Source organism: Perca fluviatilis, chromosome 2 (genome assembly GCF_010015445.1).
Source record: "Perca fluviatilis chromosome 2, GENO_Pfluv_1.0, whole genome shotgun sequence".
NCBI classification, from domain to species: Eukaryota; Metazoa; Chordata; class Actinopteri; order Perciformes; family Percidae; genus Perca; species Perca fluviatilis.
The window spans coordinates 5,685,024-5,821,813 of NC_053113.1; the positions used below are offsets into that span (position 1 = coordinate 5,685,024).

A 136,790-nucleotide genomic window follows, 5' to 3' on the forward strand; every position below is an offset into this window, starting at 1 on the left:
AAGTCTCTTTTATATAGGCCTTAGTGGTCCCCTAATACTGTATCTGAAGTCTCTTTTATATAGGCCTTAGTGGTCCCCTAATACTGGATCTGAAGTCCCTTTTATATAGGCCTTAGTGGTCCCCTAATACTGTATCTGAAGTCTCTTTTATATAGACTTTAGTGGTCCCCTAATACTGTATCTGACGTCTCTTTTATATAGACCTTAGTGGTCCCTAATACTGTATCTGAAGTCTCTTTTATATAGACTTTAGTGGTCCCCTAATACTGTATCTGAAGTCTCTTTTATATAGACCTTAGTGGTCCCCTAATACTGTATCTGAAGTCTCTTTTATATAGACCTTAGTGGTCCCCTAATACTGTATCTGAAGTCTCTTTTATATAGAGCCCCCGTGGGGCCCCCTAATACTGTATCTGAAGTCTCTTTTATATAGACCTTAGTGGTCCCCTAATACTGTATCTGAAGTCTCTTTTATATAGACTTTAGTGGTCCCCTAATACTGTATCTGAAGTCTCTTTTATATAGACCTTAGTGGTCCCTAATACTGTATCTGAAGTCTCTTTTATATAGACCTTAGTGGTCCCCTAATACTGTATCTGAAGTCTCTTTGATATAGACCTTAGTGGTCCCCTAATACTGTATCTGAAGTCTCTTTGATATAGACCTTAGTGGTCCCCTAATACTGTATCTGAAGTCTCTTTGATATAGACCTTAGTGGTCCCCTAATACTGTATCTGAAGTCTCTTTCCCGAAATTCAGCCTTGGTGCAGAATTACAGCCACTAGAGCCAGTCCCACAATGAGCTTTCCTTAGTATGTGCCATTTCTGTGTATGTAGCTATTGAGGGGGAGAGAGGGGGGTGGGGGGGGCAAGGTGGAGGGTGGGGGTGTGGTCTTGACCAACTGCCACTTTGCTCGTTTGAAAGCCATGATGTCTCTCTCTCATGGGTGAGCCAAATTCTCTGGGTGGGCAAAGCAGAGAAAGGGGAGGTAGCCTTGCTCCTTATGACCTCATAAGGAGAAGATTCCAGATCGTCCCATCTGAGCTTTCATTTTCTCAAAGGCAGAGCAGGATACCCAGGGCTCGGTTTACACCTATCACCATTTATAGCCACTGGGGGACCATAGGCAGGCTGGGGGAACGCATATTAATGTTAAAAAACCTCATAAAGTGACATTTTCATGCCATGGGACCTTTTAAGATTTTTCACAAGCTTTGGGTATTCCAATTTCAGCAAACAGTAGCTTCATTCAGCTCATGTGTATTATGTAAATAAATGTAAGCAATGGGCGGCAAGTAGCTCTCGGCCACTTTCGTTATTTTAAAGTAGCCCTTAGATGAAGAAAGGTTGGAGACCCCTGATTTAAAGGATGATCCATAACCATTGTGATGGATTCTGATGGAAGATTTATAACTGTGGTACCTTATTACTGTGTCTCTGTCTCTGTTGTCCTGAATTTAGGGCCCATTTGGTATCCCCGGCCTCGCGGGGGCCCCCGGACTTGTTGGTGACCCTGGGATCATGCAGAGGGTTGGGCAGAAGGGTGAGGAAGGGGAACAGGGGGAGTCGGGACCGCCCGGTTTCGAGGGGACGGATGGATCTCCAGGATTTACAGGACCAAAAGGTTTTCTGGGACAGAAAGGAAACCCTGTGAGTAACAGATGCATTTTACAGACATAATAATATTAGAAATGAAATAATGAAATAATTAATCAGGAAATGTTTAAAATGATATGGAATCTCTTCACGTTTATATTGCTTCTTAAAAGGTCCAGTGTGTAACGTATTTAGTTGTTCATTATCTAAATCTGTGTTGCCCGTTCACAAACTTGTCCTTTTTCATGAATATTTACCTCCACCATCAACTCCAAGTATTCCTTTTGGCTTGAAATTTTACATTTGCATTTGCATGAACTGGGGTAGACGCTCCATATTCATGCTCCATCTTGAAATACGTTAGCCGGTAAGGGACATACAGGACGTACTGCTCTGCCTTTCGCGTTTTCGCTGTTACATGATAAACTCACTGGTGCTGCTAACGCTGCTAACGGGTATCGTAGCTTCCCGGCCCCCGGCAAATTTGAAGAAGGAAACATGGAGGACCACACGTTATGTTAATTGTTATACAGGGTTATTTGTATTATTACGCATCGTTCGAAGACTGGGTTAGGGTTATATGTTGTATGATGCCTTTAATGTTAATTTTCTGTACCCTAATCATCATCAAATCAACATTTGATGCCATAACTCTGTTTGGCATTTGCCTGCCTTAGATTACATTTAGCTTATGAGCTAATTCTGGGACAGTCAATGAGCCCATTCTCCCTGTTAAATAAACATATGAATCAAATGAATGTCTCTTGATGTTCGGTATGAACAGGAGAAATGATTGCAGCAAGAAAAACTTGACTCCTGACTGTTGTTTAAACTTCCTGTACCTTTAAAGTGACTGTGAGTTAACATTTTGAGTTTCATATTCATTTCACCAGCAGATGGAGCCAAAGTAAATGATTTTATGATCCATTACATGGTGACTTTGAGAGCAGAGACAAAAGAGAATCATTTCGTCGTTTAATAACACAGTTGTTCCCAAACTCTCACAGTCCTGTCACATTAACTAACGTACCCCTTCATCAATTCACAATGGATGTTACAAATTATTCATTATATCAAAGTGGATATTGTTAAACATTTCATGCAATTAAACTGTCAGTTTAAAGGTTGGTTTGGTCAGCAATCAGGGGTTAGCCCTATGTTCCCTTAGCCAAATGGTCCCACAGCTCTATGTTCCCACATTTCTAAGAATTTTTTTTTCCACTGAAAATTAGGCCCTATGTTCCCACATTTCTAGGACATTTTCAAAATTAGGTCATGTGTTCCTACATTTCCCTTCAATTTAAGCCCTATCCTCCCACAACATTGTTTAGGGTTAGGGGTTAGGCTTAGGGTTAGGGGGATAAAATGTAATACAAATTAATTAAAAACAAATAGGGAAAATAGGGCCTATTTTTGAAAAAAAAAAATGTAAATGTAGGAACATAGGGCTGTGGGAACATAGGGCTGTGGGACCATAGGGCAGTGGGAACATAGGGCTGTAGGTACATAGGGCTGTGGGAACATAGGGCTGTAGGAACATAGGGATGTGGGAACATAGGGCTGTAGGAACATAGGGCTGTAGGTACATAGGGCTGTAGGTACATAGGGATGTGGGAACATAGGGATGTGGGAACATAGGGATGTGGGAACATAGGGATGTGGGAACATAGGGCTGTGGGAACATAGGCACGTTCCCAGCAGTCATACCACTACAAGCCTTCTAGGCTGTTACTACTTGGACTGAAGCTGAATGTTTCAACCATTTATCTATTACCATTACTATAAACCATTACTTTTAGCTAACTATTTCAACAGTTAGCTTACTACTATAACCTTTAGCGAACTATTTCAACCATTAGCTCTTTTAACCATTAGCTATTTAACCATTTGTCCTTTACTTTTAGCTAACCATTCATGCTGTTCAGTCATTACTTTCATCTAGTTATTTCAACCATGTGTTTAATACTTTTAGCTAAACCTCTGTGCTTGCTTGCTAGGTTAGTTTTAAGATAATGATTAAGATGTACTTTATTTATCCCGCAAGGGGAAATTACATTTTTCTTCCACACACTTTATGTCTATTTTATTTGACAGGGACACTGCATATAAATAAACATTTTTGTAAATATGCCAGATTTAGCCAAAAGGCTAGTTTCCATCTGCAATCCCTGGCCAGATGTTATAATATGCTCCCTAAAAAGCAAGTAAGAAAAGGCAACTTTTTGTGATTAAATATGAATAAAATAATAAACATATAGAAAAGTCAGTAGTCCAAGGCATGAAGTACATGAAGCTCTTGCATATCTGCAACAACATGTAATGTTCAGGTGTTCCAGTTGACTTCATGAAATCATAATTTCTAGTTTTTCATATTAGTTGCACTGCTCTACAATCTTTCCCCATACCCCGTGGCACCAGCAGAGTTAGTTACCCCTGGATGGCAATCGCTGTGATGACAGTCGTGATATGTTGACAATGGTTTGCTGTTTCTCTCTGATCCTGCTCTCAGGGGCCTCTGGGGCCTAAAGGTGACAGGGGACTTTTCGGGGAGACTGGTCTCAGAGGACTAGTAGGACAGATAGGACCTCCAGGACCACCTGGAATTGGGCTTCCAGGACCTCCGGGATCTAAAGGCAATGTGGGAGTCCTGGGAAAGCGAGGAGATCCTGGAAATCCAGGTGAGCGGGTCCTGGGTTAATCAAGCGTCTCAAGAAGTCACGCCTAATCGTAGAAACCCATCGGCTATCGAACTAACAACGATTTAGCGTCAGGGGGCAAAGCCCAATACTTCTTCACCGCATTCTCATGAACAGGTTCGTCTGATATCGTACGAAAAGTTATGCACATTAAAGCACATGATATCATACAAAAGTAGGAGACCGACAGCTGGTCATGTGATATCGTCTACAGAGATCCATGAGAGGCAGTTGCTAGATGTTTAAGCCGCTACAGAGCTTCCTGCCGCCAGCTACATCCCTCTGTCACAGCTCAGTCGTATCAGCGACATTTATGAGATGGGTTTAGCCGGCTATAGAGCTCTGTGACGCCGGCTACGGTGCTCTGCGTGGTGTGCTGTCAGGTCAGCGGTAGTTGGTGGTTCAGTTACCCGAGAATAGGTGACTGTCAGCCAGGTACAGAGCCCCGCGAGCTGCTGCTCGTTCCGGTGGAGATTACGATTAAGTTTAGACAAGAATAAGTGAGCGTTAAATTAAGGCTACGACACGACTAGTTTAGTTTAGGAAAAAGATTGTGGTTTGGATTAAAACACTCCCAAGGAACACGCATTTCCTGAGGGAAAGTGGAAGTGAACTCTGCTCCCTGGCTTGACAGTCCCGTGCTTTAAAGGGGAACTATGCAGTTTTTAGCTTAATTTACCTTAACTGAACAGCTTGGGAGTCATTGGAATGGTTATATGACTTTTTTCGAGTTGAATGGTGGTCGTCTCGCTCCCCCCTAGCGTCAGCGTCAGGAAGTATGGCGTGATATCAGGTCTCGCCATGTAACGAATTGCTTCACGGCACTTCACATATACACCCATTCAGGAACTGGCTAGCTATAAGAACAAGGTAGCGGTGGAGTTTTTCACACTATCGTCATGGCTGAGCCGGCAAAAAAGAAGCAGAAAGCTAGGAAAGCATTGTCGAAGGAACAGAGAAAGAGGAAACGGCAGACTGCCCAAAACAGGGGTCAGACACGAGTAAACATAGGAGCTGCCAAATATCTATTCCGAAGCTGTAGGTGGGGCTCTATAGAGAAACCTGTAGGTGGGGCTCTATAGAGAAACCTGTAGGTGGGGCTCTACAGAGAAACCTGTAGGTGGTGCTCTATAGAGAAACCTGTAGGTGGGGCTCTATAGAGAAACCTGTAGGGGGAGCTCTATAGAGAAACCTGTAGGTGGGGCTCTATAGAGAAACCTGTAGGGGGAGCTCTACAGAGCAACCTGTAGGGGGGCTCTATAGAGAAACCTGTAGGGGGGCTCTATAGAGAAACCCGCTAGCAAAAAGCCAGAAAACAGCTAAGAAATGTCCAAAACTGCATAGCGCCCCTTTAACAGGTAGTCCTTCATTAACTTTCAGACCCAGAAGACACACTAACAACCACTCTGTCTGTCTGTCTGTCTGTCCGTCTGTCTGTTTGTTCACTCAGGTGAAAAAGGTTCTCCAGGTGAAATCAAAACTTATCCAGGAGATCCGGGACAGAAAGGAGAGAAAGGTTTACCCGGAAACCCCGGACCTGAAGGTGAGACAGGTCCATCTACTGTAGCGCTGTGTGTCATCCTTATTTTTGAGAGTTATTTTAATATTTAAAAAGAAATCTGATCATTTCAAGAACAGGTGAAAACCCAAACTGCAAAATCTGTGTTTACCTCTTGACTCACCTGTTGTCTGTGCTGGTCTGTCTCAGGTGGGGTAGGACTTCCAGGTGGTCCAGGATTTGTTGGTCCGAGGGGTGAAAGAGGAGAAAAAGGATTCTCAGTCCAGGGGCCTCCAGGCTTCCCAGGGGTCAAAGGTCAGGTTTATGTACAGTGTTGAACAAAACCGTCCACTGAGGCTTTAAAGAAGATGATAAATGACAGTAACACATTGTTTTTGTCTGGCTCAGGAATCAAGGGCCCTCCAGGAGCTCCGGGTTCACCAAGTTTTGGTATCAAGGGACGGGCCGGCCCGTCAGGCCCCCCAGGGATGCCGGGCCCCAAGGTAACGTGGACTCGTACTGACAGGAAGTCCTCAACAGAAAGTAAAGGGTTGAAAAGAACACAGAGAACAGAGGATCTCATATGTCTGGATTCACATGTGTAGATCAAATCAAGAATGCACTGAAAACACCTTGTTTTCAGTGCATTCTTGATTTGATCGCAAATTGATTGCACATTTGTCTTCTGTTCTAAATGTACTTTAAAAGGGAAATTTGTTTTAAGATTTTAATGCTCAAGTGGTGTTTGGTGGTAACTCAGTTCACATCGACAGTACAGCCATATCACTTTAGTCTTGTGGCAGACTGATCTCATGAAGTGGCATATGTATGACACGCCAATTCGTATGCCGTTTTTGGTGTGTCATCAAGACGCATACTCGCTTTTTAGCGTGTTTATCAACGCCGTTGACTTAAATTACCTTGCGATTGCGTGTGAATGGGTGAAAATCCGCGAAGGGAGGTTGGTCGGGGTGGAGGATGGGTCAAACACAGGACTTTCACCCAGGAGACCGGGGATTGTGTCCCACGTGTCACATTTCCTAAACCCAACTGGTTCTTCTTTCCTAAACCCAACCCGTCCGCTGTATACGGCGCTCAAAATGTGTACAGATTACACGGCACTTGGCTTTAGAAAGTGGCGTGTATGTTTACGCGACAACACGCCAAGTGGTGGGTATGTATATGTCCGCTGTATACAGCGTAGACATACACGAGGATAGCTCAATATGCATACAGATAACACGCCACTTGGATTAAGAAAGTGGGCGTGTATGATGTCGAAGTCATGATGTCATGTTGCTTGTGGAAAGAACCATCTGGAAGGGCTTTGAAACTCAACTTGCCATTCAAAAGACCCTTTTCTTGACAGAACACGATCATAGAAAGATGTGATTAGACGTGAATTCCTCCAGAGCCGCACCAGCTGACGCGAAGTCGAAGGCTTAAACCGTTGACATGTTCATATGACATGAATGTGGCGCACAACAACATCACACTACTTCCTGTTTTGCTGCTGGATGTAAACAAAAGTCATGTTGGTCTGTGTGGTCACAGGGGGGCAGCGGTATTGGTTTCCCAGGCCAGCAGGGTCAGTCAGGCCCCCAGGGAGAAGATGGCTCTGTGGGGCCCAAAGGAAACCTCGGACCCCAAGGAACAGAAGGAGCTCCAGGACCTCCAGGGCAAGACGGACCTCCCGGACCTAAAGGTACCTCACATAAGATCTGGTGAACCTGATGTTTGAAAACACCTAAAATGAACTTTAGTGAACTGAAGTGTCTCTCAGGTCGGAGTGGTCTGGATGGGTTACCGGGTGCTGTTGGTTTTGTTGGGCCATGTTTACCTGGATCTCCTGGACCTGAAGGAGAGCCTGGACCGATGGGCTTTGTCGGATTTCCAGGTAAAATCTCTCCAAGCTGATGGCAGCAGAGTTTGTGTCCCTATACAGAATATTTTTCAACACTGTCATTTTACCCAAAAAACAGCAACAAATATTCTTATTCTATTTTTTTTTTAAGTGCCTTAAAGGATAACTTTTACTTTTCTTGCTCAATACTGGACCAATTCCAAAGATTTTAGTCACTTAGACACCAATGCATGGGAAAATAGGGCCCAGTTTCAAAAATAACAAAATTACCCTTTAATTTTCTGAGCAGAGAGTTTGCAGGGTTAGTAAAAAAACCACAATGAGAAAACTCACCAACTCTTGCAGGGATACGGGGCCAAAAGGGTTTGCAGGGTGACCCTGGGTGGCAGGGTGTGGGAGACCCAGGGCCTCAGGGGCCTTACGGGGCCCCAGGATTTGATGGACCACCAGGACGAGTAGGAGAAGTTGGATTGAAGGGCCTGAGAGGGAAGAATGGGGAAACAGGAAGCACAGGTAAGGAGGCTCCTCCAGCTCTATATAAACCTGAAACACACTTTAAACCACTTTAGTTTAGGCAGAAACATCTCAACAACTATTGGATGGATTGTGATGCAATGTGGTTCACCATTCAAAATTACTTGACATAACTTTGTGTTTACTGATAATATGCAAATGTTAGCATGCTAACGTGCTAAACGGAGATGATGAACATGGTAAACCTGCTAAACATTTGCATGTTAGCATTTAGCTCAAGTTCTGCCCCACAAAACTGCTAGCACAGCTATAGACTTGTGAAAATCAAAACAACTTGTGAATATAAATCAATGCGGAATACTTACAAGTATAGTAACATCCACATATTTGTGTGTGTTAGGTATTAGAGGAGATGTGGGTCCTCTAGGAGCCCTTGGGAGTCCAGGAGATGACGGGAAACCAGGAGAGACTGGACCACCAGGACCCAAAGGTTTCATATGTCAAACAATCAATCAGTCAGTGAAACAAATAATCAATCAACCAGTTTTTTTTATTTTTTTTTTACTGTAACTGTCTGTGACTTGTCTCCTCTGTCAGGTGAGATGGGTGTAGATGGGATCAGTAGATCTCAGGGGCCTCCTGGGCCTCAGGGGAACCGAGGAGAAACCGGACCAAAAGGATTCAAGACCACTGTGGATATATATGGAGATCCTGGAGACCTTGGAGCCCCTGGTACTCTACTTTAGTTTTACTTCAGTTCTATATGAAATCACTAAAACTAGTGAAAAACTGGGTCAGGCATCATTTTTTAGTTAACAGTCGTTGTAAACCTTCAGTCCCAAACAGATGTTCCTCGGTATTCCTCAGGGTTCTATTCTGGGTCCCATTTTATTGCCCATTTATACTTCTTAACCTTGAGTTTGTCCGTTACTAGAGCAAGTAGCTAGTTGGCTTAGCTTAGCATCAAGATTGAGAAAAGGGGGAAACAGCTAGCCTGGCTCTATCCAAAGGAAATGAAATACACTTATTAACCATAAACTGTTAAAAAAATAAACGTAGCAGCAGTGACGTCACCCTTTTCTTTGGATTTTTTCATTTTAAAGGGACAACGCACATTAATCAACATATACACAGAGTCCAATGTGTAAATGTGCCAGATTTAGCCATGCAGGCACATTTTCATATGCAGACCCTAGCAGGTTGATGGCTTAAAAAAAAAAAAATGAGATGAGCTACAAAAATACGACACACTTTGGTTTGTGGACTGCAGTTGTAAATCCTCAAGTTTGGCAGGATGTTTAGAGCTGCGCAAGTGTAAAATGTTGTAGTTGTAAAGGTATGTCAGAGGGGCTGCTGCTACAAGTCATTTGAGAATATACTCCAGATGTCTGTAACTTGTCTGTCTGCTTCCTATCTCACCCTCAGGGCCCCCAGGTCTCACTGGTAGTAAAGGAGAGACAGGCTTCCTGGGGCCACAGGGCCTCGACGGCAGCAATGGTAGACCTGGAAATTGCGGCCCGCAAGGTGAACACAACTTACTGAAAATACTGTTGGTTTGTTGGTTTGTTAGGACCCTTTTAAGCAGGGCCACACAAATTCTGTGGACGAAGTATTCCACCGAATTTTCCGCAAAGTAATCGAGAAAAACAAACAAGCCCTTCCCCAAGCAGAAAAACAGTCTGCTAAATTTGGCAGATTTTGAGTCTGGATCACTGCTGAAAAAAACATCTGGAGATTTTGTTTGGGTCTGCTTAATAGCTAACGGCACTGTAGTATCTGCACTTCCTGAGCTCCTCTGGAAACCTAAAAGTGACACTTACATGACGTGAAACTACATTGTGTAAGAATTTCTCCCATCTAGCGGTGAAATTGTATATGACAACCAACTGAATATCACTTTCTAGCCCCTCCCATTCCGAGCGCGTTTTAACAACTACGGTGGCCGTATTGTTCCAAGAAGTACAACTTTGTCCGTGGGTGTTCCTTCCACTCTAATAATAGTTTTACGTTTTCGTTATTTTGGTACCATTTCATTGCTAACATCAGCTATCAGGTTCCCAAATGAATATACAAGCTAATGTTAGCAAAGTATCAGCGTGATCCTCCATCTTCAACGGGCTTTCAAATCTGCCGGAAGATGGAGTAATCTCCCCCTGGCATTCATCACGGTGCCACTAAGTGTAAAAATGCAAAACGCTGAGGTATGTCCCTTTTTGGCTAATGTATTTTAAAGATGGAGGCGCAACATGGCAGAATATATACGAGTGACTCGCTCGTATGTATTCTGAATCATTATGAATGGCAGATTCTACGCTATGATTACCCTGAATACTTTGATTAGTTGGTGGAAGTAATTACACATGAATGAGCACATATTTGTGAAAGAACAAAAGGGTTTTTTGCTAAGAATCAACTGATAACATTACACAATGGAGCAGAAAGTAAAAGTCAAAATCCTGGATGATGAATTCTTACTTGCGTCATGTTTTCATGATTTCTCATGACAATCAAATCATAATTTGACAGTTGATGAATGTGTCTTCCAGGACCTTCTGGAGACCCGGGCAGAGATGGCCAGAATGGTCCTCCTGGTCCTTGGGGACCCAACGGGATCCAAGGAGAGATGGGGAGGCCAGGTAACGGTCCACCAACACAAACTGTGTCACTGCAAACATTTGAAAAAAAGGCAAATATCAGAGGAGTTTACTCACAAATATGATCTGTATCTGCAGGGATTGATTGTAAGTTACTGACCCACCTGCTTGATTCTTACCTTTTGAAATAATAATAATGTAATAATTTATACTTTATTAATCCCGCAAGGGGAAATTACAATGTTTTCACTCTGTTGTTATTACACACATTACACACAGGCCTGAATTACACACACATGCGCAGTACCTATACATGCACTAATGGAGAGCTGTCAGAGTGAGGGGGGTGCCCATGTAAAGGTTCCCCGACCAGATGGGAGTTCGGTGCCTTGCTCTAGAGCACCTTGGTGGTGCCCAGGAGGTGAACTGGCACCTCTCCAGCTACCAGTCCACAGCCATACTTTGGTCCATATGGGGACTTGAACCTGCAACCCTCTGGTTCCCAACCCAACTCCCTACTAACTGAGTTACTGCCACCCCAATTAACTGGATTTTACATTGATAAAACATTACCTTTAAATGTCTGGAAAAAATGCACATGCTCTGCAGCAATATTAAAGCAACAATTTTAGCTGTATAAAACCAAGGGGGTAAGCCTCTCTCCACAATGCGTAGCTCCTATGGCGCCATTTTGATGCTAACAAACCATCATCTCCCGTTAGCATCCCATTGACTGCCATTGATTTTGACGTCACTTTGACAGTGAATAACTTTACATCTGAAGCGTTTAAAGACTCTATTTTTCCATTGTTTATTTCTAAAGAAACATGACAATGTATAAAAGGCTCCATTACCTCGTACCTCACGTTATGGCTCCTATTTGTAAAAATAGGCTAACGATTGTGTCATAACCACGCGACTTACTGTCGCACAGTAGAGGAATTACCGTATAGTACAGGTGTAGGATTCTCGTAGGGTACAGATTTGATCATTGGCAAATTATCAAAGATGTTTTATCAATATTAATAAAGTTATGAATATGGTTATTAATAACTTAATCAAATCGACAAACAATCAAAACGGGGCACCACCCTGCTTGTCAGGGACCAATAATCAAACTGTGGAACAGTCTCATTTCTGTAAAAATCCTTTAAAAGGAATTAAAGGAAGGGGTGATTTCGAGCGCGACCCGTTCGACCAGCAGTTATCACAACAAATACACAAATAATCACCAGCAACTGATAATTAAGTATAATCAAATTTATTAACGTCACAATTATCAATAGCCAATCAATAATCCTTCAATAATAAAACGTATATACATTTTACAATATCACAACCAAACAAAGCAAAAACAAAAGCAGCATGTCTTGTAGACACGTCAGTGTCTGTGTGTGTGTGTGTGTGTGTATGTGTGTGTGCGCGTGTGTGTGAGAGAGAGTGAGTAAAAGGGAGGGGCGGTGTCGAAATGTAACTCCAAAACAAACTCCAAAAATAGCTACCCCGGGGGGCGCAACACAACCTTTTCCCCTCAAGAGGCCGGCCGGCCGGGCCAAAAACCCATAAAAAGAAATGTAAAAAGTGGTGCTGAGTGCCGCGGAGGGAAGAAGCCGAGGTGGGGTTGCTAGGCAACGCGCACCTTTATACCATATGCTAAATCACCTATAAGCTCTATACAAAACCCACGTGGTTAAATTAGCAGCGTTAGCTCGGGAGCTACGTGGCTAGCTTATATGTCCGTGTGTATGTTAGTAAAAGGAACAGAATAAAGGAGGAAAAGAAAAGAAACACTCTGATCTTAGTTATCGATGATGGCCAGCTCCCTCAGCCACCCAGGTCTGGGCTAACGTGTAGTTAGGACAGACTGAGACTTTTGATTTACCGAGGGAAACGGCCACTATAACCACTCTAGTGGCTAACAGCTGATTCACCGCGATTATCTCGCGGACAGTAACTAAACTCCGTGAAAGGAGTGGTTTAGCAGATAGCGTTTACGGTTTTAACCCAGCTACTTAACACAACAGAATCAAACGGTATAATGATCGGTTATACAATTCACAGCAACAGATTAATAACCAGATATGGCCAATACATGATTACAATCAGATCACATTAATGGCACAAGCGGTAGCGAACCCTTTGCTCATTAATAACAAACCAAAACGCACTAGTTCTAATATCTGCCCAGAACTGTGTACAGCCTTACTGTGCGTTGTTTGTCAGTTAATCTCCTGCCAGAGTTTAACGATCCGTTTCGTTCCAGAGCAGTGGACGAGCCGTAATCCATGTCGACAAGCAAGAAACCGAACGTAGTCCTTTTCTTGAATCCAGGCTGATTAAACCCGCTGCAGATAGAGGGAATACCCGGCCGGTATTTCCTCGGATCCCCTTTGTATATCAGACCGATATACAATTGTCCCAGCTCAAACTCGACCAGCGAGGTGATGCTGGTTAGCTAGTCCGGACTAGAGTGCTTCCTGTAGTGAACTGGGTCACCGTGGAAAAAGCGAAGAAAACACAGTGCCGACAGCTTTTATCCTACCTCCGCCTCCTAGTGGCGGGGTGGTGCATTCAAAGACCCGACAGCCAATGGGAAAGCGCAACCTTCTCACAGGTGTGAAGCAGTTCTTTGTCTCACCACCAGTCTGCCGTGCCCTCCATGTGTTGAATGTAGAATCTCCATCTTAGGGACTCTGCTTCCAAATAGCAGCCTGTAGGAGTTTGGTGAAACTGGCTTTGGGGTTCACATGTAGGCCAAGATCCTTTGTCTGTGCAGTCAACTCAATCTGAGCCAAATCACTGTTTAACCAGCTTCTTGGTCCCCAACACAGGAGAAGCTCACAGGCAGTTTGGACTACATTAGCTGTTGTTTAGCTTGTTGTTTTGTTTAGCTGTGTAAGTTTAATTGTGCTTGTGTTTTCTGTCTAGGTTTTAAAGGTGAGAAAGGTAGTGCAGGGCCTTCTGGGGAACCTGGATCAGAAGGAGATCCAGGACCAGGAGGACTTAAAGGTACTAAAGGGGAACCAAGCCCACCTGGACCAGGATCTAAAGGATTTCCAGGAGAGAAGGTATTACACACAAACAGAGTCACACAAGCTTGGCTAACCCTAACGTTTTTTACAACATATTCTCACTCTCAACCCTTAAATACTGACGCTTGGTCAGTGGTTCTCAGGGTCAAAAACCAATAGAAAAATCACTCTTTGGTGTCTGTATGGAAGGCACCAGGGGCTGTAAATTGATGTAGTATTAAAGCAACACTAAATAAATTGCATAGTGCGGTTATAGCCGGTAGAGGGCCACAAAGCGAATCCAGAAGTGCCGTTCACCCTGTTACAAGTTGATGAACCACTGAAACGATTTATTTTGGTGCAAGTTTGCCAGATCGGGTAGCAGATCTGTAGTTTGAATGAGACATAAGAATAATGGTAATGGTAGCGGTAATGGACAATTCTGCTTCCAACCTGCAGGGGGACCGAAGAGGAAAAGTTCTCTAGTGTTGCTTTAAGAGCGACCATGGTAGTACGAAAAACAGAAAATCTGCATAAGGAGGTTGGTTTGTGTCACTGTGTTCCCACAACCTAACCGCTCCGTTCTTGTGGCGCATGTCAGTTAAAGGTACGTCCTGACCCAGAGCGTCAAAAAGTGACGCCAAGAGTCTAAATATGACGCCAAAGGGTTGGACCCTAAAGGAGACAAATTTCAATTGAAACAACAGACTGATGTCATGAAGTGGCGTATGTATGACACGCCAATTCGTATGCCATTATTGGCGTGTTATCAAGACGCATACTTGCTTTTTAGCGTGTTTATCAACGCCGTTTGACCTCCATTGAGTTACATTACCTTGCGATTCCGTGTGAATTGACGCCGTAGGGAGTAGTATAAAAGGGCGAATCACTGCACAGGGAGGGTTGCCGAGTTGGCAGATGGGTAAAACACAGGACTTTCACCCAGGAGAGTGGGATTCGTGTCCCGCGTGTGGTGTTTTTTTCCTAAACTCAACCGTCGCGAAGTCATGATACCACGTTGGAAACAACAATAAAGTATCTTCTCTTCCTCCTCGGTTCTTCTCTCAGGGGAATCGGGGATTTTCAGGATCTCCAGGTATGAAGGGGACTCCAGGGGACAGGGGAAACTTTGGTCCTCCAGGATCCTGTGGCTCCTGTGGCCCTAAAGGAAATTCTGGATCCCCGGGATGCAGAGGTTTGATTCATTTATACATCATATACTGTATGAGAAACTGTGTCAGTTATCATTGTTTAGTTTTCAGTCGTTGTGAGCCTTCAATCCTAAACCTAGACAGATGTTGTATTCGGTATTCCTCAGGGTTTGGCTTTTTCTGCATATGAAACTACTGACCTTAACTCTCAGTTGGCCAGGCTAGGTAAAAGTGGAATGGCCTACCTCTCGTCCTTGGCCCGGCGTTGCTTCACTCCATCTTTCCGACCATCTCTCTCCGTGTTATTTTGGCTCCTCTGACAGTTCATTTATAGACATTTAAGACACGAACAACAAAACATTGACAACTTGAATGTTCATCATGACATTCAGAAGCACATCTTTCTCTTCCAAACTCTGACTCTCCTCTCAGTCTCCTTAACTTTTGCTTAGTAAGCTGTGTGACGCAGGTAGGCCACGCCCACCTCAACCCAGCAGCCTATAGACCTTTTTCACGTCGTAGTAGGAAAAGCACAGGTGTGTTCAAAACCATTAATGATGGTTGCATTCCACTTAGGAGAGGTCCTGGTATTGTGCATGCTGACTCACTGAAATATCTTACTGGGACACTTGATGGAACTGAGCCATCGTTAAGGTTATCAATGTCAGCTGTGCTTTTCCTACTCAGTTAAAATGTCTGCTGTGAAAAAGGTCCATAGGAAAGATTGTGCCGTGACACTCTATTAACCTGTCTGTCTCTTTGTCTGTTTCTCTGCCTGACGGCCTGTCTGTCTCAGGTCCTCCTGGGTCTCCTGGTGACAAGGGTTGTGATGGTTCTCCGGGGGAAAACGGCCCTGTAGGACCCACCGGCCTCACAGGTACAGACAGCAGAGTTACAGTAGTTAAAACACCATCAGTACTGCTTCCACACTGCTTCCACACTGCTGCTGATTAACATGAAGTTGATATCTGTCCTCTCAGTGGGTTCATTATGTCTTTATTTTCAGGTAACAAGGGGGCTCCTGGAGATCCTGGTCCAGCTGGTCCCAGAGGAACCCAGGGGCAGGACGGGATACCTGGACCTCCAGGAGAGAAAGGAGCCATGGGAGGTAGGAGACCAGACTGGATGATCAGCCACCATCTTTATTCTGAGTGGATATAGAACGTGTTTCATGGCTCTTGCAGTCAGTGCGGCCGGGGCGGTGTGGATATTAGGGCGAGGACTGGCGAAGGGTCTGAGCCATGTACCTCCAAGATTTTGTAACAACGTGGACTCAGTTTCACAGACCTCATTGCGATGATTAGCTACTGAAGTGAAGAAATCCGTTCTTGGAGCTGCTCTGACCGCTAGGGATGTAACGATACACTCAACTGTGGATTTAATCCGATTTAGGATTTCAAGTTAAGGATTTTTTTAACAGAATGAGCTGCAGACAAATTACTGAATAATATTCCTTTATTTCCATAAACAAAAGTGCAAAAGTGACAAACATTAGATGTTTGAAACTAATCCAACATCAAAATAACTAAACAAATAGAAACAAATTTCTTCAAATAAATAAACTAAGAAGACGTAGTGACGTTTGAAGTCAAACAAGGGAAATCTAAAGTAGATTACGCCCTAAAATGTTTAGAAATTGCATTGCGATTAATTTTTTTTATCTCAACCGGTTGTGATCTTTACACATTATATCCATTTTTAACACATTCACGATGCATTGTTACATCCCTACTGACTGTTCCTCTAACCACAGACTGTCCGTAAGATGCATCAAAACCTTTCAATTTTCTGTTTGGTTTTATTCGAGCAATTTAGGTTTCATATTCAGCTCATAACCCATTCTGGTGATGGTCCGGATCTCTGATTGGTTGGTTTTCTTTCCCCAGCTCCTGGAATCGGACCCCGGGGCGCAGATGGGAAGACAGGTCCACCTGGTGAGTCCTCAACTGTGATCATGAGATAAGTTCCCAGTCAGGGTTGAAAGAAGTGGAAATAAAACCCACTCTGTACCTCCTCTGGTGTCCACAGGATGTGTTGGGGAGAAGGGTCCTCCTAGTGCCTGTGGTCCACCTGGTCCTCCTGGTCCTGCGGGAAACCAAGGGTGTCATGGTGCTCCTGGCCCCCCTGGTCCTCCTGGTGCGCCTGGCACGGAGGGAGCTTGCACTGAAGGAGCCAAAGGAGAAAGTGGAGTCGCCGGACAACGAGGACCCAAAGGTGACGAGACACGTTGAGTTTATAGACGAAAACAAAGAAATGTCTGACAAAACATCAACACATTAGAAGCTGCTCTGGAGCTTCTGGTCTTGATGTTCAAATGTTTATTCCCCTGAATACTCTGAGCTCTTGAGGAGTTCTTAAACATGATCCAACAGACATTCCTGGTGTCTGTAAAGGTTCTCAATCACCCAGGTCATAGTATCCAAGGAAGGGTTAATCCCCTGGACTCGGTTAAAGGTTCTTGAAGACGTTTCGTCACTCATCCAAGATCTAGACGCACCCTAGCGGCAGCAAATGTAATTTGCAGCCAGGGTCGAGCTGGAAAAACCAAACACTGGTCAGGCCAATCACATCGTGTATAGATTCGGTGGGCGGGGCTTAACATAATGACGGCAGAGTTGCGACGGTTCCGCGCGTGAATTCCCTGCTACTTGAAAACAAAGGACAAGCCAGACCTACATCAAGATGGTGGCTCTGGGATCTCACCATTGGCAGGGCTCAATCCAAGGGGCGGGATAAATGGTTGTCCCTCTGCACGCAATAGGATAGCGCTACAACCAACCAGAGCAACGCTAGTTGACAGATTAAACTTTACACTCCGAACACATCTTCCTTTTTAAGAATGACTTCAGTGCCGTTCTTTGTTCTTTTCTCAAAGAAAAGCTTAACTCCAAGTCTCCCAGAGTCGCGGCCAAAGCCAATTCCAAAGACCGATATTCGCCAGCAGCAGCAGCCATAAGCCCCGCCCACCAACTCTATACACGACGTGATTGGCCTGACTAGAGTTTGGTTTTTCCAGCTCACAAGCCAACGGAGCGTTGCTAGACTGGCCCTGGTTGCATATTACATTTGCTGCCGCTAGGGTGCGTCTAGATTTCTACGCTACGTGTAGGGAGGAGGTGGATGGATGGGTAAAACAAACACAGGACTTTCACAAAGGAGACAGCTGTTGAGTTTGAGTTTAGTTTATTTATGAAAGGGGACGGCGCAAATTAATAAAACACATGATTTCCCATGGGTTAAAAAAGCCAGAATTAGTCAAAAGGCTATTTTTCATCTGTAGTACCCTGCCTTTGATGTTAAAAAAGGCTTCTTTTTAAATACAAAGAAACAAAAAGACAACACAAGCAAAACAAAACTTCTATTTAATCTAACTGTTGTGTCTCTCTCTGTAGGTCCACAGGGCTTTCGGGGTCCTCCTGGTCCTCCAGGTCCTGGTTTTAAAGGAGAGAAGGGATCTAAAGGAGCTACAGGTTGCCAAGGACCATCTGGTTCCCGTGGTGACTCTGGCCCTCAAGGCAGGCAGGTCAGTACATCTCATAGTTCAAATCGACTACACAAATGCAACTGAATCTGGACATAGTCTAAAGGCGCTGACACACCAACTCGATTATCTGGCGAGGTCGGTGACTCGAGTCTGTTCGGTGTGTTCTGTGCCGTTGTCCGTCAGAGGAGCCGTCAGCCTTCATTTTAGCCGACCTGACTTGTTGAATCGGCCAATGGGCAGTCGGACCCAATGACCAATCTGATTGGTGGAGTGCTAGCCCTTGACTAGCGAATCAGTGCTTCTTCCACAAGAAGAAGCCCGAGAGCTGACAACGCCAGTATCTTGTTATTATTATCCGTATCGTATATTTATCCGTTCAGTGAGTGATGACAACGATCCTTCTTGACTACTATCAACACTCTCTGATGAAAACAATGACTGACGACAGCGTGTGTCACTGCCCGATGTGAGTCGAGCGCAGATTTGAGTCGTGCGTGCGTCACTTTGCGACAAGTAGCCTACAAGATGCTAACGGCTTTTTGAGCCAACGTTAGCAATCAAACAATCATAGACAGCTAAAATGTTTTTGAAATGACTGCTGGTGCTGCTGGCTACAAGTTAGCCATCAAACACAACAAAGGCTGTCAATTGAATGGCGTTTTGAGCTAACGTTAGCAATCAAACAATCATAGATAGCTACAACGCTTTTGAAATGATTCCATTTTCTGTTATTGTATGTAAAGAAAAACATTTATTATTTTATGAATTTCACAATATGCCGTAAACCCGTTTAAATCTGAGCATGCACGACTCACATCGGGCAGTGACAGCGTCTCGAGAGATGTTCCGTCATTTCTGGTTTTAATTTTTTGGGGCGACAATACAGATAAGTGCTGCTGTTATGGAGACGTATTACGTCTCGCGCACATGCAGAACGTACGCTCAAGTCGGTGTCTCTTCGTTGTGTTCTGAGGCCCTTTTTGGACCTCGAGGAGCCGACTGATCAGTCAGACTGACTTTTCCGCCAACGGTCGGCCGTCGGGTTGGTGTGTCAGGGCCTTAAGGTCTAGTCAATAAAATAAATCATCTTTGACTGGAAGATTGGAAGTATCAGTAAAAAAACAGGATCACATGTGTGTTTGCTTAAATCCTTAGTGAATGTGTTTAATACAGTTGTTGTTGTTGACGACAGGGTCAAGAAGGACCACCAGGTCCACGTGGACAAAAAGGCCGGATGGGAGACACTGGTGTCACAGGACCTGTTGGTAAGAACTCAAGTCAGATGACCCGTATACTGAGCATTACAACTGCAAACTAAGAGCACTCTCTGCCAAACACATCTACTGTAGGGTAGGGCTGTCAAAACTGGCCAAAAATGGTGTTTAAATATCTATTTTTGTGCTTTATGTCCATAAAAGGGCAAACAAAAACAAGGGACATAACGTATTGTGTAGGTACAGTATATTTAGTTCAATATCAACATTTCTTTTAAAAGATCTACATCCCAGAACATAAAATAAACTAATAAAATAATGTCCTATAACATAAAACTAATTTAAACACCTAAGACCTCTCTCTCTCTCTCTCTCTCTCTCTCTCTCTCTCTCTCTCTCCACAAGCACGTATCAGATTTTGTAATTTGGTCATAAACAACCAAGTCTCTTACCGTTTATCTGGCGGTTTTCAGCGTTGGTCCTTTACGACACAAGTTACCTTTGTCTCTGCGTTGGCTTCTTTGCGGCGTCTTCTTCCTCACCCTTGTAGGTTGTTTATTTTCGGTAGCGACAGCCACATGACAGAAACGTCACCAACACGTCTCTTAGCTTGCTATGAAATCCTTCCCTGAGCAACTATGGAAGATAAACTTTGGTCTCAGAATGTAAATCTAATATTTGTTGCTGCAATATTATTTTTCTGAAGATAAGATTTTTTTGGAGAGTTTAACAACGGGCTGCTTTGTACACTCAGGTGTGAAGGGGGAGGAAGGACCATTGGGGAACGAGGGCTTACAAGGACCTCCAGGACCACCTGGGAGGAGAGGTACCACAGTGACTCACACAATGGAAAGCTGCGACACAGTTGGACTGAATACTAATACTATAATGTACTGTCCTGTACTGAATACTGCAGGCCAGAGAGGGGAGGACCAATACATGGACGTGGTGATGGTGCCTGGAGACCAAGGCTCACCCGGAGAAAAGGGAAACCCAGGACTGAAAGGACAACCAGGGGCCCAAGGAACACCTGGAGGTCCAGGTGAGTTTGAAATAATATTTCTTGGATACCGCTGCTCCACTGCCCGATCACTACTGCACAGACTCTGGCTGCAAAATTACAAGATGTCAGCACCGGTATCAGTGAGATTTTGGCTTCACTTTGTACAGCTGGAGGACGTGGAGACGTCTTTACATACTGTCTGTGATCTCCAAGCTTTTGGTGTGACCTGTGTAATGCACTTTTTGATATAAACACACAAGCAGTATATACGTTGTTTTAGGTAGGAGTGAATGGAGTTTTTGAAGCAGTGCTGTGTGTTGTGGCCGCAGGTTTAAAGGGCTTCATAGGAAGTGTTGGTCAAAGAGGACGAGATGGTCTTCCTGGATTTAAAGGGAATCGGGGAGAGCCAGGATTCCATGGAGCAAAAGGTAAGAAACCTGATCTTCTGTCAGCTTTTAAAGGTTCCATGACATGGTGCTCTTTGGATGCTTTTATATAGACTTTAGTGGTCCCCTAATACTGTATCTGAAGTCTCTTTTATATAGACCTTAGTGGTCCCCCACCGGGTTGGCTCGGTTTACACCTATCACCATTTCTAGCCACTGGGGGACCATAGGCAGGCTGGGGGAACTCATATATTATGTTAAAAAAACCTCATAAAGTGACATTTTCATGCCATGGACCTTTAAACAGTCTTGTCTTGTCTGGATGGATGCTTTTGCAGAATCCAAAGGTCTGCATAATAAGCAGAGAACCCGTTTTTCATCCAGAACTGACTCTATGTTGACAGGTATCGCAGGTTCACGAGGTCCGGTGGGTGCTAAAGGTGCTAAAGGTGTTAAAGGTTCATTGGGTCAGTGCACAGATGGAAAGGAGGCCGACGGCTTTCTGTTCACCAAACACAGCCAGACAATCTTAATCCCAGACTGCCCTGCAGGTTCAACTCAGATGTATAGTGGCTACTCGCTGCTGTTCATCAATGGTAACAACCGCGCTCACGGACAAGACCTGGGTAAGTACATTTGCTATGCTTTACATTCCTTTGTCCAGTTACTTAAACCGCTTCTTGTTTAAGTCTAAGATGGACTAACAAACAGACTCTTCGCAACTTTTACGTCCGTTACATATAAAGAGCAACCTTACGTAACAAAAACACTTAATTCACTCTGTCGTTAAAGTAAAACTAGTCTCACATTGCCAGTCCTTTCTCCACGAGTAAGATGCATTCTGGGATAGGATTAAAAAACGCTCTAGGTTGTTTGCATTTCTTTAAACCAATCCACATCCAATATTAAATGAAGTGAACTGTTGACACAATCCAGTAACGTGAGCTATTTATATGAGCTGATACATGGTTAAACCTCATTGGCTCTTACCAGTGTATCTCCGTGTGTACTTGGTCCACAGCAATCCCACCAATCAGTCCCAAAACCTCCCAGTTAGAGAGGAAATGACCTAAACATATTCTTTGTAAATCTTTACAATCATTCCCTGAAAGAACCAAGCAGGCCTGTCTCTTTGCATCATCCAAATTTTATTCAGAACTTTACATTTTCAGCATGTAGCTTGCTAGCTCGAAGTTTGTTGGTGTTTCCCAAAGAGAACGGAGATAGACAACGGAAACACACAGAGCGGAAGGCTTTGTCCTGTACATGTAATTCAGTTGATCCAGACTAAAATACATCTTTCTTTCTCTCTCTCTCTCTCTTCAGGGACACTAGGTAGTTGTTTACCTCGCTTTACCACCATGCCCTTCCTGTTCTGTAACACTGACAACACCTGTCGCTACGCCTCACGCAACGACTACTCCTATTGGCTGTCCACCCCTGAACAGCTGCCGGCCAGCATGCCGCTGATCTCTGGGGATTCACTGAGGAGTTACATAAGCCGGTAAAACACACACACACACACACACACACACACACACACACACACACACACACACACACACACACACACACACACACACAGACAAGCTCATGCTTCCAAAACAAAGTGTGTGTGTAAGCGTGTGTTTCCCGTGTTGAAGGTGTTCTGTATGCGAGGCCAGAGCCAACGTGATCGCTGTCCACAGTCAGACCAGCATCATTCCAGACTGTCCCTCGGGCTGGGACTCTCTCTGGTTCGGATACTCCTTCGTCATGGTGAGCTAATATTGTAGAGTCTCATTAAAAATGTACTTTAGAAGAACTGTTTATTGTGTTTGTAGTCTGTTTTAATCAATCGGTTTACTAAATGACCACCAATCTTGTAAAGTTGAAACAAAAGCCCTATTCGCCTGAGACTAGTATTACCAGGGCACATCATCCATCCATCCATCTTTGTCCGCTTATCTGGGGTCGGGTTGCGGGGGCAGCAGCTCCAGCAGGGGACCCCAAACTTCCCTTTCCCGAGCCACATTAACCAGCTCCGACTGGGGGATCCCGAGGTGTTCCCACACCAGGTTGGAGATATAATCCCTCCACCTAGTCCTGGGTCTTTCCTGAGGCCTCCTCCCAGCTGGACGTGCCTCCACCTAGTCCTGGGTCTTCCCCGAGGCCTCCTCCCAGCTGGTCCTCCCTCCACCTAGTCCTGGGTCTTCCCCGAGACCTCCTCCCAGCTGGACGTCCCTCTACCTAGTACTGGGTCTTCCCCGAGGCCTCCTCCCAGCTGGACGTGCTTCCACCTAGTCCTGGGTCTTCCCCGAGGCCTCCTCCCAGCTGGTCCTCCCTCCACCTAGTCCTGGGTCTTCCCCGAGGCCTCCTCCCAGCTGGTCCTCCCTCCACCTAGTCCTGGGTCTTCCCCGAGGCCTCCTCCCAGCTGGTCCTCCCTCCACCTAGTCCTGGGTCTTCCCCGAGGCCTCCTCCCAGCTGGTCCTCCCTCCACCTAGTCCTGGGTCTTCCCCGAGGCCTCCTCCCAGCTGGACGTGCCTGGAACACCTCCCTACGGAGGTGCCCAGGGGGCATCCTTACCAGATGCCCGAACCACCTCAACTGGCTCCTCCATGTGATTTAGAAATTATCCCCCCCACGTCTGTTCGTGCGGCACACAAGCGTGATACATTTGTATTTTTACTCGAATTTCAACGAATGTCATAACTTTAATTCATTATTGCCATAGACCACAGAAACGAGGTTGTGTGATAATTGTAGTCCCATGCAAATCTGCATCTCTGCGTCCATGGTTGTATTGGCTGCGTTGGCAATTATAAGTCATAGTTTTTACATTATATGTGGGGGATAATGTCAGTAAGTCGAAGTAAAATACAGACTTTTCTATACATGTGCGAAATGCCCCACACGAAACAGAGACTTTCTAAATCATGTGAGGTCCTCTGTTAGTTCTAGTCCTGTACGAATAGGACTTGGGAACAGAATAGGGATGTAGTATAAGTTTAGCACCTGACAGCCAATGATGTAACAAACGGTACACACCGGAAGATGTTTCTTGTCTCACTGACTTGTTTCTGAGTTCAGGACCTTGATCAGAGAGAGTCAGATCGGATGTCATGTGCTCTAATATCCCCTCAGAGAAACATCAGCATGTGTGAGTTGTTGCTTTGACCTTTGACCCCTTGCTGTTGATGCTGTTGGTGTCCAGGAAACTGGAGTGGGGGCGGAGGGGTCAGGTCAGCCGCTGGCCTCTCCCGGATCCTGTCTGGAAAACTTCCGGAAGATTCCCTTCATCGAGTGTCACGGCAGAGGAACCTGCAACTACTACACCGACTCGTACAGCTACTGGCTGGCTGCTCTCAACCCCCGCGACATGTTCAGGTACCACACACCTGGAAGCACACGTTCAAGTACACAACAACGTTTTCACCACGCTCAGGTACACACAGCTCAGTTACACAAAGTGATAAGGTTTCCCAAAACGCTCAGGAACGCAACATGTTTAGGATTGCAGCATCCCCAGGAAGAATAGCTTTTAGCTCATGCTGAAGCCAATGGGGATCCAAATTAAACAAAAACAAAGGTACGCAACATGTTTAGATAATTTCAAAGAGTGCAGGTTCACGAAACGCTCAGCTATGCAAAATGCTCAGTTTAGCCAAATGTTCAAGTATGCAACATGTTTAGGTAATGTCAAAACATTCAGGTTCGCTAAACGCTCAGGTACGCAACATGTTTAGGTACGCAAAACGCTCAAGTACGCAACACATTTAGGTAATGTCAGAATGCTCAGGTGGTGATGGCGCAGTGGATATGTCACATGCCTTTGGTGTGGGAGATCTGGGTTCAATTCCCACTGCGATACATCAACCAGTGTGTCCCTTAGCAAGACCCTTAACCCCTAGTTGCCCCCGAGGCGTTTGACCTCTGACATATATAGCAATTGTAAGTCGCTTTGGATAAAAGCATCAGCTAAATGACATGTAATGTAATGTAATGGTACGCAACATGTTTAGGTCATGTCAGAATGCTCAGGTACTAAAAAAGTTCAGGTTGACAAAATGCTCAATTTCGCAAAACGTTCAGGCCCCTTTTCAAAAAAGGTTCAGGTACAACCCTCCTGCGTCAACATGTTAAGGTTCACAAAACGTTCAGATATGCAAACTTAAGTTATCGTTTCTTCCAAGCTCTATCAAGCTGCTGAACTCCAATAGTAACAGAGCAAAGTGCAAGAAATACACCATAACTTTTTGCACATAGCACTTTAATTCTTACAGTCACTTTTAAAGAAAAGTTTTTTCTGTACAGCCATGTGTCCTTCCTTCATGTCCTATGATGTCTTATGTTGGTATTATGTTGATTTTACGTTCGATGTTGATTGAGGCATAATTTCTCTGTGACATGTTTGTGTTGTGAAGCAACAGATTGTAGCACTATGCCAAAGACAAATTTCCCCTCTGGGACAATAAAGTGTATTCAAGGGCTGCACAATTAATCGCAATTTTATCGAAATCGCATTATGGACTAGTTCAATATCCACATTGCAAGGGGAATGAAGTACTGTGGTTCTGAAGAGACGTCCCGGCCTACAAATGGTCTCCTACTGACTAAAGAAAAAAATCTTTGTTTGGTACAGATCCTCGCATGAATCACACTATAATCATTTCAATTTCTTTAATATTTTTCAATAAAATGAGAATAATGATACAAAACTTTCCTGTAATTTCGTGAATCATATCGCAATTGCAATATCAGTCAAAATAATCACAATTAGATATTTTCCTCATATCGTGCAGCCCTAGTGTGTTCTATTCTAGTCTTTCCCTGATGTCTCTCTCTCTCTGTCCTGTAACAACTTGTGTGTGTGTGTGTGTGTGTGTGTGTGTGCGTGTGTATGTGTCTGTGTGTGCATGTGCGTGTCTCTGTTCTGCAGCAAACCGAAGCCTCAGACTGAAAAAGGAGAGTTCCCCGGCGATCTGATCAGCCGCTGTCGAGTCTGTATGAAGCAACTGTGAACACCCACGCCTGACAAAACTGATACTTCTGCTGTATATGCTACTGCTGCTAACACTACGTATACTACTACTCGTACTACTACTGATAATAAATACTACTATTACGACCTGAGCTGCAGCACGCAGAGCTGAAAGAGGCTCGATGGTGTTTCAAGCCCCCACCGTCGACTTCAAGGCAGCGCTGCGACCGTTGACTTCAAGGCACCTAACCCTAACCCTAACCCTTGCCTAACCCAAGTGCCTTCCACGCAGCGCTGCCTGGAAGACGACATTGGGGGCTTAAAACTCCAAACACCCTGAAAGAGCACAGAAAAGTTCCTCCAACAGCCAGTAGACAGAGCTCCAAGTAAACTTGAAGTGAATCATGAACTCATTATCGTACGATAACGTACGAAAACGTACGCACAACAATTCCTATATCCTGTCTTTATGTCTTAATTAGATTCAACTGAGAAAAAGTGAGCGTCATGCGGCGACGACAGTTATGATTTTGAAGAAAAACCAACGCCTCCTCCAAATCCTCCGAGGATATGGGTGATTTGTCACCCCCTCTCTTCTGACCCACAGGAGCGTTTCAGAAATGAGCGCCCCCTAGTGGTGGCAGGAAATATGTCCTCATATCTAAACGTTGTGAAACGGTCCCAGTTTGGTTAGATTTAGACACCAAAACTACTGAGTTGAGTTGATAAAAAGATGGAGGTTTGGGTTCAAATCAGACGTGACTTCGCTTCCTGAAGGTTACCATGTGACTCAGTTTGTTCCCTAAAGTTAAAAAATACTCTGTTTCCTGCACCTGAACACACCTCGCTGTGAGACCAGCATGCCCAGAATGCACCTGAACACACCTCCCTGTAAGACCAGCACGCCCATGGGCGCACAGATGGGCGCAGGTGCATTTGCTGTTTAAACGACGCGGGCGCTGGACGGGAAATTAACAACTGGGTCGATCTTAAACTAGCAAAGAGACTTGGGTCGGGCTTTGCGCTGCGCCGGGTGCGAGATAGGACCATAAATTAAAAAAAATAAATCAGTATGAGTGTTTTTTCTTAAGTTAATCACTTTACAGCATCCATACATCACTCGGTTGTATCATAAGATAACACCATGGACGTATTAATAGAACACATGGTGAATTACAACCATTAGCTGTATCCATTATAACAGCTACAGGACCTCGGTCGGGAGACATTCATGTGAGCGGGCGGGCGCAGTCCGGAACAAACCACCTATGGGGGCGTTTTTCAGGGGACACAGTCTCATTTAAAGACTCCCTGAATGAATGCGAACAGAAGACAACGTGAACCCATTTTTATTTCCCCGCATGGCGATGCAGTCTGGAGCTCTTTGTCGTTCTGGCCTCAGGAACACGTTCTTTATGAATTCTTTTATTAAACGGTTGATTTAAAAGCAATATAGCAAGACTTTGGTTGACCATCTGTAGAGGCTTTCCTGTTGTACATACTCTTCTCCTGTGTTACATAAATATCACCGATATGGTGTCATAACATCTTGATTTGTTTTGTGAATATGATTCTTGTTGAGTTTTAATAAAACATGTTTTACAGAAGTCACTTCCTGTCGTATCCTGTTTATTAAAAGAGTTGAAATCTGCCACAAAATACATCCATGTTCAGAGTAATATGTAAACACACAGGTAAGTGTATGTGTGTGTGTGTGTGTCTATGTGTGTGTATGTCTCTGTGTGTGTATGTGTGTGTGTGTTTGTGTCTGTATGTGTGTGTCTGTATGTGTGTGTGTGTTAGTGTGTGTATATGTGTGTGTGTGTGTGTGTGTGTATGTCTGTATGTGTGTGTCTGTATGTGTGTGTGTATGTGTGTGTGTTAGTGTGTGTGTGTGTTTGTGTCTCTGTATGTGTGTGTGTGTCTGTGTGTGTGTGTGTGTGTTAGTGTATGTATGTGTGTGTGTGTGTGTGTGTTTGTGGCTCTGTATGTGTGTGTGTGTGTGTGTGTTAGTATGTGTGTGTATGTGTGTTAGTGTATGTGTGTGTGTGTTTGTGTCTGTATGTGTGTGTGTGTGTGTGTGTGTGTCTGTATGTGTGTGTTAGTGTGTATGTGTGTGTGTGTCTGTATGTGTGTGTGTGTGTCTGTATGTATGTGTGTGTGTGTCTGTATGTGTGTGTGTGTGTATGTGTGTGTGTGTGTGTGGGTTTTTTGACCGCAGGACTATAACTTGTAACAGAGTATTTTTACAGTGTGGTATTAGTATTATTTCACTGCAGTAAAGGATCTGAATACTTGTTCCAGCGCTGCCGTATTAGATACATGTTTAAATAAAGTTTTCCAGTAAGCATTTCATTTGCTCCAGATAAATACGGTTCAGTCCAAATGAACTCAGAGTTTTTTCCTGTAATCTCCACGTTGGTGACTCAGTGTGGAAACTATACATGGACGCACCACATCACTTTCCCATCATGCCCCATGTGTGTGTGTGTGTGTGTTCATGCCAGTGGCTACGTAGCAACCATCGCTCACCTTTAACATGTTACCACAGCAACCAGCTGCTGCTAATGTTTATTAGCGTTCTGAGAAAGTGACGAGAGACGACGAAGAGTGATGTCAGGTCAGTTCATGCCAATGATCCAGGAGCACATCTTTTATTAATATTTTTACAGTGTACGACTCCTTTCAGAGCCTCAATATTTTACAGAATATTGTTTAAATACTCAATACAATTATTAAAGACTTTTTATTATTTGAGATTATTTGGTGGGGAGGCCTACAAATTAGGTTTTTATCTGAGAGCAACAAAAACATCTAAAAAAGAGACAAAAATGTTGGCGAATTTATCAAAAATGCGCCAAAAAAGTGACAAAAATGGCTAAAAAGAGACGTGTCCAATCTGAGTTTTCTGTTGCACGACTAAAACTACTTTTGAACGTCCACATGTTCCACCAAAACAAGTTCCTTCCTGAGACTATTTAGCAGAGGCACCGTGGCTCCGTCTGGAGCTTAGCCCCGCCCACGATGATTGTGATTGGTTTAAAAAAATGCCAATAAACCAGAGCAGGTTGTTCTCCCATCCAGGAATGCTGTGTGGACTAATCAGACCTTGTGTGTGATGCAGAAACCTCAATCATGGATGTAATTCAATACTAACACTCTCACATGTCCAAAAAAATATAGTTTGTATATGAAGACTAGAAGGGGAGGTTTGAATCTGCCTCGGTCAGGTGGTCACAGAGGTCAGAGGTCAGAGGTCACACAGTCCTGACAGAGAGGACAAAACACAGAGCTGTTTGTGGAGATAATCCAGACTGACAGACAGACTGGCAGACAGGCAGACTGGCAGACAGGCAGACAGGCAGAGAGAGAATCTGCTGCAGAATTTAGCATTTTAAAATCAAAGCAAATCTTAGATTGCGTTCACACTGCACTCTGCCAATTACCAAACATGCAAACTTTTCATTTGAATGCTGCTCATTTTCATCTCTTCTTTCAGACTTAAACGTCCTGTAAAGTAAATAAATGTGCCCGAGGCTTTTCTTCCTCGCTCCCGCTGCAATAACTTCAATTTGACAATATAAATAAAATGTAATTCTTTTGTCAACATGAATGAATGACTGTTGGTGTAATGATACAAAGTCTTTTATCGTGATCTAAACAACGCATAAAACTCATAAAAGGGTTCGTATGATATCCACCGAAAACTTATGCACAACAATTTGGATGATATCCTACATAATTAGCAACAAAAACGGCAAAAAAGAAAAACATTTAAGAAAACAATAAAGACTTCAAGGAAAGTGTAAAAAAAACAAGAAGAATGTAGAAGAAAGGGTCAAACGTCTACAAAACGGCAGTTTTTGCACACCAGAAACATGTGGCGCTGCTGCTGCTGCTGACACATGGATGTTTCCCATAAACATAAATATATACCAATATGATTACAGCAAAGACAACGTCGGCTACAGAGTATTTCGTTCTGTATTAATGACATTTATATATCTGCATTTATGTCAAAACCTCGAGACTTTCAAACATCAACATGTCATTTATTAATATGTATTTGTGTCTAAACGACATATTAACATCTTTTCCTATTCTATTTTGCCTGGAAACGCTTCCAACTCGTTTTCGGCGCGGCTCAAGACGTGCGTGTGTAAGCTCTTACCTGTTACCATGGGAGCTGAAATAAAAACGGACACGCCACGCAGCTGACATGCTCACGCCACGTATCCAGTGTGCAGGAGGCCTGAAGATTAGAAAAAAAGATTGCGGTTCGGGTTTAAACACTCCCGGGGACACGAACACTGTTTCCTGGGTGAAAGTCTTGTGTTTTAGGAGTCAAACATCCGAGACCTCCTCAGCCAACGTGCTCCTGACAGTAACAAATACTAGAATACATACCAGTTACAGAGCTTTACTTTTCACTGATAGAGTGGCGCTCATAAGCTTATGAACCATGCTAAAGTTGACTAAAAAGAGGAATAAAAAAATCGTCTTGCCTCTATGGGAATTTAACATAGGGGTGGACTGACTTACGCCCCCTGTATTTTAAGGAAGAACATTTATTTATTTACGATACATTATTCATTCACAAAGAAAATTGGTGTCCTTAAAGGTTGTATTTTTCCTAATTTGTTTCAATTAAGGCATTAAGATCAATTTCCAAAAGATGATTTTTTTATTCCTCTTTTTAGTCAACTTTATGAACTTATGAGCACCGCTGTATATGTATATAACGTTCGGCTTTGAAAAACAGACGGTTTTCTGTCGGTTTGTACCAAACCCCAAAGCAGCTTAATCAACTCAAGACACTTCATTTTAACCATGATGCTGTTCTACTTTACAGAACTTTTTCCCCCAAAAAGTATTTTCGTGATTTCATCAGTTTTGGGATTCCCTGATGTCACATCCACTCCGTCTCTCCTCTGCAGACCATTAGAAACTAATAGAAAGTGCTTTCCTACAGTATGAAAGAGAAGCACCAGTCGTGTTTGTTCTGACTAAATGTTGAGTGGGCGACTCTCTGCGGCTGCCTCTTTGTTTAATGGAGATATCAGCAAGTGCTAATGAAGTCTGCTAATCCTCTGAACGCTCCGTTAATTCCCCCTCCTCTTCAGACGGACATTCTGCCGTTGTATTTGTCGTAGAAGAGCGCCGGCGGCTGCGGAGTGCTGCTGCTGCTGATAGGTTTATTGTTTTATTGTTCAGAGTCCCATTTAAAGTCAATAAGCACTAATGGTCGTTTGTTTAACTTGGATGTCAGCGTTCCTTCATCGCCTCGCACCCGGCCGGCTGTCAATCAAAACACGCCGCGCCACGGGGAGGAGCTTCGGGCTACAAAAGAGCAACACACCGAGGACCAGGACCAAAGACAAGCCCAGAAGCAGAACCAAAACCAGGACCAGCAGAAGATACCAGACCAGCAGACAGTAGGAAGTTTATTTTCGTCTTACGTTTGGTTTTCTCTGTCCCACTCCTTGCTTTGTTTCTGATGTTTCCTTCCTGATATTTTTTTGTTGTTGTTGCAGGTATGCAGTACATCCGTTGTCCCGCCATCTTGCTTCTCGTGGCATTGGTCCTGTGCGGTCCAGCCGTTTCCTCACAGCCCGACAGAGACCAGGACCAGTACCAGAACCAGGACCTGGAGCTGGAGCTGCTGCACCACAGGCTGCTGCAACGAGCTCGCAGCGCCGGACTTCTGTCACAAGTGAGAGAGCCAAAAACCCTTCACAACGCTCCATTTCTACATGAAAACAATAGCCAGGTTTTGGTCTGACTCTCTTAAAGCTCACTGGCTTTTGTTTTTGTCGCGTTGTTAAATATCCTCCGATATAACTGTTATTGCTCGGATTTCAACCGTGAAGAGTTCTGACTTTCAACCGTTTCTTTTATTTGTAGGGGCTTTAATTCAAGTGTGAAGAAGTTTTAAGTTAAAAGCTATACTTTGTATTGTTACATGTGACGGTTACAGGATAGGCCTAATGCTAAATGCTAAAGAACAGTAGCACAGTAAAAGAAAAGTCTTCAAAGCAGCAATCTGACTTGGCAATGTCAGTTATACAGAAATATCAATCGAAAAGTTGCCTAAATTAGCTAACATTAGCCACCCTCAGCTATCGGTCATACCAGAACAAGTGAGGCTGAAGCAAACAAAACGCTTCCACAAGTTGCATGTTCCAGCATCATTCTGCCCTATATTTAGGTCTCTAGTAGCGGCGCCCTCTAGTAGCCGTAGTAGTTCTGACGGGAGCAAAACAGGAAGTAAGGTGAGGAAGTATGAGAGCACCAAATGCCCTGGTAGCGAATTTACGAATCCTACTATGGCCACGCCAGACCTGCCCTTCAATAGCATTTATTGGCCAGGTGTCCATGCTTTTGCAAGATAACGTAACCCCATTTGTTCAGGTCCTATCCCCTGACCAATCGGCTATGCTAACCTTAACCACTCGAGGTCAAATGCCTAACCCCAACCAATCAAGCTGCTTTGTAGGGCGGGTCTTGGCACGGCCATAGTAGGATTCGTAAATTTGCATCCTGGTAATGAAGCAGGTTGGGGTGGATGGGTCAAACAAACAGGACTTTCACCCAGGAGACCAGAGTTCATGTCCCGTTTGAACAGAAAAGGAAACAGAGTTTTTTTAACTTTAGGGAATAAATGGAGCTACGTCACATTCTGCGTCACGTGGTCACCTTCAGGAAGTGAAGTCACGTCTGATTTGAACCCAGACCTCCATCTTTTTATCAACTTAACTCAGTAGTTTTGGTGCCTAAACCTAACCGAACTGCGACCTTTGACAACGTTAACCACGTGTTTAAATGCAAGAGTTAGACACAGCTCCGGTCGGGAGAATCGGTGGCTTCTGTTTATTATTTTTAAAGTTTTGATTCACCCTGAAGGTAAGCTCCCGTTTACAACAGAATTGTGAGATATATTTGCATTTGTCTGTGAATAACATGTTGCATGTTGTGTTTCATTCTTTTCTTATTTCACTGCATTTTGTGTTTTAGCCTTGTTCCTTGATGTAAAGCACACACAACCTGCTGGTTGGCTGGTTGATTGATAAAGAAAATGTAAATCAGAAAGTGAGGAGAAAAACAGGACATGGACACTAAAAAACGTACGCAAACATAATTGTGGATACAGACCAAATGTTCGGCCGTCACTCAGCAACAGCCGGCTGCGGTTCAGTGGGGTCGTAACTTCATTCATTGTCACTAATCCTGTATGTCCGCCACCTGCAGGCTCTCTCACAACAGGTGGTCTGTAATAATCATTTGTTGCTCATTCAAGCTCAAACAACAACATAAGATTTGCATCTTGGCTGCGTCTCTGCCTCCTCCCGTTTCAGCATGAATCTTTGAATGTTTTAAAGATGTTCATTAAATGTCTCCAAAGACTGGGACACAGACTCAGGAAGCTGATTAACAGTCTCTCTTTGATATTATTTATATATAGATTTATATATTTGGTTGCAAACTAAAACTCACAAACAGCAGCTGACAATCTTACAATCAAAACCCTCATCTGCTAAAGAAGATCTTGTGAAATAATGAAAAAGCTACAAAGTATTTTATAGTTCAGGCAGGACTCAGACTTCTCTAACAAACTGTCAACAAATGTACCGTTGTTTTTCAGGAGTGGAGTAAACGTGCGGTGGAGGATCTGCTCGCTCAGATGGGTCTGCCAGAGGCCGACACCCAGCGGGAGGCTCAGGTTGTATCCATGGAAAAAGGAGAAAAGGTGAACCTGGAGCGGTCCGTCGACCCACCCAACAACCTGCCCCCCCGCGAACGCAAAGCCGGCTGCAAGAACTTCTACTGGAAGGGCTTCACTTCCTGTTAAAGCCCCGCCCAGGTATCTGAACTTTCATTTAAAGGTGCAGTAGGTAAGCCTTATAAAACTACCTTTCTGTCATATTTGCTGAAACTGCCCCTATGTTCCAGTAGAACTACATGAAGCAGGTCATTAAAAAAAAAAAAAAACCAGCTCCTCTGGCTCGACCTACAGCCTGTAGTGAGATTTGTAAAAATCCACAGCTCCCTGTTCAGATGCACCAATCAGGGCCAGGGGGGGTGTCTAGCTGCATGTCAATCACTGCTCATGACACATTCATTCTCCCTTGTGGGGGGAGGGACTGAGAAGTTGTCGATGTTCAAATTTTTTGGCTAAGTCCTGGATCTTCACAGATTTGAAGTTGTTCTTCGACTTCGGTGTGTTCACCAGCTCTCAAGTCGGAAAGTCTCAATGTTTATTGTAACCATAACAACAAATTGAATGCTACGAAGACCGTGCAACAATAGTTTTAACCGTTAACGTCAGTGGCTGTTAACAGAGTGAGTTAGATTAGAATTTAACACAACTATCAAGTCAGATTTAACGCTATCTGACTTGTTAGTCAATGTTACATGCTAATAAATGCTAAAATATTGCTTCAGCTAATGTAGCTGACTTGTTATTAAGGATTAAATACTATACTTATGTTAATAAATAACTTTTCTAACTAACTCATTATGGACAACAACAAACAGTAACACCAGATTAAAACTTGTATTTGAGCAAAAAATGTATATTAAATACATGAATAAATATAAAGTTTTAACGAATAATCTAGTTTTGCTGTCATGTTGATGACACATATGACGTCAAGCCAAAAAATCGTCCACCAAAAACTCTCCCGAGTTTCCAAAGTGTTGTTCCGACTTCAGCATTCAGCATTCACACGCATTCTCCAACTCGGAAAATGTTTTTTTCTGATTTGATTGTATGCTGATGACGTTACTGTTTATATGAATATCACAGCATGTATGTCAGAGCATCAAATATGCACACGTCATCCATTTTTTTTTAACACGATTGTCTAGGTTTCTCTTTATGGATAACAACTAAAGGTATTACCAGATTCAGAATTACATTTGAGCAAAAAGTTGATACGAAATACGTGAACTAATAAAATGTTTTGCCGCCATGTTGGTGTGCATATGAAGTCAGCAAGTCGGGCACCAAAATGTTTCAAATGTGAGTTATTGTTTTGACTTCAGCATGCATTCACATGCATTTTCCAACTCGAAAACTGGTTTTTCGATTTGTCTTGACACCACATAATCACAGCATTAGCCCCGCACAGGTGCCTGAATACCCTGATTTCATGTTTAAGCCCCTGTAACTTGCATCGTGTCTCACCTATCCTTGCTGTTTTGTTCCCAGCTGACCAACCGACCAATCCCAGATCATCTGGACTTCTCCGGAGCGACTGCAAGGACCAATCAGCAGCTGTCCAGCTGCAGTGTACCTGAATAATTAATGTAATTATCAATTAAAAAAAAGATAAATCAGTCAAGTTTGTGGCTCCGTCTCCTGTCTGTCCAGAGTCCAAATCCAATTTAATGAAGGGTGTTTTACAATGATAAAAGTACTGTTTATTTACATGGAGTCAAACCCACCAGATTCCATGTAAATAAACAGGAAGTAAAAACACTTTATTCAAAGTTGACAGAAACAAAATAAAACTACCAAAAGCTGTTTTTGTTCGAATTTCCACTGTTCCAACAATCAACACTCTGGTTTGAAATGAAGTCTGGTGGAAATATGCTGGCTCTATACACGCTAAAAGTAGTGATTATTTACAGTATCTAACAAAAGGGAGTACACCCCTCACATTTTAGTAAATATTTCATTATATCTTTAAATTGCACAACGCTGAAGAAATGACACTTTGCTACAATGTAAATTATTACGTTTACAGCTTGTATAACAGTGTAAATGTGCAGTCCCCTTCCCCCCTCAAAATAACTCAACATACAGCCATCATCACATACCCTTCACCATACCTAGAGATTGGCATGGTTTTATGTCGGTTAGCCTAATAGCTGGTTTGATTTGCATTGAGAGATGATTTTATGGAAAGTACCCCATGCCAATCTCTATGTGATGATGGGGGGCTATTTTAATTCCAAAGGCCAAGGGAACTTTATCAGGATGCATAGTATCCTGGATCCATGAAATAACTGGCCTTTAAAATAAAAGTCTGCCTGCCTCTATGGGAATTTAACATAGGGGTGTACTGACTTTTGTTGCCAACGGTTTAGACATTAATGGCTGTGTGTTGAGTTATTTTGAGGGGACAGCACATTTACACTGTTATACAAGCTGTACACTTAATACTTTACATTGTAGCAAAGTGTCATTTCTTCAGTGTTGTCCCATTAAAAGATATAATTAAATATTTACTAAAATGTGAGGGGTGTACTCACTTGTGAGATACTGTACATGGAGTCTGGTGGAAATATGCTGGCTCTATACACGCTAAAAGTCCTGATTATTTACATGGAGTCTGGTGGAAATATGCTGGCTCTATACATGCTAAAAGTCCTGATTATTTACATGGAGTCTGGTGGAAATATGCTGGCTCTATACACGCTAAAAGTCCTGATTATTTACATGGAGTCTGGTGGAAATATGCTGGCTCTATACACGCTAAAAGTCCTGATTATTTACATGGAGTCTGGTGGAGATATGCTGGCTCTATAAACGCTAAAAATCCTGATTATTTACATGGAGTCTGGTGGAGATATGCTGGCTCTATAAACGCTAAAAGTCCTGATTATTTACATGGAGTCTGGTGGAGATATGCTGGCTCTATACACGCTAAAAGTCCTGATTATTTACATGGAGTCTGGTGGAGTTTGGTGATGGTGATTTCGGGGCTGTTTCATGTTAAACTAAAAGGATCTTACTCTTTAATTAAAAGGTCTATCTCTGTAGGGATCCATCCCATAATGTTGTCAGACACTTAGAATAATAATCTGAGTCTGTCAGCGGCAAAAACAGAACTTTTAGTGGACACTAATTGACGGTGAACATTAGTCCTGTAGGGTTACATTGCAAAATGGTTCATGGCTGCCGCTTACAGTGTTCTCGCTCAATACTGGACCAATTTCAGAGTTTTGTTCACAATATAAGAAATCTTATGTATATGATACATGTGCAGAAATTCAGTCTAAGAAAACAGAATTATATATAAGAATGAAGTCATTATATATTATGAATTATACATCACTTAACTGTAGACACAAAAACATGAAAAAATAGGGTCCGGGTTAAAAAATAAACACAGATTTCACTCAGTCAATTATCTAAAAACGACCTCGACATCTGTGAAGGAGAGTGCACGATGTTGGGTGTTCACGTGCCGGAGAGCCTACTCTCGCTCACTTAAAATAGACTCCAGCGTGCAGGACAGGGAGCTCTGGGAGTGCTGGGAGCGATCATTAGAGTGAAAACAGCAGCAGCAGCTTCCACTGTTTGAACAGAGAGACGGCTGAGTCTAATTAAGCTTTAATGGAACTCAGAGAGAGAGCAAATATTGACTCCCATTAAACACTGCTGATAGTGTGTGTGAGTGTGTGAATGTGAGTGTGGATGTGTGAGTGTGTCTCCCCTGTGCTTTCTGACCACGGTGGGAAATCTGTTGCCTCCACAGCATTGTGAAGGTCTGCTCCAAAATAATAATAAAGTTCAGCAGAGGGACTTGTGGTACAAAAAGCCAAACAAATTATGGACCAACACACCCATGTTCTGTCCTCACAGTTTTACATCATGGCCCTCAGGCCGGCGCTTTAGGGCACCACCCAGATAAAACAAACTGTTATTCAAAGTCCTTTATCCTGTCTGCTATCAGACTTTTAAATCTAGACAACAGTCTCTGGAACAAGCATCCTGTTTGGTTGGTTTGGTCATTTCTCGCCTCAAACAGGGCTGTGTACACTCGCTGCCCATCCCTTGTATCTTGTTTCTGACAATCTGCTGTCTGTTGTGTATGCATTTATGTGTAAATGTTCTGTTCTTGGGGTCTGAAGACTGCTGGAAACGGACTTGCTCAAAGGGGATTAATAAAGTTGTTTGAATTGAATTGAATAAAGACCCTGGGATGCAGCCAGTGTCTGCTTTGAGGGCCTTGGAGGAAACACGCTCTCGCAGGTTAAGTTGAAGCAGATTTGTCTTTTTTTATCAGACAGACAGACAGACAGACAGGCAGACAAACAGGCAGACAGGCAGGCAGGCAGGCAGGTGATGTTTCTGGTTCTTTGTCCTCGGTCACCGAGTCCTCTCCCAGCTGAGATAATAAACTTGTACTTATGCGTGAAACGCTCCTTTAATGGGTTCAAAGGTCAAGTCTACCCTGCAGAGGAGGAGACCAATAAAACGCCTCGCTGTGGGCCGTCCAATCAAACGCACGGGTGGAGGTAAATGTGTCCGTCGGTCTGGACTAATGAATGAGCAAAGACACAGCGGGCTCACACACACACACACACACACACACACACACACACACACACACACACACACACACACACACACACACACACACACACACACACACACACACACACACACACACACACACACACACACACACACACACACACACGTATGCCGGCACCCAGCGAGAGTCTGAGAGCTGTTCAGACTGACAGGCAGAGAGAAAAGGTTTCCTCCTGACAGGAAGTTAAGACTATAACTGGGATGTGAAGGAGAGGAGACAAGGAGAGAGGAGAGGAAGCGCCAAAAGCAAGTGTTTACAAATAGCCTTGTACAAAGCGTCACAAAAGCGTCAAATAATGCTTTTAAAAAAGCATAAAAAGACAACACTGAAAGCATCAATAGCCAAAAGCATCATAAAAATTGACAAAAGAAGTTCCATCGAAGTGCCAAAAAAGCATTAAAAAAGCGATGACAACATTTAAAAAGCTACTATTCACAGCTATATGTACAAATGGTTCATGAGAATAGGCTGAGAGTGCAGAGGAGAGGAGACAGAGGAGAGGAGACATAAGAGTAGAGGAGACATAGGAGGAGAGGAGACAGAGGAGGAGACATAAGAGGAGAGGAGAAATAAGAGGAGAGGAGACAGAGGAGAGGAGACATAAGATGAGAGGAGACATAAGAGGAGAGGAGACATAGGAGGAGAGGAGACAGAGGAGGAGACATAAGAGGAGAGGAGAAATAAGAGGAGAGGAGACAGAGGAGAGGAGACATAAGATGAGAGGAGACATAAGAGGAGAGGAGACAGAGGAGTAGAAGAGACATAGGAGGAGAGGAGACAGAGGAGGAGACATAAGAGTAGAGGAGAAATAAGAGGAGAGGAGACAGAGGAGAGGAGACATAAGATGAGAGGAGACATAGGAGGAGAGGAGACAGAGGAGGAGACATAAGAGTAGAGGAGAAATAAGAGGAGAGGAGACAGAGGAGAGGAGACATAAGAGTAGAAGAGACATAGGAGGAGAGGAGACAGAGGAGGAGACATAAGAGTAGAGGAGAAATAAGAGGAGAGGAGACAGAGGAGAGGAGACATAAGATGAGAGGAGACATAAGAGGAGAGGAGACAGAGGAGGAGACATAAGAGGAGAGGAGACATAAGAGGAGAGGAGACAGAGGAGGAGACATGATAGGAGAGGAGACATAAGAGGAGAGGAGACAGGAAGAGACAGAGGAGAGGAGACATAAGAGGAGAGGAGACATAATAGGAGAGGAGACATAGGAGGAGGCATGAGAGGAGAGGAGACATAAGAGGAGCAGAGATAAGAGGAGAGGAGACATAAGAGGAGAGGAGCCAGAGGAGGAGACATAGGAGAAGAGGAGACAGAGGAGAGGAGACATAGGAGAGGAGACATAAGAGGAGAGGAGACATAATAGGAGAGGAGACATAGGAGGAGGCAAAAGTAGAGACGAGAGGAGACATAAGAGGGGGAGAGAAAAGAGGGGGGGAGACATAAGAGGAGAGTTGCCAGAGGAGGAGACATAGGAGAAGAGGAGACAGAGGAGAGGAGACATAGGAGAGGAGACATGAGAGGAGACATAGGAGGAGACATGATAGGAGAGGAGACATAAGAGGAGAGGAGACAGAGGAGGAGACAGAGGAGAGGAGACAGAGGAGGAGACATGAGATTAAAGGAGACATAAGAGGAGAGGAGACAGAGGAGGAGACATAGGAGGAGACATGAGATTAAAGGAGACATAAGAGGAGAGGAGACAGAGGAGGAGACATAAGAGGAGAGGACGGAGGAGACTGATTGGTTCTTCAGTGTGCGGTGGATATTCACACACTGGGTTCAGTGCACAGCACACACACACACACACACACACACACACACACACACACACACACACACACACACACACACACACAGACAGACAGACAGACAGTTGATTTGAACCCTGAGGTGCAGATTTCATGTTAAAAACTAAATCATAAAGGACACAAAGACCAATCAGTCCTTTATTCATTTCCATCCTCGGTCTGCTTCTTTCTACTCGTCAGCAGTGGAATGTAACTAAGTACATGTACTCCAGTACTGGACTTCAGTCCAAATGTTGAGGTACTTGTACTTTAATTGAGTTACTTTACTTGAACTAAGTTCACTTATTTGATACAGTACTTTATTAATTTCCATCCTAGTTCCACTACTTTACACAAAGACAGACGGACACACAGACAGACACACAGACAGACACACAGACAGGGAGTGATGAGGGAACGAGCTACATGTGAGTGAAGGGGAGGAACCCTCTGGGGACACCTGGTGGACAGGTAGAGAGACAGACAGGTAGACAGGTAGACAGATGGACAGGTAGACAGGTAGACAGGTAGACAGTGACATCTGAGACTTCCTGATCCTTCAGGGAAGTAAAGAAAGTACCAAAACTGCCCAACAAAGTCCCCGGTAAAACTGCAGTTATCTCACGTTACATCGTTAAACTGAACATGCAAAAAAAAAACCCTCTCAGCTGGATGTGAACCTGTGACGTTGAGATTACTCTGTTGACGATTCTTCTGAAGCCATTTTCGTCACTATTTCCGATGTTTCCAGCACCCACGTCGATAAAATAGTAAATTCACCTGTTCAGATACATTCTGGGCATAGGCGCCGATTTATGTTTTCCTCCGTGGGTGCTCACGGGCAAAATGTTTGCATTTCAGAACCTTAGGAAATGGACAGCGGCCGACAAACACACACACACACACACACACACACACACACACACACACACACACACACACACACACACACACACACACACCTATTTACTTGATAATAAAGCCGTAATGTAGGCTATCTTTCAACTCAAGACAGCGCCACTTCTCACAAATACAGATAGGACCGGAGATGAGAAGTTTAACTGACACGTAACCACGATCAGCTTCGTGGGAAATTAAAAATCAATGCCACACAAGTCCACACAGTAAAAATCTGATTTCTTGACTCACCATTGCGGTTAATTCTTCAGGAGGAACGTGATGAAATTATCAGCGATGATGTCCAGGTCCTGCTGTCGAGCCACTTCTTTGTGAGAGTTCATTATAACGATGTGATTTTCGGTCGGCGCATCCCAGAAAACGACCTCGCTGAGCAGCAAGATGTTACGGGGACAGTCAGAGCCAGTTTCAAAAGCTTTGTAACTTCTGGTAGTAACGTTCTCAAGTGCTCGCCTCCATCTCCTTTCATGAAGTCATATACATCTTGAAAAGTTGCAAGATGAACACCTTTCTCTTTTGCCAAGTCCAAACACATGTCTCTATGCAATGTCAGCCTGCTTCCATCCATATCATCCCCATAGAACTGAATAATGTCCTTACAGTCGGCCTTCCCGGTTACAAAATCTTCAACATCTTACATGTGTTTGAATACAGAAGGATTAAATCTGCGGTTCAGAGATGCCGATGCTGTATCCATGACCTCAAAGTACTGCTGTCGGTACATTGCTTCTGGTGTTTGAAAACTGTGTGCCGCGCCTCCACTGTCCAATCGCCGGGGGATTGTTCTTAGTCTGGGCACATTTGGGCTATCCAAGTCAAGGACATGCGCTTCTGCTGTAGTATTTTTCCAAAATTCTTGGAATCCTTCACGAAGACACTTTATGTCTTCTCTCAGTGTGTCAATCAGCTGCCTAGCTTTCTGTAGGTGCAGCTGGCTGTTTTGAAGTGCAACATTGACTGTTTCCATGCGAGAGAAGAACTTCAGCATGAGTTTCAAGGAGAAAAAGGTGCTAACTGCTGTTTGAATACCGGACACATTTGATGCGCCGTCATAGCACTGTCCTCTGCATTCATTGACTGGCAGGGCGAATCTCATCAGAACGTCTTTTAATAGCTGAAAAAGTGTGTCTGCTGTTGTCTCATAAAATCCCAAGAAACGTTCTTCTGGCTCCAGATTTTCAGTCACATAACATTAGCAAACAGACACTTGCTCTTTGACCGTAATATCGGTTGTCTCATCCATAATTACAGAGAAAACCCCGGCAGACTGTGCTTCTCCAATGAGCTTTCTCAAGACATCATGAGCCATCATTTCAATCATCTCGTTTAGGATGTCACAAGAGAGCCACTTGTTCTCCTGACGAGCCAGCCATGACTTTAATATATTTAGCACGCACATATAGCATCTGCATAAAATTGGACTCTTGGTCAGTTTTTCCTCTAATGGCCACTCCCTGACAGGAAAGAAATTGGAGAGTAGAAAGACTAGCCACTAGACTAGATTCTGGCATCAGCCGTCTGCCTTTGTTAACCAGCAGAGAGCGAAGCAGCAACATTAACACCTGCATTAGTAGCTGCCATAATGCTAACGGTAGTGCGATGCAAATTGCACTTTTCATGTGATCTAAATCGTTGGAGTGCTTTAGCCCAGCTCGACAAACCATCTTGAATGAAAGCTTTTAAAGATTCTTGGTCGTGGGTTGATGATGGAAGAGGGACATGTTTTTAGCTGTAGTGCAGATGTTACACAACACTTTGTTTTTTGTGGAGTCATAAGCTATCCAGGGGAATTTTCCTTTCCAGCTAGCCTGGTATGTCCTTCCCTTATGTCGTCGTCCATCTTCACTGCAACTCCTAGTTTCGTTGTAGCTCCTAGCTTCACTGTAGCTCCTAGCTTTGCTGCTCCTAGCCGCGCTTCTAGCTCCTGGCTTCTAGCTTCGTGTAGCTCCTAGCCTCGCCGGTTCTAGCTCGCTAGCTCCTAGCTCTCCGCTCTAGCTTCACTGTAGCTCCTAGCTTCACTGTAGCTCCTAGCTTCGCTGTAGCTCCTAGCTTCGCTGCTCCTAGCTTCACTGTAGCTCCTAGCTTCGCTGTAGCTCCTAGCTTCGCTGCTCCTAGCTTCACTGTAGCTCCTAGCTTCGCTGTAGCTCCTAGCTTCACTGCTCCTAGCTTCGTTGTAGCTCCTAGCTTCGCTGTTCCTAGCTTCGTTGTAGCTCCTAGCTTCGCTGCTCCTAGCCTCGCTGTAGCTCCTAGCTTCGCTGCTCCTAGCTTCGTTGTAGCTCCTAGCCGGCTGCTCCTAGCCTCGCTGTAGCTCCTAGCTTCGCGTTCTAGCTTCGCTGCTCCTAGCTCGTTCTGGCCCCTAGCCCTGGCCACAGCTCCTGGGCTCCTCGCCGTTCTAGCTTCGCTACTGCTAGCTTCGCTGTAGCTCCTAGCTTCGCTGCTCCTAGCCTCGCTGTAGCTCCTAGCTTCGCTACTGCTAGCTTCGCTGTTATGTGCTTCTGACAGGGCACTTGTGGTGGATGTCAATATACTCGCATCATTATTAGGTTTTGCTTCTTTAATAAGAAATCTGTCCATTTTAGTCTCACTCTGTATCTGATTACCGTACGCACGGCAGTGTATAGTGGGGGGATGGAGCGGGGTCACTAAAGAGGCGTTTTGTTCCGAGAGACGCTGTGATTGGTGGATAGGATATGGAGCAGGCGACTGACAGTGACATAACCAATCACAATGTAACAGACGCTTCGCATAGCAACAACTGCAATGTTTAATTTTAAATGAATGTAGTCTACTGGCAGTCTGGCACACGTGGGTGCTCGGTATTTTCCGTGGGTGCTCGAGCCCCGGCAGCACCTATGATTCTGGGCGTGCTGTTCCTACAGGGAGGTGTGTTCAGGTGCATTCTGGGCGTATTGCTATCTTGAGACAGTGAGAAGTGATCGCACCATTGACCAACAAAAACCTGGTCTAAAGTCAATAATGCAGCATTTCATTGTTATTGTAACAGAGCATTAGTACAATGCTCCTAGGCTCGTGCACAGCACGCGCACACTATGCTTGTTACACACACAGGGACACACACTATGCTTGTTACACACACAGGTACACACAGCAGCACACACACATGCAGAAGATTACAAATAAAAATATTACGGTGCAAATCCTACATCATAACAGCAATGCTCCAAGGTCCAAATGCGCCTGCCTTTTAAAGGGAATGGGAGATGATCTCTGATTGGTTGATTGCATGTTACTCCCAAAACACACTTCTGATTAATGAAGACACTAAGGACAACCCTTTAGAACCAGGCGCCCGGCACACGGACCCTTTTTTATGCCGTCGAACTAGCAAAAATAGATTTGGACACACCCTAAACACACCTGCGCCAGGGACGTGTTTTCTTCATCTTGCCAGTGCTTTCCCTCCTCTGTCAACTCTTTCCATTTGTGAAAACTTTCCGTATGACCAGGCGATGTTTCATGGGCGCTAAGGATGCTCAACTTATTTTTCCCAACCTGTTCTCACTCCGAACTCGTAAAACACGGACGTTTGGACAGTGGCTGTCAGCATCTGAAGCGACGAAAAAAAGCGCCCTTCAGCGTGTTTGTAGAACGTACCGGGGAGAGCAGCAGCTACACAGGGTTTAGAGAGCAGTATGTTGGGGGGGAAATACCGCGTAGGGAGGTTGGTGGATGGGTCACCACAGGACTTCCACCCAGGCGACCTGGGTTAATGTCCCGCCCGGCACGTTTCTTAAAGTCACTTTCCCGTCCCGTTATTCCCGTGTGTCATGGAAGCGTAACCACCCACGACCTTTTCCTAAACTCAACCTTCCCGTTCCTGTGTGTCACGGAAATGTAAGCCCACCCACGCCAGTAGTCCCGACCAAGTGCGTTTAGATAAAGTGCGTTATGTGACGCTAAAGGAGACTTTTTGCGTCATATAACAGCGACAAATGCACCTGACCAAGCGTCCATATTTTACAAGATGGGATTGGTTTTTCCAGTCATTAACACCGCTTCTAGCCAGAGCTGACTTTCCCTCACTTCCACAAAAAAGCCTATGACAGAAGCAAAACATGACATCCTTGGTCACGGAATAAACAAGCTAGGGCCTTTCTAGTGTTTCTCCATTTGTCCATTTGCTTTATCCCTGGGGGAACTCAATTTCTTTTACCTGATAGCTCTGTCAACATGTCTATTAGTTCTTGCTTGATTGTTGTTGACCATTTGCGAGGATCTTTCATATCCTTAGCAGCCTCAAGGGGGATTTTGATTGACAGACATTCCTCACCAATGGACTACAGGAGGCGACAATGAACTTCGATGTTTTTGTCGCTTGAAAAAAACATTTGTGGCCTTTAAATGGAAGCTGGCACTAAATATAAACAGAAGAAATGTGGAGATGTTTAAAAAAAGATCTCCGATGGATCTTACGACTATAAAGAGAAGCAGAGAAGAGAAGGGGTGCCGTGTCTGAAGCTATACACCCTCCCCCGTCAGTCTAGACAAACGCTGCAACTCCTCAGTCCCTAATTATAAGCTTTATCAAATAGGAGAGTTTTAAGTTTAGGTTACTCTTTAACGTGGTGATGGTGTCCGCCCCCCGGACCCAGACTGGGAACTGGTTCCACAGGAGAGGAGCCTGGTAGCTGGAGGCTCTGGCTCCCATCCTAGTTTTAGAGACTCTAGGAACCACAAGTAACTCTGCATTCTGGGAGCGCAGTGCTCTAGTGGGACAATAAGGTACTAAGAGCTCTTCTAGATATGATGGTGCTAGACCATTTAGAGCTTTGTAGGTCAGGAGAAGGATTTTAAATTCAATCCTGGATATTACAGTTTATTTTAAGTATAAAATCTCTCAAAAATGTGGTCCAGTGGAGATGGACGCCGCCACTTCTTTTAAAGGTTTTGTTGCTTTTTTGACATTTTTGTCACTATTTATGAATTGTCAGTTTTTCAACATTTTCATTTTTTCTATGTTTTTGTTGCATTTTCGTCCCTTTCTTATATGCATTTTTGTCGCTTTTGTCCAATGAAACCATACATAGGTGTCTGAGGTGAAACTGTTTCTGTCTATAGCATTTGTACAACCTTTATTTGTACAAATACTTAAAAAAAAACACACACAAAAGCAACTCAAAGCATTTCACGTTAGGTCGAAGAAAACGCAGCTAAAAAACAGCAAATTAAAGCTTCAATAAAGTTTAGTTCCATTGAATGTGATCCTGAAGTCTGTGTGCAGCAGCTTCTGCTGTTGTAACTCGGAGCAACAGGCCGAACCAATCGGCTGTCAGAAACAGACAGCAGCTGTCGTCACGGTAACCTTGTTGGACAGGTGTGAAATGTCCCGTCGTCTGCTGTTAGTAAACCAGACGGCTGAAGTCCCGCTTCCTTCCGGGCCGTTAGAAATTGAATTCATCATCCGCCCCCCGGAAAGTGTTTCTCTGTCTCCACTTCTGCGTTGTGGGGCATTGAGGGGTGTAGGGGGGTGTAGTAGGGCTCTGCGGGGCGTATTAGGGAATAGTAGGTAACAGCAGGGCAAAGCGGGGCTTTGTGGGGCGTGGCGGGGTGTAATAGGGCGTAACAGGGTGTTGCGGGGCACAGCATGGCGTTGCGGGGCACAGCATGGCGTTGCGGGGCGTAGCAGGGTGTAGCAGGGCACGGCAGGGTGTAGCAGGGCACAGCAGGGCATAGTAGGACATAGCAGGGTGTAGTAGGGCATAGTAGGAAATAGCAGGGTGTAGTAGGACATAGCAGGGTGTAGTAGGGCATAGTAGGACATAGCAGGGTGTAGTAGGGCACAGCATGGCTTGTAGGAGATAGCAGGGTGTAGTAGGACATAGCAGGGCATTGTAGGAGATAGCAGGGTGTAGTAGGACATAGCAGGGCATAGTAGGACATAGCAGGGTGTAGTAGGACATAGCAGGGCATAGTAGGGCATAGTAGAACATAGCAGGGTGTAGTAGGGCACAGCAGGGCATTGTAGGAGATAGCAGGGTGTAGTAGGGCACGGCAGGGCGTTGTAGGAGATAGCAGGGTGTAGTAGGACATAGCAGGGCATTGTAGGGGGGGGTTGTGTGTGGGGGGGGGTGGGGGGTGGGGGGGGGTTTTTGGGGGGGGTGTGGGGGGGGGGGGGGGGGGGGGGGGGGGGGGGGGGGGGGGGGGGGGGTTGGGGGGGGTGGGGGGGGGGGGGGGGGGGGGGGGGGGGGGGGGAGGGGGGGGGGGGGGGGGGGTGGGGGGGGGGAGGGGGGGGAGGAGGGGGGGTGGTGGGGGGGGGGGGGTGTGGGGGGGGGTGGGGGGGGGGGGGGGGGGGGGGGAGAAAAGGGGGGGAAAAGGCGTACACTGAAAAAGAAGTCTTTTTAATTTACTCGATTTTAATGTGTACATCAGTCCCACATGATCAGAATGTGGTTAACTGAAATACTTTTTTTCTTTCTCTCTATTAGTTATTTCTCGTCAAACCAACATATTTTATTCACTGTCCGTTAAAATTGTGTTAATTTAACATATTATTTTTCCGTTACTAACATGAATTTATTGTGTGATGTTAAGTAGCAGGGCGTTGCGGGGCACAGCAGGGTGTAGCAGGGCACAGCAGGGCATAGTATGACATAGCAGGGCGTTGTAGGATATAGCAGGGTGTGGTGGACATAGCAGGGTTTAGTAGGGCACAGCAGGGCATAGTAGGACATAGCAGGGTGTAGTAGGGCACAGCAGGGCATTGTAGGACATAGCAGGGTGTAGTAGGGCACAGCAGGGCATTGTAGGATATAGCAGGGTGTAGTAGGGCACAGCAGGGCATTGTAGGAGATAGCAGGGTGTAGTAGGGCACAGCAGGGCGTTGTAGGATATAGCAGGGTGTAGTAGGACATAGCAGGGCATTGTAGGAGATAGCAGGTTGTAGTAGGGCACAGCAGGGCATTGTAGGAGATAGCAGGGTGTACTAGGGCACAGCAGGGCATTGTAGGAGATAGCAGGGTGTCGTAGGACATTGCAGGGCATTGTAGGAGATAGCAGGGTGTAGTAGGAGATAGCAGGGTGTAGTAGGACATATCAGGGGTGTTGTAGGGGATGTAGGGGGTAGTGGGACTATAGCAGGCATTGTAGGAGATAGCAGGGTGTAGTAGGACATAGCAGGGCATTGTAGGAGATAGCAGGGCATAGTGGACATAACAGGGCATTGTAGGAATGTGGGGCAGAAGTGGGACATAGCAGGGCATTGTAGGAGATAGCAGGGTGTAGTAGGACATAGCAGGGCATTGTAGGGATAGCAGGGGGTAGTAGGACATAGCAGGGCATTGTAGGGAGATAGCAGGGTGTAGTAGGACATAGCAAGGTGTAGTAGGACATAGCAGGGTGTAGCAGGGTGTAGCAGGGCATAGTAGGACATAGCAGGGCATTGTAGGAGATAGCAGGGTGTAGTAGGACATAGCAGGGTGTTGTAGGAGATAGCAGGGTGTAGTAGGACATAGCAGGGTGTTGTAGGAGATAGCAGGGCATAGTAGGACATAGCAGGGCATTGTCGGAGATAGCAGGGTGTAGTAGGACATAGCAGGGCATTGTAGGAGATAGCAGGGTGTAGTAGGACATAGCAGGGTTTAGTAGGACATAGCAGGGTGTAGCAGGGTGTAGCAGGGCATAGCAGGGCATAGTAGGACATAGCAGGGCATAGTGGGACATAGCAGGCATTGTAGGAGATAGCAGAGGTAGTAGGAAATTAAGGGAGCATTGTAGAAGGAGTAGCGGTAGTAGGACATAGCAGGGCATTGTAGGAGATAGCAGGTAGTGGGCATAGCAGGGCATTGTAGGAGATAGCAGGGTGAGTAGGACATAAGGGGCATTGTAGGAGATAGCAGTGTGGGACATACCAAGGTGTAGTGGGACATAGCAGGGTGTAGCAGGGTGTGGCGGGCATAGTAGGACATAGCAGGGCATTGTAGGGAGATAGCAGGGTGTAGTAGGACATAGCAGGGTGTTGTAGGAAATAGCAGGGTGTAGTAGGACATTGCGGGTGTTGTAGGAGATGCAGGGCATAGTAGGACATAGCAGGGCATTGTCCCGAGGAGATAGCAGGGTGTAGTAGGACATAGCAGGGCATTGTAGGGATAGCAGGGTGTAGTAGGACATAGCAGGGTTTAGTAGGACATAGCAGGGTGTAGCAGGGTGTAGCAGGGCATAGCAGGGCATAGTAGGACATAGCAGGGCATAGTGGGACATAGCAGGGCGTACACTGAAAAAAAAGTCTTTTTAATTTACTCGATTTTAATGTGTACATCGGTCCCACATGATCAGAATGTGGTTAACTGAAATACTTTTTTTCTTTCTCTCTATTAGTTAAAACCAACATATTTTATTCACATTAGACTGTCCGTTAAAATTGTGTTAATTTAACATATTATTTTTCCGTTATAGTAACATGAATTTATTGTGTGATGTTAAGTAGCAGGGTGTAGCAGGGCACAGCAGGGCATAGTATGACATAGCAGGGCATTGTAGGATATAGCAGGGTGTGGTGGACATAGCAGGGCATTGTAGGAGATAGCAGGGTGTAGTAGGGCACAGCAGGGTGTAGTAGGACATAGCAGGGTGTAGTAGGACATAGCAGGGTGTAGTAGGGCACAGCAGGGTGTAGTAGGACATAGCAGGGCATTGTAGGAGATAGCAGGGTGTAGTAGGACATACCAAGGTGTAGTAGGACATAGCAGGGTGTAGCAGGGTGTAGCAGGGCATAGTAGGACATAGCAGGGCATTGTAGGAGATAGCAGGGTGTAGTAGGACATAGCAGGGTGTTGTAGGAAATAGCAGGGTGTAGTAGGACATAGCAGGGTGTTGTAGGAGATAGCAGGGCATAGTAGGAGATAGCAGGGTGTAACAGGGCGTAGTAGGGCGTAGTAGGGCACAGCAGGGCATAGTAGGAGATAGCAGGGTGTAACAGGGCGTAGCAGGGCATAGTAGGACATAGCAGGGTGTAGCGGGGCGCCTCTCCACTTCTGTGCATTGCATTGTGGGAGAAAGGTGTCAGTATTTAGTTTGAATGCTGTCTGCTTTGAGAGAACTTACTTCTGTCACATTTCCAGTTTGAAGTTCTTCTACATTGGTACTAAATTTGGATTTTGGGACCCACCGCCAGACGTCATCGTTCTGTTGCTCTGACAGACAGAAAGTCGTCCAATCAGAGAGAGCCTTCTGCATCATCAGCGGAGGAGCTGTGTGATTGGTTCAGCTGCTGTCGGTTCTGATGGATCGAACAACACGACGTCCTTCTGTAAATGCTGCACGCAGCGACGCAGCCGTGTGTGACGGACTCTGTTTCTGCATAAATATTAAACATTAAGCAAGCGCCGGTGGTGTTTGTGCGGCCGCTCGCAGCGCTGCGCTGTGATTAGTGATGTAACAGCAGGAAACTGTTTGAGAGTTTCATTACGGAGACTCTGACAGACTCAACTTATCACTGAACATTAAAACCTCAATGGGAGAGAAATGTAAAAGACTTTAAAATGTTCTCGGAGGTACACAAACATCCAGACTTCTCTTCTTTGATTTTGAGTCTGTTTTTTTTTTTTAAAGACGTTTCTGCCGTCTATGTCTGCTGACTCAGCAGCTCCTCTCAGAAGAAAGGTCCTTGGGTTACCCACTGAGTCCCCCGGTTTGCTATCTGTGATCTAACCATCAGCGCGAGGGAGATTTAGTTCTCCTCTCTCTTCCTCTCTCACACCGAATGTGAACGGAGGAGGAATTCATTAAAGCAGGAACAATAAGTAGACTGCTGTGAGCAGAGATAAGTGTGTGTGTGTGTGTGTGCTTGTGTGTATGTTTGTGCGTATGCATCTTGTGTGTGTGTGTGTGTGCAAGTGTGTGTGAATGTGTGTGCGAGCTTGTGTGTGTGTGTGTGTGTGCTAGCTTGTGTGTGTTAGTGTGTGTGTTTGTGTGCATGTGTGCTTGTGTGCATTTGTGTGTGTGTGTATGCAAGCTTGTGTGTGTGTGAGTGTGTGTGTGTGAGTGTGCAAGTGTGTGTGTGTGTGTGTGTGTGTGTGTGAGCTTGTGTGTGTGTGTCTGTGTGTGTGTGTGTGCTAGCTTGTGTGTGTGTTAGTGTGTGTATGTGTGTGTGTGTGAGTGAGAGTGTGTGTGAGTGTGTGTGTGTGTGAATGTGTGTGTGTGTGTGAGTGTGTGTGTGTGCGTGTGTGTGTTTGTGTGTGTATGCGAGCTTATGTGTGTGTGTGTGTGTTAGTGTGTGTGTGTGTTTGTGTGTGTATGTGTCCGAGCTTGTGTGTATGTGTGTGTATGCAAGCTTGTGTGTGTGTGTGTGTGTATGTGTGTGTGTGAGTGTGCAAGTGTGTGTGTGAGCTTGTGTGTGTGTGCGCGTGTGTGTGTGTGCTAACTTGTGTGTTAGTGTGTGTGTGTTAGTGTGTTTGTGTGTGAGTGTGTGTGTGCTAGCTAGCTTGTGTGTGTGCGCATGTGTGTGTGTGTGTATGCATGTGCGAGCTTGTGTGTGTGCATATGTGTGTGTGTGTGTGTGTGTGTGCAAGCCTGTGTGTGTTTGTGTGTGTGTATGTGTGCGAGCTTGTGTGTGTGCATGTGTGCGTTTGTGTGTGTGCGTATGCAAGCTTGTGTGTGTGTGAGTGTGCAAGTGTGTGTGTGTGTGTGTATGTGTGTGTGTGTTTGTGTGTGTGTGTGTGTATGCATGTGCAAGCTTGTGTGTGTGCATGTGTGTGTGTGTGTGTGCGAGCTGGCACACAAACATACACACATACTTTAAAACCATATGCTGGTTGCTTTATTAGTTTTTCTGCATGGGTTTAGTTATATCAGGCTATAATAAGACCACGTAGGCTATGTTATCGCTGACTACCGGGACGATTTCATAGTGGTTGGTGTAAACTGGGACATTTTAGCGTCCAGAGAGGCTTTTGTCGGGACTCGGGACAAGCAACTCCGAATCGGGACTGTCCCGGTCAAATCGGGACGTGTGGTCACTCCACATTTTCAGCGTGTAGCTCGTTAGCTACGAGGTTGTTGTTGTTTCCCCAAAAAACTGGCAAGGTGAATCAAATAAATGACACATCCGTAAAAATCAATAAATGAACTGTCGACGATCGAGACTACTCAGAAAATAATTTGAATAGTTGTGCAATTGATCAAATGTGTCCTTTATGAATGAAGTTGACTTGACAGTTACAGGTCCAGTGTGTGGGGATTTCTCCCATCTAGCGTTGAGATCATATATCTCAATCAACTCTCTCGCCACGCAGTTCACAGTACGTATTACAGCTACGGTAGCCTTCACGCTTCAAAAAGCCGGTCTCTTGCTCTTTTCAATCTCCTTTTTCTTTTTCTGGGCAAAGAAGAAGATGACTCCTGTTCCTGAAACTTGGATTTTGAATATTTATGGTCCTCCATGTTTCCTTCTTCAAACTTGCAGGGGGGCCGGGAAGCTACGATACCCGTTAGCAGCGTTAGCAGCAGCTGGGAGTTTATCATGTGACAGAGAAAACGTGAAAGGCGGAGCAGTATGTCCTGTATGTCCCTTACCAGCTACCGTATTTCAAGATGGAGCATGAATATGGAGCGTCTACCCCAGTTCATGCAAACGCAAATGTAAAATTTCAAGCCAAAAGGAATACTTGGAGTTGATGGTGGAGGTAAATATTCATGGGAAAACGGGCAACACAGATTTTGATAATGACTAAAGACGTTACACACTGGGACTTTAAGTGGCAGCTTCAGCTTTTTTCCAGAGATCAGTAGCCTAACATTTGTAATATAGACATAAGGAACAGATATAATAATAATAATAATAATCATAATAATCATTTTCAAGCATTCCTCACAAAGGGCTTTCCAGATGAAAAGATTTACAGGATATGAATTAGGAATCAGAAACCCATGTAAGCACCCCCTCTAGCCCCCATGACATTTAGAACAGGCACTCAGCGTCCCTCTGGGGGTCCGCAAGCCTCCAGCTGAGAAACCCTGACAACTGACGGACTGAGCAGCAGGAGGGGGGGGGAAGAAAAAGTGATAAACGGATCATTTCACTAAAGCGGGAGAGGAAGGAGGGAAGGGGGGAGGCGGAAACATCATCATCATCATCATCATCATCATCAGTCACAAAGCCTCTCCTGCAGAGGCACGCTCTGATCTAATCTGTGACGTCAGCGGGCTGTATAAGAGCCGCTCGGCTGACGGGACCCAGACTCAGAAGATCCTCCGACCCTCACGCACACGCACTCAGACAGACAGACAGACAGGCAGACAGGCAGACAGACAGGTGATGAAGATGCTGTGTTCCTCGCACCTCCTCCTGCTCCTCCTCTCCCTCACCGCCTGCATCAGCTGCTCCTCCGCCGCGCAGAGAGACGCCAAACTCCGCCTGCTGCTGCACCGGACCCCGCTGCTGCAGGGCTCCAAACAGGTCCGAAACACACACACACACACACACACACACACACACACACACACACACACACACACACACACAGGGCCAAACTTTGTGTCTTGTGTGTTTCTGTAGAAATGTGTCCATCCCAATCTGTTTTGTCTTTCTGTCAGTTTTTAAACACATGAAGGAAAACGCGTAGAAAAGTAAAAATGTAAAAACGTGTTCAATACACTAATTTACTTTTTAATTTAACCATAGCAGTCTTACTGTGACAGACAGACAGACAGACAGACAGAGAGACAGACGGCCCATTCTTTTAGTCAAACTTTCAAAAACCAAACGTTAACACTTGGATATGTGTGTGTCCGTGTCTGTGTGTGTGTGTGTATGTGTGTGTTCAAAGTCTTTTCAAAGTCTTTTCATAGTCTTTTCATAGTCTTTTCATAGTCTTTTCCCAGTCAGTAGTGTAGTGGATGGTAGGAATAACAAGTTTTAGCTGCTGAAAATGGTCTGTGTTTAAAATGATTGAGTTTCTGCAGCTCCGTACGGAAGCCATATTTGCAATAATTTCTTTTAATGCTGTTATCTTGAGACCACAAGGTCATTATTTTGGTGTCTCGGTAAAAAAAAAAAAAAAAAAAATAAATAAAGAAGCTTTTTTTCTTCTCAGGGCTGGGTATCGATGAGATTTCCCGGATCAATTCGATTCCGATTCACAAAAGCGTTTAATTAACAAACTGAGGAATAATCAAAAGATGAACTGATCAGGTGACAGTTTGATTGGCGCATCGGGGGGGAAAAGACGGGCTGCTGTCCGAGACGCTGAAATGAAACAAACTCGTTCAGAGGATGACGGGGCACGCTGGAAGCAATATTTTGGAAAACGGGGGCGTTCAGGTGCCCATAGGCGTCGATTTAGGTGTGGAAGGTGGGTACGCGTACCTATCAGATTTCCTCATTTTGTACCCACCGCTTTTTCTTTTTTAAAACCTCGAGCTCAATTTAGTTAAAAAAAATAAAGTTCATAACACATAGAATTCTTCAGCGACAGATGCCAACAAATCCATAAAAATCGGTATCCCCACAGGGCAGGCACAGACAGCCTGTGGTGCAGAACTACAAATATTGTGCTGCACAATATGACTGAAGTTCCCGCACCGTTATTCCACGGGACGGTGCGTAGGCTCGGCCGCCTGCTCGCACTCCAACGCGGCTCACTTGCGCTCTTACTTCGGATAAACGTTTTTTTCCCCTACACATCTCCAAGGAGCCGGGGACTTTTGCTCTCAAGGGATTGTCAGATTCCGGTTTTGAAATGCTTCATTTTCGGAGTTGAATTGAAACTTACCCTGATCTGTAGGAATCATTCTCTCCATTCAAAAGGATTGTGTTTGCATTTCCACAGTTATTCGGTGTCCCAAATGTACTCCAGTATTTACATTATTAAGCTACAGGACGGCGTCTTTTCAAAACATGACCTGCGCGACAGAGGACAAAAGAAAATGAATGCGTCATTGTACCCAGCACTTCTGAAAACGCACTTCTGAATGCGCCTCTATCCCCAGCCCATTTCAAACCAAACTGACGCACATGCAGATGCCCTTGGGAGTTTGTTTACAGGCAAGTTAACACCCAAGATTCCCAACAATACGAGTTTACACTTTTGAACTCCTTGCAAAAAACAACGTGGTCTGCAACGTAAAATTTTTTTTTACGAAACTGGTCAAGCTTCTTTCCTTTCATTCAACTCTCATTAAATGTATTAATATGTCGTCAAAACACAGATGTGCAAAGATGAAATCAGAATGAACATCTCTGCTTCCTCCACCCGCAACTTATTTTAGGCGACGCGCACCCTAAAATATACTCAAAATGATTACATATTATGTGCAGCTAAAGGCACACAAACAGATGAAGTATCTATCTGTTGTAAAGTATGAAGTCTAATTACATACACTAAAAAGTCAACATGACATCATGACTTTGCGTAAACATACGCAGCATTTTCCTAAAGCCAAGTGGCGTGTTATCTGTACGCAGTTTGAGCTATCCGCGTGTATGTGTATGCTGTATACAGCGGACGCCAGTCTGCAACGTCACAGCGTAAACATACACGCCACTTTCTAAAGCCACGTGGCGTGTTATCGCGAGGCTACGGTTGCTCTCCTGGGTGAAAGTCCAGATTTTTGCCCTTTCATACTACTCGCAACGGCGTCAATTCACACACAATTGCAAGATAATGTAAGTCAATGGAGGCCAAACGGCGTTGATAAACACGCTAAAAAGCGAGTGTGCGTCTCGATAACACGCCAATAATTGCATACGAATTGGCGTGCCATACATACGCCACTTCTTTTTGTCCGAAACAAAGATTCAGTTTACTGTGAGAAAGAGACTGCTGGGGATGTATAGTTTGTGTGATACGTTGAAAACAAATGTAATTTGGGGCGCCCGGATAGCTCACTTGGTACAGCGTGCGCCCATATATAGAGGTTTGCGCCTCGACGCAGCGGCCGCGGATTTGACTCCGGCCTGTGTGCATGTCATTCCCTCTCTCTCTCTCTACCCTTTCATGTCTTCTGCTGTCCCATCAAAATAAAGGCTGAAAATGCCCCAAAAATAATCTTTACACAAAAAAAAAAAAGAAAAAAGGAAAGTAATTTGGAAAAAAATATGTTTCCGTCAAAACATAATTGCGAGTGGGGTGTATTCATTTTCAGGAGACTGGGAACATAACTTTAGTTCAGCACGTTCTCACATCTGCTTGTTAGATTTGTTGTCCTTGGGTCCAATTTGACTCTTTTGAAAATTCATAATAATAGTAATTTATAATAATAGTAAAAATTTGATGGATTCCATACAATGCTCTTCGGACGTACAATTCATGATCAATACTTTTATTGAATTTTGGATGTTTTATTCAAAAGAATTGAAATGGTTTCAAAACTGTATTCTGACTAAACTTTGAAGTCTCTGATTATCCATCAACATACGTTCCTCTAATATTAGTCTAAATATTTCATCATTTCTGCTTTTTTAACTCAAAAATTAGGTATAATTCCCTACAAATGAGGATTATTGTCCATGAATTCCAAAAATTAGTGGAAACAACTTGGTGTTAGTGGTGTGTGGTGATTGGGTAACAAAAGCATACAAAACATAGAAAAAAAGCATCAAAAGTGTCAAAGAAAGGGATATAAATGTCAGAAAAAGCGGCGAAAAGGTGTTCATTTTTAATTTTGACCCGGGAGGACAACACGTGCACGAGTATTAAAAACCTCCAGAAAAAAGCTAGGAAGGGAACATTATTCCCAACTTTGTACATTCCTTCCTTTGCTTCATTATTTTAATATGTTTGTTCTTGTATTCTATCCTATTTATTATTTATTGTATATTCTCTGTGTGAGGTGTGTCTGATATTTTGATGCTTTCGCACTGAAATTTCCCAATTGATGAATAAATAAAGGTATATCACCTATCTATCTATCTATCTATCTATCTATCTATCTATCTATCTATCTATCTATCTATATGTCAATCTGTCTCTCTGTCTGTCTATCTATCTATCTATTGAGTTTATATTTTAAATAATCTTTGATCCCCTCTTTAGTTATATTTGGTTTGTTGTTGAGATAAAGACTGTATGTAAACCAAAGCATTGAGAACTTTGTAAGTGTACAGACAACGAACGCCGTGCAACCAGTAACCAGTAACGTAGCCCAAGCACGGCGTTCGTCATTCGACTGGTCGTGACTGTTTTCCCAATATGGCGCCTGCCTGTATACATGAACGCTACTGTCTTTATAAACTATCTTTTTAATAAACTGTCTGTACACTAACAAAGTTCTGAATGCTTCGGTTTACATGTAGGGACCCTCATTATGCTAACGTGGAAGTGTGGTGATATTTTGATCCTTGTTAGTGGTGTAGAAATAGCGATTTGATTTTACTTTAGCCGTGCCCCAATGACTAGCATTATAAGCTAGTTAGCGGTTTGCGGTAAAACTGTTCCCATTCGATTAGCATGAAAACATATCCCAGAGAACGGTCGACTTGGTACACATCTGTTAACCCCTAGGGTCATTTTGAAAGCTCTGTGTTTTAGGAACCAAACATCCCCCCCGACCTCCTCCCTATGAGGATCTTCACGCTCTGACAGTAACAAATACATACCAGTTACAGTGCTTTACGTGTCATACCTATATGTACGAATGCTTCATGAGAACCGCCTGAATGCAGTCAGTCAGTTTCCCAGCATCCTGTAAAGATGAAGGATCTTAAATGTTTCTTTAATATTTCTGTTTGTGTATTCCAGGACATGTCTCGAGCCTCGCTGGCGGAGCTGCTCCTGTCGGACCTCCTGCAGGTGGAGAACGAGGCTCTGGAGGAGGAGAGCTTCCCTCTGGCCGAAGGGGAACCCGAAGACGTCCGTATGGATCTGGAACGGGCCGCCGCTGGCGGGCCGCTGCTTGCCCCCCGAGAGAGGAAAGCCGGCTGCAAGAACTTCTTCTGGAAGACGTTCACTTCCTGCTGAGAGCCTCCTCGCCATCGTCACACCCCCTCCATCTTCATCACTTCCCTCCCGACGCTGTACAGACACTGTATGGATCCGACTGTCGATGATTAGTTTGGATGCATTGTTTTGGTTTTTCTGAGCTGAATGTAAACTTGATGAAACTATTTTTAATTGTCGGTTTGAATAAAATCAGTTTGAGACAAAACACTCGCTGGTGTCTGCTGACGGAGGAGGAAAAAGAGGAGGAGGAGAAGAAATAAAACTCTTCATCTGGTTTTTATTGAAGCAGATAAAGCTGTTCATTAACAGCTTGCCTGGTAAAACAGCAGTTATTGAGGCTAATAAACTCAGGGGGACACCATAGCAACTAGAAGAGAAATGATTTGGATTTTTAATTGTCGTTTCTTCCTGAACGTCACAGATCACATAATCAAATAATAAAATCAGACCGGAGGCAAAAACAGTACAGCTGCTCAGACGGAAGAGAAACACATACATAACTTTTTACATCAGTCAGAATCAGAATCAGTTTTATTGGCCAAGTATACTTACATACACAAGGAATTTGACTTTGGTAGACATGTAGTAGTAAACATTCAGTAGACAAATAGTAATATATACTGTACAATAGAGACAACAATATACATGTAGGCACATATCAACATAATCTACAAAAATACAAACAAATAAGACATACTATCAAGACAAATACACATGGAGTGGGATGTAAAGTGCAAAAAGTAATAGCGCAAAGTAGTATGCAAGATGCATATTGGAATGATAAGTATGTAATGTGTAGATAAGTGGGGGATGACCCCACTTATCTGCAGAGTGATGGCAGTGGGATAGAAGCTGTGCTTGAAAAACGTAAAGAAATTAAAGCCATGACATGTTAAACGATGAATACATTTTCTATTTAATTTCAAAATTGTTTTATCAAGAGAACAAGCAGAACCCATGACACACACAACAAGCTTATTAAGAGCGATGAAAGAGAAAGAGGGAACAAAAGTGACAAGTTAAGTAATAGGCAGAAATAGACTAATTGTAAAATGTATAGAGAGATATTTAAAGGGCTGAGACCGGAGTTGAGTGGCTGGAACATTATTATAGTGTTTGCAGAAGAAGGACATATCTGTGGAAGTGTTTAGGGCCTGAAGTTAACTTCTTTTTCAACCCAGTCTCACGGCAGTTTGCGAAATGGTCTAGTAATGTAATCTATTGATTCGTGTACACGGTCACATTTATCTCGTTTTTTTCGTGGTGGTCAGCACATTTTTTTAAACTAATGTATTTCAATGGGAAAGATCTTTCACGATCACAGCACGATTCTTTGGAAACAATGCCAATGTGAAGTCAATGAGAAGATGACGTAGCACTAAGAGCGACTAAGGTAGCGAGTACTATGAAAGCCCGAAAATCTACACAGGAGGTTGGTTGGGGGGGGGGGTGGATGGGTCAGACAACACAGGACTTTCACCCAGGAGACCGGGGATCATGTCCCGCGTGTCACGTTTCCTAAACCCAACCGTAACCATCCCGTTCTTCTTTTACTAAACCCAACCATCCCGTTGTTGTACTGCGTGTCATGGAAATGTAAGTTATAGGGATAAAAATATCAATAATATCAAAGCTGTATCCAGCTTCTCTGCTGCAGCCCAACTGGCAGAAAGAATCGTGCTGTGATCACAAAAGATGCTTCCCATTGAAATACAATAGTTTAAAAAAATGTGCTGACCACCACGAAAAAACCACCAAGATAAACGTGTCCGTGTATCAATCAATAGATTAAATTACGTGAACATTTCACAAACTGCCGTGAGACTGGGTTGTCTTTTTTGGCCAAATGTTTCTGTGGCAGGTGGTTTTTAAAATCCTCTAGCCACACAGGCTTTTTACCAGCCAATGTATTACACTTTTTGCATCCTATGAAATACAGGAAATGCATGAGCATCTTTCTTGAACAAAAGAATACACATTTAAGTGCTGTCAGGTTATTAACAATCCTAACCCTTAACAGCGCTGAGAAATTGGCAAACAACATAAAAAGCAACATCGAAAGACATTTTCCAGAGTAAGCACACTGCATTTTCTGAAAAGAACCTGACTGGGAATAAAAGAAATAGAGCGATTTCTGAACTGATGCAAAAAGTAGAACAGAGTAAAATCTACACTAAAGAATTGGACAAAATCCCAAAAAACTTGGAAGGCTAAAAACGAGTTTTGCGACTCGAGACAGATGTGTTTTTGTTTCTTTGGTAACACTTTACTTGAAGGTATCTACATAAGAGTGACATGATGAAACTGAAAAAGGCTTTCATTCGGAGACGAGACAGGTCAGCCCCAGCTCATGTTGTGGACCCAGTTTACCTGTTCATCCACGTATATGCTGCGGACATCATCACAACCGCAAATCTTATTTCATTATTATACATTTCATACATTTATATTAAACAACTTTCCAAAATCCAACCCCAGAATATCCAGAAAATCAACCAGTTTTAGAGAATTTTCAAATCACGGTCAGGTCTAGAAACGTGTGTGTGTGTGTGTGTGTGTGTGTGTGTGTGTGTGTGTGTGTGTGTGTGGCAGCTGCTGCACTCAGATTAGCAGCTCCTTTCATTCATTAACTCTTTGTTAAGACAAGCTTTCAGGAATTAAACCTTAATAAGAGCTGTGAATGACAGCTGAGATGCACACACACGCACACACACACACACACACACACACACACACACACACACACACACACACACACACACACACAGGAGAGGACGTTTATCACTAATGAGTCACAATTTCATGAATGTTTTTCCTGTTTTCAGTTCAATCTTCAGCCAACAGACTTTGACCTGCGGATTTGTAAAATGCAACATACATGAATGCAGCGGGAACATTATTCCAGAAATATCAGATGAAAGAGGAAACATTTCACTGCAACATACACACTTTTACTTCAGTCAGGTTTTGAATGCAGGACTTTTACTGGCAGTGGAGTATTTTCACAGTGCGTATTACTGCAGTAAAGGGTCGGAATACTTCCTCCACCGCTACATATATAAGCACCAGTACATTATATAATCATACATAAAAAAATGAAGCAATAAAACCAGCAAATAATAGCAGGTGAAATGTGAACTATTACAACACAGTCTCACGGCAGTTTGTGAAATGGTCACGTAATTTATTATCTATTGATTCGTGTACACGAACACGTTTATCTTGTATTTTTCGTTTTTTAAACTAATGTATTTCAAGGGGAAGCATCTTTCGTGATCACAGCATGATTCTTTTGATCGCCGAAAATTCTGTGACATGGGTGTGACGGTTGGGTTTAGGAAAAGAAGAACGGCACACTTGGGTTTAGGCACACTTGGGTTTAGGAAAAGAAGAACGGGACAGTTGGCTTTAGGAAAATAAGAACAGGACAGTTGGGTTTAGGAAAATAAGAACAGGACAGTTGGGTTTAGGAAAATAAGGACGGGACAGTTGGGTTTAGGAAAATAAGAACAGGACAGTTGGGTTTAGGAAAAGAAGAACGGGACAGTTGGCTTTAGGAAAATAAGAACAGGACAGTTGGGTTTAGGAAAATAAGAACAGGACAGTTGGGTTTAGGAAAATAAGGACGGGACAGTTGGGTTTAATAAAAGAAGAACGGGACAGTTGGGTTTAGGAAAATAAGAACGGGACAGTTGGGTTTAGGTAAATAAGGGCGGGACAGTTGGGTTTAGGTAAAGAAGAACGGGACAGTTGGGTTTAGGTAAAGAAGAACGGGACAGTTGGGTTTAGGAAAAGAAGAACGGGACAGTTGGGTTTAGGAAAATAAGAACGGGACAGTTGGCTTTAGGAAAATAAGAACGGGACAGTTGGGTTTAGGAAAATAAGGACGGGACAGTTGGGTTTAGGAAAATAAGAACGGGACAGTTGGGTTTAGGAAAATAAGAACGGGACAGTTGGGTTTAGGAAAATAAGAACGGGACAGTTGGGTTTAGGAAAATAAGGACGGGACAGTTGGGTTTAGGAAAATAAGAACGGGACAGTTGGGTTTAGGAAAATAAGAACGGGACAGTTGGGTTTAGGAAAATAAGAACGGGACAGTTGGGTTTAGGAAAATAAGAACGGGACAGTTGGGTTTAGGAAAATAAGAACGGGACAGTTGGGTTTAGGAAAATAAGGACGGGACAGTTGGGTTTAGGTAAAGAAGAACGTGACACTTGGGACATGAACGCCACTCTCCGGGGTGAAAGTCCTGTGTTGTACATGTGTTTTGTGTGCAGAAATCTTAATGTGTAAAGCAAGTCATTTTTTTGAAGTTCAAGTCAAGGCTCAAGTCTGATCTGTCCCTAACACTGTATAAATCTTATGAATTCAAAGCATGTCATGTAGCTACCATCCATACAGTATTAAAATCAGTTGTAGGATAACTTTATGGGGTCTACTTAACACATCCCTCTAGCCCTTCGGACCTGGTGAAATATTAACCTAAGTCTGTCACATCATATGGATACAACAAGATACAATTTGCTTGTTCCCAGCATTAGCACAACACTTTGCGATGGTTAGCTTGTTACCTGTGATGATGCTAAATATAACGTCTCTTTCATTCAAAAAAATGTCTAATATCTGTGAAATATGTGCAGAATTAAGACAGTCAAGACGGCCCAGTGTTTGGTGGACCGGGTACACCTTGTTCACTTAATAGCCTACAAATCATCCATGGGATCAATGGACCTTTTTCACAGCAGACATTTTGACTTGTCATAGTAGGAAAAGCACAGCTGAAGTTGATAACCTTAACGATGACTCAGTTCCATCAAGTGTCCCAGTAAGATATTTCAGTGAGTCAGCATGCACAATACCAGGACCTCTCCTAAGTGGAATGTAGCCAATGTTGACGTGTCAACATGTCTGCCGTGAAAAAGGTCTATTACGCATCACATGAGTTTGCCCCCCCGTCACAGCGTTTGTTCCTGGGGAGATGGATCTGTGCATCCCGCCTCCTGTGCCCCATGGATGTCTGAGCCTCAGCAACTACTCACTATAAAGACACAATTTGCCTGTTCCCAGCATTAGCACAACACTTTGTGATGGTTAGCTTGTTACCTGTGACCATATATGCTAAATGTAACGTCTCTTTCACATTGCAAGTAACTGACCTATCTGGGTGCGTTTTGAGATGCCTGATGAAGTCCGACCTTGTTTATCCGGCTTCATTTATCTTGGTGCCGCACACCTTGCGTGTAGCTGTTCTCTTACTGCCACTGTTTTACGAAGTTATTGAAAGCAAAATGAATGACAAAAAGCACAACTCCGGGAGGACTTGGTGTCGCCATCGACAATGCATTTTTTTTATATGTGAGAGCACGCACATAAGGCATAACGCATCATAGGGCAGGCAAAGGGCAGGGGACATGCAGCTCATCATACGTTTCCCCAACGTATGTGCGCCAATAAAAGAAAATAGAAATACATGAATACATTTAGATTTAAAAATCAATAATTGCATGAAAACAGGTTGTTGACGAGTCTCAAAGTTCGAGTCCGAGTCAAGTCTGAAGTCTTTTGGGTCGAGTCCGAGTCAAGTCTAAAGTCAGCTGTTTGTGCGACTTAAGTGCGACTCGAGTCCCCATCTCTGGTGTAAAGTAACTAGTAACTAAAGCTGGAACAGATGAATGTAGTGGAGTAACTAAAGTAACTAGTAACTAAAGCTGGAACAGATGAATGTAGTGGAGTAACTAAAGTAACTAGTAACTAAAGCTGGAACAGATGAATGTAGTGGAGTAACTAAAGTAACTAGTAACTAAAGCTGGAACAGATGAATGTAGTGGAGTAAAAAGTACAATTTTTCTCTCTGAAATGTAGTGGAGTAGAAGTAGAAAGTGGCATGAAAAGAAAAGACTCAAGTAAAGTACAAGTACCTCAACATTTGGACTGAAGAACAGCATTCCACCACTGTTCACATTTCACCGAGTTATGACTCGTGTTTCTATTATTCGACCGGAGCGTCGGCTCTTTCAGTGTGTAATTGTGTGTTATGAAGGTGATTCTGCAGGTGTCTCCGATCTGTGACAGGAAGCTGCGATGACGTCACACACCTCTCTGTCTCGTTAAGAAAGCGAGCGCCTTCTTTAATAAACAGGAAGCAGCTGCTGCAGGCGCCGAAGATGCCAATTAATCCATCAGCCAATCAGATGCCAGTATTTTTAAACAGCTTCAATAAACTTTAATGAGCTTTAATTACAGCTGAAAGCTTTGCTGGAACGCAACACACACTCTGCCTTTTGACTGTGTGTATGTGTGTGTGTGTATGTGTGTGTGTGTGTGTGTGTGTGTGTGTGTGTGTGTGTGTGTGTGTGTGTGTGCGTGTGTGTAAATGGTAGCTGATGTCGTGTGTCACCTTTAAAAGATGATTCATTAAGAACAAAAAGACTAATCAGCTGCAGTATACAGCATCTTCATACCCACACACACACACACACACACACACACAGCGGGATGATGTCAGCAGCAGAACAGAGGTCAGAGGTCAAACTTCCATCAGGTGGTCTGGACCAATCACAGAAGAATGTCTGATAAACCAAACAAGAAACAAAGCCTGTTGCTGCTACCGAAACGTTATCTACAGCCTCCAGCTTTTTGGTGGCATTTCTAACGTTGCATGATGGGTAGAAACACTTTAGCCTGGGGTCAGTCTGCAAGTAGGTGATACAGAGAGGAGGAGGAGGAGGAGGAGGAGGAGGAGGAGGGGTTGGACAATGAAACAAAGCAGAAGGTTGTGTCTGAAATCTCCTCCTCTGCACTATAGACTCAACATGTAAACTATCGTCCAACATACTTTTGTGTAAATAAACAGTAGTGTGTATATTTACGGATGCACTGAGCTGTCATTTTCAACGTCACTTCCTGAGAACCTCCTTGCCCGTTTGGAAATGCGCAACAATGGCCCTGCCGATCTCCACTCTAGCGGCATCACCAGATAATGGTGTAAATACATATAAAGCTATAGATATAAAGATAAAGCTATAAGTAATGACAACAACACTGTCGGCGCGTCCACATGATACAAGCCTTTCGTGACTGCGCAGTTGCTAGTAGCCAAGGAGGACACGGAGGATCAAAAAAACATGGACTCTTCAGAAGAGGTCATTATCTTCACTCGATTTCTGTGCGAAAGTCGCCAGACGCCACAATCTTCTGAACATAACCATACTGAGAAATCCAGAGAGAGTTGTGTGGAGCTGATAGTCTTAATTAGCTTTGTAGCATCTCATCTGGCAATGCCTTGAATGTAACGGCCGTTTATTAATATCAAAAAGTTACACACTAAAGTTTTAAATTACTGAAAAAGTTAAGCAACTAGCCCAACTGTACAGATTTTTTATATGCAGAAATGCAAATTTAAGCATTTGTTTTTGTACATTTTGTTCATGCAAACTTTGCAGTATTAATTGAAATCTCTTTTTGATGTTACAGAGCTCCTTGGTTGCTGTTCGTTTGTCTGTTTCCAACATTGTCATCACTAAATGCATTGTGGGATACTTATTTTGTATTTTTTAATGTTTTATTTAACCTTTATTTATTCAGGGAAGGTTGACTGAGAGGCAGCCTCTCTTTTGCAGAAACCCCTTGATCACATTCACACAGTTCCACATTCATACCTGGAAGCTGCCCAGTACAACCACAGTCTGGTCTGCTGGCCACTGAGCAGCTCCACTGGAGCGGTTGGGGTTAAGGGCCTTGCTCAAGGGAGGGACAAGCGCTACTCTTTCACTTTTCCCCACCCAGATCTGGGGATTAAACCGACGACCTCCCGGTCACAAGCTCTCTTCTCTAACCTGCCTATATACCAGCGTAGTGTCCAGTGGTTACATACCTTAATATTTCACCACAAATAGTAAGCAATTCTCTTACTATTGGTTACATACTAAGGTTTTTGGACATACTAAACAATGTCACAAACTGTTTTAGCTAGTAAATAGCATGTTAATGTGGAATTTCGGACGCAACCAAACTCTTTTTCTCGGCTCACTACGCTGACTTCCTGTCAAGATTCTGGATTTCTGCAAGATACGTGTAACGTTTTAGACCTACTAATTATATTGTACATACAGGGTTCAAATTAGCACCATGTCCCAGCCAAATGGTGGTAAAATTTGCAAGTGGCTGGTAGTTTTGCTTCACTTACCGGCCAACTAAAAAATGACAATCTATTGAGTGGCTGGTAAAATTTGAACAATCACGAGCCATGTGGCTCATTGTCGACCCTGTGTACAAATTATCATTCTTAATACAACTGTAGTGTGATTCTGCCATTCACTCTTATTCATTTCACAGTTTACATGTTCACAGCGCCCCTTGCTGGAGGAACGAAGAGCTAAGTCCAGTTCAGACCAAAGAATCGCGATGTGACAACTTGTAACTTGCAGCTACTTGTATTATCCATAGTTTCAACAGTTAATAAAAAAAAATAAAACTGACCTATAACAAAGTTTGGGGTTCTCACAGAACAAGAAAAAGGTTCAGTTGAGTCCGGTTCGAGTCATTCGAGTCATCCAGTGTCTACTGACTACATCAAGCGTCAAAGACTCGTTTGGATAAGAAGTGTTTCCTTCTCATCAGTAGAGTTTTCTTATCTGTTAACCCTTGTGTTGTCTTCCGGGTCAAAACACTTTTCTGATGTTTTGGTCTCTCTTTTTTTCTTTTACACTTTTGGCGCCTTTTTCAATGTTTTTGCTGCTTTTTTGTCGTTTAACACTTCTTTGCACTACCATGTACCTTCTTCCTACTCCTTTTTGACCATGGGAATTTCTTATTTGAATAAATTACAATAATTTTGGAAGATCGTGCTGAAATGTACATTCCCTTATTTATGTTATTTTAATATATATATATATATATATATATATATATATATATATATATATATAATTTTTTTAACGTTTTTTTTTTACATGTTTAAAATAAACTATTACTAACTAAAAAATGTATAAACACCACTAACACCAACTTATTACCACTATAGTTTTACACTTTTTTTTGGAATCCATGGTCAATTAAAAACCTAATTTATAGGAAACTACAGTATACCTAATTCAGAAGCAGAAATTGTGAATTATTTAGACTAATATTAAAGGAAAGATAATTACACAAGGGTCAACGTTCAGTGAGGATACTGTCCCAAAACATAAAAAGAAAAAAATTTTAAATGCTAAAAAATTTAATAAAACACCCAAAATTCAATGAAAGTAGAGATCCGATATTTTGTTGTACTTGCAAAGCGCATCTATGTTATATTTGGGTTATTAAAATTAGGTAGTTAAAAAGAAACCCATTTTTCTGAGGATAGACATTTTGAGAATGTTTGAAATTTGATCCGAATACAACACAAGGGTTAAGTGCAATTCTAGTCAGTCAAGTCTAGTTTAAATCCCAGTTCAGACCAAATATCTGTACGAGTTGAAACTTGCAGCTACTTGTAGCTTTCTGAAACCTGCCAGTTTACACCAAAGAGACGAGACGGTGTATTATCTGCATAGAAACAACTCTTTGACCTTTGCACATCTTAAAATAGGAATGAGGAAAGAGATCATGAGATATTTGCTATTACCTGGGGCAACCTCTTCTCTTAGTTCCTGGAGTCCATTTCAGGGCTTGTCGAGTGAACTTAGTGGGTAATTTCCTCAGGATGGGTCTAACTAAACTCTATTTTCTCTTTCAAATATAATAATAATAATAATAATAATAATAATAATAATAATAATAATAATAATAATAATAATGTATACTTTATTAATTACAATGTTTTCACTCTGTTGTTATTACATACAGGCCTGAATTACACACATGCTCACTACCTCTACATTAGCAGCACTAATGGAGAGATGTCAGAGTGAGGGGGCTGCCCATGGAAAGGCACCCTGAGCGGTTGGGGGTTTGGTGCCTTGCTCAAGAGCACCTTGGCAGTGCCCAGGAGGTGAACTGGCACCTCTACAGCTACCAGTCCACCACCATACTTTGGACCGTATGGGGAATATGTACATTGTGACGGGGTGCATGGCTGCCGTCACGGTAGCCATGCGCTACCTATTTAGTATCTCAAGGACTGAGTGTGAACGTAGCCTGTATGTTTGTTTAGCGTGGTAATATGTTCTGTTAATTAGGCTACCACAAACAGTGGTCAAATCATCAAATTCTTCATAGTAATCCCGTAGCTTTCTTGTGTACACATTTAACCTCTTATACTACGGTGATTTGTATGCAATTGCTACAACCATCTATACATCATTCTCTGATTGTTTAAAACCATAAGTTACTTTACAAACATCACCAGTTATAATAATCACGCAACCATATATTTTTGTTAACTTCTGTAGTTTATTGATTTTTTATTACTCATTCAAGAATGAACTTAAAACTCTCCTATTTGATAAAGCTTATAGTTAGGGAAATGCTTGTTACTAATCCTAGCTTCTGGGGAGTCCTTATGTTTTTTCCCCCAGCGTATTTCCTTGGAGAACGTTGGCACCAAGATCCTGGTTGCAGCTGTCGCCGTGGTCCTGCTGCACTCCCTGCTGAGCTCAGCGGTGCCCTGCAATGTCATGAACTACTACGACTACCATTTGAAGTCACTGTTCCATTATAAATTTGACTACTATCGCCACTGTTCATCATATCCCCAACCGGCCCCTCAGACACCACCTACCAAGAGCCTGGGTCTGTCCCAGGTTTCTTCACAAGAGGGAGTTTTTCCTCGCCACTGTCGCACTGCTCGCTCTTAAGGGAATTACTGGAATTGCTGGAATTGTTGGGGCTTTGTAAATTATAGAGTGTGGTCTAGACCTACTCTATCTGTAAAGTGTCACGAGATAACTCTTGTTATGATTTGATACTATAAATAAAATTGAATTGAGTCTAAAAGTTAACAGAGTTAACAAAATGTTTGGTCTTACCAGCATGTGCTCTCTTTGTTCTAAGGGAAAGTTTTCCGCGATCCTTGGGCTTAAATGGGTCTATGACTTCCGGGGTAACAGGAAGTTAACCGGTATTTTATGTATTATATTTTACAGCCGCCAAGATGTCTTGTGGCTGTGACTAATTGGAATGTCAATTATATGATTTATATACTGTAACTGTCTAGCGTCTTAGATATATTAATGTTGGCTGTATGGAACCGTTACAGTCTACTTTACAACTAGTTCAGAATTCTGCTGCAAGGCTGCTAACCAGGTCTAGCAGGATGTCGCACATCACTCCGATTTTATACTCATTACATTGGCTTCCCATTAACTTCAGGATCAAATTTAAAGTTTTGGTATCGAAAGCTTTAAAGCTTTGCATGGTCAGGCTCCGGTGTATATCTCGGACCTGCTCCATTCATACACTACGAATAGGCCCCTCAGGTCTTCTAACCAGGGATTACTGGATGTCCCATGCACCCGTTTAAAGACTAGAGGTGACCGTTCCTTTGAAGCGGTGGCTCCAAACCTGTGGAATGCTTCTGCAGTCTCTGTTGAAGCTTTTAAAAAGCAGCTGAAGACGCACTTGTTCAAAATTTGCTTTTGATTCCTGTATGTAAAATGTTGTCTTTTAATGACTGTTTTTAGTCCTTTTAGTTGTATAACTTACTATGTTTTGTACAAATTTTTATCATGTGAAGCACTTTGGAGACTCTGTCTGTGAAAGGTGCTATATCAAATAAACTTATTATTTATTATTATACACCTGAGGGAGAATGACGTAAGTCGGTTGTATGTCCTCAGAGTGATGACTTGATTTAAGGTCAATTAGTGAGCGGTTGTATAATTATATTATCAAATTGTGTTGACTCCCAAGTCAGTTTTACTTGATTTTCTTGAAAGTATATTTTTGTTCTTTTTCGTAATTTTGTTAATTTTTATATTATCATTCATTTTTATATTATCATTCTGGCCTTAATTGGGACAAAAATAATAAAAATCCCATTGTTTCAACCTCATCTCCGACTTTTCCTGAGTGTTTACATCTGCTCAAGACTACTCTTCGACATCTACGCTCAACATACATCAATGTACCTTTAACTTATCTCAAATAATAACTAATGTCTTTAAGAACAAAGCACTTGTACTGTTCTACTAAACATGCTGGATGATATCAAGCTCTCACTCTTACATCGTTGGACGCACTCATTGTGAGTCATTTTGGCCAAAAGCATAATGTAATGTTATGAATAACTGCAGGTTGAGTCACAAACAAGTTAATGTTACTACAATTACTAAAGAAAAAACATCATTACTTAGCAGATTCTAACACATTGTGGTTTGAAACCAGGGCGTCTGGGAAGTATAAAAAGGCATACACAGTACATTTTATAAGCCAAGTGAATGGAGAGTTGCCCCAGAGGGAAATTTGTTTTCCCCACCAGTACACAGAAACACAGATAAACACACAGAAAAATACAGATATAGACAGTACACACAATAACCATGAATGCATCCATCTTTAGCTACCATTTTATTCTTTTCTCCGGTGTCTAGATTATTCTGTTTTTACACCCTAATACTGAGATCAATTCTAAAATAAAAAGTAGGAAGTCTAATATGATATGGATTCAGTACAGAGAGACAGTCTAGGCTGGTGGCCTTTTATCGCTCTATCATAGAGAGCATATTGACGTACTGCATCACAGTGTGGTAGAAAAAAATCACTGCAAAGGGTTCATCCAGTCTGCAGAAAAGATCATTGGCTGCTTGCTGCCCACACTTGACAGCATCGCCTCTTCCCGCTACCTCAGCAGAGCAAAAAAACATGATCAAGGACTCCTCTCACCCAGGCCACAAACACTTTGAGTTCCTCCCCTCAGGAAGGCGTTACAGGTCTGTCAGAAGCCGCACATCCAGGTTCAGACAGCTTTTTCTCCACAGCCATCACGACTCTAAACATTCAATTACAGAACTAGGACTTCATCATGCTGAATGACTATCTTGCCTGTTTTGCACTGCATTTGCACTTTTCCAGTACTGTGATCTTTTGAATTTTTTTTTTTTGGAGTGAGAGTATGGCATGAGTAAGTGTATGAATGTAAACTACTATGCACTAGAAGCACCTGTCCCATTATGTGTATGTGAGAGTATGGCATGAGGAAGTGTATGAATGAATACTATTATGCACTAAGAGCACCTGTCCCATTATGTGTATGTTAGGGTATGGTTTATTGAAGGGTATGGCGTGTGCGTATGAATGTATACTTCTAGGCACCAGGAGTAGCACTTAGATTTCATTGTGACAATATTTTACAATGTTTTACAATGATACAGAAAATGATTCTGATTCTGAGATATGTTAAAGAGTGAATATTAAGGAGGGTGAAGAGATTAAAACAAAAGATTGAGGACAGAGAAAGAGGAGACAGCAGTTTTTGATCTCATGGAACTCATGATGTGTGTCACACGAAGCCGCCATCTAGTGGTGATACTGTAGAACCACAGGGAATGTGTCACGTCTTTAAAGGTCCCATGACATGGTGCTCTTTGGATGCTTTTATATAGACCATAGTGGTCCCCTAATACTGTATCTGAAGTCTCTTTTATATAGGCCTTAGTGGTCCCCTAATACTGTATCTGAAGTCTCTTTTATATAGGCCTTAGTGGTCCCCTAATACTGTATCTGAAGTCTCTTTTATATAGACCTTAGTGGTCCCCTAATACTGTATCTGAAGTCTCATTTATATAGACCTTAGTGGTCCCCTAATACTGTATCTGAAGTCTCTTTTATATAGACCTTAGTGGTCCCCTAATACTGTATCTGAAGTCTCTTTTATATAGACCTTAGTGGTCCCCTAATACTGTATCTGAAGTCTCTTTTATATAGGCCTTAGTGGTCCCCTAATACTGTATCTGAAGTCTCTTTTATATAGGCCTTAGTGGTCCCCTAATACTGTATCTGAAGTCTCTTTTATATAGACCTTAGTGGCCCTTCTATTACTTTACTTCTGAAGTCTCTTTTATATAGACCTTAGTGGTCCCCTAATACTGTATCTGAAGTCTCTTTTTTTATGGCCTTTATGGTTTGGTCCCCTAATACTGTATCTGAAGTCTCTTTTATATAGACCTTAGTGGTCCCCTAATACTGTATCTGAAGTCTCTTTTATATAGACCTTAGTGGTCCCCTAATACTGTATCTGAAGTCTCTTTTATATAGACCTTAGTGGTCCCCTAATACTGTATCTGAAGTCTCTTTTATATAGACCTTAGTGGTCCCCTAATACTGTATCTGAAGTCTCTTTTATAGACTATTTAGTGGTCCCCTAATACTGTATCTGAAGTCTCTTTTATATAGCCTTAGTGGTCCCCTAATACTGTATCTGAAGTCTCTTTTATATAGGCCTTAGTGGTCCCCTAATACTGTATCTGAAGTCTCTTTTATATAAGACCTTAGTGGTCCTCTAATACTGTATCTGAAGTCTCTTTTTATATAGACCTTAGTGGTCCCCTAATACTGTATCTGAAGTCTCTTTTCTGTTGACCTTAGTGGTCCCGTAATACTGTATCTGAAGTCTCTTTTAATATAGACCTTAGTGGTCCTATTACTATATCTGAAGTCTCTTTTATATAGGTCTTAGTGGTCCCCTAATACTGTATCTGAAGTCTCTTTTATATAGGCCTTAGTGGTCCCCTAATACTGTAGCTGTACAGAAGTCTCTTTTATATAGGCCTTAGTGCTCTAATACTGTATCTGAAGTCTCTTATATAGCCTTTATTGGTCCCTAATACTAGTATCTAATGTCTAGTCTCTTTTATATAGACCTTAGTGGTCCCCTAATACTGTATCTGATAGTCTTTATAGTGTCCTCTTACTGTATCTGAAGTCTCTTTTATGATACGCCTTAGTGGCCCCTAATACTGTATCTGAAGTCTCTTTTATATAGGCCTTAGTGGTCCCCTAATACTGTATCTGAGTCTCTTTACTGCGAAATTCAGCCTTGGTGCAGAATTACAGCCACTAGAGCCAGTCCCATAATGAGCTTTCCTTTGGTTGTGCCATTTCTGTGTCTGTAGCTATTGAGGAGAGGAGAGAGGGGGCAAGGTAAAGTGTGGGGGTGTGGCCTTGACCAACTGCCACTTTGCTCGTTTGAAAGCCATGATGTCTCTCTCTCATGGGTGGGCCAAATTCTCTGGGTGGGCAAAGCAGAGAAAGGGGAGGTATCCTTGCTCCTTATGACCTCATAAGGAGAAGATTCCAGATCGGCCCATCTGAGCTTTCATTTTCTCAAAGGCAGAGCAGGATACCCAGGGCTCAGTTTACACCTATCACCATTTCTAGCCACTGGGGGGACCATAGGCAGGCTGGGGGAATACATATTAATGTTAAAAAACCTCATAAAGTGAAATTTTCATGCCATGGGACCTTTAAGAGCAAACCAGATCTACTGCAGAAACAGACTGGATCACCTCTTACACTACAGTTTTCTTTCTACAGTTCTGTTTTCGAAAAGTGCTTTATATATAAAAGGTCTTATTGCACATAGCAGCAGATCTGGAAACCAAAGTCCTGGATGACAGCATTACTTTGTCCTTCTCCAGAGTCCATAACAAACACCATGTTCGTTCATTCATTCATTCATTCATTCATTCATTCATTACCTGATACAGAACACCTGCTAAAAGCTGATGGTGTCAAATGTCTTGAAACTCAGTAATTCATATCAATGTTATTTATAGTGTCAAATAACAACAGGACTTATGCTGCGTCCAGACACAATTTTTAGCCCGCAAGTTACGACTTCAAGTCACGACTCATGACTTGGTAGCATTCCAGGCAATAGCTGATACTAGCTATTTCTAGTCTGTGACATATTTTGGGCTTCATTTAATAAACATAACCTGTAGTAGTACACAATCGTATGTGTATTGTTTTTATTCCAATGTGCAGAATTACTTTACGTTGGCTATTTACTTTCTATTTATTTCTATTTCTCACAGTTAATCACTTGCATCTGTACAGCATCAACGGGGGGCGCCATTGTTGTTTATGTATGTGTGACGTCAAAAAATGTAACTGGGAGTACAAGGATATGGTACGACTTCACGGGTAGTAAGTTTCGGCTTTGACTGCTGTTCCAGGGCACTTTCATGGGGAGAAGGTTGTGAAAATACAAGTTATGGGTTGCCTGGAACGCAGCATTATCTCAGGACTCTTTACAGATAGAGTAGGTCTAGAGCACACTCCATAAGTATATAAAAGTAAAGAGTAAGGATAGAAAAGAGTCAACTGATGGCAGAAATCATGAAAATGATTGCCTTGAAGATGAAATGTGTAGATTTGTTTAAACATCAGAAATTTTTTTCAAATGTTTATCAGAAAAAATTTATGTTTTTTTTTTGTTGTCTCAGATCTGCTTTAGGCCGGTTACACACTGGATGCGTCGCGTGAGCATGTCAACTGTGTGGCGTGTCCGTTTCAATTTTGGCTCCCATGTTAACAGGTTAAAACTTACACACTGCCTGCGTGACACGCATGTCTCAGGCGCGGAAATAGAACCAACGCCTATTTTTCACATGACATGCAAGTGTGTTGGAAGCGTTTCCAGGCGAAGTAGAATAGGAAAAGATGTTTATATGTCATTTAGACATGAATACATATTAATAAATGACATGTTGATGTTTGAAAGTCTCAAGGTTTTGATATCTAATATTGCACCTGTCAATACAGAACGTAATATTCTGCAGCCTATTTTGCCGTCAATACTGCCGACGTTGTCTTGCTGTAATCAAATCAGTATATATTTATGTTTAACATGGTATTTCATTTTATCAATGGTAAACATCCATGTGTCCAGACAAGGCTAGCAGCAGCAGCACTACGTCAGACACGTTTCTGGTGTGTAAAGACAGAAAAATCCACGCAGCCGCCACACAGGCAGTGTGTAACCGGCCTTACAGTGCAGTGTTTGATGATGATGTTGATGTGACGACCCCTGCTTTGTCTGGGATATACCTGTCTCTCTGACTCTGAAGGTGAATGGTTAGGGTAACCTGGAACACCTGAATGTTCTCAGGTCACAGCTCAACAGAGAAGATACTGAGATTGGGGATTTGAATATTAAGGTTTATTTCTGCTAAATGTGAACTGAACAAAATACATTTCCTCAGCACAATTTTGTACAATTCTTGTACTATATTTATACTTTTAAATTTGACTGTTAAATGTGGTAAAATACACAATCTCATACGTCGCACGGAATCCACTTGAAAATCAGAGGGAATGTGAGCAGGGCATTGAAATGAAACTCTACCCTCGTTCACTTTCAGCACAAACTATACGGATCGACCGACAGTTGTAGCACTACTGCTTCAAGTTTGATTGGCTTGGTAATCAGCTGCATGAGTTTCCGATTTAGAATCTTTGTGATCTGTGTCATGATTAATCTTATATCTTTCAAAAACAGAATTTCTTTGACACATTTACAGAAAATGTTGGAAATAAAGAAATCACACATACAACTATCTAATAAATAAAACATATATAGGTTATATTACATGTTTCAGTAAAATATCAAGTTAACAATGAGAAAACTAAAAAGTTGAAATGTATTCATTCATCTTGTTTCTCTGGTGGTCAGTAACATGAGTGAAACACAAGAAGTTTGGTATTCTTCAACATCAACATTTATTTTTGGTCATTGGCCTTCCATCCAGATACATTTTGGCCCTTCATATGAAAGAATTTGGGCACCTCTGCTGTAGAACATTCTACCTTTTAATGTCCCTGTTAAAATTCTCCTGCCACTTCTTTTATTTTTTCTGATTTGGTTATGCTTTTAACTTCAGCCTTACTCTAATTTACTGCCATATGTACTTCTGTTTGTTTGTTGCAGGGGGCACAACTGAACCAAAGAGGCATTTAAAAGTTCACTAGCCCACAGAGCCCAGGAACTGCCAGCGTTAACTACTATCGAGCCCAGGAGCTGCCAGCATTAACTAACGAGCCCAGGAGGTGCCAGCATTAACTAATGAGCCCAGGAGCTGCCAGCGTTAACTAACGAGCCCAGGAGCTGCCAGCGTTAACTAACGAGCCCAGGAGCTGCCAGCGTTAATTACTGAGCCCAGGAGATGCCAGCGTTAAATACGCAGCCCAGGAGCTGCCAGCGTTAACTAAGAGCCCAGGAGCTGCCAGCGCTAACTAACGCGCCCAGGAGCTGCCAGCGTTAACTAACGAGCCCAGGAGCTGCCAGCGTTAACTAACGAGCCCAGGAGCTGCCAGCGTTAACTAACGAGCCCAGGAGCTGCCAGCGTTAACTAACGAGCCCAGGAGCTGCCAGCGTTAACTAACGAGCCCAGGAGATGCCAGCGTTAAATAACGAGCCCAGGAGGTGCCAGCGTTAACCAACGAGCCCAGGAGCTGCCAGCGTTAACTAACGAGCCCAGGAGCTGCCAGCGTTAACTAACGAGCCCAGGAGCTGCCAGCGTTAACTAACGAGCCCAGGAGGTGCCAGCATTAACTAACGAGCCCAGGAGCTGCCAGCGCGTTAACTAACGAGCCCAGGAGATGCCAGCGTTAAATAACGAGCCCAGGAGGTGCCAGCGTTAACCAACGAGCCCAGGAGCTGCTAACGTTAACTAATGAGCCCAGGAGCTGCCAGCGTTAACTAATGAGCCCAGGAGCCGCCAGCGTTAACTAACGAGGCCAGGTGCCGCCAGCATTAACTAACGAGCCCAGGAGCTGCCACCACTCTGCCACGCCCATCTGCAGTATCTGCAAGGAAAGCAGACACACAAACATGATACCAGGCAGACATGACAGAGAAGGTTAACACAGAAGGCACTCATCAGATGATGGAGTTCTACTATCTCTCCACTAGATGGGGCTAACTGGCCATCTAATGAGCTAAGGATCAGAAACATCAACTCTCTGCTGTGACCAGCGTGTACAGCAGCAGTTATCTCTCTGTATGCTGTTACATAATAGCAAGGGCTGAGGGGAAGTGGAATAACTAATGAAACACAGCCAAGGTTCACTGATTTAGCTTTACTTGTCTACTTTTACTTTCTAAAGTACATTTTGCTGATAATGCCTGTGTACTGTTAATTTGATACTTTAAGCTGTGTGGACTAGATAGACCTTCCTCCGCAGCGCTGCGGAGGAAGGTCTGGCAATGTGAGACTATGACCCACTACAAGTGTGTTGTTGTGTGACCTCCGAGTGGCGATGAAACTTCCTGTCAAAGTGTCGACAGACAGCAGCAGCTTCACTCAAATGATCATATTCAGACATGAGTCAGACTTAAGTATGGAAGAACCTAACACAAGTAAACCATCAACAACAAAGTGAATGTACAGTTAGATTTATTGCCCCAGAGGGATATTTGTTTTCCCCACCAGTACACAGAAACATGGATATACACATAGCAAAATACAGATATAATACACAAAATCTCCATGAATGCATTCCTCATCAGTGAGAGTTAAGAGTATTTATGGAAAGTCATAATTAGGACTTTGTGTTGTAAAATCACTACCCAACTGTTAAACTATCCAATTGCACCTTTGTGCTTAAAAAAATATTGAGGATCACTTATAGTTTTGACTAGAAAACTAATTCAAAATCCAAGTTCTAACAGTATTCTCCTGTCATGCAACACTGTGGAAAAATCCCTTAAATTAAGTTTGAATCTAGGTAGATAGATTTTACTAAACATTAGAAAATGTAGTTTTAAAATGTTGATCAGACAAAAGTTTTTGTATTTGAGTCTCAGATCTGCTTCAAAGTGCAGAGTGTGATGGTGAACTTTGATTTCAGCAGCTGATCTTCAGTCAGAGTTTCTGTCCACAGGAGAGACTCTCAGTCCTGCAGAGGACATAGAGACACTGAGGCACCAGACCAGACCCCAAACCCAGGATAAAGAGGTTGAGTGAATGTGGTGTTGAAGGTGTGGAGGTGGATCAGTCTGTCAGAGGAGACTCTGTGGAAGGACAGAATGCCAGCAGGACAGTCCACATACACTGCTACTCTGTCAGAGATAGAAGAGGAGGAGGAGGAGGAGGTTGTTCTGTTTTTGTGCTTGACAGAGTAATGACCATCAACAGAGCAGCTGAGACTCCACGACTGATCATTCCCTCCAAACCCACAGTCATCACTAGTTCCTTTACTTCTGATTCCTCTGTAACTCACTGCTATAGAAACCTGTCCTCTCCTCTCAACCTCCCAGTAACAGCGACCAGTCAGACCATCTTTACACAGAAGCTGAGGCCAGCGGTCAAATCTGTCTGGATGATCAGGATATGACTGATACTCCTCCACACGTGTCACCTTCCTGTTGTTGTCAGACAGTTTTAGTTTTCGTTGTACTGTGTTTGTGTCCAGTTCCAGTTCACAGACATCTGATGGAGAGAACAAAACACAATGGGGGGCAGGTTATTATCCGTTGATTTTTTAACAACTTTGTTTATTTTATCAGCTGTCTTGCTAGTATCTCTATGTCTCTTGTGAAGTTACATAAGCTTTTTATTTAATTTGTGTCATTTTAGCCTTTTTTAAAAAAATAAAAACCATAGATTTTGCATTTCTGCTCCCACCAAGCGCTTTGTTTCATCCATAAGCCACCTTTTGATGTGAATCCTACTCACGGTTTTATAAATAAGGCCCCTGGTCATAATAGTATTAGGCACACTCCCTCCTACACATCAAATATGATAAGAACAGCTGATCTGAGGTGCAGTAAAACACTGAGGCGCCAATGACTGAATAGGAGCGTCAACAACACAGCTTTTTGGCCTGGTGTGGACCCACTAATGACAGCCGATGATCGAAATCAATAAACATGAACTAATACAACACGAATACAACAATAAAGTCTCACTAATAAAACTGTCAGATCATCTTTCACTGCAGCACAAAGTAGCTCTGAACCATCTGCTTTCTCAAACTTTTATTAGCTCCACCAAAGTTCTCACAAATGGCACAAAGTTCACACCTTTGAACATCAAATCTCAAACTGTCGTCTTCTGCAGAAAAGCTTCACCACAGTGTACTGATCTCAGAGTAAATGAATATCAGAGGAATGTTGGTCCAGCAACTGGCTTTAAGGCAGGGGTCTCATTTATAAATGTGGCGTACACACAAAACGGGGCTGAGAATGTGTGCAATCGTTACACTCAATGTCCTCGTTATCGGTTCGAACTTTAATACTGTTTGTGACAAAACCTGCATGAAGAAAAGTGTGTTTGCCTATTAGACTGTCTTCTTTAAATTGTATCTCGGGATGGGTGATACCACTAATTGATGCTGTGATTTTGGCAAGGTGTTAACAATCATAAATTGTTGTAAACATATAAATACTGCAGTGTACCCGTGCATAATGCTAAATGATGGCACTGCTGGCACTGCAGGAGGACTACGGCAATGGAAGAATCAGGAGAGAAAGAGGCTTCAGGGCCCATGACGATGACTGGCTAATTTGACGATTTAAATTCCCTAAAGCTGTGCTCTTGGATCTATGTACTGAATTGGGTCCAGTAGAGAGGGCACCACTCTGGGGGCAACTGGCTGTTTCCAGAGTGAAATGGCAGACAGCTAAGTGTTTTATATAAATATTATATATAATATTCAACTTTATCACTAAGGCTCGTTTGGATATAATATATATTTCTGTTAAATCTTATCATATAGGTCTGGTAAATTAAAGCTGTCCTGAAGTGCCATAATGCCTGCCGTTTTGGATGGTATTATTAACATAGGTAGTCTATAGATCAGGTTTCCCTACACTGTGTGAGAACAGGCCAAAATTATAATTCTTATTATAATCTAATTATAATTAGCAGCAATTCCCAAGCGTCTGACAAGATTTTTTGCTTTTTCCCGCCAGTCGTCATGGCGTAACGATAGAACAACTGCCAGGGTCATTATCATACTGATAAGCATTCATAAAGTGCTTTGCATTGACTATTTATGGTTAAAAATGGGCGTGTACAGGGCAGGATGAGAGGCTGATTCACACACGCACACTTGTGGGTAATCTGTGATTTATAAAGAGAATATGCTTACAGATGCGCTTCTGAATGGTTTTAGTTGACTTACTGTTAGCTCCACTGTTGATGAAATGTATTTATTAGTTCTGCTTGATCACTGTGTTCAGTTGGTGGTGTTTGTGTGTTTTATTTCATCAATTAAGTTCTAACATCTTTCCAGCCACAAAGACAAAAACAAACTTCACAATTGTGTTTTTAGTCAAGAAAATGTAAAAATCTAGGGCAGCTAAGTTCTCAGGAATCAAACTTCAAACACACTCACACTTCCTTGAACCAGGTCTCAGTCTCTCTGGTCCACCATGGTCCACCCTGCAGGAAGAAACAAAGTTACAATCAACGTCATACACCTTCACTCAGATCCTCCATTAAACATGAAGCAGATTCCCTCAGTCAGTGACAGAGCAACTGTGTTATCTGTCTGACCATACATGTCTGACCATACATGAGTGTGTCCAGTCTCCAGTGTGGATCCTCCAGTCCAGCCAACATCAGCTTCACTCCTGTGTCTCCTGGATGATTGTAGCTCAGGTCCAGCACTCTCAGACGGGAGGGGTTGGAGCTCAGAGATGAGGCCAGAAAAGTACAGCCTTCCTCTGAGATCAGACAGCCTGAGAGACTAAACACACAACACACACACACACACATTCGTCCACATGTCATCGACATCAGGACATCACGACCTGGTATGGCAGTCACACCATGCCCTCAACTTCAAGGCTCTACAAAGCATGGTAAAAAACTGCTTAGCACATAACCAGGACAGAGCTGCAATCCATGGCGGACCCCCAGCGATGCAAGAAGTAGGCTGACAAGGTAATTAGAAACCCAGATCACACACAAAGTTTTCTACAAATGATATCCAACTCCAAAAATGCCTGAATAGTCGGAAGTTAGAACAAAAGTACAGAGAGTCATTTCTATGACTCGTATTCTATGTGTCAACTGATGTTGTTGTAAACCCATTGAATACCAAGCATATCATATGGGACCATCGTTAAATAATACAGGATTTTTTTGAACACAACTTCTTATATATTACTTTATTGTAAAAATACTTCAGAATAAGCCATAGTTTGAAAACATATAATTGGTTTACGAATTCTGAAGATCTAATGTTGTCAAATACAGTCATATAATCTGTAAATTATGGTAATGAAAAGCTATTTTTCTTTAGACTGTGAATTCCCCCCGGTACCAGGGACTCTTGGACAATAAAGGACTGTAATAAACCTGCGCTTTGTATATCCAAGTCATGTTTCTGTGTTGTAAACCAAAACCCTATCCTAGTGACAACTAGCCTGGCTCCGCTCTCCTACGTACTTCCGCTCAATTTTTCATTTTCCTTCAGTACTATGTCTGGGTTTGCGGTATATTCTTGGGTTTTCTCCGGCCAAATTTTTGGCCGTCCAATCAGCAAACAGTTAGAGTGCCTGAGAACGATAACTCTGAGGTGCGGTAACCTTCGGTGAGTTTCGTAATGGCGGCGGAGAAAGATGTGAGCGAAGCATTCGGTCCGTTGTGGCAATGCTGTCGAATATCCAGAAGTTAAAGCCAGAGCAAGAACAATCTTTGCTGAGTTTTGTTGGTGGCCATGATTTTGTGGCCCTCCTCCCTATGGGGTTCGGGAAAAGTTTGATTTTCCAGCTCGCTCCGTTAGTGGTGAAGGAGTTAGCTAAGACTAACGCTAGTGTTGCTAACGATAACGCTAGCGATGCTAAGCCGACATCACAACCAAACATTAGCGATTGGTTATGGCAGATCCAGAGTGGCTCTGGCCAGATCCAGTAGTTTTAAACTTCAACACAGTACCCGCCTTCAAGGAAGTTAACACTTGTCAATGGAGAGTGGCCAGACTCTCTGTACAAATGAAATGTACGAGAGTCTGGTAGGACCAGGCTAGGTGACTACGTCCTGAGTCAAAAAAAACCTTCAGTTCGATATTGTTGCCAGATTTAATGCAGGATCGTAAAAGGACTAAAGAGACTGCATGTTTAACTTGTGTTGCTACTCAGGTCCAGATCTTTCAGACTAGAGGACTGGCAACTTAGGACAGAGCTTTGCAGCTTCTTTCTGACAGGTTACAGCTATTTAGCCTAAAAGGATTTGATAAAATGTCCATCCAATAATTAATATATGAAGAGAATAACAGCTCATGGAACAGCTGACCACCAACCTGAGAGTTTCCAGTCGGCAGTGTGGACACTTTAGTCCAGCAGACACCAGCTCCACTCCTGAATCCTGTAGGTCGTTGTTACTCAGGTCCAGCTCTCTCAGACTAGAGGACTGGGAGCTGAGAACTGAGGACAGAGCTTCACAGCTTTTCTCTGACAGGTTACAGCCACTCAATCTGCAATAAAAAGTCCATCCAATAATTAACATATAAAGAAAATATCAGCTCAGAGGGTAATAATTTTCAAATAGCTGATAACAAACCTGAGAGTTTCCAGTCTGCAGTGTGGACTGTCTAGTCCAGGAGACAGATGCTTCACTCCTGAATCCTTCAGGACGTTGTTACTCAGGTCCAGCTCTCTCAGACTAGAGGACTGGGATCTGAGAACTGAGGACAGAGCTTCACAGCTTCTCTTTGACAGTTTACAGCCACTCAATCTGAAATAAAATGTCCATCCAATAATTAACATGAATTGAAAATAACAGCTCAGAGGGTCACATTTCAAATAGCTTATAACCAACCTGAGAGTTTCCAGTCTGCAGTGTGAACTCTCTAGTCCAGAGGACAGATGCTTCACTCCTGAATCCTGCAGGTTGTTGTTACTCAGGTCCAGCTCTCTCAGACTAGAGGGCTGGGAGCTGAGAACTGAGGACAGAGCTTCACAGCTTCTCTCTGAAAGGTCACAGCCACTTAGTCTGAAGAGGAATCAGCAATATAAGAAAGTTAAAGTAGTTTTCAGAATAAAGAAAAAGTGCATTTAATCGGGATAGTTCTGTGTGCATTTACAGAGCTTTGTTGGAGGCTTTGACCACTGGCAGCAGCCTCAGAAGAGCCTCCTCTGAAACAGAGTATTTCTTCAGGTCAAACACGTCCAGGTCGTTTTGTGATGACAGTAAAATGAAAACCAGAGCTGACCACTGAGCAGGAGATAGTTTATCTGTGGAGAGACTTCCTGATCTCAGGGACTGTTGGATCTCCTCCACTAGAGAACGATCATTCAGTTCATTCAGACAGTGGAACAGATTTATGCTTCTCTCTGCAGACAGATTCTCACAGATCTTCTTTTTGATGTACTCAACTGTTTTCTCGTTTGTCTGTGAGCTACTTTCTGTCTGTGTCAACAGGCTTCGTAAAAGATTTTGATTGGACTCTAGAGAAAGACCCAGGAGGAAGCGGAGGAACAAGTCCAAGTGTCCATTTGGACTCTGTAAGGCCTTGTCCACGGCACTCTGGTAGAAATGTGCTGATTTGTCCCTGAAAAATTCAGACCACCAGGAGGTTGATTGTACTTCTGACATCAGGTTGACTCCAGAGCTGATGAATGTCAGGTGAACATGAAGAGCAGCCAGAAACTCTTGAACACTCAGATGGATGAAGCAGAACACCTTGTCCTGGTACAGTCCACTCTCCTCTTTAAAGATCTGTGTGAACACTCCTGAGTACACTGAGGCTGCTGTGATATCGATGCCACACTCTGTCAGGTCTGATTCATAGAAGATCAGGTTGCCTTTTTGCAGCTGCTCAAAAGCCAGTTTTCCTAGAGACTCAATCATCTTCCTGGTGTCTGGACTCCAGGGTGGATCTGTTTCACGTTTGTCATGAAACTTGACGTTCGTCCATTTGGACTGAACCACCAGGAAGTGGATGTACATCTCAGTCAGAGTTTTGGGCAGCTCTCCTCCCTCTCTGGTCTTCAACACCTTCTTTAGAACTGCAGCAGTGATCCAGCAGAAGACTGGGATGTGGCACATGATGTGGAGGCTTCGTGATGTCTTGATGTGGGAGATGATTCTACTAGCCTGCTTCTTGTCTTTGTATCTCTTACTGAAGTACTCCTCCTTCTGTGGGTCAGTGAACCCTCTGACCTCTGTCACCATGTCAACACACTCAGCGGGGATCTGATTGGCTGCTGCAGGTCGTGTGGTTATCCAGAGGCGAGCAGAGGGAAGCAATTTCCCCCTGATGAGGTTTGTCAGCAGCACATCCACTGAGGTGGACTCTGTAACATCAGTCAGGATCTCAGTGTTGTGGAAGTCCAGAGGAAGTCGACACTCGTCCAGACCGTCAAAGATGAACACAACCGGGAACTCTTCAAACCTGCAGATTCCTGCTTCTTTGATTTCACTAAAGAAGTGATGAACAAGTTCCACCAAGTTGTACTTTTTCTCTTTCAGCATGTTCAGCTCTCTGAAGGTGAATGGAAATGTGAACTGGATGTCCTGGTTGGCCTTGCCTTCAGCCCAGTCCAGAGTGAACTTCTGTGTTAAGACTGTTTTCCCAATGCCAGCCACTCCCTTAGTCACCACTGTTCTGATTGGTTCTTCTCTTTCAGGTGGGGTTTTAAATATGTCTTCATATGTGATTGTTGTTTCTGGTCTGTCTGACTTCCAGGATGCTGTTTCAATATGTCTGACCTCATGTTGATCATTGACCTCTGCAGTCCCTCCCCCTCTGATGTGGATCTCTGTAAACATCTGATTCAGAAGGGTCTTGTTTCCTGCTTTAGCAATTCCCTCAAACACACACTGGAACGTCTTATGTAAGTTGGATTTGACTTTTCGCTGGCATGCAGCAAGAATCTCTGAATGAATAAAACAATGAAATCAATGAGGGTTTGTTCTGGTGAATGTGTGTGCAAATTTCTGTATTCATGAAATCTATTCAGCCCATTTGATGACAAGGTCCTGAATATGTTACTATTGTAAAATGACTTAGTATTCCTCAAAAACAACTGATATGTTGGGTGTCTCAGTCATACATCTATGAAGTCTTCACTGTCCAAAGAGGGAATTAATATTGCCCAAGTAGTATCTTACAGTGACATCGGTGTGTGCAAATTTTAACCAGCAGAGTAAACAAAAACATTCTGACTTTGTTTCATAATTTTTTGTTCTCGGAGACACTTTAAATGTTGTTTCTCTTGTGGATGTTTGGTAGCTTGTTCTGTTGTTATCAACACAACATATGTAGCTTTGTAGATAAGAGGGAGACATTGGTAACAAAGGTAATATTTGTTGAAGACTGTGATATAAAAGTTTAATCTTTGTTACATCAGTTTTTTAAATTCATAATGATTATGACTTACCTGCAGGTTCTGAGATGATGTTTGATAAATTCTCCACTAGATCATTTTGATTTATCTTCACTAAAACTATTCTGGTCACTTTAATAGTGTTTATACTGTAGGTCTGGAACATCATATCCACTGTGTTCACCCTGTTTACATTCTCCAGTTTACTCTTTGGGATTGCTGGGAAGTCTTTTAGGACTCCCTGCAGGTACCACTTAAATTTTTCAAAGTCGTCGGCTCCCAAATTTTCTAAAATTCCCAAGACGACTTCTTTAGGTGTCTCCATTTTTTGTCCCTGCAAAAATACAAAAGATACCAAAAAGAAAACTGTCACTTAACAGAACTTTTGGGAGTTTAAAAATACTCTTATTATCAAAACAGACCAGTTTTGTAGATCATGTTATGATGATATTTGTGTGAACAAATAATAATTAAAGATTCGCCGTAGCCTCGTAAAGTGGCCTGATGTTTATACCTGTGCGCTGGTGTGTGTGTGTCGAGCCGGCATGTGTGTGTGTGTATGTGTGTGTGGGGAATGTGTGGTAGAGTGAGGGAGTAGGGAGAGAGTGACGGCGATTAGCTTCGGAGCGAGTACCGACTAAAGAGTCATAGTGAGAAAAACAAAGCGTCTCCCCTGTTCTTTCTGACCATGGTGGGAAATCTGGAGCAGGAAAAGTTAACCCTCTCCTTGATTTCATGTTGTTTATGGAGAAGGAGAACAAGGAAATGAGTCGGGGGGGAAATGCAACGCTACCAAGCAACAGCCGAGCGACGTGCGTTGCAGCGACGTGTAGTTAAAATTTTAGAGAGGTGCATGTCAGGCTACGGCGTAGGGTCCAGCGTAGGTTTGTGTCCTCATGTACCTACGTGCATAGCAATGGCGTAGATTTTACGCAGAAGTATAAATCAGCCTTAACTGTAAATTTGTGACATGCCTGTCTTCATATGGGAGCTCTGCGTGCTCAGTTTGTTACGTTCTGTAACAAACTGAACAAAGACTTGCATCTGTTTTGATTGGTATTATAAATTGAAGGGGGTAATAGCACTAACACACTAACCTGTACTAACACAGTACTTTGTGTTTTGTTACTTTTACAGCAGTACAGAATAATCAGTGGAGACCCCAGATTCATTCATGAGTTGTTTGTCAGGAATATAAATAATGAGCGAGTGTCAGGAATGTTTGATAAGTCATTTATTGTCCTCACACTAACAGATCACCTTCAGTCCTGTCTCACTTTGTCAGCAAAGCTACATTTGAGTTAAATATTGATTTTGAATAAGCTCCATAATGGCTAGCATGGTTAGCTCCCATTGTTGAAAGCAGCTGGTGATCCTAAACATGGTAGCTAACAGCTGTTAGAACAGAGCTAAACTCTTCAACACAAACACATTGTCACAGTTTAATGAAACTAACAGAAATCAGAAATTAGCTGAAAAGTGTCACTTACCAAAAGTTTAACCTGGAGGAAACATGTCTGCATCACAACATGGGAGGAAGTTAAAGTAAACTGCTCCTGACACACACACACACACAGAGCAGGAAGTAGGGGGAGAAGGGGAATGGTGTAATCTAACTGTAAGTTTGTGACATACCTGTCTGTATCTGGGAGCTCTTTTCAAAATGTGATAAAAACTAGTTCCATGTGTCTGCTGTTAAACGGTGCAGCTGTTAGAATAATAATAAACTTCATTCTATAGCATTTTTCTTAACAAGGTTACTGTTGTGAATCTGTTACATTCTGTAACAAACTGAACAAAGACTTGCATTGTTTTGACTGATAAATTGAAAGGGGGTAATAGCACTGATTCAAGAACATTTGAAAAGGTAGCTCACCTGGTGCCCAGATATAGAAGTTCACTCCTCGAGGCCACCGGCCACAGGTTTGACTCTGACCTGCGGCCCTTTGCTGCATTTTATTCCCTATCTATCTCCCCTTTTATGACTTTAGCTGTCCTGTCAAATAATGGCCTAAAATGGCCTTCTTGTTTCTAGGCAGAAACTGTTATCTTCACACACACACACAAGGTCGGGGCCTCTATGTGGTGTAACTTCCTCTTCTGTTCTCGTAACTTTAACTGTCTTTGCTGTTTTTCTGCTCATCTGTCTGATACACAATGCACTTTTATGCCATATATATGGTGGCCGACAGGGGCAAACGCCCTGCAACTTAAGAAAACACATGCATATTAAGAAAAAAACTTCAGTAATTCTACAACCCATGCGCAGCATTCAGCAGATGCGCTGCAAATACACACAACACAACCAAATACATAAACGCGCTGCAAATATAGAAACGATGCAAAAAGAAAAGCACACAAACCCCGAAAAAAGAAGCGATGCAAAAAGAAAGAGAGAGCCGGTACACGTTCAAGCTTACGGTGTGCAACTGCTTTGAGATCAGAGACTGTAAATATATGGTCTATGTTTGAGATATGTTTTCTCTCGTTTGCTGGGTGTGTCTCGGCTCAGGTCACAGTTGATACTCAATCAGCAGAGACGTGTCTGTAAACTCGTCGTAATAAAACATTTAAATCTGCATCAGCATTTAATGTTGATGTTTGTTTAAGCCATATTACATGAGAGGCTTTAATTTTGAGGTCCAAAAGGCGCATCACTGAAGTGTAGGCCTCCTCAAGTGTTCACCAACAAAATAAGTGATAATCAATCTGTATTCATATTGTGGAGCAATTCTCTCTTGAAAAAAAAAAAACAGACAGGATTTCTAGTCCCTCCCTGTGTAGTAAGCCAGACAATTTGAGCTACAGCTTTGTAGAGACAGTAGGACCTGCACATATAAACACTTTTTGCATCGTTTCTATATTTGCAGCACGTTTATGTATTTGGTTGTGTTGTTTGTATTTGCAGCACGTTTGCTGAATGCTGCGCAGTGTTTGTGCTCCTGTGGAGTCCGGTTTGGTTTCGGCCCGTTGACCTCCGACCTCTGACCTCAGATCCAAAGAAGGGTTGGACACTTGGGAAAAATGTGTTTGGACTTGTATTGAAATAATAAACCAATAAAAAAAAAGTCTACGTCATGAAAAGATGAACTGCTGTTTCAGTGTAACAAATAAGTGCCAATTAAAGAACCTATTATGTTCTAATATCAATTAATAAAGTACATCTAGTTTGGTACATCTGGGACTGAGAATATTAGTGTTGAACATTTCCCTTCACCCAGGGTTAATGCTTTTATCTTCTAAAGAGGCCTGTGCAGGCTGAGAGATTGTGTAATATCACTCTGAGCAGTAGCCTATGATCAAGCAAGTCATGTATTTTGTACTTTTTAAGGAAACTTGCTTTTTACATTAAAACTAAAATGTGACCTTTTTCTTAAGACTTTCTTTTAAAATGTGTGCTGTGATTTCAATTGATGGAAATATTCAATAAATAACCAAAAACATGTTTATCTGTGTGTTTCCTCTAAGTATTTTAACATCACAAAGTTAAGAGATGCAATTTCATTAGGAATAAAATCAATCCTCTAATAGTTGAGCATGTTTAGAGTACAAACCTTGTCAGTGAAAAACATAAAATAAAATAATAAATCTTTCAATAATCATCATCAGGGTCAAATGTTCATATTAATCATAATTTTAGGTAACATCGTCCAGCCCTATAGCCCTGTTCTACATTACTTTACCAAAGATAAGACTTTTACATAAGCTACGTATTTTAGTCATTTGTAGTCCATAGATTAAAGGGTTAAAGATCGGTTGGCAGGTCAGAAAGTATAATGACAAAATAATGCGCAACATCATGGGTACACTGCTCATATCAAACCTGCTCTGTACTATTTCAAAGAAACACCCAAAAGAGAAGTTGATCAGAGAAGCGAGGTGAGGTGTGCAGGTACTGACAGCTTTCTGTCTGGTCTGTTTAGAACCAGAAAAACAAACTTTAAGAATCCTCATGTAGGAGTAAAGATTGAGAATTATAAGACCAAAAAATACTGTAAACATATACACAAGTCCATATATGTTATTGGCGGTTGTGTCGAAGCATGCCAGTTTAACGATTGGGTAGTTGTCACAGTACACTTTTTGAATCGTGTTCCCACACAGCTGTAAGGTGATACTCAGAGATATCGCGACAACAATGTGAAGTACACAGAATAGCCATACGGACGCAATAAGCACAGCAACCTTGTTAGACGTCATACGAGTGTTATATTGCAGGGGATAACAGATAGCAAGGTATCTGTCATAAGACATGACTCCTAAGGTAAACAATTCTACATTTGCATAGACATGCAGAGAAAAAATCTGTATAAAACAGAAGGGAGCAGAAACAGTGTGAATGTCAGAGAGGATCTGAACCAGAAGGAATGGAAACAACCCTGTACTACCAAACAGTTCATTTACAAACAGGCTGCACAGAAAAAGGTACATAGGTTCATGTAAGCTTCTGTTCTTACAGATAACCACAATCAGCAAAAGATTAGCACAAATAATTAACATATATAAAGACATAACAATCATGAAATATAAATATTTGAAAGGCCCTGTGTCAAAATAGGCACTTAGTCTAAAAAATGACACCTGCGTAGCGTTTACCATGATCCTCCTGACTCTGAAAAACAAAAATGATATCATTTTACAAGATAATTTTTGTTAAAGGATTTCTGAAAGTTTAGTTAAACCTTTAAAGCTTTCTTCAGACTGTGTACAGATAAAGCATTGATCACAAACAGTATTCAATCAACAAACAGGAGAGAAATTAATTCCTCATATTTACCATTCCTCAAGTATGTGTTGTAATACTAAAGGTAAGACATTAGACAACAGTTTATGACATTGTCTGAATCCTAACATTCATCTGATTCTGTTGGACTGTGAGTCCGTCCTAACTGAGGTGAAACTATGGTTCTACGACTTTTAACCTTTTCCAGTGAGAAGACGCCCACAGCAGCAGTCTGACCTCATTATCAGAGCACCTGCTCGTTGTGGCAACGAGTAGGTGCTTGTTTCTAAGTGATGCTTGAAAAAAATAACACATTTACACACAGCGCCATGAAACCATAAACATCACTGGCTCTACCCGGTTTGGTGCTGGAGGGAGCATTGGTTGTTGACAACGTTCACATGATTTAACTTTACTAGCAAGACTTCAAACTTTCGATAATATCAAACAGGTTTGACTTTATCCTGACACTAACAGATCACCTTCAGTCCTGTCTAATTTTGTCAGCAACGCTACACTTGAGTTAAATATTGATTTTAAATAAGCTCCATAATGGTTAGCATGGTTAGCTCCCATTGTTGAAATCACCTGGTGATCCTAAACAGGGTGGCTAACAGCTGTTAGAACAGAGCTAAACTCTTCAACACAAACACATTTTCACAGTTTGATGAAACTAACAGAAATCAGAAATTAGCAGAAAAAGTGTCACTTACCAAAAGTTTAACCTGGAGGAAACGTTTTTCTTAACAAGGTTACTGTTGTGAATCTGTTCCATTCTGTAACAAACTGAACAAAGACTTGCATCTGTTTTGACTGGTAAATTGAAAGGGGGTAATAGCACTGATTCAAGAACATTTAAAAATACACCTGGGTAGCTCACCTGGCGCCCATATATAGACTAGATGGGCGGAAAAGATCTGGGGCCCTATTTTAACGATCTGAAACGCAAGTATGAAACGCAAAATGCAAGTAGCTTTGTGGGCGGATCTCGTGCGCTGTTGCTATTATACCGGCGGGATAAATGACTCTTGCGCCCCACGCCAATCTAAAATGGGTTGGTCTGAAGTAGCTAGGTGTGGTTGGTCTGAAGTAGCTAGGTGTGGTTGGTCTGAAGTAGCTAGGTGTGGTTGGTCTGAAGTAGCTAGGTGTGGTTGGTCTGAAGTAGCTAGGTGTGGTTGGTCTGGTTGGTCTGGTTGGTCTGAAGTAGCTAGGTGTGGTTGGTCTGGTTGGTCTGAAGTAGCTAGGTGTGGTTGGTCTGAAGTAGCTAGGTGTGGTTGGTCTGAAGTAGCTAGGTGTGGTTGGTCTGAAGTAGCTAGGTGTGGTTGGTCTGAAGTAGCTAGGTGTGGTTGGTCTGAAGTAGCTAGGTGTGGTTGGTCTGAAGTAGCTAGGTGTGGTTGGTCTGAAGTAGCTAGGTGTGGTTGGTCTGAAGTAGCTAGGTGTGGTTGGTCTGAAGTAGCTAGGTGTGGTTGGTCTGAAGTAGCTAGGTGTGGTTGGTCTGAAGTAGCTAGGTGTGGTTTGGGCGTAACATGAAAATAACCAATCAGAGTGTCATCTCACATTCCCTTTAAGAGCAGGGCGCTTGTTCCATGGCAGATTGCTATTATGACGGCGGATTTGCCTGGCGCACGGCAGCGGGAGCTGCCGATGCGAGATGCGGCAAAGTAATAAATGCCCGTTTTGACCGGGTGGCGATGTTGCTGCGGCCTCTCGGGCGCATCTCCTCAAGTCTGGAGAGGATTGCTGCAGCCATGGAGCGTGGGCCTCCAAACGCACCACCTGCTCCTGTTGTGACCCTTCCTCCTCCCCCCACTCTATCTCCATCCACCCGCTCCACCAGGAGCACATCGTGAATTACTCCCGGACCAGATCCCGCCGTAGTTCAACATCACGTCTCCTTAAGTCCTCTAATATTTCCTCATTTATGTCATCAACACATCCATGATTCATGGAAATGTTGTGTAAACCACAACAAGCCACAAAGAATGCTGGGACTTTTTGAGGACTGTACTGTAAAGTGCCTCCTGACCTATCCAAACACCTGAAGCGCATTTTCAGTAATATTTTCCTTTGTAATTATGTATGGTTTCCAAAAATGGGAACTACTGCATCCACTTAGATGAGAGAAGTGTATGCGCGTTGTGCCCACGCTACATTATGGCCAAGCATGCGCCCCTAAAATAGCATCTGAATAACGCGCTACTGACTTTAGACTAGCGCCACTGACTTTAGACCAGGTTTTTCCTGGTCAGTGGCGGAATTGTTTTCTGAAACTGCAGAATAGCACCAAGTAACGTTTGCGCCAGAACACGCCTCCTCTTTTCACTGAACCGCCCCCAGGAGGGCAAATACATTCCCTAATTTACCGAAGTGCGTCTGTGGAGGGAAAAGTCCGCTGTGCGTCGGGTGCAAAATAGGAATCATACATGCCTCGGTGTACAAAGGCAATTGCGCTGAGTGCAAGATAGGGCCCCTGGTGTCAACCAGGCTAGGTCCTGGCACGACGGGCATGAGACAGAAAATGGCATCACCACGTCTTTCGTATCCATTGCGAAGGCTCTACAAGTTGTTGAGGGGCGTGGTCGTGCACCTCTGAATTTTTTGTAACTCGGAGCACACTTTCATTTCAACATGGTCAGCTGTGAAGACTGGCCGAGCCGGTACAAACATCTGTATAATTCTTCAGACCACAAGCAGTCAAAAAGCCTAAATATCTGTAAGAGGGAGCCAGCACACTGGGAAAAGAAGTAGCATGTTGATGGAGGATGCGAGAAAACACAAGTGATCACTTTATCAAAGCAAAAAAAACACCCTCATGGAAATAGTGTTCGTAACATCAAGCGGCAGAGTCATTTCCAATTGGAGGTAAGTGACAGTAATGTTATTAGAGTACACAAACGTCTACCATTGATGTGTTTACTACTGTTGCCAGGCAGCTTGTTTACTTCTCTACTAGTTCTTGCTTGCTCACAGATTATTTTGTTTGTATGCCTCTTGGCATTTCGGAGAATACTGCAAAGAAAAATGCGTTGAGCATAAACATCTCTGTGCATGCTTGTAGCCCGTGCCACAATGTCGTGTGTGTATAATCAAAGCTTCCGTCCTATATTTTCTCTTTTAGCTGTTTTTTTGTCTCTCCAAATCCTGAAGGAAACTTCTGTCTCTTTCAGTGTTAGGGGCTAGTTCTGACCCAGAACGCAGAGATTTCACACACAGACTACGTACGCAGTTTGTAAGGGTTTCAATGAACAAAAAGGTACTCAAGAGAAACAATAATAATAATAATAATTTTATAACAAGTTGATGTTGTTGATGTCCCCTGGCGTTGCTAGCTTGGTTTACAAGATTAGCTCCCTCGTCGTCTGTTGCTAGCAGGGTCGCTGTGGGAGTGACAGGTGGAGAGGTGCTGCTGCTACTTCTTTCGGTTACAGTTGCTGAGTTTTCTCTCTGTGGTTGATTCATAAAGAAATCCCAAACGTGCTTTTGTGCCATGGCTAGCTAACGTCTGTTGACCAACCGGGAAAGTTTCCACAACTCTCTTCACCACTCATGAATGAGCATCCGAGGCGGACGCCGCGCCTCACTCTTGGCAAAATCGGCAGATTCATTCTAATCAAATTATGTGTTTCTCTTACTTACCAAATTATAAAATGTATTACATTTAATTTGTAATGAACGGGATTAGGTTTATATTAATAATCAATGTGTGTTTTTTTTAAAATTATGGTTGTAGTAGTTCGTCCTTTCGCTAGGGGGTGCTGCAGCACCCTCCACACCCCTAGTTCCCACGGCCATGGTCTCTTTAGCTGCTAAATGCTAAACTATGTTCACCAGCTGGTCTCTTACTGTGTCTGTCTGCTGTTTGCAGATTTGTACAGCTCACATACAACCTGCTGTTTGGCTACGTGATTAAATGACAGTTAGGTGAAGAGCAGCTGTCATGTATGGTTCATCTTCTTAGCAGCATGTTAGCCGGATCAGTTATAGTTGTAGCTTTAACACTAGAACCACCATGACAGTCATTTTGACAGTTTTGAAATTTATATGTATAATAACTTTGCTGAATAAAAAAATACAATCCTGCTGCTGCCTGACTTTTCCTAAAAGAGTCTGTATTTTAATTTAATTTTTTTTTATATACATTACACACGGTCATATTGACCGCTCGGATTTTCACGGTATTGTTTTTAATCTTTCGCGCGGTTGAAGATGCAGCTTGGTTGCTTAGTAACTACCATAGTCTCTGTCAGAGAAACGTAACTAGCAGTCTCGAGTAACAAGTGTGGGCATCACCGATGGGCCGACGGCAAAGCCAGAGTCGGTAACATAGGCTACTACGGCGTGGATGGACTCTGTTCTGAATCAGAAGGCAAACACCGGGCGCTCGCTCTGTGAAAGGCGCGGTACACGTAGATGGCCGGTGGCTGTTTACATGTTCATATAACTTTATACATAATCGAACTGGCTGGAATCATTACACACATCCTCTCCAAGGAGTGCACCAGCTGTGAAATTGTCTGGAGGAAGTTCATGCAGCAACAGGCAGAGGAGCTGAGAGCGGAGTTTATGGAGGAAAAAAAGGGCCGCGGCCAAGCAGACACAAAAACGGAGGCAGAGCCAGGTTAGGTTAGGTTATAAATGTTCAAATAAGATACTTTTAATTGTTATTTGGCTGTTATGAGTTAAGTTGAATGAATTTCCACACCATATTCTTCGGGATATGAATGTATGAAATAATTACAGTTTACTATGCCATGATATGAATTATTGAAACACATAGGCCTATTACTACTCAAATGTATAATTAAACTTGATAAAATGTATATGTCGGCGTTATTACGTTTTTCTAAAGATATCCTAACACAATACATAATACAATATCGCAATTAGTTATTTATCATGAGAGATTATAGAGTTTGGAATATGGCGGTCAAAATGACCGCTCACAGCAGAACTAGTAGTTATGGAATTCCGGCACTTCTAGTGTTAATGGAATCTTTAGAAAACATATAAACTGTAGATGTAGTTAGCTACGGAACAAAGCTAGGTACATGCACGATATAGAAAAATATAAACAATGGAAATTTTTATACATTGTGACATCGTCCAGCCCTAATTTAAATGTGTAATTTAAAGGTATCTTTACCAAAATCTGAGTTGACTGTTATGGCTATAATGCTAAAATAATTAGCTTTAGCAGGTGTTTTTACATTTACAGTGAGAGAAAAATTTGTTAGTAAAGTTAACTTTAGTTTTAGATAACTGTGCTATCTAACCAACTAGCTATCTTTAGTTGTCTGTTTCTTTGTATTAGAGTGCAGTAAATGTGATGGTCGATGGTAGATTTTAGATTATTTAGATTAGATTACAGAGTCAGAGTCACTGCAGTTGGGTTTTAGTTTACGTTTAAATTACAACAAATTCCTAAAGGAGTTTTCACAGAAATTGCACCGTTCTGTGGTCTATTTATATGTGTAACCCAGTCGTAAACTTGGGTATTATAGTGTAATGGGAATGGGGTGGGTTATGATTAATCTCTCTTACTCTCAAAAACGAGTCTCATGATTATTAAAGTAAACGCTTATTTACTTTAAATAGGCTAACTAACAGAGGACACCTGATTGCTGAACAAGGAAATATTTATGTATTTTACATAATTAAAAGGAGCTCAATATTTGTAATTTTATTTCATGACAGTGATTAAGACTAACGTTTATATTATTTAGCTAAATAATATTCCCAGAGGTTCTATGTAGTTAGCCTTTTTATTACTTTATTCTTACTGTTTTTGTTAGTATTTTATTGGTCATTCAGGCATTCACGCGGTATAGTCAATAGTGATTGGCTTCAGGTATGAAACGTGAATATACACGTGACCGGATGAGAGACAGCAGAAGGTTCTGGAAGTTTTTTTTTTTTCTCTCTCTCTCCGCTGGATCCGGGTGGAGCACGGGACGCTGGTGCGTTGAGAAGAGGAACAAAACGCTAGAAAGAGTAGAAAAGACAAGAAAACGGAGCGGGAGGCTCAGAGGAGAGGACCGCGGGCTGGGATGGTGGTGAGTGGAGAGACTGAGTAAAACGAAGCCGGAGACCTGTCTGACGGAGCTGGAGAGACGGAGCGGAGGCTGGACGTATGCTAGGCGGAACTGTCGGTTAATCGCAACGCACCTGAGGATCCGGACCAAAGTTTCCACGCTCTCAATGTTTTGCAAGACTAAACAGTCCTGCAACGTGTTTTTTTGTTTCGTTCAAATCGTCAACGTGAGTAAACTGGAACGTGTGTGAATGTGTGTGTGATTGGGCCCATCACTGCATTTTCTAAGACTGGTTTCAGGACACTTTGCGGGGTTTTTTTTTGTTTTGTTTATTGTTAGAGTTTTCTGTGTATTCTCGATTGTTAGAAAAGGGCTAAGGAAGGGGAACTTTTAGAACATTTATTCTGGGGTAACAATTGTGGTTGGCACTATCGGGGTTTCCCGGCTAAAATTAAAACCAAAAACCATTATTTAATTGTTGGGGAAATCTTTTGGTTATTTACTTTTGTATGTTTATATGTTTAATATGGCGTTTTGAGGAAAGCTTTTATATTCTATTTGCCCAATTCTTGTGTTCAAATAAACTAGGGCGTTGCCCTATTCTATTCTATTTTCTTTGCTGGAACGAAAACCATCTCTGGGTCTCATTATTGTTATTGTTAAAAGGTTTTGCAACTCATTAGTAACCTATTAGGTGCACCTTCGTGGTATCCATCTGAACTACACCGAACCCAAGCACCCCCATTCTCACATAAGTGACTCACAGAGTGGTTGTACGGGTGCTACATATGTTTAATTATTACATTGTTTGGTTGCATTCTGCAGTCTGCTATTTCTTGATAACAGACTGTTAAGTGTGCTAAGTATAACACACCGTTGCCATGCATAGCAGAGCGTTACCATGGACGCAGTTCTGGTCGGTTTGGAGGACAGCTATCAATCCGCTGAAAGAAATAATTTATCAGCTGTGGCAAAAAGTGGGGAAAAGGGGAGCAAGTCCTGTCCTCCAATCCAGGCAATGACAGCAGATCTGGTGAGCGCCTATCGCTGCATCTTTATATAGGGTCTATGATCGCTACACAGTAATTTCAGCTGTAGGGACAACAACGTTAACTAGTTAACGTTACATTACATTACATTTGACCAAATACCTCGATATCGATACCGCAACGATATTGTAGTATTGACAATTGGTGCTTGCACAAAATATTTACACAATGAGATTTTTGATAAATAATCATCAATAATGTGGATATAATGACTAAGTGGGTAAAGGCAAATAATAGAGCAGTTACAACAGTCTGGTAAGTTCAGAAAATGACATCACTTTACTGTAGTGCAGCCTTTAAAACCAGGAAAAGACACTTATGTCATATCACGATATTACGATATCCAAAATCTAAGACGATATCCAGCCTCATATCATGATATTGATATCGATATATTGCCCAGCTCTAGTTGGAAATAAAGAAATCACACATACAACTATCTAGTAAATAAAACATATATAGGTTATATTACATCTTTCAGTAAAATATAAAGCTAACAATGAGAAAACTAAAAAGTTGAAATGTATTTATTCATCTTTTGTTTCTCTGGTGGTCAGCAACAGGAGTTTTAGTGCAGTACTACTTAAATATGTAAGTTTTATCTACGAAGAAACAAGAATTTTGGTATTTTTCAACATCAACATTTATTTTTGGTCCTTGGTCTTCCATCCAGTTACATATTGGCCCTTCATATGAAATTATTTGGTCACCGCTGCTGTAGAACATTCTACCTTTAATGTCACTGTTCAAATTCTCTCAGCTCACCTGGCGCCCATATATAGAAGTTTAAGCCACCGCCCTTTGCTGCATTTCATTCCCTATCTATCTCCCCTTTTATGACTTTAGCTGTCCTGTCAAATAATGGCCTAAAATGGCCTTCTTGTTTCTAGGCAGAAACTGTTTTCTTCATACACACACACACACACACACACACACACACACACACACACACACACACACACACACACACACACACACACCCGCCAAGGTCGGGGCCTCTATGTGGTGTAACTTCCTCTTCTGTTCTCGTAACTTTAACTCTCTTTGCTGTTTTTCTGCTCATCTGTCTGGTACGCAATGCACTTTTATGCCATATATATGGTGGCCGACAGGGGCAAACGCCCTGCAACTTAAGAAAACACATGCATATTAAGAAAAAAACTTCAGTAATTCTACAACCCATGCGCAGCATTCAGCAGACGCGCTGCAAATACACACAACACAACCAAATACATAAACGCGCTGCAAATATAGAAACGATGCAAAAAGAAAAGCACACAAACCCCGAAAAAAGAAGCAATGCAAAAAGAAAGAGAGAGCCGGTACACGTTCAAGCTTACGGTGTGCAACTGCTTTGAGATCAGAGACTGTAAATATATGGTCTATGTTTGAGATATGTTTTCTCTCGTTTTTTTTGCTTGGCTCAGGTCACAGTTGATACTCAATCAGCAGAGACGTGTCTGTAAACTCGTGGTAATAAAACATTTAAATCTGCATCAGCATTTAACGTTGATGTTTGTTTAAGCCATATTACATGAAGGGTTTAATTTTGAGGTCCAAAAGGCGCATCACTGAAGTGTAGGCCTCCTCAAGTGTAATATTGTGATTATACAACAACGGTTACCCAGAAAATAAGTGATAATCAATGTGTATTCATATTGTGGAGCAATTCGCTCATTAATGAAGTTGTTTTTTTAATTTGCTTGTGTTTTCTTAAATTGCAGTTTGCCTGTCGGCCACCGTACAAATAAGGCTTAAACTTCTGTGCGTCAGAGTTCACGCCCTTTTGCAACAAGCATAATGCAACTTTAACTGTCAGCAACTTTTTAACTGCCAATATTTCTACACGTTTAACCTGTGCTAGGGCTACGATTTTTTCTTTTTTGCTTCTGATATCAACTCACATTCAACTTGACATGAAAACTATTTTCATTTGCCTATTTGTCATCAAGACATTTTTTTATCCGATATACTGCACAAGAGCCTTTTGGAAGCCATTGTACTTGATGTAACACACACATGTTATTGTCCTGTATCTTTAGATGAAAATGAGTGCAGAGTTCATGGCCAATGGTCTTCTGTATCACTGCAGTGAGAAAAAAAACTCCATGAAAATATATGAATCCTACCAGAACTTAATAATGCTCAAACACTAACATATTAGGTCATCCAGGTAAAGGTCAGTGAAAACTTTATTTCCTCTACAGGCCAAAGATCATAAACATGTATGACATTGTTTGTGCTACAGTGAGATGTATGGTGAACAGAGAGTGGGCAGTGGGGACTCTGGTGTGTGATTTCATCATGTTTACTGTATCGTTTGACAGTAATGAGCCCCGGCAGATCTTCTTTCTGTGTCAGCGCCATCAACAACAGCAGCAGTTATTTCCATCTGTACCACAACACAAGACCAGACCCCAGACCCGCCGTGCGTAGACCTCTGAACCACTCTGAGGCTCCAACCAGCTTCACTAACAGGCCAATTAGCACACTCTGCATCATGGGAGGACACTCTGCTGTTGCCATGATTACTGTTTGCAGTGTTTGTGCTCCTGTGGAGTCCGTTTTGGTTTCGGCCCGTTGACCTCCGACCTCTGACCTCAGATCCAAAGAAGGGTTGCACACTTGGGAAAAATGTGTTTGGACTCGTATTGAAATAATAAACCAATAAAAAAACTCTACATCATGAAAAGATAAACTGCTGTTTCAGTGTAACAAATAAGTGCCAATTAAATAACCTATTATGTTCTAATATCAATTAATAAAGTACATCTAGTTTGGTACATCTGGGACTGAGAATATTAGTGTTGAACATTTCCCTTCACCCAGGGTTAATGCTTTTATCTTCTAAAGAGGCCTGTGCAGGCTGAGAGATTGTGTAATATCACTCTGAGCAGTAGCCTATGATCAAGCAAGTCATGTATTTTGTACTTTTTAAGCAAACTTACCTTTTTCTTAAGACTTTCTTTTCAAATGTGTGCTGTGATTTCAATTGATGGAAATATTCAATAAATAACCAAAAACATGTTTATCTGTGTGTATTTTAACATCACAAAGTTAAGAGATGCAATTTCATTAGGAATAAAATCATTCCTCTAATAGTTGAGCATGTTTACAGTACAAAACTTGTCAGTGAAAAACATAAAATAAAATAAAAAATCTTTCAATAATCATCATCAGGGTCAAATGTTCATATTAATCGTGATTTTAGGTAACATCGTCCAGCCCTATAGCCCTGTTCTACATTACTTTACCAAAGATAAGACTTTTACATAAGCTACGTATTTTAGTCATTTGCAGTCCATAGATTAAAGGGTTAAAGATCGGTTGGCAGGTCAGAAAGTATAATGACAAAATAATACGCAACATCATGGGTACACTGCTCATATCAAACCTGCTCTGTACTATTTCAAAGAAACACCCAAAAGAGAAGTTGATCAGAGAAGCGAGGTGAGGTGTGCAGGTACTGACAGCTTTCTGTCTGGTCTGTTTAGAACCAGAAAAACAAACTTTAAGAATCATCATGTAGGAGTAAAGATTGAGAATTATAAGACCAAATAATACTGTAAACATAAACACAAGTCCATATATGTTATTGACGGTTGTGTCGAAGCATGCCAGTTTAACGATTGGGTAGTTGTCACAGTACACTTTTTGAATCGTGTTCCCACACAGCTGTAAGGGGACACTCAGAGACATCACGACAACAATGTGAAGTACACAGAATAACCATACGGACGCAATAAGCACAGCAACCTTGTTAGATGTCATACGAGTGTTATATTGCAGGGGATAACAGATAGCAAGGTATCTGTCATAAGACATGACTCCTAAGGTAAACAATTCTACATTTGCATAGACATGCAGAGAAAAAATCTGTATAAAACAAAGAGAAGCATAAACAGTGTGAATGTCAGAGAGGATCTGAACCAGAAGGAATGGAAACAACCCTGTACTACCATACAGTTCATTTACAAACAGGCTGCACAGAAAAAGGTACATAGGTTCATGTAAGCTTCTGTTCTTACAGATAACCACAATCAGCAATAGATTGGTACAAATTATTACAATATATAAAGACATCACAATCATGAAATATAAATACCTGAAAACCCCAGTGTCAAAAAAGGCACCGAGTTTGAAATATGAAACCTGAGTAGAGTTGATCATGATTATTCTTTTAGTTGTTAAAGTGATTGTTAACAGTGTTTAGTGGATAAACATGTAACAGAAATTATGCAACATTTTCCGGAAGCTTTTTTGTTAAAGACATCAACAATATAAAAACACACCACAGTGTAACACAGGTTGAGATACTGGATAAATCTAACTGTGATATGCTCACTTTCTTCTATAGTCCCACTGTGACCCGCTACCAACTGAGCGGAGACACTGATTCTCCTTCTTTTATTCTTGAGCAGTCCGACGTCATCATCAAATAACACCCTGATTGTCTATTGATTGAAACTATTAAAATTATTATTCTAGGGGCGCCTGGGTAGCTCGCCTGGTTGAGCATCCATGGCACTTGGGTGTTACACGACAGTTCAGGTACTTTCGACGTCAGAGTTTTGCTTTACGCTCTTGTCCATGAAGTGTGCGCAAGCTCTGGCACAAATCAGTCAGTTGTTGGGAAAGAAAACAAATGTCTCGTGTGGTGCTAACAAGCTAAAGTTAGCTGAATCGATGAGCTAACGTTAGCTTGTTAGTGTCTATCAGGTCTGCTGACTTATTTATTGTGCAGATCTTTTGTCTGCGTTACGACTTGCATGACATTACGGAAGAAATCATGGGAAAAGTTGGCCCCAAAATGCAAAGTTTCCTCCAGGGCAGAGGGGGAGCATTAGAACTGGGCTGACTGCACTGGGCTGAGCCCGGCAGCCGCCCCTGCTACGGGGCTGGTGATTTCTTTTCTTTGTTTTTTACCATTATTTTACCAATTATCAGCATTTCCGTCCTTATCCACCCATCCATGGGACAAAAGGAATATTGTAGAACACTTGGGAGGGACTTCTGGGAAGACTTAAGAGAGTTAAGATCAGGACACGTGGGAGGATTAAATACCCCATTAAAAACAATGAATTTGCGTCTATTCACGTCTTTGCATTGACTTAGCACTACGCAAAAAATTGGCTCTGCGTTTGGTGTGAACACAGCATTCGACACAACCAGTTTACCCCGCAGCATTTGTGTGCATGTGTCTAACTATAATACTTATTGCTCTAACAATTCAACAATCATCTAACTTTAACAAAACAAATTTATAAATCAAAACTGCTGGTGCCTTCTATTGTCTAGATGTTCATTTGAGTAATGATTTGGCATGGCACACTTTAATTCACTATGCATCCCACACCTGATTAAAGAAAATAGAATCTTGGGGTCCATTGTGGTTCTCATAACAGTCTGGAAATAGGCTTCTGGGGTGTTTTGTGGCTCTGGATCGCACAGGAGTTACTGTAGGAGGTTCTGTGGGAGAATGGGGTGAAGCAATCCCTTCTCTTGGTTTGTACACCCAAAGTGAGAGCTGTATCTGGGTTCTCAGTAGTGAGTCGGACCTCCTACTGGGCCTCAGATCCAAAGAAGGATTGCACACTTGGGAAAAATGTGATTGTGATTGAAATAATAAACCAATAATAAACTTTACATCATGAAAAGTTACACTACTGTTTCAGTGTAACAAATGAGTGCTGTAGAATATTAGCAGTCATTGAGGAAGTGGTTAAAAGTACTCCGGGTGAACTCTGATGCACAAGAAGATTAAGCTTAAGTCTTTAACTATAGTTTACGCCTTATATGCATTGTGTATCAGAAAGATAAGCAGAAAAAAAGGAAAGACAGTTAAAGTTACAAGAATAGAAGAGGAACTTGCACCACACAGAGGCTCTGACCTTGGTGTGTGTGTGTGTGTGTGTGTGTGTGTGTGTGTGTGAAGATAACAGTTTCTGCCTAGAAACAAGGAGACACCCCCTGTGAGGGGAGGATAACAGCTTAAAGTGCCCATATTATGAAAAAAACACTTTTTCTGGTATTTGGGGTGTTATTTTGTGTCTCTGGTGCTTCCACACACATACAAACTTTGAAAAAAATCCATCCATGCTGTTTTGAGTGAGATACAGTTTCTGAATGTGTCCTGCCTTCAGTCTCCTGGTGGCTGGTCGAACACGAAATGAGCTGGATAACGTAGAGCGTGGCTTGCTATTAGATTAACGCTAATGCTATACACTAGCATGGTACTCGTCTCTCAATAGCAAAGCACTGCTACAACACACACAAGTTCACCATAATCTACAAAAGAACTACTTACATGCGCCCTCATTTAGAAGTCTCCCAGCTAATCCTGCCTTGTAACTGACTGAAGTTGGAGAAACAGCCTGTCTTTTACTTCCTATGGAGCTAGCTAGCTGACATGATCTACATCTGAGCTACTGAGCGTATGCGAGTACAATCAAAGATAGTACAGAAGAAGAAGAAGAAAAGAGGTCTCACTCTGTAGCTAAAACAGAAACCAGGTGAAAAGAGGATCTACAGCAGTGAGAGAGAGCTGTGCAGTACAACAAAAATATGGTGTTTTTTGAAAATTAAACCATGTAAACCTATTCTGGTACAACCTTAAAATACAATTATGAACCTGAAAATGAGTATAATATGGGCGCTTTAAGGGAGAGAATAGATTGGAGCTCATTTGAACTGAGATCCTGGTGGACCGGGCTCTTACTTCATGTCTGTTGCTAGGGAAACTTAGACTCAAAGATTTAAGCCACAGCTGTGTTGTAACTCTTATGCTGGACTCAGTAAACTTTGCTTAACTGAACTCTTCGTCTCAGATTGATCCTTTTTTTGTATACTTAAGTCCAATATAAAGAAGGAATTAGATTAATTAAAGAACATTGTATTCTAATGTCAATTAATAAAGTACATCTGGTTTGGTACATCTGGTACTGAGAATATTAGTGTTGAACATTTCCCTTCACCCAGGGTTAATGCTTTTATCTTTTAAAGAGGCCTGTGGAGGCTGAGAGATTGTGTGATATCACTCTGAGCAGTAGCCTATGATCATCAACAGCTTCCTGCTGGTCAGCGTTATTGGTGGGGTTTCTTGGCCGTGCAAATTGTTTATTAGCGCCCTAGCACAAATGTGCTAGGCCCAATGGTGCCTAGAACGAAGTGTGATGGAGCTACTGTTTTTGTACAAATTATTAGGGCCCGAGCACAAAATGCAAGGCCCCAACGGTGCCTATTACTGAAAGAGCGAGGAACCTATTGTTTTTGTAAGGTTTATTATTATTCCCCCGTGTTACTCGCATTTTTGAGGGGCTTAGCATGCTGGAAAACTCACAAAAATATGCACACGTCAGACATAACGAAAACTACAAAGTTCTGTAGTGATTGGGCTCGTGCGTTGCCACGGGGCTCCATAGCACCCCCTAACGAGCTCCATGATTCGAAAAAGAATGAGAAGTTAAGATATGAAGTTTTGAGGGAACATAGGTCTCATCTTGAAGTCCATGGAGCATTTTTTGTTTTATTTTTCCACCTGACAGGAAGTTGACCATTTTGGTTTTCGTGCGAAATTTTTCATTTTACGAACAGATGTTTTAGGACTTTAGGACTCACGAAAACTCTTTGATCTGAGTTCACATTTAGACTTGGGAGTGGTATGTTTGCTCTATAGCGCCCCCTAATTGTTTTTTGCCCTTGAGCACATTTTTTATGTCCTCAGTATATACGAAAAACTCACAAAAATTGGCGCCCACATCAAAACCTGGGAGCTTTGCGAGACTGTACAGCGATTTGGACCATACCTGTAACTCCTCATTTCCACCAGATGCGTAACGGCTGCGGACCGGCTCCACTGCGTGCTCCGCCATCCTCAATCCAGAGGAGTAGAGGGGAAACAACTCTGTGCTGTGTTTTCAAGGTGTAGTGCAGGGAAATATGATCCGCCGTGAGCACGGTGTATTTTATTTTGAAAATTAACCGGATATTTATTTTGTTTCTGTGCTCGACTTCCTGTCCCGCACTATCTGCCGTGTGCTGAATTGCTGCGGAGCTCTCCGGCGTCCGGCAAAAATAGAAGCTCTGGTATCTGCTGCGGAGGGCTGCGTGTCGCCGGAGCTGGGACGCAGTCGGTGCGCAGCCGTTCTGCAGCCAGTGGAAATACACACATTGACTTTAATGGAAACCTAATGACTCCGCCGCCGTTTCGGAGCCGTTTCGCATCCTGTGGAAATCCACGGTAAGTGGGCTCCATTCCGCCCCCTAATACGTGGAAGGCTTTAATTTGGATTCCGATGTTCACGAAACTTTGCAAGTAATATCTGTGGACCCTCATGACAAAAAGCTATCAAAAGAATTTGGATAGTTAAAAAAATGCAAAGGTTATACAGGACCAACTTCCTGTAGGTGGCTGTTGAAACAGGAAGTTCCGTATCTTGGCCACAGTTATTTCGATGATCACGAAACTTGACACAGTTGTTGCTCATAGGGGTTGAGCATCCATGCCAAATTTGGAGTAAATCGGCCATTAGATGGCGCTGTTTACATTTTTTTATGAGTTATGCAAGACCTATTTTTTCTTACTTCTCCTAGAGCGTAAAAATGTGCAATTTATGGAGGACCGACTTCGTGGATGTGGCAGTCAAAACAGGAGGTGTTGCGTATCTCGGCAACAGTTATTCTGAATCATCTGCATAATGAATAATTCAGCAGACCTGAGAAACACTAACAAGCTAACGTTAGCTCATCGACTCAGCTAACTTTAGCTTGTTAGCGCAGCACGTTTTCTTAAAGCAAAACTCTGATGTCAAAAGTTCCTGTACTGTCGTGTAACATCCAAGTCACACCAAAAGGAGTAAACTGTAACATTAAACATACAAAAAAATGTTAAGCTTGATTAATGATTCTGCATTCAATCAATGCCGTAGGTACTTTCTTAGGTACAGTATGCATGGATACGGACCCTACGCTGTTGCCTGACGTGAACCTCCTAAGAAATGTAACTTCACATCACGGAGATGCAGGAGATGTTTAGTGACTGAAAAGCAGTCAGTGAAAGATTCAAACCAACTTATACTACATGTTTTATTTTACAACATTAGGGAAACATTTCAACCACATTAACATCACTGATAACACCACTATCGTCAGTGAATTTCATTGACTTTTTTTCTAGTTATTCCAACTTTGTTAGAGAACACAGTAAATATTCTAAATTAGGGCTGGACAATTAAATCAAAAAGCAAATGAAACCAAAATTCAAGATAAACCTTTATTGTCATTGCACAGAGACCCATACAATACAATTGTGAGTTCCACAACTGAAGGTGCATTAGATATAAAAGCAAGACAAATGATTAATAGCTAAAAACAAAAACGATTTAAGACATAAAACACTTAGGATGGGACGGATAAAATATTGCACATGATGTATGATTATTGTAATATTATTGCACTTGTTAAAATAAAGGCAAGTTATTGGTTTGTATGTTTGTTGAGTGTCCTGATGGCCCATGGAGTCATCAGTGTTGTGTTTTTTATGCTCCCGTAGCTCCTTCCAGCGGGAAGCAGTCTGAGCCGGTGATGTCCAGGGTAGAGGTGGTCCTGAATAACCAAAAGCAGCCGTTATAGATGAGTTAAGCCGACAAAACATAACCGTCATATGGCGCCAACAGTTAAGTTTAGTCGCCAAAACAACAAGGAAGTATTCAAACATCCGTTTCCTGGGTGAAAGTCTTACCAACTTTTCCTTGACACAAACTCCGCTCCCCCACTCAAAAGCCCTGTGTTTTACTTTTGACATGCCAATATTTCCAATCATTTGTTTTGTTTGCAAAGACTTTCTTATCAAACGTGTGCTGTGATTTCAATTGTTGTTGTTCAATAAATAACCAAAAACATGTTCATCTGTGTGTTTCCTCTAAGTATTTTAACATCACAAAGTTAATATATGCACTCTTTCATTATGAATAAAATCATTCTTCTAATAGTTGAGCATGTTTACAGTTCAAACCTCATCAGTGAAAAAAAAAAATCACATCACTGTCATTAATCATCATCAGGGTCAAATGTTCAATTAATCGTGACTTTAGGTAACATCGTCCAGCTCTATAGGCCTGTTCTACATTCTTTTACCAAAACCAAGACTTCTACATATGTTACGGATTTTGGATATTTTCAGTCCGTACATTACAGGATTGAAGAGCGGCTGGCACGTAAGCCAGTACAATGACAGAAAAATGCGTAACATGATGGGTAAACTGTTCATATTAAATCTCCCTTGCACTATTTCAAAGAAAGACCCAAAAGAAAAGTTTAGTAGGGAAAGAAGGTGAGGTGTGCAGGTACTGACAGCTTTCTGTCTGGTCTGTTTAGAACCAGAAAAACACACTTTAAGAATCATCATGTAGGAGTAAAGAATGAGAATTATAACAGCAAATAATACTGTAAACATATATACAAGTCCATATATGTTATTGACGGTTGTGTCAAAGCATGCCAGTTTAACGATTGAGTAGTTGTCACAGTACACTTTTTGAATCGTGTTCCCACACAGCTGTAAGGGGACACTCAGAGACATCATGACAACAATTCCAAGTACACTGAATAACCATACGGACACAATAAGCACAGCAACCTTGTTAGATGTCATACGTGTGTGATATTGCAGAGGATAACAGATAGCAAGGTATCTGTCATAAGACATGACTCCTAAGGTAAAGAATTCTACATGTCCATAGAAATGCACAGAAAAAATCTGCAGGAAACAAAGATATGCAGAAACAGTGTGAATGTCAGAGAGGATCTGAACCAGAAGGAATGGAAACAACCCTGTACTACCATACAGTTCATTTACAAACAGGCTGCACAGAAAAAGGTACATAGGTTCATGTAAGCTTCTGTTCATACAGATAACCACAATCACCAATAGATTGGTACAAACTATTAACATATATAAAGACATAACAATCATGAAATATAAATACTTGAAAACCCCGGTGTCAAAGTAGGCACCAAGTTTGAAATATGAAACCTGTGTAGAGTTGATCATGATTATTCTTTTGGTTGTTAAAGAGATTGTTAACAGTGTTTAGTGGATAAACATATAACAGAAATTATGCAACATTTTCTGGCAGCTTTTTAAAAGCTTTTTTGTGAAAGAAAAAACATCAATAATATAAAAACACACCTCAGTGTAACACAGGTTGAGACACTGCTATAGTCTCACAGTGACCCCCTCCCAACTGAGCGGAGACACTGATTCTCCTTCTTTTATTCTTTTCAAGTCCGACATCATCATGAAATCACACCCTGATTGTCTGTATTGATTGAAACTATTAAAAAACTATTACAATCATTATTCTAGTGGTGCCTGGGTAGCTTGCCTGGTTGAGCGTGCACCCCATGTACAGAGGCTCAGTCCTTGCTGCAGTAGCTGCAAGTTCAATTCCGACCTGCGGTCTTTTGCTTAATGCCACCCCCCCCATTCCCCCCTTTTCTGTCTTCAGCTGGCCTATGCAATAAAGGCGTAAAATGGCTCAAAATTTTGTTCACAATGTTCTTATATTTTTTCTTGCGGAGGCGATCTCTAGCTCTCCAAGAGGAGTGTTGGTCTTTTGCAGGGTCCCGGTGTCGAGTCCGACCTACTGCCCTTTGCATGTCATCCCTTCTCTCTCCCCCCCCTTTCTGGTCCATCTACTAGTATGACTATGTAATGAAATAAAAAATAAAAACTTCGTGTCCTTTTAAATGAATTCTTCCGTTACAATCATAAATAATTTTTTTAACCAAAACATGTAAAGTTGGTTTGAATCTTTCACTGACTGATTTTCAGTCACTAAACATTGCCTGCATCGCCGTGATGTGAAGTTACATTTCTAGTGAGTCGGACTCGTTTCAAGTGATGGGCTGCGCTTTGTCACCAATCCTGTTTGTGTCATGGTCTGGCTGTGTTTCTCTCTCATCCCTCTTGTTTCCTCTGGTTCCTCTCACTGTTGTTTCTGTCATGTTCTGGCTAGTCTGTGTGCATTTCGGGGCGTGACCTTCAAGCCTTCACTCGCTCCCCTCTCCTGATCCCCAGCAGCATCTCACACCTGAAGCTCATCCCACAATCAACCTGCTCTTTGATAAACTCCAGCTGCACAACCAATCTTCACCAGTTCGTCTGTTCACCTCTGTGGTAAACTACACTACGGCTCGATTCAGTGACATAGCTTTTCCCAGAAACCTTTGATGTGTCTCCTCCTCGCTAGATCTCCGCCCTTGTGAGGATGCTGCCAGTCCGCCCGTGTTCAGACGCACTCGTCCACCTGTCTGCCCACTCTCCACCGCAGCCCTGCAGCTCATTTTTGCATGGTTCCTTTTTGTAAATAAACCTTCCTTCGTTGATTCACCTCTGAACTGTGTCAACTGTTTTGAATCCTTGTGTAAAACATAACAGTTTGTGATATTCATATACAGGATATTGAGGCATAGTGGTGGTGGGGAGGGGTTGCAGTTCAGTGGGCTGGGGATCTCATTGCTGCTTTTGCAGATGATGTGGTCCTGATGGCATCATCGGCCTGTGACCTTCAGCACTCACTGGATCGGTTCTCAGCGGTGTGCAAAGCGGCTGGGATGAGGATCAGCACCTCAAAAAATGAGGCCATAGTTATCAGCAGGAAACCGATGAAGTACCTACTCCAGGTAGGGAATAAGTCCTTACCCTAAGTGAAGGAGTTCAAGTACCAATGGGTCTTGTTCAGGAGTGAGGGGACAATTGAGCGTGGGATTGGCTGGAGAATCAGGGCAGCGTGGGCGGTATTGCGGTTGCTTTACTGCACCGTTTTGACAAAAAGAGAGCTGGGTCGGAAGGTAAAGTTCTCAATCTACCAGTCAATATTCCTTTCTACCATCACCTATGGTCATGAAGGCTGGGTCATAACCAAAAGAACTAGATCTTGGGGAACAAGTGGCCAAAATGTTTTTTCTAAATAGGGTGGCTGGCGTCCCTTAGAGATAGATCGTCCGTGATGAACTTGAGTAGAGCCACTGCTCCTTTGCGCCAAAAGAAGCCAGTTGAGGTTATGGAATGCCTCTTGATCCCCCCAGTCAGAGCTGGTTAATGTGGCTTGGTAAGGGAAGTTTGGGGTCCCTTGCTGGAGCTGCTGCTCCCGCGACCTGACCCCGGATAAGAGGAGGAAGATGGATGGATGGTTTGCTTCTTGCTTGTACGATTAACAGCATGAATTCTCTAAGAATCTCTTATATCCAAGCAAACCTAATTTATATTAAATTGGAAATGTAATTGATTCAGGACCTTATTCATCTGAATCGAAACGGGAAATCATTGGCGATAGCCAGCCCTGCTGGGACTAACATTAAGGTATCATTTAACACTATGTTTATCTGACCTGGAGGGACCGCTGCATCCATGTGCACTGACATCTTTTATTATTATTACCTGGCCCTATGTAGGTACTGTTAGTAAATAAATATCAAAGTTCCTAGGAAAGTCTACTTCTTCACAAAACTAACCAAATCAGAAAGGCTCGCTGAATCTAGTACCACTTCTTTGTTTTAGTGGCATCTAGACATTAAATTAAGGTTTTATTTTATTTTGATTTTGAGATGTTTTTCTAGGAGATTTTTTTTCTTGATAATAAAAAATCTGTAAAAATCAGAGTGTTCTGTAATAATGAAGTAAGTCTGCTGCTGTGGGTCGTCCGTTGTCTTGAAAAGGTCTATGATACAGGTACAGGACTTCCTGCTGCCTACCAATAAACATAAAAATTTGTCGTAATTACTGCTTGTGCAAACAACCTATGGGGTCTGGCTGACACAGAAGCCATTTTTACGACGAGTAAATACAGTACCGACACGGTTTTCATTCTGGGTTCACCTAACTTAATAGGAGAGCTGCATAGCTAACCGACCATTAATTTCCTCAACTTCAATAACATGAACAAATTGCATGTAATGTGGGTATTAAATTATATATTATACGTTTTAGAAATACACTACACTACTAAAGCTACCTCTCCTTATGACCTGTCTCTCTTAGTTACCTGTTATAGTTACGCTGTTATAGTCCTAGACTGCCGGGGGACTTCCTACCTTTGACACACTGAGCTGCTCTCTCCTCTCCCTTTCTATTACTGTTTCTATTACTGTTACTATTACTATTACTATTTGTGTGCAGCCCGTCCCAGAAATGCTTGTTACTAATCCTAGCTTCTGGGAGTTTACTCCCGGAGTCTTTGCTTTTTCCCCAGCATATTTCCTTGGAGAACGTTGGCACCAAGCCCTGGTTGCAGCTGTCGCGTGGTCCTGCTGCACTCCCTGCTGAGCTCAGCGTGCCCTGCAATGTCATGCTGCGTCCTGCTGAACCCTGCAGCTTCCGCTACATCCAGTCACTGTTCCATTATTAATGTGACTACTATAGCCACTGTTCATCACACCCCAACCGCTTCGTCAGACACCGCCTACCAAGAGCCTGGGTTGTCGAGGTTTCTTCCCAAGAGGGAGTTTTTCCCTCGCCACTGTCGCCTGCTTGCTCTTGAGGGAATTACTGGAATTGTTGGATTGTTGGGGCTTTGTAAATTATAGAGTGTGGTCTAGACCTACTCTATCTGTAAAGTGTCTCGAGATAACTTATGTTATGATTTGATACTATAAATAAAATTGAATTGAATTGAATTGAACTACCTGTCAAAAGTTTTAGAACAATTTTTCCAGGTTTTTATTGAAATTCATGCAGTTCAATGTCTTATTGTACTCTGAAATGAAAGAACAAAGAACAAATGAACAATTTAAGTTAAAAAATAAATCATGTAATCTATTTATAAACCAAAACGTATTCTAAAATTTTGACTCATCAAAGTAGCCCCCTTTGGCAGATATAACAGCTGAACACACTCGTGACATTCTTTCTACAATGGAAATCAAATATTCTTCAGAAAGTTCTTTCCAATTCTGTTGCAGAAGTTTGCATAAATGTGTGGCACTTGTAGGTTGCTTTGCTTTCACTTTTCTGTCCAGTTCATCCCAAACCAGCTCAATTGGGTTTAAGTCTGGTGACTGTGCTGGCCGCTCCATGTTTTTAAGCTTACCATCTTGTTCTTTTTTGCTAAGGTAGTTCTGGCAAAGCTTGGACTTATGTTTTGGGTCATTATCTTGCTGTAGGATGAACCCCTGACCAACTAGGCTCATACCAGAGGGTACTGCATGGCGCTGCAAAATGCTGTGGTAGCCGTTTTGGTTCAGGGTGCCTTTAACTCTGTACAAATCACCGACCCTGGATCCAGCAAAACAGCCCCAGACCATCACACTTCCTCCTCCATGTTTGACAGTTGATGTCACACACTGAGGAACCATCCTCTCGCCTACTCGACGGCGTACAAAAATCCTGCGTGATGAACTGAAGATTTAATATTTTGATTCATCAGTCCATAGCACCTTCTTCCAGTCTTCAGTAGTCCATTGACGATGTTTCTTGGCCCAGGCAAGCCTCTTTTTCTTATTCTGACGTCTTAGCAATGGCTTTCTTGCTGCAAGTCGACCTATCAAACCTGCAGCTCCAAGTCTTCTCTTTCCAGTTGAAACTGAGACTTGCTTATTACGACCACTATTAAGCCGTGCTTGAAGCTGTTGTCCTGTGAGCCGCCTATCACGCAAGCTGTTGACTCTCAGAAACTTGTCTTCTGATTGTGTTGTGGCTTTGGGTCTGCCAGACCTCTTCCTGTCAGAGTTTCCCCCAGTTTCTAAGTGCCTTTTGATGGTGAAGAATACTGTACTCACTTTCTTCGCAATTTCTCTGTAGGAAAGACCAACATTCTTAAGTGTTATGATGGTCTGTCTCTCTTCCATTGTTAATTGCCTTTTTCCCGCCATTTTTATGGCAACACACTACTTTCTGAAGCACAATACTGTTCAAATAATGCTCACGAGTATATGGTACCACAGTGTGTTCCAACAATACTTTTATACAAACAGAGGGGGTTGTAAGTAATCCAGACAAGTTGGACCACCTGTGGGAATTGGTAGCACCAACTTTCAAAGCTTAATCAACCTCCATTGCTGCAGAACAGCTTTACATTGTTTACCCATTTCTTGTTCCCTGAAAAAGGCCTTTTTGTAAAATTGTGTTATCCAATGTATTGGGTAACCTTACTTTTGTTTAACCTCAGGCAGTTCACCACTTACCTTTGTACCATTTCAAGCTATTCATTGGACTTTAACTGCTAAAATTTAAATAAAAAACAAAAAAAACTGGGGTGTTCTAAAACGTTTGACCTGTAGTGTAAATATCTAAACTGACACATGTAAAAGTTTGATTCTACAGCAACAATTGTCAAGTTTGTATGAAAAATGCAAGTGCATTATATTTATTTACAAAATGCACTTTTTAAAACTAGAAAACGGGCAGCAAACACCAGGCAGCAAGTTAAAATCAGCAAACAATTTCTATTTTTACAACGTGGGAAAGCGTGGAGTTTCTGCTTCATCAGTGGTAGTAATTTGGCTGCAACCAACGATAATTTTCATTGTTGATTTATCTGTCGATTATTTTCTTGATTAATCAATTAGTTGTTTTGTTTATAAAATGTCAAAATAAAAACGTGGACCAGAGTTTCCCAAAGCCAAATATAACGTCCTCAAATGTCTTGTTTTGTCCTAGAACATACTAGAACATATTCACATTTAACTGAAAAAGTTAGATTGTTTTTACATAAAAAATGACAACCTGTTGATGTTGATGACGTATTTTCTTCAATAATAACTATTTTAACAGAGATAAAAACACCATATGTTTTATTTCCATTTCAACAGAAGAATTAAATGATTTAAACTTCATTTAGTGGATGCCTTCAGAGTGTTGCATGATGGGAGAGTAATGCTTGAAAGCATTAAGTGTCACTTTTTGATGCTACTACTACAACAGCTCTAAGTAGTAGTAGTAAGAAAACACTGTAGGCTTGTGGTGAAACATTATTTAAATAAAGTGCATACTCTTCCAGTTCCTGACATGTAATAGGTGTCATCCCTACATATATAAATTTAGTAGACAGCTCGACCTTAATCTGCTTTGAAGCCTTATGTGTTTCTTTTATGTATATTTTCTTAATCCCTTTCTACCAGATGTAAAGCATTTTGAATTGCCTTGTTGTTGAAAGATACTGTGTAACTTTAAATTGGACTTTGGGATCAAGTGTACTCTGGTCCGGCTCAGGTTCCTGATGTTTTGACCCCCCCCTCCTCTGCGTTATATTATATTATATTTTGAATTGTCACCTGCCACCTGAATTGAGTTTTCCTTCACATAGATATAGATGTTTCCAACATTTATTTGGTGCATAAAAATGAATCAGAATGAAGGAAATGATGTTTGACACTTCCTGGGGTAGGACCACATTAACATTTTGCAGCAACAATCCACAGATGCAGAATTATCGCTATCACTTCCCTCAAAATTTAATGAAATGTCATGAAATCAATGTGACACAACTGCTGAGCTGAGCTAGAGGGAACACTGGAGTTGGCATGCACATTATATGACAGCCACCAGGAGTGTATCCACCCTTGTTATTAGGACTGGGATACAAAAATAGAATTCTAGCAAGATTGATCTTTTAAGAGGCTCTGTTTTAAAGCTAGAGTGAATATATTGGTATCATATCAAGCTAGACAATCTAAGGAATCCATTTCATGCTAAATAACGCTCCAAAGATATGCCAATTTTTTTACTCTTTATTGTTTTGACTGCTGTAGTGTGTTCATGTTAAATAAAAATTACATTAATGTAACTACTTTGGGGTCAATTCTTAAGGTAAACATTATTATTTTTAATAATGCACCAGGTTAGAGGGTTCCTTGTAGAACTTACAGCATTATTTTTCTGAGAATCTCTTGATTTTAATTATTTTACATTTATTAATATAATATATATAAAATTTGATATAGGTAGTGATGATGTAATTATGGGAAATTTGTAATCAATTAACACAAAATCACTCAGATTCTGTTTTAATATTTGCAATTTATTTTATCTACATAAAAACTTCTTAGATGCAACAATTTGGTAAAGTCAATGTTGTGATGTGATGGGGCTTTAGGTAGAGGTAGGAATCACAAGAGGTCTATTGCAATTTATTACCTTTTTCCAACTTCAAATTATGTCCCCAAAGAAAAAACTTTGTCAACATCTGTTTTATCTGAAAAGATAAAATTCTCTTTGTTCATCTTGTTTCACTTTTATTGGTGCAAAATGGGATTGTTAAGCAGAAAAATTGATGAAAAATGAATGTCAAATGTTATAAAAAAGATGTGCAATTGATAGAATAGATCAATACTTGCGTACGTCCGTTCATTGCTACAGTATTGCCACAGAAAATATCTTGATACTATGGTGTATAAATATTTTCCCATACCCCTAGCATTAACAGTAATAATACATTTTATTTATATAGCGCTTTTCAAGTTACTCAAAAGACACAGCAAAGCATATTAAACATTTCTCCACCAGTTCTTACAACATAACTCAGTTTCTCACATATGGTCATTATTTCTAGTTTCTACATAATTTTCCTATAAAAATTGATTCACAGGTTCATCAACCAGCAAGATCAGACTGCTGCTGAAAGAGGAGAGTTCATGTGAGGGTCACTGATGCATGTGTGGGGCGCTGAGTGAAGAGGATAAGGGCCGAATGTAAAACTGAGCTATATTTGCTTAAATCCGTGGGACATATATGAACAGAACATGTGCAGTCATAAATAACTGAGTTGTATTTACATTAGCTTGGGAAAAGGAGTCGGGCAGTCATACATGATTGAGCTGTATTTTAATTAGCTTGTGTAATGCATAGGGATGGAACATGTTCACATGTGAAATTTCCTGTAAGTGCCTTCTGTGTCACCCTATAAGGACATGAAGAATGGTGAAACAAACCTTGCTGCGTCTAGGGGAGTGAACCTAAAATTGTACATAAATAGGGGAGCTTTGCTGGCAGGAAATAGAGCCAGGGCCTCCTGGTCGGACACAAGGATTTCAGCACCTCAGCATTCAGAGGAATTACTCATCGAACCTTCTTGGTTCGGGGCTTAGTGCATTTTCATTTTCTTTTAATTTTGCTTATTTGTTTTTTACTTTTCTTCTTCATATAAAATAAAAATACCTGAGCTCGTGTTGAGCTAGGGAACCAAAGCCCGTGAATCTCGTGTGCCTTTTTTGGAAGACTTTCTCTCTTTTCCTCCACCCCTGCTGTATGGGCGGGGGCCAGCCTAACGGGGGATAGCTAAGACTCCTCTTTAACCGCCCGCAGCGTGTTGTGGCCCGGCGGAGACCGATCTTGACAATCAGACCTCCTGTTATCTCCCAGCGGGAGAGCATTTCCCTACCCACTCGGCTGGTCAGAGTCTCCGAGCACTTGGTCTCTATTGGTGCAGCGACCAAGGTAGGCTAGTGGGCGTCCTTCGGAAGGAAGGGACCTTTGGTGATCCTGGGATGAGTGGCCTTGACCGTGAGTACTTAAGAAAAATCATTTGGTTGTGAAGATCCCCTCAGGCAGTGCTTTGCATATACAGGGGGATAAGAGCCCGTGAGTTGAGGATGTCTAAGGTAGCAATCAAAGCCTCTTGCCTCGTCTCCGGGTTCCCTGACCCGGACGAGGGCCCATTAGTATGGGCGTGTGTGTCTCTCTAAAAAACTAGCAAACAGGGAATTATCCAAAATAACTCCTTTTAATATAGACCAAAACATGACGGTAACTGGTGTTGCCGTACGGCAGAAGAGGGCATAGTAGACGCGGGGATAAAGGGAGTTAGCTTTCGACGAGAAAGCGATACGACGCCTCGGTAACTGTCACATCGCTCTTCAGTAGTATGAACCCATGTTTGGTAGGTGGAATTAGTCAGCTAACGTTAGCTAACTAGCCAGCAGCCGGCCGTTAGGGTTTGGTCCCTCCAGCTGTAGTCCCTGCGGTATGTTCCATTGCTAAATTTTAAGCAAAGGCAAAGGCCAAGTTGACCGACGGGAGGCGACGCCACGATTTCCTGGCCGTCGGCATTGTGTGTCAGGGCCTTTAGACCAAATAGCAACTTACATGCCTAGAAGTAATGCCAATGCATAACTGCCTTAAAACTGCATTTTATTTAATTTCCAGCAGGGGGTGACTCCATTGGCTCTACAGAGAAGTCTGTTTCTATAGAAGTCTATGAGAAAATGAGCCTACTCACTTCATTTATTAGCCTACCTCAGTAAACTTTTTCATACTGTGTTTATGGTCTCAATTGCTAGCGTTGTTTGCATTTCTTTAAACCAATCGGTATCGTCTTGGGCAGCGAATGAGTGCTTCCCTCTCTCATGTCCCCCTGATACTAGAGATAGCTGGATTGTGTGTCTTGGCTGTATTCTCTAGCCTCTGGCCAAAAAAGCCTCAGATGACACAAAATGACGATTTCTGCATCATCGGAGATTGTTTTCCAGACACACAATACAGCTAACTCTCATATCAGGGGGACATGCACAAGCACGGTCATTCAAAAATACTACCTGGTTTCTATTGATTCAAAGCTTAATGCTAATCAGTAAAGTATCCTTTTAAATGAAGCTATGGCTTTGTTTCCATACATGTTTAGATGAAAGAATGTTTATTTTTACAAAGACAGATATAAATCCAGCATCTTTGTCCGCATAGGCCCCAGTGGTGATTTGGCGCAGTAGAGCTTTAGCTATTTTTTTAAGCTTTTGTGCTGCCAAGTTGTTTTACTGTTTGTTTTACCATAAATATGCTTGCAAAATATTTCAGTATTGTAGTTTCTAATAAATTATATTGATCCAACTATACTTGAGAACAATTGCTTGTGGGTTTTGCTGTGGAGTTGTTGAGGCCATGCAGTGAGGGTTCATGTCAGCCTCATTCAATGCATTAAACGGATATGGCTGGTCCTACCTGTCTCAGTACCTCTGTTAACCCCTCTTCAAATAACTGCAAAGCTAAATACAAGTCCTACTCTATGGCTAGAATTTAGTAGACTTGCATTAGGAGATACTGTCCAGGATGATGTTTGACAGCGATTAAAACATTAACACACAGTATGTATGAGACCACATTGAATAAGCTAAAATGGACCCCTGTACATTATACCAATATTTACCCTCTGAATAGTCTCTGATGCATATATTGGATAGTTAATTGTAAATACTGTCAAAGGTTTTTACAAAGTAAACATACAGTACATTAATGGAGTAAACCTGATATATGAATGATTAAAATATGTATATACAGTATATTAGATAGTTGATTTTTAACACTATACAATATTGTTTATATAAAGTAAACCCTTATACATTTACGGGGAAAAGCCTGTAGACATTGAAGAGTTGCTTGTAATTACTGATAAATAATGTTTCTGCGAGTTATTATCAAATATTGTTTTTTGTACAGTAGAAAACCAGTATTAAACAGGAATTTACTGTAAATAGATTGGATAATCAAATAAAATAAATGCCTAAAGCTTTTAAGATACTATTCATGGGCTGTCAAAGAGGGTAATTTTACATTAATTTTACATGATTTTTTTGTGTTTTACATCCAGAAATCTGTATTTTAACAGGGAGTTATTGTGGATGGAATGAATAATCTTGTGAATTTACCAAAGAAAACCGTATGAAAACAGCATTTTTCATTTAAATTATGTAATTTTAAGGTATTTTGCAAGGAAATGATGTTTGACACTTCCTGGGGTAGGACCACCAGACCCCTGCTACTGTATATCTCCCGAAAAGCCCATTCTGAGCCAGGAAAAATCCTGAAGATGAGAAATACACATAAAAAGACGAAATAGAAGAAATAGACCCGTTTAAACTCAGACTGTCCTCCCAAAAACAAACCCAGATCGCTTGTACAATCAGTAGTTACTTCCCTCAAAACAAAATAAAATGTCATGAAATCATAGTGACACAACAGCTGAGCTAGAGGGAACACTGGAGTTGGCATGCACATTATATGACAGCCACCATGAGTGTATCCACCCTTGTTATTAGGACTGGGATAAAAATTTTTTTCGATTAACACAAAATTACGCAGATTCTGTTTTAATATTTGCAGTTTATTTCATCTACATGAAAACTTCTTAGATGCAACTATTTGGTAGAAGTCAATGTTGTGATGTGATGGGGCTTTATGTAGAGCTGGGAATAACAAGAGGTCTACTACAATTTACTACCTTTCTCCAACTTGAAATTATGTCCCCAAAGTAAAAAACGTCAAAATCTGTTTGTTCATCTCATTTCACTTTTATTGTTGCAAAATGGGATTGTTAAGCAGATGAACTGACGGAAAATAAATGTCAAATGTTATAAAAAAGAAGTGCAATTGATAGAATAATAGATCAATACTTGCCGTCCGTTCATTGCTACAGTATTGCCACAGAAAATATCTTGATACTATGGTGTATAAATATTTTTCCCCACCTCTAGCATTAACAGTAATAATACATTTTATTTATATAGCCCTTTTCAAGTTCCTCTAAGACAATTTACAACAAAGCACATTAAACATTTCTCCACCGGTTCTTACAACATAACTCAGTTTCTCACAGATGGTCATTATTTCTAGTTTTTACATCATTTTACTATAAAAATGGATTCACTCTTTAACACCAGTTTACATTTTACCAAAGATAAGACTTTTACATAAGCTACGTATTTTAGACATTTGCAGTCCATACATTAAAGGGTTGAAGATCGGTTGGCAAGTCAGGAAGTATAATGACAAAAAAATGCGCAACATCATGGGTACACTGCTCATATCAAATCTGCTCTGTACTATTTCAAAGAAACCCCCAAAAGAAAAATTTATCAGAGAAGCGAGGTGAGGTGTGCAGGTACTGACAGCTTTCTGTCTGGTCTGTTTAGAACCAGAATAACACACTTTAAGGATCATCATGTACGTGTAAAGGATTAAAATGAGAAGACCCAAGATTACAAGACAGGTGTTAATGAGTCCATAAATGTTATTGACTCTGGTGTCAGAGCAGGCCAGTTTGACAACAGAGTAGTTGTCACAGTAAACTTTGTTAATGATGTTCCCACACAGCTGTAAAGGAGCACTTAAAGATATCAAGACAGCATCTCCAACAAATGGGTATAACCATGTTAGAGCAATAAGCACGGTAACCTTGTTAGATGTCATATGTGTGTTATATTGTAGAGGATAACAGATAGCAAGATATCTGTCATAAGACATGATGGATAAATTAATAAATTGTATATTTGCATAATTATACACACAATAAATCTGCAGGAAACAGAACGGAGCAGAAATAGTGTGAATGTCAGAAAGGATCTGAACCAGAAGGAATGGAAACAACCCTGTACTACCAAACAGTTCATTTACAAACAGGCTGCACAGAAAAAGGTACATAGGTTCATGTAAGCTTCTGTTCATACAGATAACCACAATCAGCAATAGATTGGCACAAACTATTACAGCATAAAAACACATAATGATCATAAAAAGAAGTATTTAAAAAGCCCAATATCAAAGTATGCACCAAAAGTGAAATATGAAACCTGTGTAGAGTTTATCATGATCATTCATTTGGTTCACAATCTTTTATAAGTTTGCACAGGATGAACAACTGACATTGTTATACTTTGTAGGAGATTTGCAGAAATCAAACTAGTTTAAATGTCACATTTATGCTCATTCTGGACTCACTGCATAAACACAGTAAATACATCAATTATTACAATAACACAGATTCTCCAAACTTACCATTTACCTTATTCAAAGTCAATATAATGTTATGGTTAGAAATGACAGATCCGACAGTTTATGACATTGCGTAAATCATCTTACATTCATCTGCTGTCCAGCTGCAGTCACGCTGTCACTACATTAAAACTGAGAGGAAACTCTGTCTGCTTCTTTTAAACTCTTCAAGTCAGAGGGTGTGCACATCAGTAATCAGGCGTCATTACCACGCAGCACACCTAACTGATATCTAAACATCTACTCTGACCATATTAAAAAAACAACATTGTATAGTAAAACAAAAAATAAGCAAACATTGATTAGTGCGAGTAATCATTTGTCAATATTAATAGGCCTAATAGTTATGTTTTTTTATATATAGAAACGTTTATACAAAAGGGTGCAAAATAATGTGATTCACAAACGATGACAAATACACGTAAAAAGACTAAAAATAGGGCCGTTAAAAGGAACGTTAAATCCGAGACTGTCCTCTGAAAAATGACCCAATTGGTTGTTTTTACAAAGAATTTTTATGATCCATATTTACAAGGTGGAGGGTGAGGGTGTGGCCTTGGCCAACTGCCACTTTGCTCGTTTGAAAGCCATGATGTCTCTCTCTCATGGGTGGGCCAAATTCTCTGGGCGGGCAAAGCAGAGAAAGTCTTGCTCCTTATGAGCTCATAAGGAGAAGACTCCAGATTGGCCCATCTGACCTTTCATTTTCTCAAAGGCAGAGCAGGATACCCAGGGCTCTGTTTACACCTATCGCCATTTCTAGCCACTGGGGTACCATAGGCAGGCTGGGGGAACTCATATTAATGTTAAAAAAACTCATTAAGTGAAGTTTTCATGCCGTGGGACCTTTTAAGACAGCAACTTCTGTGCCAAGAAGTAATGCCAATGCATAACTACCTTAAAGCTGCATTCTATCTAATTTCCTTCTAGTCTAGTCTATGAGAAAATGAGCCTAATTCTCACTTGATTTATGACCTCAGTAAACATTTTCATAAGGAGTTCATGGTCTCAATCGCTAGCGTTGTTTGCATTTCTTTAAACCAATCGGAATCGTTAAGCTCCGGACACAGTCATTCAATTAAATTCAATTTCAATTTTATTTATAGTATCAAATCATAACAAGAGTTATCTCGAGACACTTTACAGATAGAGTAGGTCTAGACCACACTCTATAAATTCCAAAACCCCAACAATTACAGTAATTCCCTCAAGAGCAAGCATTAGCAGTGGATATTGCGACAGTGGCGAGGACAAACTCCCTTTTAGGAAGAAACCTCGGCAGACCCAGACTCTTGGTAGGCGGTGTCTGACGGGCCGGTTGGGGGTGTGATGAACAGTGGCAATAATAGTCACATTAAAGATAATGGAACAGTGACTTCGAAGGTCATTGTGGAAGTTCATGTCATAGCAGGGCACATCGTGTCATACTGAGTAGTGCAGTCTCCTATACCGGATCCTGACTACTCTGTGCATAGGAACATCACAGCAGGGCGTTGCGGGATGTAACGTGGTGCTGCAGAGCATGGGTGGATGCGGCGGATGCAGCAGGACGCAGCAGGATGCAGCAGGACGCAGCAGGATGCGGCCGGGAATTGCAGAGAATCGCAGAGCTATGCTCTGCGAAGAAGAAACATAAGGACTCCAGGGAGTAAACTCCCCAGAGCTAGATTAGTAACAAGCATTTCTGGGACAGGATGCATACAAAAGTAACAAGTAGAGATGAGAGAGCAGCTCAGTGTGTCATAGGAAGGAAGGAGCTTCCCCGGCAGTCTAGAATTATAATAGCATAACTAAGAGAGGCAGGTTAAAGAGAGGTGCCTGGTCGGGCTAGAACTCTCCCCAACCGGATCGGGCTGTACTGGCCTGCCTCCCTCTACTCTCGCTCTATTATTAATTATATAATAAATAAAACTGATGACTATGAAGAGAAGCAGGTGGGCCGGGTTAGGTGGACGCTGCAACTCCTCACTCCCTAAATATAAGCTTTATCAAAGAGGAGGGTTTTCAGTTTACTCTTAAATGTGGTGACGGTGTCTGCCCCTCAAACCCAAAGTGGGAGCTGGTTCCACAGGAGCGGAGCCTGATAGCTGAAGGCTCTGGCCCCCAGGAACCACAAGTAGCTCCGCATTCTGGGAGCGTAGTGCTCTACTAGGACAATAAGGTACTAAGAGCTCTTCTAGGTATGATGGTGCTTGACCATTTAGAGCTTTGTAAGTCAGGAGGAGGATTTTAAATTCGATCCTAGATTTCACAGGAAGCCAGTGCAGAGAAGCCAATACAGGAGAAATATGATCTCTTCTCTTAGTTCTCGTCAGAACACGTGCTGCAGCATTCTGGATCAGCTGGAGAGTCTTAAGGGACTTATTTGAGCAACCTGATAATAAGGAATTGCAGTAATCTAGTCTAGAAGTAATGAATGCATGGACTAGTTTTTCAGCATCGTTTTGAGACAGGATATTGTCTGTTACGATGTTACGAAGATGGAAAAAGGCTGTTCTTGAGGTTTGTTTTAAGTGGGCGTTGAAGGATATATCCTGATCAAAAATAACTCCTAAATTTCTGACAGTAGTGCTGGAGGCCAGGGCAATACCATCCAGAGTAGCTATATCTTTAGATAATGAAGTTCGGGGGTGCGTTGGTCCCATCACAATAACTTCAGTTTTGTCTGAGTTTAACATCAGGAAATTGTGGGTCATCCAGGATTTTATCTTTAATACACGCTTGAAGTTTAGCTAACTGACCACTTTCGTCTGGCTTAATCGACAGATATAATTGGGTATCATCTGCGTAACAGTGAAAGTTAATTGAGTGTTTCCTAATAATATTACCTAGAGGAAGCATATATAAGGAAAATAGAATTGGTCCAAGCACTGAGCCTTGAGGAACGCCATGGCTAACTTTAGCGTGCTTGGAGGGTTTATCGTTAATGTTAACAAATTGGGATCGCTCAGAGAAGTAGGACTTAAACCAGCTTAGTGCGATTCCTTTGATGCCAACTAAGTGTTCCAGTCTCTGTAACAGGATGGTATGGTCAATAGTGTCTATAGTTTGCTAAGACCTCAGGATCGAGGGTGGGTTTTTTCAGAAGAGGTTTTATCACAGCTATTTTAAATGACTGCGGTACATAACCTGTTAATAAGGACATATTGATCATATCTAGTAATGAAGTGTTTACCACGGGTAACGCTTCTTTGAGTAGTCTTGTTGGGATGGGGTCTAAGAGACAGGTAGATGGCTTAGCTGAGGATATCTTTAACATTAATTGTTGGAGGTCTATAGGATAAAAGCAGTCTAAGTATATGCTGGGACTAGTCGTTCTTTCTAGCAGTCCTGCATTTAAAAGTGAACTGTTAGAAGTTAAGGGCAAAAGGCGATGAATTTTATCTCTAATTGTTATAATTTTATCATTAAAGAAGCTCATGAAGTCATCACTACTCAGTGCTAGAGGAATAGATGGCTCAGTAGAGCTGTGACTATCTGTCAGCCTGGCTACAGTACTAAAAAGAAACCTTGGGTTCTTATTTTCTTCTACTAGTGAAGAGTAATAGGCTGATCTGTCTTTTCTTAGGGCCTTCCTATAGGTTTTGAGACTTTCTTGCCAATCCAAACGGGATTCTTCCACTTTGGTGGAGCGCCACTTACTTTCGAGGTTTCGCGAGATTTGTTTTAATTTGCGAGTTTGGGAGTTATACCAAGGTGCTAGTTTCCTTTGCTTTATCATCTTCTTTTTTAGGGGAGCAACACAGTCTAAGGTCGTCCGTAGGCAAGTCGTAGCACCGTCTACAAATGTATCAATTTGAGAGGGACTGAGGTTAACATAAAGGTCCTCTGTTATGTTAAGGCGTGACATAGAGTCGAATGCTGTTGGAATATCTTCCTTAAATTTAGCTATAGCACTGTCAGATAGGCATCTAGTGTAGAAGCTTTTATCTAATTTAGTATGGTCAGGGAGTAAGAATTCGAAAGTAATGATAATTACTGATAATACCGAATTCTGCGGAAATATTATTAAATCCTCATTTCAATACCATATGCCAGCACAAGGTCGAGGGTGTGGTTAAAACAGTGCGTCGCCTTGTGCACACTCTGACTGAAACCGATTGAATCCAGTAATTAGTTGAAAGCAGTACTAAGGCTATCATTGTCAACGTCCACATGGATATTAAAATCACCTACAATAAGTACTTTGTCTGATTTAAGGACTAAACATGATAAAAACTCAGAGAATTCAGATAAAAATTCAGAATACGGACCTGGAGCCCTGTAAATAACAACAAATATAATTGGCTGTAATGTCAAATCGTTTACCAATACTGCTTTAGAAGACAGAGATCTAATATTTAATAGTCCACATCTAATTTTCCTATTTTCTTCTATCGTTGCAGTCGTTTTAAGTCCAATTAGGTTGTTAAGTATAGCGCATCTTTTGTTTACCTTTGATTTAACCGATCTGAGCCGGGGGACAGACACCGTGCTTATTAGACTATGAGTGGGCGACTGCTCCAACGGAAGCACAGAGGGGCGCGTAGCACTGCACCTCTGATTACTAATATCAAACTTGGGTTGTGAAGGTTTATGTCTGATAAACTCTGTCAGAATTTTTGATATGAGAGCGGCTCCGTCCCAGGTGGGATGAATGCCATCTCTCTCAATCATACCAGGCTTTCCCCAGAACCCCCCCCGCCCCAGTTACAGTGCCTTGCGAAAGTATTCGGCCCCCTTGAACTTTTGCCTTTCCTTCAGAAAACTTGAAATTATATCAAATCCATTTCAATGTGGGTAGCTATGATCATTTAGTGATTGGTTGTCTTTGTTTATGTTTTAGTGGTGTTCGATTTTTTGGCAAGTTTGTGCTGTTCAGAATAAGTGGTTCCAGTTCCTTGTGTTGGTTTTCTATTTTGTTTGTCACACGCCTGGGGAGTGGCACTTGGCTGTAATTACCTTGTTTTATTTTAATTTGTTCCATAAATACCACTTTTGTACAAAATATTGGCTGTGGCACGAACGTCATACTCTTTCACATAGCCCACATCGTTAGCTGGGCACCACCCCGACAACCAGCGGTGGAAGGATGACGTACGGCTGTACATTTCATCACTGGTCAGGTTTGGCAGGGGTCCAGAGAAAACTACAGAGTCCGACATTGTCTTTGCGTATGCACAAAGTGACTCAACATAAATTTTAGTGATCTCCGATTTACGACCATTACCACCTACGTGAAGTATGATCTTACAGTATTTACGGTTCTTTTTAGCCAGCAGCTTTAGATGGGTTTCTATATCGCCCGCTCTAGCCCCGGTGACACATATGACCGTAGGTGCTGTAGCTGCCAGGGCCGCCGGCTTCACATATCGCAGTATAGAGCTCCCAATAACCAGAATTGGCTTCTCAGCAGGTGTATCACTGAGTAGGGAGAAACTGTTGGAGAGGCGAAGACGATCCGGTTTAGAGCGACCGTCATCATGTGCACTCCCTGGTTTAGATCTAACGCTACGCTTCCCTCGGACAGTCACCCACTCGCCCGGCTGCTCGGGGTCTGACGGGGTACAGCTAGCAGAAGCTACAGAAGCTACAGTATGTTGGCCCGCATGAGCTACATGGCGCTGGCTAGCTACGGAAGCATATGATTCTGATTCCATGGTGCGGAGGCGTGCCTCAAACTCACTAAGCCTTGCCTCCAGAGCAGCGAATATACTACATTTATTACATGTATCGTTATCACTAAAGGAGGCAGAGGAATAGCTAAACATTTGACACACAGAGCAAGAGAGAGCAGGAGAGGGAGAGGAAGTAGCCATTGCTAATTGCTAAGCTGAAGTAGCTAACAGCGTTTTAACAATTGTAAATTCAGCGAGTCAGTCGCTGTAAATGAAGCTAAATATAAGTGCTTGAGTAGAACAATTGTAATTCAAATGCAATCCAGGCAAATAGCCGCTAATTTAAACAATAAAGCAGAGTTGAGTAAGTTTTTACTGGAGCAGCAAACTAGCGTTTGTAACACGGGAACACCGGAAGTGACACAATACGCTTACCTTACACGTCAGCACGTTGGATCAACAGGGACTCAGCCGGCGTCATAGAAAGTGATGGTTGGTTCTTTGAAATAGTCTGGGTAAGTAAAAAGTGAGCAGGCAGTGTTGAGCTCTATTCAGGCTTAGCACAATAAACCAAGTGAGGTCATTGCCCACTGGGCTGATGATCCACAAGAATGACCATAAATGTTTCAATTTAAGTCTCCCAAAATGGCAGGCAAGGTCAGAGGCCTTAGCATGTTGAGCTGGAGCTAAGGAAGAGTGTTGACAATAACTAAATATACAATAGTTGGGCTCATCTGTATGCACAGGAACATTTCTGGAACCAAACCACTAGATCGGGCCTCGAGTTACACAAGGTCAGAGATGCTTCGAAAGTGCAGGTATTCTCTCAAGGCCCTGGAAGACCACCGCTGTGTTAGATTTTCCCCCAGAGAACAAGTTGCTCACCTCTATGCCCCTGCCAGTCACTGAAAGGAAACTGAGGTGCTTTGCTAATAGACCTCTGTGTAAGTCACATTATCCATAAGGAACATCATATTCAAGCATAGAGCAATTCATAATGGTAGTTGGTACATGAACATTTTATTACGTGATGCTGCTGCCCAAATAGCTCCTTGCATCTCCCATATTTTTAACCTGTCTGTTGAATTGGGTTTTCCCAATGACCTCAAGAGGGCCAAGGTAGTTCCCCTTTTTAAAAAGGGAAACAGCCATGATCCTGGTAACTACAGACCAGTATCTATTTTGTGCACAGTCTCAAAAATTTTGAAAAGTTGGTTAATGAGCAATTTAATGAACACATGAATAAAAACAACTTCATGTTTAAATTCCATTCCGGTTTTAGGAAGTCACATTCCACTGAATCATGCCTGTTGTATTTAACCGACACCATACGCAGGGAAGTAGATAATGGAAATCTCTGCGGAATGGTGTTATTGGATCTTCAAAAAGCATTTGATACGGTCAATCATGACAGACTGATTGCCAAACTGGAGGCTTTGGGGGCAGACAGCTCCACCTATGGGTGGTTTAGGTCTTACCTATCAGGGAGGGAACAATTGGTGGTTTTAGGGGGAGTACTGTCTGACCCTAGTGTAGTTGAATGTGGCGTTCCACAAGGAAGTATCCTCGGGCCATCCTTATTTTTAACATACATTAATGATATGGCAGACTCCTGTTCATGTGAACTATTTTTGTATGCTGATGACTCGGCACGTTTAATGTCTCATAAACAACAATCCACACTAGAGAGTACCCTGAGCTCAGAGCTATCTTCTGTAAACAACTGGCTGATTGACAATATGCTGTCGCTACATTTTCGTAAGACAGAGGCCATCTTGTTCGGTTCAAAATACAGATTGAACAGATGCTCGGGATTTAGGGTCATTTTGAATAATGTTGTTGTCGGTGCAAAAACGTCAGTAAAATACCTGGGTTGCATCCTAGAAAACAACTTGGATGGCAGGAATATGGCCAATAAGGTTTTGAGTAAAGTCACGGGGCTCACAAAGTTTTTAGCCAGAAATTCTAAATTTTTAGAACGGTCAACAATGATCATCTTAGCTAATGCCTTAATTTTAAATCACTTTGAATTTGCATGTACCTCCTGGTTTGAAGGCCTAACAAATAGACGCAAAGGGAGGCTGCAAACAGCACAGAATAAATGAATAAGAGTAATTCTGAATTTGGGCCATAGGTCTCACATAGGTAGGTCACAATTTGTTGAGCTCAACTGGCTCCCTGTTGAGTCTCGTGTTACTATGTTAACCCTTGTGTTGTCCTTCGGGTCCCAGTGACCCGAAGGACAACACAAGGATTATGTACTTCCGTTTACTTTGTTGAGAATTGCTCTCTAAACCCTGTTTCTTTTAAAGTAAGTAAAGTTTATTTCTAGAACACATTTAAACACAGTTTAAGCTGACCAAAATGCTGTACAAACAAGAACTAAGGTGCTGTATTAACCCTTGTTTAGAGAGCAATTCACAACAAAGTAAACGGAAGTACATAATCCTTGTGTTGTCCTTCGGGTCACTGGGACCCGAAGGACAACACAATGGTTGGAAAATGGCGGTTTCCCGGCATCTGCTGGCAGAACGCGGCATTGTCTGCCCTAAAGCCCAATTCACCGCAACGGGAAACAGAGATGGATGCTTTACCAGCAGTTGGATGTGGGTGAGCCCTTGTGGGACCATTGTGTGTTTGGATGTGGATTTAAAAACACCCCCCCATTGAAGGCAGCTTTCAACATCACACAGACCTTTCATTAAGACTGACCATGATTCAGAAAATATTGTTTGGTAGTGTCCCTTTTTTTTTGTTGTGTCTTATAACTAAGGTAAAGGACACACAATATTAATACTCGTGGCAGCATATCTGACCTGTGTCCTTATAAATTTAAGACAGTGTTAGGGAAAGGAACATTTGCCTATATGGGGGCAGTTCACTGGAACAAGTTAGATCGTCATATTAAAGTCATTTCCAGCCTGAACTCTTTTAAAAAGAGCATCAAGGTCTGGTTACTAGAGAGGGTTGCGGAATAGATTAAAGGGCAAGTTACTATTTATATTTAAGAAAACATTTTTTGTTATGTCATTGAGTATCTTGTCTTGTCCTGATGTGTGTTGAGGACCACAATGGAAATAAGTCTTGGACTTTGTGTTTTTATCCTCGATTGTATTTGATGTCCTTTTGTCATGTGTAGGGCACTCTCTTACAATTAAATCAAATCAAATGGCCAAAGATCAATGACCGACTCTAGAAATCCTATCTTCAAATCACTGATCCGGCTTATCTAAATGTGTAGCAAGGGGTGAACTGGTAATGCCTGGAAGAAGCTACTGTGCACCAGGTCTTACACACTTACTTGCAGAGGAAAATGTCCACACAATTTTTTTTTTGAAATGATTATACATCGATTCTGTTGCAGTTCAGGGAATTAAAAGGACCCAAATGCAGGGAGAAGCAGGCAGGCAGGAGAAGGTTGAAGTTGAGGGTTTATTGATGAAACAGAAATCAAACCAAGGGAGACCTGAGGCTTCTACAGGCAAAAATAGTCCAAGAAAAACCCAAAGAAATCCAAAAAACAGGAAACACTGAAACTAACAGAGGCTGCGCAGACACATACAAACTGACACAGACTAGCAGGGCAAGGACGCAAAACAAACTGACAAGAGACAGAGGGAACACAGAGGCTAAATACATGAGGTAATGAGTAAAACAGGAACAGGTGAGACAACAGGTGAAAGACATAAGGGGAGACAGGGTAATCAACAAAGACTGGAAAACCAGGAAGTAAAACTAGACAAGACAGAAAACCTGACTTTCAAAATACAACAGGAAACAGAACATAAACAGGGACATTCACAACAGGGAACACAACAGAATATACACAGACCACAATACACAGCACAGGATAATTTTACATGACAGGGAACAGAAAAATACAGAGGAAACATACAAAAACAGGAAACCTACAGAAATCAACACACAGGCAACAGAAATAGAACAAAATGCAAAGCCAAAATACCGAAACCATAACAGTAACCCCTCCTCAAGAGGCAGATACCAGACGACTCAATAAACAAACAGAAAACAACCCAGGGAGGGCAACGAGGGAAGAGTGGAGGAGGAACAAAAGCCCCCCCAAAAAAAAAAACAAGTGTCCAATGAACCAAAAACAACCCAAGGAGGGCGAGAGAATCCGGAGGAGGCAGAGAGTCCATGGGGGGAAAAAAATGTCACTGGACACAGGAAACCGAGGGCATTAGGGACTGGGGGAAACAGAGGGCCGGAGAGGCCTGGGGAAAACAGAGGGGCCACTCGGGACAGGGAACAGGGAGGCCCCGGGACAGGGAGGCCTTCGCAACAGGGGGCCGCAGTGAAGGCAAAACCCTTCTGGCAGCCAGCAACGAAGGCAGAAGCCCTCAGGTGGCCGGCAACAAAGGCAGAAGCCTTCTGGCAGCCGGCAACGAAGGCAGAAGCTTTCTGGTGGCCGGCAACGAAGGCAGAAGCCTTCTGGCAGCCGGCGACAAAGGCAGAAGCTTTCTGGCGGCCGGCGACGAAGGCAGAATCCTTCAGGTGGCCGAACTGGACGTCAAGGGCTGTTGGGCGGTCATCGCCGAAGGCGAATCCCTTCTGGTGGCCTGGCAGGACATCGAGGGTAGCGCCCCTCTGGGGGCCGAGCAGGCAACGGGTCAGCTGGACTGGGGCAAGGCGATGGGTCTGCTGGGCTGGGGCCTGGCGGCGGGTCAGCAGGGCTGGAGTCAGCCAACCCGGCAACCATAACAGAGGTCGCCAGGGGTGCCGACAGGACACGAGGGGCAGGAGTGGGTCTGACCGCCGACTGGGCACGAGGGGCAGGAGTCGGTCTGACCGACACAGGCAAAGTCTCTGGGGGGCAGGACCAAGGCAAAGTCTTTGGGGCGGTCTCAATGGCGGTCTCAGGGGTGCCGGGAACCGGCAAAGTCTCAGGGGGGAACGGTTACCAGCCGGGATTCAGAAGGGCAGCTAGCCAGCCGGGGATCTAGGAAGCTGCTAGTCAGCCGGGGATCAGGAGAGCTGCTAGCCAGCCGGGGATCAGGAGCGCTGCTAGCCAGCCGGGGATCAGGAGGGTTGCTAACCAGTTGGGGATCTGGGACATAGGACAACCTGGGAAGGCTAGGAAACTCGGGAACGCTAGAAAACTCGGGGACACTAGAAAATTTGGGGAATCTAGAAAACTTGGGGACACTGGTCAGTGCTGGAACACTAGGGAGCTTGGGGACACAAAGAAGCTCGGGGATGCTAGAAAGCTCAGGGACGCTGGGCAGCTCGGGGACACTGAAGAGCCTGGGGACACTAGAAAAGGCTGCTAGCTAGCCAGGGCTCAGAGAGGCTGCTAGCTAGCCTGGATTCAGGGGGGCTATTGACAAAACACAAAAATCAAACCAAGGGAGACCTGAGGATTCTACAGGCAAAAATACAAAGTCCAGAAAAATCCAAAGAAATCCAAAAAACCAAGGACGTACAAAAAACAGGAAACACTGAAACTAACAGGGGCTGACGCAGACACATACAAACTCACACAGACTAGCAGGGCAAGGACGCAAAACAAAATGACAAGAGACAGAGGGAACACAGAGGCTAAATACATGAGGTAATGAGTAAACCAGGAACAGGTGAGACAACAGGTGAAACACATAAGGGGAGACAGGGTAATCAACAAAGACTAGAAAACACAGGAAGTAAAACTAGACAAGACAGAAAACCTGACTTTCAAAATACAACAGGAAACAGAACATAAACAGGGACATTCACAACAGGGAACACAACAGAATATACACAGACCACAATACACAGCACAGGATAATTTTACAAGATAGGGAACAGAAAAATACAGAGGAAAAATACAAAAACAGGAAACCTACAGAAATCAACACACAGGCAACAGAAACAGAACAAAATGCAGAGCCAAAATACCGAAACCATAACAGATTCATTCTAAATCTAAAAAACAGTCCACAACATACCCATGCTCAAAAGCCTCTATTGCAGAGTGTCTGTTCTGAATCGTGGGCAGAAGGTCAATGGCGATTTAACGCAACTTAATAACGCCTTCCTTAACTGTAACACTTCCATGAATAAAATTACATTAACCGAATGACAATATATGATTATTTATTACAAAATCAAAAGGAACGCTACATACTGGTCTCCTTCTCAAGAGAGAACTGCATGGTGGCCACAGGGAGCCTCCTACTGGGGATATTTAGTGGCCACAGAGTAACTTTTTGTGGCCACGTGCCATCGTTCCATGCTTAATGTCGAAGCCTATCGAACACTAAGGGCTGTAACTAAGCGTTGGTATTTGACGCCCTGGGAAGGAGAACAGCCTGCAATGAACCTTTACAGGTTTGGGGTAAGTAAGTCCATGAAGTCAACAGTGAATCCTGCTAAATAATATTTTTAATATGAATGTAACCTTGTACACCAGTGACAGAGTGATGATGTGATTAAACATTTTTGAGCTTCATCATGTTTTTAGAGTTAATATAGTTTTTAAAGTTTGGTCTACATTATAAATTAAACTACTCAGCAGTTAATTATATGAATAAATCTTTCAAAATGTTCAGATATTTTATAGATGAAATTAATAAATAATGGAAATAATTATCAGTAGCCTATGTAACTGCAGGTGGAGAATGATGTGATTTGAAAGTTGCTTTATGCTGCCATATTGTGGTCTCATAGGATATTACATATACCCTGAATCAGACCCTGCTTTAGACTGCTTTGAATGGAGGAGGGGGGGGGAGGGTTTGGGCAAAAGATGTTTGTTGGGCACAAGTCTATTACAGTTAAAAGAATTTAAATTAGTTTTTATTTTAGTTTAGATTTGACTTTTGGATTTTAGTTTTTAGAGTGTGTTTGTCAGTTTTATTGATGACCAAACCAACCTTAATATTCACCGTTTGATTGTATGAAATAAATAACAGTATCCATTTTTTTCGGTTGCTGGACAGGTACTGCACTACATTTATCTGATCTTGGCCCACGGCCCTGATGTGAAAGCCCCCTTTCTACATAAAATTCCAATATATTCTAAATTGTCATCTGCCTCCTGAATTTTGTTTTTCTTCACAAAAATAAAAACGCTTCCAACATTTATTTGGTGCATAGATATTAATCGGAATGAAGGAAATTATGTGTTTGACACTGAATATTTCCTGGGGTAAGACCACTGGATCCCTGCTATGTCTCCTCAAAGGCCAATTCTGTTCCCTGTTGCTGAAGACGACAAATACACATATTTCATTAATGAAATTGGCCCGTAAAAACCCAGATTGTCCTCCCAAAAACGAACCCATAGATTGCTTGTACAAGCAGTAGTTACGACCCTACATTTACATTTTGCAGCAACAGGGAACAGTCAAAACAGTTGCAGAGTTATTGCTGCCGCTTCCCTCAAAACTTAATAAAATGTCATGAAATCATAGTGACACAACTGTTGTGCTAGAAGATTTCATCCATCCTTGTTATTAGGACTGGGATAATTATAAAATTCAATTTTCAGATTTATTTCGATCAGAGCCCTACGGGATCGTCCACGACGTCACACGGCAGCTCCGATTAATATTTAGATTATTTAATGAAACTTTTATCGATCTTCTTACTGTTTTTTCCAGTGAAAAGCTAACGAGTTAGCCATCATGGGGGTTTCTTTGTTGTCTTCGCAGCCTTTCCAGAAGGTTTTCTATCCAGCCTGGAACTTGTGCCTCTTTTCGGAGTTGTTCAGCAATAAATCCAAACGCTTACATCCAAGATTTATCCTCTCGATGTCCGTAATTTATCAATTTTCCGTCATTTCTGCCGCTAGCTCTGTGCTACCGGCTGCTACAGTCTAGTATAAATCTCCCATGATGCTTTGCAAGACTTGTGACGTTTTTCAACCAATGGGAAGGCAGGTCCATCACACAAAGAGTATATAGTCAAAAAGAGAGTTCACTCCAGTAAATAGGAGTGAGAACAAAGAGTAAAGTGAAAAAGAGAGATAACTACGGTCTATGACCGTTCTACAGAGAAGAATGGCGTCACTATTTAGATATTTGGGATACATTTGGGCCTTTTTTTGAAGAAATGTAAATAGTTTTTCATTTATATGAGTTATAACGTTCATTATGTTTATTTTTGCACTGGATGACTCCAAATATATAGGATAACCGTTTTAGACAACACAAATGCTTGCTGTGTGTGTGATATCAATAAATTTGACATTATTATTTGTATTATTGGCAAAAGCGTCTGGACTTTTTTTGAAAAAATGTATATATTTTGTCAACAAAGTTTGACACCCAAGAGTGGGAACTGATTTAGACAGGAGATTGGCTTAGCTTTTATTGTTATGTGAGATTCATTTTCCGTTTTATTTATTTATTTGTTTTTAAGGTCCTACAACCTTTTTGTACATTCAATTGACCTCACTACACCTCAAATATTCTAATAGCCCAATTTTTCCTGAAAAGAAAATATTTACATTGAGTGACTATAGACAACAGGGTTGATGTTTTACAAGCTTTTTTAGAAAATAAAACCATATTGTTTCATATAACTTCAAGATAGCTCTAATAAGAGGCTCTGTTTTAAAGCTAGAGTGAAGATGTTGGTATCATATCAAGCTAGACAATCTAAGGAATCCATTTCATGCTAAAAATGCTGCAAAGATAGGCCAAATTTTGGCAATGGAAAAACTGCCATGGTAATTTCTACAGATGTGTTGCTCTTTATTGTTTTGACTGCCGTAGTGTGATCATATTAAATAAAAAGTACATTAATGTAACTGCTTTGGGATCAATTCTTAATGTAAACATTTTTAAATATGCACCAGTTTAGAGGGTTCCTTGTAGAACTTTCAGCACTATTTTTCTGAGAATCTCTTTTTTTTACAGTATGTATATTGTTGGGACTGAGGAAAGTAAGAATTAAACTGATCTTAAACAAAGGAACACAACGTGGTCAACGTGTGCTCAGAGACAAAAAGCCTGAGACAAAAGACAGGCCTACACGCAAGAGTTCCAGCCTGGAGAGTTCACTCCCCTATGCGAAAGTCTGAGCCAAGAGGGAAAGAGCCTCACAACTGGCCAGAAGTCTAAGAACTTCACACCTTCAAGAGCTCTGATTCTTTCCATTGGTTCAGCGGGACCATAAACACAGCATGGAGCCATGTCCGGTGGCCTGAGCTATAAAACTTCCCGTCACCCACCACTTCTTGTCTTACCGCCGCAGCTGACGCTGTGAAAGGAGACACGACAAGCTTGTGCTAAATTGATCCGTCCTTAGCCACCCATCCCGTCTATTCGTGGGACAAAAGAATATTGTAGAACACTTGGGAGGGACTTTTGTGAGGACTTCTAGAGTTAAGATCAGGATACTTGGGAGGATTAAATGCCCCATTAAACACAGTGAATTTGCATCTATTCAGGTCTTTGCATTGACTTAGCACTACACAAAAATTTGCTCTCCGTTTTGTGTGAACACAGTATTTGACACAACCAGTTTACCCTGCAGCATTTGTGGGAATTATGTCCAAAATAAGGCCCTAAGGCCAGTCTAATCTGGCTCCAGTTAATTAATTCCAGTGCCTTCTTTATATCGGATTTAAGTTTACCAAAACACAAGGATCAATCTGAGACGAAGAGTTCAGTTAAGCAAAGTTTACTGAGTCCAGCATAAAAGTTACAACACAGCTGTGGGTTCACAAAAACAGAGTCTAAGTTTCTCTAGCAACGGACATGAAGTCAGAGCCTGGTCCACCAGGATTTCGGTTCGAATAAGCTCCGATCTATTTTCTCCCTTAAGCTTTTATCCTCCCCTCAAAGGGGGTGTCTCCTTGTTTCTAAGCAGAAACGGTTATCTTCACACACACACACACGCAATGACTGCACACAGCTCTTTTATGAGCACAAATACAAAATTAACTACTAATATTCCACAATGTGTCTAACTATAATACTTATTGCTTTAACAATTCAACAATGATCTAACATTAACAAAAGTAATTTGTAAACCAAAACTGCTCATGCCTTCTATTTTCTAGATGTTTATTGGAGTAATGCTTTGGCATGGCACACTTTAATTCACTTCGTGCCCCGCACCTTGATTAAAGAAAATAGAAACCTGGGGTCCATTGTGTTTCTTATAACAGTCTGGAAATAGGCTTCTGGGGGGTGTTTCATGGCTCTGGATCTCCCAAGAGTTACTGTAGGAGGTTTTGTGGGAAAATGGGGTGAAGCGGTTCCTTGGCCTGTACACCCAAAGTGAGAGCTGTGTCTGGGTTCTCAGTAGTGAGTCAGACCTCTGACTGGGCCTCAGATCCAAAGAAGGGTTGCACACTTGAGACAAATATGTTTGGACTCGTATTGAAATAATAAACCAAGAATAAACTTTACATCATGAAAAGTTAAACTGCTGTTTCAATGTAACAAATGAGTGCCGATTAAAGAAAGTATTACAGTCTAATATCAGTTAATAAATTACATCTAGTTTGGTACATCTGGTACTGAGAATATTAGTGTTGAACATTTCCCTTCACCCAGGGTTAATGCTTTTATCTTTTAAAGAGATTGTGTGATATCACTCTGAGCAGTACCCT

At 42.2% G+C, this 136,790-nt stretch overlaps 7 protein-coding genes and 1 pseudogene across 8 annotated transcripts in view; 3 read left to right on the plus strand and 5 right to left on the minus strand.

The window, feature by feature from the left end:
- col4a3 (collagen, type IV, alpha 3) overlaps positions 1-26,836 on the plus strand; it is a 70,206-nt gene extending 43,370 nt beyond the window's left edge. Inside the window, exons 25-52 of the mRNA XM_039785737.1 lie at positions 1,463-1,651; positions 4,107-4,275; positions 5,744-5,836; positions 6,002-6,106; positions 6,200-6,294; positions 7,346-7,496; positions 7,575-7,688; positions 8,001-8,168; positions 8,530-8,619; positions 8,727-8,861; positions 9,555-9,653; positions 10,676-10,765; positions 13,652-13,791; positions 14,803-14,929; positions 15,682-15,762; positions 15,892-15,993; positions 16,772-16,819; positions 16,914-17,099; positions 18,278-18,408; positions 19,562-19,634; positions 20,338-20,409; positions 20,500-20,625; positions 20,916-21,014; positions 21,377-21,598; positions 22,299-22,476; positions 22,616-22,730; positions 24,166-24,338; positions 25,891-26,836. Coding sequence (XP_039641671.1) covers positions 1,463-1,651; positions 4,107-4,275; positions 5,744-5,836; positions 6,002-6,106; positions 6,200-6,294; positions 7,346-7,496; positions 7,575-7,688; positions 8,001-8,168; positions 8,530-8,619; positions 8,727-8,861; positions 9,555-9,653; positions 10,676-10,765; positions 13,652-13,791; positions 14,803-14,929; positions 15,682-15,762; positions 15,892-15,993; positions 16,772-16,819; positions 16,914-17,099; positions 18,278-18,408; positions 19,562-19,634; positions 20,338-20,409; positions 20,500-20,625; positions 20,916-21,014; positions 21,377-21,598; positions 22,299-22,476; positions 22,616-22,730; positions 24,166-24,338; positions 25,891-25,972 — 3,453 coding nt within the window. The 3' untranslated portion in view covers positions 25,973-26,836. The remainder of the gene's footprint in view (positions 1-1,462; positions 1,652-4,106; positions 4,276-5,743; positions 5,837-6,001; positions 6,107-6,199; positions 6,295-7,345; positions 7,497-7,574; positions 7,689-8,000; positions 8,169-8,529; positions 8,620-8,726; positions 8,862-9,554; positions 9,654-10,675; positions 10,766-13,651; positions 13,792-14,802; positions 14,930-15,681; positions 15,763-15,891; positions 15,994-16,771; positions 16,820-16,913; positions 17,100-18,277; positions 18,409-19,561; positions 19,635-20,337; positions 20,410-20,499; positions 20,626-20,915; positions 21,015-21,376; positions 21,599-22,298; positions 22,477-22,615; positions 22,731-24,165; positions 24,339-25,890) is intronic.
- A 4,410-nt stretch (positions 26,837-31,246) lies between these two features.
- Positions 31,247-35,266, plus strand: sst1.2 (somatostatin 1, tandem duplicate 2). The gene is made up of 4 exons (XM_039786321.1): positions 31,247-31,367; positions 31,467-31,645; positions 33,575-33,793; positions 35,144-35,266. Exons 2-3 carry the CDS (start codon positions 31,469-31,471, stop codon positions 33,779-33,781), a joined length of 384 nt encoding a protein of 127 aa, XP_039642255.1. The 5' UTR covers positions 31,247-31,367; positions 31,467-31,468; the 3' UTR covers positions 33,782-33,793; positions 35,144-35,266.
- A 17,848-nt stretch (positions 35,267-53,114) lies between these two features.
- sst1.1 (somatostatin 1, tandem duplicate 1) lies at positions 53,115-58,082 on the plus strand. The gene is made up of 2 exons (XM_039785093.1): positions 53,115-53,385; positions 57,668-58,082. The coding sequence occupies exons 1-2, from the start codon at positions 53,245-53,247 to the stop codon at positions 57,884-57,886; spliced, it is 360 nt and encodes a 119-aa protein (XP_039641027.1). The 5' UTR covers positions 53,115-53,244; the 3' UTR covers positions 57,887-58,082.
- A 19,088-nt stretch (positions 58,083-77,170) lies between these two features.
- LOC120571926 (NACHT, LRR and PYD domains-containing protein 12-like) lies at positions 77,171-86,615 on the minus strand. Of its 2 annotated transcripts, XM_039821091.1 has the most exons (9): positions 86,561-86,615; positions 85,125-85,404; positions 82,826-84,620; positions 82,561-82,734; positions 82,303-82,476; positions 82,043-82,216; positions 80,312-80,485; positions 80,132-80,178; positions 77,171-78,222 (listed from the first exon to the last, which is right to left on the minus strand). In XM_039821091.1, the coding sequence occupies exons 1-9, from the start codon at positions 86,591-86,593 to the stop codon at positions 77,684-77,686; spliced, it is 3,390 nt and encodes a 1,129-aa protein (XP_039677025.1). In that variant the 5' UTR covers positions 86,594-86,615; the 3' UTR covers positions 77,171-77,683. The 2 variants fall into 2 exon arrangements, with proteins under 2 accessions (XP_039677025.1, XP_039677016.1); XM_039821082.1 differs by lacking the exon at positions 77,171-78,222 and having other exon boundaries at positions 79,556-80,178; positions 80,307-80,485.
- A 2,124-nt stretch (positions 86,616-88,739) lies between these two features.
- Positions 88,740-89,582, minus strand: LOC120544982 (olfactory receptor 4S2-like). The gene has a single exon (XM_039778903.1). The coding sequence runs from the start codon at positions 89,580-89,582 to the stop codon at positions 88,740-88,742; it is 843 nt and encodes a 280-aa protein (XP_039634837.1).
- A 10,532-nt stretch (positions 89,583-100,114) lies between these two features.
- Positions 100,115-101,044, minus strand: LOC120544991 (olfactory receptor 4E2-like). Its single transcript, XM_039778914.1, has one exon. It carries the CDS (start codon positions 101,042-101,044, stop codon positions 100,115-100,117), a length of 930 nt encoding a protein of 309 aa, XP_039634848.1.
- A 5,950-nt stretch (positions 101,045-106,994) lies between these two features.
- Positions 106,995-107,924, minus strand: LOC120545000 (olfactory receptor 6N1-like). The gene has a single exon (XM_039778924.1). It carries the CDS (start codon positions 107,922-107,924, stop codon positions 106,995-106,997), a length of 930 nt encoding a protein of 309 aa, XP_039634858.1.
- Positions 107,925-119,519: 11,595 nt separating this feature from the next.
- Positions 119,520-120,445, minus strand: LOC120545007 (annotated as a pseudogene).
- Between the last annotated feature and the right edge of the window lie 16,345 nt (positions 120,446-136,790).

Coding starts and splice junctions, on each gene's coding strand:
- LOC120571926 (XM_039821091.1), bottom strand. CDS start 86,593: ATGCAGACATGTTTCCTCCAGGTTAAACTTTTG. Junction 80,486..82,042: donor TGCCGACTGGAAACTCTCAG/GTTGGTGGTCAG, acceptor TTGTGTGTTTAG/TCTCTCAGGCTGTCTGATCT. Junction 80,179..80,311: donor TGGAGACTGGACACACTCAT/GTATGGTCAGAC, acceptor TTCTTCCTGCAG/GGTGGACCATGGTGGACCAG.
- LOC120544982 (XM_039778903.1), bottom strand. CDS start 89,582: ATGTCTTTATATATGTTAATTATTTGTGCTAATCTTTTGCTGATTGTG.
- LOC120544991 (XM_039778914.1), bottom strand. CDS start 101,044: ATGATCAACTCTACTCAGGTTTCATATTTCAAACTCGGTGCCTTTTTT.
- sst1.1 (XM_039785093.1), top strand. CDS start 53,245: ATGAAGATGCTGTGTTCCTCGCACCTCCTCCTGCTCCTCCTCTCCCTC. Junction 53,386..57,667: donor TGCTGCAGGGCTCCAAACAG/GTCCGAAACACA, acceptor TGTGTATTCCAG/GACATGTCTCGAGCCTCGCT.
- sst1.2 (XM_039786321.1), top strand. CDS start 31,469: ATGCAGTACATCCGTTGTCCCGCCATCTTGCTTCTCGTGGCATTGGTC. Junction 31,646..33,574: donor GCGCCGGACTTCTGTCACAA/GTGAGAGAGCCA, acceptor GTTGTTTTTCAG/GAGTGGAGTAAACGTGCGGT.
- LOC120545000 (XM_039778924.1), bottom strand. CDS start 107,924: ATGATCAACTCTACACAGGTTTCATATTTCAAACTTGGTGCCTACTTT.